The 144,179-nt window shown below is 44.0% G+C and overlaps 1 protein-coding gene across 2 annotated transcripts; it reads right to left on the reverse strand.

Moving 5' to 3' along the window:
• Positions 1 to 5,553: 5,553 nt before the first annotated feature.
• On the reverse strand, positions 5,554 to 64,503 carry LOC144668241 (synaptic vesicle glycoprotein 2B-like). 2 transcript variants are annotated; one of them, XM_078530020.1, is made up of 12 exons: positions 63,966 to 64,503; positions 52,687 to 52,867; positions 45,430 to 45,581; positions 38,964 to 39,097; positions 37,354 to 37,443; positions 36,517 to 36,627; positions 33,381 to 33,469; positions 30,842 to 31,006; positions 29,647 to 29,780; positions 26,390 to 26,596; positions 14,830 to 14,989; positions 5,554 to 11,378 (listed from the first exon to the last, which is right to left on the reverse strand). In XM_078530020.1, exons 1-12 carry the CDS (start codon positions 64,501 to 64,503, stop codon positions 11,195 to 11,197), a joined length of 2,145 nt encoding a protein of 714 aa, XP_078386146.1. In that variant the 3' UTR covers positions 5,554 to 11,194. The 2 variants fall into 2 exon arrangements, with proteins under 2 accessions (XP_078386146.1, XP_078386147.1); XM_078530021.1 differs by lacking the exons at positions 45,430 to 45,581; positions 52,687 to 52,867; positions 63,966 to 64,503 and having other exon boundaries at positions 38,931 to 39,042.
• Between the last annotated feature and the right edge of the window lie 79,676 nt (positions 64,504 to 144,179).

Here is a 144,179-nt window from a genome sequence, read left to right on the forward strand (position 1 = left end):
GAAGAAGAACAAAAGTGAAGCTCTGAGGTAGGGTGGAGGGCAGGAGAGATTAAACACCAGGAGGTTTCACGGTGCATGGCAAAAGGGAGTGGTAGTGGGACAAGAAAAGAAAAGATGTGCCTAGAAGAGGTGTGAATGGCAGGATAGCAACTGTCTGAACTCAAAGTAAAGAGAGAAACAAGAGAAAGGAAAACATATCAGTGAAGAAACACAAAACAAAATGGGTGAAAACCTAAAAATCTAAAATAGTTGGACTCAGAGTTGTATCTAGAAGACTGTAAAGTGATGAGGTGCTGTTCCTCAAACTTGTGTGGGCTTCATTGGAAGATTGTAGCAGGCCAAGGACAGAAAGGTCAGAGTGGAAACAAGGTGAAGAACTACAATAACAAATGACAAGAAGTTCGGAGTCACTCCCGCAGTCTGGATGGTGGTGTCCCACAAAGCGGCCTAGTGGAAGGGTCAGTGAGTGAGGCTGCTGATTCAGTGCGATGCTTGGGCTGCTTTTTGTTGTGGTGTTTGGCTTGGCTCAGTTGGTCTCTCCTCTGAGTCACATGGTTATGAGTTCAAGCTCCACTCGAGGGGTTGGATTTAATGGGGTGCTGCTCCCTCAACTGAAACATTAGTGGGGAGGCTGCCCAGCAGAATAACGGCTGTCCTGCAGCCATTTAACAGCTGGTTAGCCATTAATCAACTGGAGGCGGGTCTTACCGCCCTCAGGGACAGGGAGTCCTGCATCAGAGAGCTGCCAGCCAATCAGAGACCAGCAGCTCTCCAGTACAGCAGGCCAGGAAGGAGTGTCTTTCCCAACTCCTCCGAGTTTCCAGTTCTGGCATTTAAGCTGCTGAGGAGGCCAAGACCTCTTGGTGCGAATGCCATTTCTCAACCCCTCTCCTCTATTGCCCATAGGCCACTCACCCTCCACCCTGATGAGGTGAAGTGGCCTGTTCCATCCCTCACCTTCAGAGATGTATAGAGGATGGTAATTTTTGTAAAGAGGTGGTGTGGTGCGGGGAGAGGGAGGTGAGCCTGAACAGCCAAGGCCAAGGTTAGCTTGGGTTTTGTGAAGCCAAGATGCGAGTTGAGTTGTGTGAGTATCTCCCATGGCAATTGGGACTGCTTCCCCCTGACCCCACCACCTCCAACTGAGTTCATGCTGGGATTACTGCCATTTTTAGGCCATGTCTCTCTTTCTAAGGTGCTATCTTCTCCTCAGGTCCTACCCTCCACCAGGTGAAGACAACCAGCTGTTCAGAAACCCTCCAGTCTTTTGCGACCCTCTGGGAGGTGTGTGAGGGCAAGTGAGGATTGACTTTCCAATTTTCTCTTTACTTGCCTGGGCACTTCATCAATTCATTTAGCTTCAACTTCCCTAAAAACCCTTTCCCCAGATCATCAAACCCAGAGTTAGCATCATCACTTTGCAGTGCACTCCTTAGGCAAATTATTCTTGGGCTGCACATAAGGCCCCATTTACTGCCCATCCCTAACTGCCCTAGTGATTGTATTGTAGCTAGGCCGGTTCAGAGTGTGGGACTATAGTTAGACCCGGGTGGGATGGCTCCTTCTCTTCGTAGGGGCTTCTAGAGTAAGCTGACCTGATACCAGCTCACAGATAGAATGACACAGCACAGAGACAGGCCATTTGGCCCATCAGGGCTGTGCTAGCAATTATACTCTACACAAACCTCCTGCCACCCTACTTAGTCTAACCTGATCCTTCTACTCCTTTCCCCCTCACATGTTTATCTAGCCTCCCCTTAACTGTATCTATGCTATTCACCTTAACCACTCCTTGTGTTAGTGAATTCCACATTCTGTTCACCCTCTGGGTACAGAACCTGGATTTATTAGTGGCTATCAGATATTTATCACCCCTGAGGGTTTAGCCTAGCGAACCTAGAATCATAATCACCGCCATACCCATAAAACAAGCCAATGGGACTCTTTCCCCATCCAACCAATCAGCCGGTAGATGCTACTAGAGATTGAATAGGAGACATATGAACATATGAAATATGAGCAGGAATAGGCCATTCGGCCCCTCGGGCCTGCTCCGCCATTCAATAAGATCATGGCCGATCCATTTTGTGTTTCGAATTCCACATTCCCATCTACCTTTGATTCCCTTGCCTAACAAGAATCTATTTCTGCCTTAAAACTATTCAGTGACCCCGCCTACACCACCTTCTGAGGCAGAGAGTTCCAAAGTCGCACAAGCCTCTGAGAGAAAAAATTTCTCCTCATCTCTGTCCTAAAAGGGCGACCCCTAATTTTAAAACAGTGCCCCCTAGTCCTGGACTCACCCACAGGAGGAAACATCCTTTCCATGTCCACATTATCAATACCTTTCAGGATCTTATACATTTCAATCAAGTCACCCCTCACTCTTCTAAACCTTAGTGGAAACAAGCCCAGGCTGTCTAACCTATCCTCATAAGACAACCCATTCATTCCAGGTATCAATCTAGTGAACCTCCTCTGAACCACCTCCAACAAATTTACATCCTTCCTTAAATAGGGAGACCTAAACTGCACATAGTATTGGATAATAGTGACTAGGGGTTTGGTATTTCAGGAGGGGAGGAAGGGTCATTGGTTCCAATCAACACCCCAGCTCTCCTTTGTATCATAGACTATTCATTTTACACAATTCCTCAAGGTGGGTTTGAAAATTCAAAACTCCTTGTGAAAATACAGCAGGCTGATTGCAGTCACACAGTTTGAATGTGAGCAACATTATTCAGGTCTTTCACTGGGCTGATTGACCATGGGGTGCATCGCAGTTTAACCTGACCTGATGTGCCCTGACCTTACACCTATACTTGTGCCCTCTGCAGCATGGGCCACTAGCCTTGACAAGGAGCTGAAACCTTTGCTGATAATCCCCCTCCCTGATTCAGCAGGGGTGGGGGCATTATGGGCAGTTGTTAACCACTGATACTGACTGGCATCAAAGCCGTCAGGGGTAAAACCTGGTACCATTTCCTCTGTATGTCACATTACAACATAAGGCACTGCTTTTACCCAACTGGACTTTGAAGGATCTCTGAAACACGTGTACACATGTATATATGGTAAAGTGCAGTTAGATTTAGGGACTTGGGAGGGGGGTGGAATAACTGGACCAAGTCACAGGGATGCAATTGAAATCCCATTTCAAAATGATGAAATCCGTCCTTATTTTTGTATTACCATTTTAAATTCCATAATGGCAAGTTGAGGTCTTGTGACACATTGGGTAATGTCCCTGTCTCTGAGCCAGAAGCTCCGGGTTCAGGTCCCACTCCAGGACTTGATGGCCAAGGAAGGTACATTCCTAGTGTGGCCAAATAAGTTGAGTATTAAATTGTAACCTCCACCCCACCCCTCCGCGCGCCCCCCCCCCCACCACCCCGACATGCACCAGTGGTGAGCTGGAGAGATTTCTGGTTAGTTGGCTGGACGGCCGGTGTGGATCAGATTGGTGCCAACAGCATCGGGTTCAATCCCCATTCTGGCTGGCGTGGATTCGGGACCTGCCTCTTTGCCCTACACACGGTGGAAGTCAGACCTGCCTTTGGGCAGAGAACTGAAGAAGAACAGCAAGTTCCTACCTAAACTCGCCGTGATGCTCATTGCATTCCCCAGTCGTCGTTAGCTTTACAACGCCGCCACTGGTTGGAGGGCGGAATACCAGCGTGACATGTTTACATCAGCGGCCACCATTATAAAGACGAGTTCACAGCAAAAAAGTTGACAGGAAGTGTGCACAGACGTAAGACTTCTCACACAAATATTTTAAATGAATTTTGGGTAACGCAAAAATAATTGTTTTTTTTTTAATGTAACACACACAAAACAAAACAGACTTGGATTGTCAGCACCAGTCTCCATTTCTCAAGAACAGCCAGACAAGCTTGTAGAAAAATAATTGTCAGATAAGATTGTGGTTAAATGTCAGCCCAAATGAAACATGAGAACTAAATAACGTTTTTTATTCTCACCTTGGCCAAGTGGATACGCCGTGTTTTATTTACAATTAACGACATACAGCACCCATAAGGCGACTAAACTAACATCCATTAATGTGATGTGAAAGTTGACACCAGCAGTTACAAGACGTTTATCACAAGTAAAGCTCTTTTTTTTTTGGCTAGAGACTAAACACAGAAGTTTCTGATTGATGTGCGAAGATTGAAAAAGAAACGTTATTGCCTTTGATCAGATTAAATAATTTTATAAAATGTTCCTTCTTTTCATTAGGTGACGTGTCCAGCAGTGAACATTTTGAAGGAGGTGGTCTCTAAAACCAAATTAAAGCAATCACTCTCCTTAAAACCAGCAGCATGCACTTCTCTAGACGCATATAAATTATACATATTTATACTGCAGTGAATGGTTTGTCGGTATGTGAATGACTAAGCAGCATGCACGTTTAGACAATACACAGACATTTTCTTTCCTTTTTTACATTTTATAACCCATATACAGTCATTTAATACTGAACCCCTTTATGTTACAATGGTTGCGTCACTGATGCGAACAGTGTGAGTTCTGATGCACATTGCTTTCCACTGACGAGTCCGTGATACCTGTTGCACTCTGTCAAATTCTAGATGGTTCTGTGGTGATTTATTTTTCTGTTGCCTTTGGTGCCTACCGGATCGGCCACTCCCGACAATTTTACCGCCAGAATCTCGCAGAAAGCCTCAGCGCTGAACATTTCCTTTCCTCATAAGACAGTCCACTCATTCCAGGTGTCAACCTAGTGAATTTCCTTTGAACCACCTCCAACGCACTTACATCCTTCCTTAAATAAGGAGACCTAAACTGCACACGGTATTGGATAATAGTGATGAGGAGCTTGGTATTTCAGGAGGGGAGGAAGGGTCATTAGTTCCAATCAACAGCCCAGCTCTCCTTCATATCGTAGACTGTTCATTTTACACAATTCCTCAAGGTGGGTTTGAGAATTCAAAACTCATTGTGAAAATACAGCAGGCTGATTGCAGCCACACAGTTTGAATGTGAGCAACATTATTCAGGTCTGGACGAGACTATGGGGTAGATTTTCAGCCTGCAGCCCGAGTGTAAAACTAGCATCCAGGTCCATCCCCATTTCCAGTGATTTCACTTTGTGTAATGGGCAGCTGACCTGCGCCCCAACTTTACACCTAAGGGGGCAAAGCTGAAAACCAACCAATAAATAAGTCCAATGCGTTTGCCTTCCTGCTGTTGCATCTCTTTAACATACTTGTCCAATGTTACCTTGAAGAGAGCTAAGCTATTTACCATTATGGCTTCTCTTGGGTAAACTATTCCAAGAACTGAACAGCCCCTCATTAACATTTTCCAAATCCCTGTCTGAATGCATCCTACCTACATGCTCAGATTTAGCTCTATCTTTTGTTACTTTATCAAAAGATCCTGCTTAACCTCTGAAGCTGAGGTTCCATCTTACAATCATAAAGTACAGAAGGCCATTCAGCCCATCCTGTCCATGTTGGCTTTGTCTAGCTTTTCAAGCTCAAGACTTCTAATTACAATAGAAGGTACTGAGATTTTTTTTTTCCCCCCTGGCCTTCTCTCTGGAATGTGTTGATTCTTGCTGGTATATGGTTCCGTGTGCACCAACAGCCCCTTAGTTCCCAACCCCCATGGGACCATCCACGAGAGCCAAATGAGTGCCAGTGGGACTTGCAAGGATCGGAAGGGATGTCACAGTTGAGCCTGATTCTATCCTCAAGTGACATCCTCCCAATTTTCAACACGGATCACCGGAATGCAAATACAAGTGGAAGTTTTATCTGATCTTTTCTCTCTCTATTGCAATGGCATTGAGACCAATCGTAGCTTTCTTATTCTCACCTCAACTGCCCTCCACATACATCTGAAGCTGAATCTGGGACTTTGTGGACCACCTACACCCCACCCCCAGGCATTACACAACTTGTATTAAATGTATATTTACAATTATTTTCTAACAAATTTCACTCTGAGTGTTAGATTATGCTGACTCTCATTTTAAAGCCAGTACCTAATTCCAAATAAATAGGGCAAAACTGTACCCATCTAGAAAAGGAATAAAAAGGGATAGAATCTGGGAGGTTTGAATCAAAAACAGAAAATGCTGGAAATTGACATCTAAAACAGAGAAAAATAAACCCGGGTAACATTTCCCAAGGACTTATGATGAGGGTTTGGAAAAACTTGGATTCTTCATCCTTGTTCAGAGTCACCTGAGAGATGATCTACTTGAGGTCTAAGAGATTGTAAATGGAATGGAAAAGCTAAATTTGGAAAATGACTTTAAGTTGAAGCATCACAGTAGGGTGAGAGGTCATCGGCCAAAATAAGTTAACGGCGTCTTAGAGACTGAAATCAGAACTTTCTTTTTTCCTCCCAAAAAGGTGACCAGCTCTTGTAAAGAACTGCCAGGTAGAGGAGGCAAAAGGCCTGGAATCGGAAAGGATTGCCGCATGGGGTCGTTGTGAATGGATGAGCTAAGATTGGACAAATGGCTTCCGTCATCCATAGTGACCATACGCAGACCCTTCATCAGAATCGCATTGATCTTCCTTTCACCTGTCTTTTTGGGTGAGAGGTTAAACCGAGCACCACCCCCCCACACGCCCCACCCCCTCCTTCCCGCCCTCTCGGGTGGGCACAGAAGATCCTATTGCGCTACTTTAATGAAGAGCAGTTGATTCTCCCTGGTACCCTGGCCAATATTTATCCCTCAACCAACATGACTACAAGCAGATTACCTGGCCATTATCTCACTGCTGTTTGTGGGAGCTCGCAGTGCGCAAATTGTCTGCCACATCCCCTACATAGCAGCAATGACTACACTTAAAAAGGTATTTCATTGGTTCAAATCACATTGGGGCACCCTCAGATCACGAAGGATGCTATATGAACACAAGCCTTTCTTTGCTGAATGTGGGGGTCGGGTAACCTCTGCCCCAGTATTTCTTTTTAAATTTCTGTCTTGGGCAGCTAATGCTTCAGTTTCCTGAAGCATCCAACGTTCATTCTGTGAACATACAGAAAATCCAAGGGTTAAGGAGCAGCTCAGCATCACTGGGGAATTCATGGACGGGAAAACATTTGATGATGCTTGTGGTTGGATTGTGACTGCTGAATACTAATGGCTCATAAATGATAACTGGCTCTGCTATGTTATTCTGAAGTGGGATATTTCTTGTCAAGGTGTAATTGTTAAGAGAAATTGTAATGCACAGCTGGCTCTCAGCATCTGAAAACACAGTGGAACGAATTTTCCAATTTCAATATTATAATCATCTTTAGACCAATATATTCGATGTATACTTGAAGAGAAAACGCTTGCAGGGCTAAGAGGAAAGAGATGAGCGAGTGGGACTAATTGAATAGCTCTTTCGAAGAGCTGGTACAGGCAAGATGGGCCGAATGGCCTCCTGTGCTGTATGTTGAAATACAGGTTGTGTCTTGGTTCCATTTTGCACTCATCAAACTGAGGAATTGAAAACTTGTGCTCTCTATTCCAGGCACCCAATGTGAGCCTCAAACACTCCCTGTTTAAGTATGAAGCAGTTGGACACAGAACAAAGCATTCTTCACTCTATTCTGAGAGATTGTTTCCCTTGGCTGTGGAATCTAGAAAATGGGGGCACAGCCTCAGGATAAGGGGTCAATCATGTAGGACTGAGATGAGAGAAGAAATTTCTTCACTCAAAGGATTGTGAATCTTTGGAATTGTCTACTCCAGGGGGCTGCTGATCCTCCATCATTGAGTATATTCAACAATGAGATCGATAGGTTTTTGATCTCTCAGGGATATGGGGAGCAGGCAGGAAAGTGGGTTTGTGGTACAAAATCAGCCATGATCATATCAAATCTGCTCAGGGGACAAAGGCACTGAACCCAACACACAACAGCTGTAACTCCTTATCAACCCTCTCCCTACGCTCCAGTACTGGGGACTACTTGTTCACCCTTCATTCCCTTTACCCAATGGAACTGTTGCTAGAACCTTCTCCCTCCCCGCTTTCAAGAAAATCCGCAAAACCCCGTTCTTCCAACCCACTTTTAGCTCCCTTCTTTCCCTCGTATGCAGCATTCGCTGTTTTCCTTGCTGTAAACCACATTGAGGCATGTTCCTGTTAGTGAGCAAGGCCATGTAATTACAAGTGGTTATTGCTTTTCCAAGAGTAGAACAATATACTGACTGCAGTCAGGAATTGGAAAGCTTTTTGATGGCTTAGGGTATGGTTTCTGGTAAATGATGCCATATCATTAAGTAACTGTACAGCCGTAACCATGCATTCAGTGTACCAGGCTGACTAGCACTGGTTCGTTTAGGAAGACAACAATGTAGTGGTAATGGCACTAGACTAGATATCTTGAGGCCCAGGCTAATGCTCTGGTGGCACGGGTTCAAATCCCACCACAGCAGCTGATGGAGTTTAAATTCAATTGATTAATTAAAAACAAACTTAATAATCCTGGAATTGAAAACTGGTCTTAATGATGGCGACCATAAAGACACTACTGACTGTCAGTAAAAAAAAAAACTAATCTGGTTCACTAATGTCCTTTAGGGAAGGAAATCTGCCATCCTTTCCTGGTCCGGCCTCATGTGATTCCAGATCCACAGCAATGTGGTTGACTCTTAACTGCCCTCTGAAATGGACTAGCAAGCCACTTAATTATGGCAGTTAGGGATGGGCAACAAATGCTGGCCTTGCCAATGACACCTACATCCCATCAAAGAATTTTTAAAAATTCAGTTCTCATCAATTAATAGTCCTTCAGACAATAATTTGGAATGTGCTTATCAAGGTAAGAATTGCAACAGGTTTGCACCATGTTAAATGAATTAAAGCCAGCAGTTTATAGTTATGGTACTAATAGCCTCATTTCTATTTTGCAATAGAGTTCTCACTACTGTTACCAGGTTTAGCTCCTTCACTTTGAGTCCATCGGTGCCATTTTCTGCATCACACCAAGCGATTGTTTCTAAAATTACTTTCGGGAAGTGTGAATAAAAGTTCTCCTGTTTATCTTTTGTCAGCTTTGTGCTCATCAAGGTGAGGGGTGTTACTGCAGATTAGATGCAGAGTAATCCTCACGCTAGGCCAATGTGTTTTGCATTCGATTTCACTTCCTATTACACCAGTGATATTTATTCAATGTCCCAGCAGAATCAGTTTGTCATCACATGTAAATATTTACTGGAACCTTGTTTATTTAAATTAATTCTCAGAATATGGGCAAGGCTGGTATTTCTTGCCCAACCTTACTTGCCTCTGTACAACTGAATGGCTTGTTGGGCCACTTCAGAGGGCAGTCACAAGTCAACCATGTCGGAGTAGGGCTGGATTCACATATGGACTAGACCGGGTAGGGATGGTAGATCTCCTTCCCTAAGGGACATCTATTTCCCATGTTACAACAGTGACTACCCTTCAAAAATTGGCTGGATGGAGCTTTCAGAAGTCCTGAGCTTGTGAAAGGCAATTTTCTTTTGTGAAGCAGTTTGACGATCCTCCTTCTTTTCATCCCCAAATACTTTTAAACTGAATTCAAGTTTACACGGTGGGAATTGAACCCACATCTTCTGAAAGATCAGTTGAAGCCTCTGGATTACTAGTGAAGTAAGATGATCACAATGTTACCAAACCCAATTGCTAAACTCATTTCATGAGGCACTCATACGGACGGCAATCAAAGGAAAACTGCATCCCACCAAACTGGACTGCACTCAATGGCTGATCTTCAGGCTGAAATGCTAGTATGCTAACCCACTGAACCACCTAGTCCCATGTAAAGGCCCTCTGTCGCCATACATTAAACAGCAACATTCAACAGTATATTAAACAGGATCATTTTGAGATCTCAGAGGGTGGTCATCCCTGCCCTTTTGCAAGTTACCACAGGCCCAGATGAGGGTCCCACGCTCAGCGTTACGAGCAATGGCCAACGGTGGAGCCAGTGAAATTTTTGGTGGTGATGATGGAAGAGTGAGAACCTCGAGCGACGACGTCTGCTGACAGGGGGAGGATCCTTTGGGAAGAGGATTTGTGTTTTCTTTAAGCACACACAAGGAAGGCAGCAGGAAACCACCTCATGTATTCTTTTCCCCAGTCATATTGCTGACTGAAATTGAAAAGGAAGGAAAGGGCTAGGAGCATGAGACGTGGAGAAAAGAGCAGAGAACCTGGCCTTAGGCAGGTCACTACTAGTTCCCTAGGTTTGAATGACCAGTAAATCTTTTCTCAGTGCAATTTGTGGAAAGGGGACATTTAGAAAATTCCCTGCTTTTCTCTTGTTAATGTCATGAGACCTTGCATGTCCACCTGCAAATAGGCAGGACTCTAATTTAGTGTCTCTTACAAAGGAGAGCACTTTGTGTGTGTCTTAAACCCACTGCCTCCTGGCTGAGTGCTCAACTGAGCTGCGCCAACACTGACTGCCCTTTGTATGGCAATTAGGGCAAGTGTAAGCAATAGATAACCTTCGACCCCATTGGATTACTACAAATGGTGCTTTGACAATTCTTTGGGCTCCAATGGTGAAAGCCCAGTCCACCCATCATGGGATAAGCATGCTGAACTAGAAAGCTCCCATTGATGGACCCTTACTGAAGGTAGAGACATGAGTTAACAGTCAGGATGTTGTTTGAATGTGGCCCCTTTAAAAGTACAAGGGCAATTTCACCAAAACCAGTCAGCACTATTTTAATGGCGCTAGTTCATGATTTGCACCAGATTTGGTGGGGGGGGGGGTGCGCTCCCCACCTAAATCTCAACGCCTTACAAAATTAGCACAAAGTAACCTTGGAAGAAATTCTGCAGGCAGACTTAAAAATTGGTATCCAAGAGCTTATCCTTTAAAAGGGAAAATCCGATTACAGGGAAAGTATGTATGATTAGCAAAGGAGAGAAGAGCCACAACAACAGGTTACCGTGAAATTTGAAGTGCGCAACACTCAACAATGAAAACACTTCCGATGGTTTCTGATCTTCCCCATCTCAGCCTTATGGGGTAGGTGTACAGGACAACTTCTGTAAATATGTGGTAACTAGTTTTGTGAAACCATTTTGAGTGTACAGAGAGCACAAGTATGTCCAGTCACAGAAAGCACAGATGGTAGAGTGGATGCTTTAGGCTATAAGGACAGTGGTTAGCAGCTGTGCATATACTGTGAGTCCAGAAGAGTTTGGAGGGCCCATCACATCAGAACTTGGTCCCGGGTCTCAGGAAGTCGGAGACCAAGCAGGGCACCTGCTACTAATGCAATGGAAGCCAACAGGATAGGAACCACCTTAGTTATCTCCACAAATGAGGCAAATATTGATATGCCCAGTATTGCAGCAAACTTGGACAGTCCATTCAGAATACCAAATGCAGTTGCCCTACGGAAAGAAAAAAAGAGATTTAGATCCACTACTAATCATAGCAAATTATGTTCTACAGACAATGTTTTTACAGGCTTCTCAATGACCAGGGAGGCTGCACATTAGGAAACGTGATGTAGTAAAAGTGTGACCACTTTCATTTCAAAACAGTGAAGATGCAGGAGTGGAGATTCCTGAGGAGGAAAGGCTGTAGCTGCTTTAATAAACGAGAGAATGGCGGGAATGATTATGACTGGGAGAGGTCAGAGGTAAAAGAAAGGTCAACTTTCAGGCAACAACAGCTTGCATTTACATGGCATCTTTAACTTTTAAACCATCCCAAGGCACTTCACAGGAAGGCCATCAAACAAAATTTGACACAGGGCCACACAGGGCTGTATTTCACGCTCTCCCCCCAGCGGGTTTGAAAGCAGGCTAGCTTGTTAAATCCAGCGGGTAGCCTGCCCGGTGCCAAACTGTGCGTCTCTGCCCCTCCCCACCACCGCACTTATACCAATGGCGGGGGTGGTGTCAGGTGACCCACCCACCAGTGGGCCTATTGAGGCCCTAAAGGGGGAAATTAATTCCCACCTAAGGAGCTCACCATGCCTTTGCCGGGATTTAACCAGCAGCAGGAGAGGCCGACGCCAAGTAGCCAGCTCAGTGAGTTTCCCTGCATGCACGGGCGGAAGTGTCCCTCCTGAATGGGGCCATCGGAGGGCCCTCCCCAAGGTTTTACCACCTCCTGAGGTTGCCCTCCTCCCCCATTGGACTCTCAACCCCTAGTCCTCAGCCCCCTCGCCCTCCTCACCAGGGTTGGCACCCAGCGAGACCTTTGTACACTCAACGAAATTCCGCTCCAGCATCGCATGCCTCTGTCCCGCAGTGCTGCCGGCCTCCGACTGGAGGGCAACTCTCTGGGGTGGGATTCCCTGTTCCTGGGGGTCAGAAATCCTGCCTCCAGTCTATTAACAGTCAATTTCCTGTTAAATCACTGCGGTGTGCCCGGTGTTCCCCTCTGAGAGCTGACAGCCACTCTGTCCAACCTTGACTTTTTACCTGGGAGGAGGAGGCAGGGTATCCACGCCTTGTATAATTCAGCCCAAGGAGATGTTAGGAAGGGTGAGCAAAATGTTGGTCAAAGTGGGAAGTTATAAGGAATGTCTTAAAGGAGAGAAAGGAAGAGATGGAGGGATCGTTCCAGAGCTTAGGGGCAAAGCAGCTGAAGGCACAGCCGCCAAGTGGGCAGCACAGGGCCAGAGTTGAGGAGCTGAGTTCTCACAGGTTTATGTCGAGTGAGCATCCTTTGTGGTTCTCACTGCTGATCCTGGCCTCCAGTGTTAAGTATAAGAGGCTTTCATATTTCGGTGTCTGATTTGCGATGGCAAGGTGATGCCAATCACCACCACACCCACCCTGCCCCCCCGCCATTTACACTTCCAGCTGGCACCATTCTCCAGGGAGAAACAGAGCGAGCGAGTCCTGTGATCCTCAAGTAAAGTGGATCTCCGCTGCCGCTTAAAAGGAAAGCCAGCAAGTTTATTCATTGCAAATGAAGAGTCATACGGACTCGGAACATTAACTGTGTTCCTCTCCGCAGATGCTGCCAGACCTGCTGAGTTTTTCCAGCTATTTTTATTTTTATTTTTGTTTCAGATTTCCAGCATCCGCAGTGTTTTGCTTTTATGTTAATTGCAGTCACTGGCAAGAAAATCATATATCTGAATCTACAGCAGGTTTCGAACATGAGGGAATCTTTAAGGGCCAACACTGGCCAGGCCTCGGGGAGGCTTTCATTACCAAGGAGGATATCAACACTTGTTCAATGTAGTAAGAGGTGGCGAATGATACTTTGTAAAGTCCAGAGGAGCATGGGTGGTGCAGCAAAGTATTTCCTGGTCTTTCACTTATACAGCAAGAGTGCTGGTTGAAAGTGTCCTCTGTCTCCTGGTTCTAAGGATGTTTGAGCAGTTTCAAACTAGGTCCTAGTGGGTTACAATACAAAACTGCCCCTAATAGTACATACAAAAACATGTGATTCAGCCCAACAGGCCTCTGCTAGTGTTTATGCTCCACAGGAGCCCACCCCACTTCATCCAATTCTATCACCATTCCTTTCTGTCTAATGCACTTATCTTGTTCTGCCCTAAATTTATCTTTGCTACTCGCCCTAACTACTCCAGGAGTTCCACATTCTAACCACTCTCTAGGTAAAGAAGTAACAACCCTAATCTTCACCATCTGAATTTGGCACTACATTGTCAGCCTCACTCTGAAAGGCTACAAGATGGCTGGAGTGAGGAAATGCAAAAAAACAGTGTTACACTAGTGCAGTTAGGCAACTGCACTTGTAAGGTTGGGAGGAAACCGTGTGGGACCCTGTGGACTCGATGCTTGACTTGGAACGTACTTTGTAAAAATCAAGAGTATTGCAATTGTATTGAGGCACTTCAGAGTGCAACACGCTGTATGGAGAAAAGTTGAATGTCATTGCACTTCCTGTAATATTCCATTTGAAATGTTTCAGAATGTGCTTTCACAAAGTTTATGAATAAAATATACTTTTGGGATAAAGGATTCACATTGCTGGAGGGCAGGGCAATTTCGAAGGAGCTTTCTTATCCTACATAACACCCATGGTATAACCAGGCTGAGAGATTGTTTGATGCTGACGCTGGGTGCTTGAATTAGAAAAACATTATGGGCAGGATTTTATGTCCCGGGGCTGTGTGCACACCCGACCCAATTGGGCGTAAAATCGAGTGCGATGGCGTCGGGCGAGCGTCCCAACGTCATCGCGCACTCGCACGATATTTCGGTCGGCAGGCATGAGTGAGAGTCAGCAGCGCGCCCGCCGACAATTAAGAGGCCTATTAAGGGCCCATGATCAATTAATTAAAAGCAACTTTTCGCTGCCCGACCAACCTTATGGTGAATCAACCAGGCGGCCTTCAGATTTTTTATGAAGCCTCATCCACGGGCAAAGTAATTTTTTATAAAGTAAAAAATTTTAGACATCATTTTTAATACGTTCCTGTTTCTTTGATTCAGTCATGTGTGGGGACACGTTTCTCTCATTTTTAATATCTTTAGTTCTGTTTCCACAAATCTCCAGCTCCCTGCCTTCAGGGAGCTTTCAGTGCGCGCTCCTCCCGCCCCCACACACCGGCGGCGCTAAGGTCCTCAGCGCGCGTTTCACCCTGGCTGGCTGCTAATTGGCCAGCCATCATGAAATCGTGGTCAGGGGCCGATCACCGGACACTCCCGGGCCCGCCCACCACGTCCCCTCCCCGCCGACCGGAAAACCCTGCCCTATATAACCCAGCACCGCTATCCCTCACCTTGCAGAAAATTTACAAAAGGAAATCCATTTACCCAGCAGGAAGATTTCAGTTTGTAACGCCAGGGTGTCCCAGATAAACCAACGCACGTGCTAACTGTAAATATGCCAGAAAGGACTCAGGCCCACCTTTTATCGGTGGAATAGAGTTCCACTGTGATCACATCCAGTGCATTCCACGCAGCTATACTGACCCCACAGAACAGACACTGCATTCCGATCATGGCTGACTCACTATTGCCGAAAAACAGGAAGAAGCAGGTGATGGTCGACAACAGCATGGATCCTCCTTCAAAGACAAAATTAAACAAAACAACAGTTGCCACATAACAACACACACTGCCCTGCAAAGGTAATCATTGTGTACGGCACTTTGAGATGTTTCGATATGATAAGACTTCAATAGCCTCTCTCCTGCATTAACCATTGCCTGGCCTGCTCTCTCCCACCTTGTAAAGCATCCCAAGGCGTTCTTCTAAATGAGGAGCAGTGTAGAAATGCCGGTTGTTGTAAACCTTTGGAGTGCGCCCCAGACCCCAAGAACACATGAATAAAAGCAGAGGTTATTCAGATAATAATCATAGTTCAACCAAATAATATTAACACATCATGCTTGGAGTCCAAAGTACATTGACCCGAAAGTAGAATATTTTGACAACAGTGAATGAGAAGACATGTTTCTGCTCTGTTTTGTGCACGCTGAAAGGACAAGTCCAATCAGAACATAAAACCGGCTTCTTGTGTGGTGTTTTATTGGGTTGGAGCACCTGCGGCGTGGGGTTAAACCACTCCTCACCTTTCCACCATGTTATCAATCCCAACTGAGTGACTGCTAGGAGGCACCGGGAGCAGCTGTCGTCTCACAGAGTGGAAAAACCAAAATTACATTTGTGCCGTGGGACAGGCGAATGTCGGTAACGGAGCTGACCAATCAGCCCCCTTGAGCCTGCTCCACAAAGGCAGTGGGGCCACCTGTTGGCACCTTGTGGCAGTAGATTAAGAATGGGCAAAAAGAGAGGCCCTAGCCCATGGCAGAGCGATCATCCCTTCAAAGATCACTGCTTTCATAAAGAAAATATCTGCAAAACCCCCTGTTTATTTTAATCACAATATATACAAACGAATGAAGTATATCATCTACCCTATCAGTTACCCATCTGACCTTGATGTGCTAATAGTGATCTTCCCAAAGAGAAAAGTTTGGTAAATGCTTTCCTCCTGAAAACATTGCTCTTTTAAAGCCTTTGCTGAGGGATGTTACTAAATGACAGTGGAAGGGGTTTGAGGGTTTGGAATTGTGCTTGCTATGAATGTGCATTCATCTGGAGTTGACTGCGGCAGATATAAAATAAATATGTGCTAAGCATTTGCTGTAGGGTGTTGGATACCATTCAGTAGGTCTTAATGAAGACTTCGCAGTCTTAAGTGGGTTAACTGTAAGTATTTATTAACTACAAGAACTATAGGGTTCTAGCTAGGAGTTGTCTCTTGCTTGTGCACACAGCTCTGTCCAACACTAGACTGACCCCTAGGTGCAGATCCGGGGTTCTCTTACATCACTGAGTGGTATTGTACTCAGTCCCATGTTAACCCTACATGTGGCAGACCCTTATACTACAGCCTGCATTTAAGAATATAAGAAATAGGAGCAGGGGTAGACCATCTGGCCCCTTGAGCCTGCTCTATCATTCAGGGCAATTATGGCTGATGTCACGGACCGAGATTATGTGGTTTATTGTTGCCTGTGATCAAAGTGTTTAAGTCTGTGAGCTTAGTGTGTTTTCTTAACCTCAGAGTGATTTGTCCCGATTTAATGGATTTCCAGCAGAAAGCGTTTATGAATTTTAAAGTAAGGAAGATTATATTTATTATCACACACTTGCCCCGGAGGTTTAAAACACAACGTCTCACTCACACTATCGCACACCCAAAGATTAGATGCAAATGTGTGTACATACGGGTTAGGAGCAGGGGTAGACTACTTGGCCTCCCGAGCCGGCTCCACCATTAAATAAGATCATGACTAATCTGATTTTAACCCAACTTCACATTCCTGCGTACCCAAGAATCTGTCTGCCTCTGCCTTAAAATATATTCAAGGACTCTAACTCAACCACCTTTTGAGGAAGAAAATTCCACAGTCTCACAACCCTCTAAGAGGGAAAACTTTTCCCCATCTCTGTCCTAAATGGGCGACCCCTTATTTTGAAACAGTGACCCCAAGTTCTTACTTCTCCCACAAGAGGAAACATCCTTTCCACATCCACCCTGCCAAGTCCCCTCAGGATCTTATGTTTCAATTAAGTCGCCTCTTACTCTTCTAAACTCCAGTGGATATAAGACTGGCCTGTCCAGCCTTTCCTCATAAGACAACCCACTCATTCCAGAAGAAAAAGAAATACAATAACAATCTGGAATTATTTCAGTCCCTTTCCTAGCAGGCCTGTAGTTTCTTGGGTGAATTGATGCTTTAGCTGGAGGGCAGGTCTTCTAAAAGCAGAGGATTTTCAGTAAGCTACGAAGCTTCTTGTAGTTGAACTGCCGGGAGGTCAGCTCTCAGATGAACTTGAAGTTGAAACAGGTTGCGGGGAGGGTCCTTCTCCCGCTTTCACAGTATAGCTGTATATTATCTTGGCTGCGTAGTTGTTTTGCAGCTGGTTCGATGGCTTATATGGTGTTTCTGATGGTATCGGTCCCAGAATAGCTTCAGTTGTTATATTTTAAAAGCAGGTAACAAACATGGCTGCCTTACCCATGTGACCTATTACAAGTCGAAAGTCCTTTTCCAAATAAGGGGGTACGTTAGGCTGACACATATCCTGTATTGTGGCTTCTCATGCCCTTAGAGCTTCAGAAAACCAAAGTCTTTGCGTTTGGGATGAAGACCCATCATAATACAACAAAAGGTTGATGTGATCCATTTCATAATCACCGAACACCCATTGAGTTTCAATGTCTCTATTGTCCACAGAGAAGCAGAAAGGCAAGTCGGTTGGTATGTTATAGTCCTTTCTGCTGATGGTCCATCCTTAACAAAGTGATGTGTGAATTCCACAAGCAGCTCTGTTTGTCCATATTTTAACTGGATATTTGCTTGAGTCTCAGGAATACCTGGAGCTAAATATAGCCAAGGCATGTGGTCTGCTACAGCCGTCTTAAATAGCTTTTGGTGTCCACATTTTAAAATATAGCTTTAAAATCTGTAATATCTTCATGCTTGTCCTGGGCATCTCACTGATATTCTGCCACAACTCCACTTTCCTGCCTACTCCCCATATTTCTTGAAGTCCCTGAGTGATGAAAAATCTATCTAACCCAGCCTTCATTATACTCAACAATGGAGCATCCATAATCTTCTGGATTAGAGAATTCCAAAGATTCACATGCCATTAAGTGAAGAAATTTCTCCTCATCTCAGCCCTAAATAACCAACCGTCCAGCCTGAGTCTGTGCCCCCATGTTTTACATTCCCCAGCCTGAGCAAACAACCTCTCAGTGTCCACCCTGTCAAGCCCCTTCTGAATCGTGTATGTTTCAATGAAATCATTTCTCATTCTTGTCAACTGCAGAGAGATTATAGGCCCAATTAACTCAGCTGCCAATCTAGTGAACCTTCGCTGTACCACCTCCAATGCAAGTGTATCCTTCCTGAGAGATAGAAAACCAAAATTGTGCACAGTGCTCCAGGGCCTGAATTTTCCCGTCGGCGGTTTGGGGGCAGGGCCCGCTCGCCGACAGGAAAATGACGCGGGATGATGTCGGGAGAAACCCCCGACATCATCCCGGTCCATTTAAATATTGAGGAAGGCGGGGGCACAGTGCGATCAGCTGCAGGCCCGCCGACCTGTCAATGGCCAATTAAGGCCATTGACAGGATAATTAAGGTAGTTAAATGCCCAGCCTGTCCAACCTTAAGGCTGGCGGGTAGGCCAGGAGCCCCAGCGGGCTTCTGATAATACATGAAACCTCATCCACTGGCGGGATGAGGTTTCATGTCCGTTTTTAAAAACTTTAATAAAGTTTATGTGCTTCTTATTAACATGTCCCATCTTGTGTGACATTGTCACATGTTAATAATTTTTATATTTTTATATTTTTAAAGTTTTTTTAGAATGTCAGTAATCTCCCTGAGATAGCGCTTAGTCTCAGGGAGCAGTGCGCGCATGCGTGAAAGAGCGCACTCTGACAGTTGGGGAATCCCTCCCCCCTCCCCCCGCACAGGAAGCACATAGCACTTCCCGTCGGGCGGCCTGCTGGGTGGGCCTTAATTGGCCCGCCCACTCAAAATGGCGGCGGGCCCGTTCCGGCGGCTGAGTTCGGCTGCCCACCCGCCACCGAGCCGGTGGGGCCCGCCCGCCAACCAAGGGCAACATTCTGCCCCAGGTGTGGTCTCACCAAAGCCCTATACAATTGCAGCAAGATTTCCTTGTTCTTGCACTCCAATCTGCTTTCAACAAAGGCCTATATGCCATTTGCTTTCCAAATTGTTTTATAAATTAGGCATGGAGCATTATTTTTACCTTAACAATCGCGTTGCGGCGCAGGTGGTACTGGTGCAGCACTGTGGTGCACCGATAAATACGCTTTACAGGTATGTTCTCTTTCCAATGCTCCTGTTCTGAAGATGCTGATTCATGCTGCGATTCACGTTACCGCAGGCACTGCTTGCCCTTTGCATGGAATAGTTTTTTAGGTGTCAGCCCACATAACAAACTTTCACATACTATTTGTCAATGGGAGCGTATCACAAGTGAATCACATTCTGTTCCTATATGATGTTTATACACATGCACTTTTCAGTAGGAATCACAGGACAGTGATCGAGGGCAGGAGTCCTGGATGTTTTATCTCTTCCTAACCCAGGGCAGTGCAATGAAATTATTCTTTGATTACTTTTTTTTCTTTTGTGTCTTTCTCTTTAATTGCCTTAGACTGGAATCACTAAGAGGCTTAAGTAAATCAAGGCTGCACACACAATACAGAATAAGGAAGGCTTTAGATGCCGTGGTTCATGGAGAAATAATAAGCATTTTGGGTGAGGGCATCTGATGCCCGTGAAGCTGTGCCTCAACATGAGTTGTGCGGTTTCAGGAGAGGAGGGGAGTGAACAGGAGGGAACTATTGGCCGGAGGCCAAACAGAAGAGAAATCAAAGGCAAAATGTTCTCCAGGACTCCAGGATGGTCAGGTTTTGGTCAAAGAAAGGGAGCAAGTAAGTGAATGATAAGCGAGGCGTGGTTGAGGGAGCCAAAAGGAAAAGCCTGCGATAAAAATTAAAGGTCGAATATACTAAAACAGTGAGTCAATCAACATAAATGCGAGGATCTACACATTAGACCAATTTAAACATAACGGAAACTTGCATTCTGCAAAGCTGCAAGGTATACACTTAAATACAAGGTAAACATTCACTTTTTGAATGAGAAATCTGACTAAATGACAGGGCCCATCGTGGAGAACAGTGCCGAGGCTGCAAGTGTTTGCACATCTGTTTTTTTAATGAATTACCCACTTTAGAAAAAGCCTTCTCAGAAATCGTTATGTCTGAAAGCCACTCAATTCTATTCCATTAGCAGGTTGAATAGAGAAAAGCAGATATCAAGAGGACTTCCGCCTCTCGAGTTTAATATGATGAAAATGCAGAGGGCAGCTCTCTCACCAGTGATTTGAACACCAAGTGACAAAGCCTGTCTCATGGGTTTACTGCTTTCTACACGTTAGCCATAATTGATTATAAAAGTAACAGGTCCGCCTGGCTGAAATTTTTCTCTGCCTTCAGATCTGTCGCAAGTTGAAGGAACGAGAAAATCGATCAACCGATAGAGCTTCCTCATTCTTACCTAAAGGCCATTTCATTACAAAGGCAAGGCCATAAATAGTGAATTTGTTCTTTAACAGGAGCTCAAGGTATTGATTTAGAGTAGTGCATCTGCCATTTCTTTTTCATTTATTCCCCTCTCTTACATATTTTCTATCAGTTCAGCAAGATTAATCCATCAACCAAAAGAGCTCTAATATCAAATTAGAACAGTGGCTCTTGCTGTGTGTAGCCAAATCTACTTTGAAAGTTAACTTTTTTCACAGCTGGCCTAGTGAACTCCCCCTTCTCCTCCCCAACTCCTTCTTGTAATGTCCATGACAGTATCAGTATGAGTGACCACTGCACAGCCCTTGTGGAGACAAAGTACCATTTTCACATTGAGGGTACCCTCAATCGTGTTGTGTGCCACTACCACCATTCTGAATAGGATAGATTTCGAACAGATCTAGCAACTGGGCAACCATGAGGCGCTGTGGCCCACTGGCAGCTGCAGAATTGTACTCAACCACAATCTGTAATCTCATGGCCCGGCATATCCCCCACTCTACCATTACCATCAAGCCAGGGGATCAATCCTGGTTCAATGAAGAGTGCAGGAGGGCATGCCAGGAGAAGCACCAGGCATACCATAAATGAGATATCAATCCGGTGAAGCTCAACACAGGACTACTTGCGTGCCAAATAGCAAAAGCAGCAAGTGATAGACAGAGTTAAGCAATTCCACATCCAATAGATCAGATTTAAACTCTGCAGTCCTGCCACATCCAGTCGTGAATGGTGGTGGACAATTAAACAACTCACTGGAGGAGGAGGCTCCACAAATATCCCCATCCTCAATGATAGTGAGCCCAGAACATCAGTGCAAAAGATAAGGTTGAAGCATTTGCAACAACCTTCAGCCAGAAGTGTTGAGTGGATGATCCATCTTGGCCTCCTCCGGAGGTCCCCAGCATCACAGATGCAAGTCTTCAGCCAATTCTGGATACTGTAAAGGCTATGGGCCCAGACAAATATTCTGGCAATAGTACTTAAGACTTGTGCTCCAGAACTTGTCGTGCCCCTGGTCAAATTGTTCCAGCACAAAATCCTGAAACTCCCTAGCAGCACTGTGGGCGTACCTACACCACATGAATTACAGCAGTTCAAGAAGGCAGCTCACCACCACCTTCTCAAGGGCAACTAAGGATGGTCAATAAATGCTGGCCCAGCCATATCACATAAATGAATAAAAAAGAAGAAAAAAAATCCACAACACCGGCATCTACCTGGCAATGTGGAAAATTGCCCAGGTATGTCCTGTACACAAAAAGCAGGACAAATCCAACCCGGTCAATTACTTCCCCATCAGTCTATTCTCAATCATCAGTAAAGTGATGGAAGGAATCATCAACAGTGCTAACAAGCGCCACTTGCTTAGCTCAGTTTGGATTCCACCAGGGCCACTCAGCTCCTAACCTCATTACAGCCTTGGTTCAAACATGGGCAAAAGAGCTGAACTCCAAGGATGAGGTGAGAGTGACTGCCATTGGCATCAAGGCAGCATTTGACCGAGTGTGGCAGCAAGGAACCCTAGCAAAACTGGAGTCAATGTGAATCAGGGGAAAACTCTTCGCTGGTTGAAGTTATACCTAGCACAAAGAAGGATGGTTCTGTTTGTTGGAGGTCAATCATCTCAGTTCCAGTACATCACTGCAGGAGTTCCTCAGGGTAGTGTACTTGGCCCAACCACCTTCAGCTGTTTCATCAATGACCTTCCTTCCATCATAAGGTCAGAAGTGGGGATGTTCTCTGATAATTGCACAATGTTCAGCACCATTCACAACTCCTCAGATACTGAAGCAGTTCATGTCCAAATACAGCAAGACCTGGACAATGTTCAGGCTTGGGCTGACAAGTGGCAAGTAACATTTGTGCCACACAAGTGTCAGGCAATGACCGTCTCCAACAAGAGGGAGTCTAACCATTGGCCCTTGACATTCAACGGCATTACCATTGCTGAATCCTTCACTATCAATATCCTGGGGATTTACCATTGACCAGAAGCTGAACTGGACTAGTCACATAAACACTGTGGCTACAAGAGCAGGTCAAAGGCTTGGAATCCTGTGGAGAATGACTCACCACCTGATTCCCCAAAGCCTGTCCACTATCAACAAGGCACATGTCAGGAGTGTGATGGAATACTCTCCGCTTGCCTGGATGAGTGCAACTCCAACAACACTCAAGAAGCTTGACACCATCCAGGACAAAGCAACCCACTCGATTGGCACCCCATCCACAAACATTTGCTTCCTCCGATGCACAGTAGCAGCAGTGTGTACCATCTACAGGATGCACTGCAGGTACTCACCAAGGCTCCTTAGACAGCATGTTCCAAACCCACAACCACTACCATGTAGAAGGACAAGGGCAGCAGACACATGGGGACACCACCACCTGGAAGTTCCCCTCTTAGTCACTCACCATCCTGACTTGGAAATATAACGCCATTCCTTCACTGTTGCTGGGTCAAAATCCTGGGAGTCCCTCCCTAACAGCACTGTGGATGTACCTACACCATAGGGACTGCAGCGGTTCAAGAAGGCAGCTCACCACCACCTTCTAAAGGGCAGTTAGGGATGGGCAATAATTGCTGGCCTGGCCAGCGACGCCCACATCCCATGAATGAATAAAAAAAACTACGAACTGCATACCAGGACATGAAAATATACATTGTTCAAATCCTGTTCATCTTCTGCAGGAGAATGATTGCCTAGTGAGTTACTAGTTCCTGGCACTGTTTCAAAGACCACTGTTGTTTCCCCTACTCCCACCTAGAACAGGTTTTAGGAGCTTCTCCCTGAACACTCCAAGTGCCTCTGCCTTAACATTACCTAAATGAGGTAACATGGAGTCCACCCATCAAACTGGTTCTATCTGTTCACCACACTTCATCAATCTGACTGACTTTGCCCTTTCAGCCCTGGAACTGCAGTCCCTTGTTTTTTCTGCTGCATATTCTCCAAAAGTATTGTCCTGGGTTTACTTTTTATACCCTGTTCAGTATCCTCCAAACCTCCATCAAGCTCCCTCTTCGAAGGTGAAGAGTCCCAGTTTACTTGTTCCTCACAGTTCATCTCCGACCAGCAGCTCCATCCGTTCACTTCCCTTCTCTCCTGAAAACACACAACTCATGCTGGGGATACAGTTCCATGGTCATCAGGTGCCCTCCAACACCTTACTCAAAATGCATATCATTTCTCCAGGAACCACTGCATCTAAAGCCTTCCTTATTCCCTATTGTGCATCCTTGATTTGCTTAAGTCTCTCAGGGATTCCAGTGGCGACAGATGATTAACGAGAAAGACACAGAGAGAAAAAAAATGAATCAAAGAATAATTTCAGCGTACTGCCATGTGTTAGGAAAAGATAAAGCATCCAGGACTCCTGCTCCTGTGATTCCTGCTGAAAAATGCATGTGTATAAACATCAAATAGGAACGGAATGTGATTGAGTTGTGATATCCTCCCATTGCCAAATAGTCTGCCAAAGTTCAGTGTTTGGACTCACACCTAAAAACTGGTCCTATTCCATGCAAAGGTGCCTGTGGTAATTTGTGGCAATTGTTAACGACCAGCATTTATTACCCATTTCTACCTCTAGGCCCAGCATTTTGCTGCATCAAGCAACACTCCAGCAGTTGCTTTCCCAGGGCAATTTAACAGCTTCAGTCTGACCTCCCAGAATTTGGGCTCAAAAACGCAGGCATTATAACCAACATTTTAATCACCCTGAAGCTGAGCTTCTCAAGGGATTCCCCTATTTCTGAGAAGATCCACAGGAACTCTGGAAAATCAGTGTCAGCACACTCTATGTTGTTTCTCCAGAGTTTTCATGAATCTTCCACCAAACTTATTTCTTGACAACCAGGAGAGCTCCCAAAGAAATGCAACCACTTTGTGCCTTGCTGCATCACACTGTCTGCACACATGAACATATGAAAATGACAGACAGGGACAGCAAGTCCATCAAACCTGCCCCACACTCATACTGGCTGGATCTTCAAGACAAGGCATTATTCCTTCACCTGCACCCACCCCCCACCACCCACTGCCCCCTAACCACCCCAAAACACCCACTCCTACCTAGCCATTAATCTCTGAGACTGGCAACAAAAAAAAAAGCTGTAAATAGTTCCAGGGACAATAAATCTCAGTCCAGCTTCCTCTTGAAGGTATGGAGAGCACCAGCACCCACCGCACAAGCCAGCAATTAATTCCAAAGGCTCGGTATTCACTAGGAGGAGAATCATCTAACATCTAACCTACAAGAAAAAGTTTAAGGACTAGCGACTACAGGTCGATCTGTTTAATCAGCGGTGGGCACGATTTTAGAAACAATAATGGGTTAAAATGAACAAGTACTTGACGAGACTTGAGTTAAGGAAGGAGAGCCAGTGTGGGTTTGTCAATGGCAGGTTGTGTTTGACTAATTTAATTGAATTTTTGATAAAGTAACAGAGAAGGTTTATGAAGGGAATGCAGTGGATGTGGCCTATGTGAATTTGAAAAAGCATTTGACAAGAAACCACATAAAAAGCTGGCTAACAAAATTGAGGTTTATGGAATAGGAAGGTCAGCATCAGCATCATTGGATAAAAAAAACTGACTCAAGGACAGAAAACAACGAGTCATTGTAAATGGCTGTTTATTCAGACTGGAGAAGGGTTGACAGCGGTGCTCCCCAAGAGTCAGTGCTAAGCTCACTTCTTTTTGATATATATATATATATATATATATATAAATGACTTAGATATTGGAATACAGGATAAAATTTCAAACTTTGTCAACGAGGCCATACTTGGAGTAGCAAATAGTGAGAATGATACCAAACGATTGCAACAGGACAGAGATAGGCTGGCAGAATGAGCAGGCAAATGTCAGCTGGGGTTTAATACAGAGAAATGTGATGTGGTGCATTTTACAGAAAGGATAGGAAGAGGCAATATACACTTTATGGTACAGCCCTAAAGATCGTGCAGGGTCAGAGGGACCTGGGGTTTCATGTGTATAGATCTTTGAAGGTGGCCAGATATAGTGAGAGAGTTGGTAGCAAAGCATATGGGATCTTGGGCTTCATAAATAGAGGTATTAAGTAAAAAGCAGGGAGGTTATGCTGAACCTTTATAAGATTATGGGTAGGACACAATTAGAGTACTTCTCATCACCACACTTTAAAAAGGACGTTGAAGTCCTTGACAGGGTGCAAAGATTTACCAGAATGGCTTCCGAGATGAGGGAATTTAGCAATAAGCTGAGGTTGCAGAAGTTGGATTATTCACCTTGGAGGAAAGAAGTTTGAGGGGAGATCTGAGATGTACTAGATTATGACAGATGACAGATAAGATAGACAAAGAAAAGCTGTTCCTATTAGTTGAGGTACAAGGACTTGGGAACATAGATTTAAGGCTTTGGGCAAGAGATACAGGGAGAAAAGTGAGGAAAAACCATTTCATGCAGTGAATGACCTGGAACTCGCTGCCTACAAGGGTGGTGGAAGCAGAGATGATCAATGATTTCAAAAGGAAATTGGATGAGCACTTGAGGGGAATAGAGGGCTACAGGGATAGAGCAGGAGATTGGGACTGACTGGATTGCTCTACAGAGGACTGGCACGGACTCGATGGGCTGAATGGCCTCCTTCTGTGCCATAACAGCTCTATGACTATTCCTATTATTCTGTAATCGAAATAAACATCGCCGGATCATCTCCAATCTGTCACATAGTGAGCAACAAGTCAACTATTTTCGCAAGTCTCTTTCAGCTCTCCCCCTCCCCCCTTCATGACAAAAGATTAATTTTTTTTATGAGTTTGTCAATGACTACTCACCAATCATCTTAGTCCTTCCAAACTTGTCCATAAACAGTGCGGACACAATGTTTCCCGGCAACACAGCCAAGGACCCCAGGAAACTGACCAAGTAAGTAAGAAATGCAGTTTCAGCATCATCACTGAAGTCAATCTGGCAGCCTTCCTTATTGTGGAGGAAAGTGCTATTTATAAACCTGCTGTGAGCGAATCTTGTCTTGAAGAGATCTGGAAATAAAAAACAAGAGTTCAGTGTGATGACATGTGTGATCCACTAAGGGCTGACCTTCTGCAATGAGGGTGAAGACATTTTGTGACAAATATCTAGTTCATGGTTCATGTTAATGTTTTAGAGCTATTGTTTAGTTCTGGGAAGATTACGTTTAACTGTAGAAAATAAGATAAATGCTTGGATTCGATTACACTTAAAAGTTCGGGGCCGCTTTGACTTAAGGGGTTAGTGGCTGGAAGAGATGGAACCATAAAAAATCAGATGGGCTTACTCAGCTGGAGAACTTGTAATGGAGGGAAAATTGGCTGGGAGGTCAGTTTAAGGAGAGGCCAGATAAAACTATGTCAGCATGGGGATGGGTGGAGCTTGAGAAACTCCTCTGGTTTCAAATTATCTGTGTGTTTGTTGGGAGAGCGGGGGTGCTGCAGCAGGGAAGAGACCATACTGAAATGGTGTTGTTGTTAGCAGGCTCCAGGCAGGTAGGGCTCAGGAAAAGCCCTGGGAGCCACTTATAGCTCGGTGCAGCTGAGAGCCTGGAGTCTTGAGAGGCTTAGGGGCAGTGTCAGATTAGTGAAGCTAGCAGCCTGTGAGAGAGTTGAAATTGTGCCAGTAATTAGAGGTGGGAGTGCAGCTATGTGAATCCCATGGAACGCAGTCTCAGGAGGAGAGACTGAACCACCGGTGGGTGAGCAGTCGTTGAGGCAGACTGAGTCAGAGCGGCTTATGAGGGAATTCAGAGGCTAGATCTTCGAAAGTGAAGAGTTGAAATTCCTCATAAGGGAGACAGAGTTTTAACAAACTAATGTCTGGGTGGTTTGCTGAGAAATCCGTGGGATTTGTCTTGGTCACATCTGCCATTTGATGTGCAGTGTGCTGTGTTTGGCCACAGTTTGCCTGTTAATTCATACTTACCTCATGTTAATTCTGAATGTTAAGAGTATGAATAGACATTGTAAATTGTTTTACTTTTCTGACTTTGTATTGTAAAGTTCATTTTGCTTGTTTAAAACGCTAGAATCATGCGGTTTTATTCTCCTAGTAGGTAACTGGGATTTCAAACCTTGTCTACTTTAAACAAAAAGTTACTGGTCCCCAACCGGATTACAACAACCTTTCTGGGGTAGAGTAGGGGGAGCACCATTCTGAATGTCTCCTGTGATGTAACATCTCTGGAATCATTAGATGAGATTGTGTACAGGGGCAGTTTTATTCTAAATCTGGGTTCTGCTGCACCAGATCTGGGAGAGCTGGAAGCCAATAATGGGCTGCCCAAAATGAAAAAGCTGTGCCACTTCCCACCACAGACATTCCTCATCTCAATAAAGATAAAATCCCACTGGAAAAAAATTGGAGAAGTGTAGAAGAATAAGGAAAAATCTGTTTTCTTGACCTGGCCTGTCTCTTTAAGATTGTTAATGACATCCTCTCACACATATTGCCCTCTCCCTCCCTCACTCTGAAGTCACTGGTCCTCTCCCCTTTCTTCTTTTTTCCAACATGCTAAAGATGCCTCACTCTCTCTTTCCCTCTCTCTCTGCCTGCCTCTGTCTCCCTCTCTCTGTCCCATCCACCTCCAACACTGCTGATCAACTCCCCTTCTCTCCATGTCTCCACCCCTTGTCCAGTTTTCCTCCATCTACAGCATTTAGACTGGTCCACCACTGTAGATCCAGACACAGGAAAATCTCACCTTTTATTTAAATTAGGGCTATTGGAATATTGGAAAAAGGACAAAGTCCAGCATCGGATTTAAGGAATTGTTTAACTTTTTCGCCTTTTGAGATGAAGCCAAGTCAAATGGAGCAAAACCTATTAGGTTAACACAGACATCATAAGCCATACCATCTGTTAAAAATTAATTACGTTGTTTTGTGAAGTGACAGAGATATAATCAAATCTGCCTGGAAAATTAATAAATTGCTGCCATTTTTAATTTTGTTATATTTTATGCTATCTTTATCATTGTGGTCCATCTTATCTTAAAACTGAGCTGAATTAGAAACAGGAGTAAAACATAATTCAGAAAATGTCCGTCAGGGACACTATCACACATCTAAGAGTAAATTGCTCTCTCCTCTATTTTAATTGTGGTGTTAAACTGTTTATTTTGAATAGCAGAGAGAGGAATTTGAAATGAGAATGTTAAGTGGTGGCATCTCCAGGCTGTAATATTGTAATAAGGGTTATCACATTAGAAGCTTATTTTGACAATGTGTGGTTGAAGAGAATAATAAATTTGCCTCTACGACAGCACCTCCCAAACTTATAACCTCCACCATCTAGAAGGACAAGGGTAACAGGTGCATGGGAACACCATCAGCTCCAAGTCAAACACGATTCTGACTTGGACACATATCGCAGTTCCTTCATCATCGCTGGGTCAAAATCCTGGAACTCCCTGCCTAACACCACTGTGTGGGTTTACCTACACCTCAAAGATTGCAGTGCTTCAAGAAGAAAGCGCACCATCTCCTCTACAAGGGCAACTGCGATAGGCAAGTTATGCTGACCTTGCCAGTGACGCCCATATTCCATGATTGAATAATTAAAAAGTTCTCTGAGCTCAGGCAGAAAGACAGCTGAGGTGTTCCAGCTGGGCCCAGCTTCGTCTGAGAAGGGTGGTGGGTGGGTGGGAGAAAATGTCAGCTGGGGTTCCAGCCACTGAACATTGCCCTGACCCCACCACTCATAAATGGTACCTCTTCATCACCGTGGACAGTTACCAACTAGACTCGCATGTGGAGAATGGTTGTAAGAACCTGGTATCTGAGGGTTGGCAGTATCAGCAAGAATCAACACCTTCAGGGATGGGGAGAAAAATCAGAGTGGAAAAATGGTAATATAATCTGGGTTAGCATGGGTCTTGATAAAGTAGAGGAGATACTTTATTCCGTTTGCTAACATTACAATAAAGTCAGCATGAGTGTAGAATGGGAAATCTCCTTGTGCCATTGGCAAATGGAGACAACTATCACTCCCCACCCCAGGTCTTCTGTTAAAACAGTGGTTTAAATTGACGAGAGTGCCAATGCCCACAGAGACTGACCTGTGTTGTAAAAGATAGTCGCTGTAAAAGTGCAGTTCTTGAAGTAAGTGTTTGTTGATGTGATATCTTCAAAGTAGCATTCCTCAAACAGGGAGTCTTCAAAGGTCACAGATTTGAATCTAATCCCAATGAATCTGTCCAGAAATAAAGTGGCAATTAGAAAAATACACAGGTTGGGATTTTACACACATAGACTGCACTGTGTCACGTAATAGATCATATGCAGTTTGGTGTTTTAATTTACACTTTCCTTATAAAGATGTAATGGCCTCAACCACATCTTGTGGCACTGCAGTCAATGCTCTAATCACTCTCTCTGTAGCAAAAATCCCTTACCTCTTGCTTTGTGACAACTTTAAAATGATGAGTCTGTCATCACTGACTCCCAAAAAGGGTAAAATATTTCCCTATTCAATCTGTCAAGACAATTCATAATTTTAAAGAACCTCCTCAGCCTTCTCTGTCCCTTGGCAATAGTCTCAGTATCGCAAATCTCTCCTTGTAGTTTCCCATCCTTGGGATAATCCCAGTGAATCTCCATTGTACACTCTCTATAATGGTAACAGCCTTTCTATAATGGGGCTGTTAAAAATGTAGATGGTAGTCATGTGCAAATTGGTCATAATCTCTTTGCCCTTGTGCGGTTTGTTGGCACTCCCTCCAAATGCTGCCAATACTAATTCATGATTTAGTATAAAACTCTCTGCCACACAGATCCCAGACCTGATTGAGCGACATCAGGCATGAGCTGCCGCTACTGAGATGAGATGAGCTACAAAGAAGTGAGAAAAATATCTGCAATTGGCAAATCAATGATTCCCTGGTTAGGTCTCTTGGGGCAGTCACTCAACCTTTGTCATGGAATTTTGCAGTGGGTTTTTTTTTCAGTGAGATTTTGCTGTGAGCTTTTACCATGTGAGATTTTATGGTGTGATTTTGTGGTGCAACAGTTGATCTAAGAAATAGAAAGCAACACATTTATGCATGTCTGGTTACTCTGATATTAAATACAGGATAACAAACATGTTAAACGCAATACAATACACAGACTAGGGTGTTCTAGACTACATTGTGTTGTACAAGGTAATAGAGAGCCTGAAATGTGCTATGCTTAATCCAATTGGGGTCATTTTGTGGAGTAGGTTGGGTTGATAGTTGTCAAACTGTTGTGGCCTGACATTCTATATAGGCTCACCTGACATTGATGTACTCTCCCTCTGTATGAAACTGGTTCTCCAGTGTGAAGTTAAATGTGAAGTCTTCAACTCGCTCCTGATGAAATGTCTTCATTTTGGATTCATACTCTTCGTTTTGAAAGTACTTGATCATGTCCGGGAACCACACTGTCAGTCCATAGTAACTGAACAAGAACAGAGGCCAAACTGAATAGGGTTCAACATACAATTCCAAAATTCATTACTTCTTAGTTAATAGCCCAATCCCATGTGACATAAGCTGCCCAATCGTTAATCCATCTTCCATTTATAGAAAAGGAACCAAAGAATGAGTATTTTAACTGGAAGAGACTCTAATAGTCATAAGATCCCATTAAATGAGAACTCCAGACCCTAACTAGCTCTCCAGGCTTATCTAAGACATGAACAGTCTGGGATCAGTAATTCATTCTACATATTAGTTGACTTGGATTATTAATTTGTGAAAATTGTGACCATATATTGTGTCTATTTTTCTGAAGTTTCAAAGTAGAGATCATATCCAAATGCGGATTGCTGCATAGCAGATGTTGCATGGGGAGCTTATCAGTTGTGAAAGGTGCTCTCTGGTAGCTGAACCTCATCTCATCTTAGACTCAACTACTCTCCTGCTATTGACACTGAGGTGTGTTCCCCTCTGAGCTTTCCTCTCTTGTTTCAAAAATCCAAATGCATAAGCCCACGCTCTTCCTCCTTTCTGTTTCCTCACTGAACTGAAATCAAAACTCGTCACACCATCTGTCATTCTAGCTACTTGTCCACCTGCCTTCCTGTCTTCCCATGGCTTTCTAGAAAAGACCAGTGGAAGGGGTTGCCAAGCCTCTTTTGTGACGACCTTCTGCAGATTGGGAAGGGCAAAGGTTATCATCCTGTGACAGCTTCCTCTAGCGAATAAAACCAGTTAGGAAACAATCACAGGTTCAACTGCACTTAAAAGGCAGAGATAGTAAAATTAATAGCATTAGATTATGTATGACTGTTCTTTCAAAGAGCCAGCACAAACATGATGGGCTGAATGGCTGCCTTCTGTGCTGTAAGCTTCAATGATTCTGCTATCTGAGGCTCCATTATACAGTCCATTATCTTTTCCTACCAGATTGTATTCCAAAGGATTTGTCCGAGCTTTCTTAATTGATATTCAATTCACAAACCTTTCCATTATTTTTTGTGCACTTTTCATTGTTTCTGCCAATTACTGTTGTGTGAGTTGTGTGATTCTTATGCTCTTTAAGGACAGGAAGGTTATAAGAAGATTTTATGTGAACCCTGGGCAAAAATCATGTTTCTTTTTCACACAGAAGGCTGAAATTCACATTCAGCCAGAATAATGGATGACAATTCCCTTCCCACTGTCTTCAAGGGTCCTACTTGAAAGGAGTTCTGATCAAACTCAATCTGGGTCCTAATGGGCACATCACAAACTGTCTCTAATTTGGCACTAATTGGCATTAAATTAGCAACAAGATGGTTGGCATGAGAAATGGAAAATATCACACTGGTGCAGTAGGAATCACTTCTCTGAAAATGAAAGCAATGGATGCAGACCACAGAGAATTTTACCTGCATCTAACTTATGCTATACCTGACACAGGAGATGTGATGCTACAGCATCGAGGAAGCTTTGCATTGCATCTAATCCATGCAATACCTGACCCACAAGCATCTGCCTGGACAGCCTAAGGGGACGTGCTTTTGTATCTAACTAAGCTAAAAGCACCTAATGGCAAAATGGAGAAGGAGCTTTATTCTAAATCTAACTGTGTGGCCTATGGCCCGCAAGTATTACAAAATATTTACAGCACAGAAAAAGGCCCTTTGGCCCAACTGGTCCATGCTGGTGTTTATGCTCCACACATGCTTCCTCCCATTCCTCTTCCTCTCACCCCATTAACATACCCTTCTATTCCTTTCTCCCTCTTATCTAGCTTCCCCTTGAATACATTTACACTATTTGCCACAACTCTTCCCTGTGGTGGTGAGTTTCACATTCTAACCACACTTATCAGCAAAGAAGTTTCTCTCAAATTCACTGTCGGATTTATGAGTGAATATCTCATATTTATGGCCCCTAGTTCTGGTCTTGCCCACAAATGGTGGGGGGGTGGGGGGGGGGGGGGGGTGGGGGCTGGAAAATTCCGGCCTTTACGTTTGAAGGGGCAGATGGAAGCTAACTCTGTACATCACTGAAACAAAATCAGAAAATGCTGGAAAAAACTCAGCAGGTCTGACAGCATCTGTGGAGAGAGAAACAAGGTCAACGTTTCGAGTCTGTATGATCCTTCTTCAGTGCATTCAGACTCGAAACGTTAACTCTGTTTCTCTCTCCACAGAGGCTGTCAAACCTGCTGAGTTTTTCCAGCATTTTCTGTCTTTGTTTCAGATTTCCAGCACCTGCAGTATTTTGCTTTTATCTGTACATCACCGGTATCCTGCTGATACTGGGGTATCCAATTCAATTCCCAGGAACACATCAAAATAAAAGACTGAATCATTTCTCACAGTAGATATCTCAGCACTAACCTGAAGGACAAGGTGAACCAAACCACTGCCAGGAACAGAGTTGTCATCCTGTACTTGGGTGTAAAACAAAGCAACATGTTCTGCCAAACCTGAAAAATAATTGGAACTGTAATGTCAGAGAATTACTCATGGATATTCACCTGCTGTCCCATAACCGCTACATCACACCTCAACCGGTGAGTGAAAAGAATTGTACTGCCAAACCTTCATTAGGTGACAGTCTCAGAGACACTGAGGTGCTGTTTATCTTAAAGATGGGCCTTTGGAGTGGCAATTCCAACGATTTACATTTGAATCACATCAGCAGTCTTACTATAAACCATGGGCAAAAAGGTAGAGTAAATGCAGGATGGCTGTGATTAACTGGTCGGTGCAATTTACAATGTCACTATCATTGCTATCAACCAGCAATGTTGCAAAGTACAAAACATATATCTGATAAGATGTACACTCGTACTTCATGAGAAAACAGTAGCATGGTGATTACGTTCTCTTATTCCTGAGTTCTCTGTCAGATGGTAGATCCTTTAGTGATTATTTGCTAAACCACAGCAAAATGCTGTGATTTTTTTTTAAACCACAGGTAGGAGACCCTAAGTCTACCTCAGCTGGAATTGCGACCTGAACCCTGTGCTGTTGGTGGTAACCCAATCCACACACTAGCCCTCTGAGCTAACCAGCCCACCACAGCGGTTATGTTACTGGGTCAGTAATCCAAGAAGAAGAGCCATACGGACTCGAAACGTTAACTCTGTTTCTCTCTCCACAGGCCTGCTGAGTTTTCCCAGCATTTTCTGCTTTGGTTTCAGATTTCCAGCATCCGCAGTAGTTTACTTTTATTAATCCAAAGGCCTGGACTGAAGGCTTGTAGATATAAATTCAAATTCCACCATGGCACCTGGGGATTCTATAAGTTCAATTAGTCAAACAAATCTGGAATAAAAAGCTGGAGCCAGTAATGGTCACCATGAAAATAAAGATTCTTGTAAAAAAAACATCTGGATCACTACGGCCCTTTAGGGATGAAAATCTGCTGCCCTTTCCCAGCATGGCCTACATGTGATTCCAGACCAGCAGCAATGTGGTTAACCCTTAACTGCCTTTTTTAATGGCTTACTAAGCCCCTCACTTATATTTGGCAGATCAACCCCTGGGGGTTACCATTGACCAGAAACTGAACTGGACCAGCCATATAAATACTGTGGCTACAAGAGCAGGTCAGGGGCTGGGAATCCTGCAGCGAGTAACTCACCTCCTGACTCCCCAAAGCCTGTCCACCATCTACAAGGCACAACTCAGGAGTGTGATGGAATACTCTCCACTTGCCTGGATGAGTGCAGCTCCCACAACACTCGAGAAGCTTGACACCATCCAGGACAAGGCAGCCCACTTGATTGGCACCCCATCCACAAACATTCACTCCCTCCACCACCGACGCACAGTGGGAGCAGTGTGTACCATCTACAGAATATGCTGCAGGAACTCACCAAGGCTCCTTCAACAGCACCTTCCAAACCCACCACCACTACCATCTAGAAGGACAAGGGTAGCAGGTAGATGGGAACACCACCATCTGGAAGTTCCCCTCCAAGCCACTCACTATCCTGACTTGGAAATATTCTGTTCCTTCACTGGCGCTGGGTCAAAATTCTAGAACTCCCTCCCTAACAGCACTGTGGGTGTACCTACACCACAGGGACTGCAGCGGTTCCAGAAGGCAGCTCACCACCACCTTCTCAAGGACTACTAGAGACGGGCAATAAACGTCGTCCTTGTTAGTGAATGAAAGCAAACATTGGCCATGTGACCTCATGGTATCATCAAGGTGGGGTGTAGTTATCTATCAGTGTAATGCTTTAACAGGTAACCAATTCGGGGATTTTCGGTCCTGCCTATGGCAGGAATTGTTGCCGGCTGGACCGGAAAATCCTACCAAAATGGGATTCATTGGCCACCAGTCCAGCAGTTTTAGCCTCATTTGACAATTGGCAGGGTTACAAAGTCTGGCTATAGGATTATAAAGAACATCTTAATAACCAATAGTGGCACATGGCTCAATTGCGGGTTCAAATAAAATTTAAAATAACCAAATCACTTAAGGTGATCAAGGGATAAGGATCAGTGGAGTTGGAGGGCGGAATAGCCATAATCTAATTAAATGGCAAAACAGAAATGTCCCACTCCTGTAGCATATCCATTTTATTTTAATCAGCACCATTTTCTAACTTGCTGGTCCTCTTCATCCCAGCCAGGATCTTACAGAAGATTTGTGGTATTAGATAAATGAAAATACTTGTTCATCATTGGGTGTCAGCCATGGTTGGGTCAGTCTCAGCCCTGATGACAAACGGTTGTGGGTTCAAGTCCCACTCTAGAGACTTCAGCATGTAACCCAGACTGACAGTTCAGTGCAGTACTGCAGGAATGCAGTGCTGTCCTTCAGGTAACAGGTTAGACTAGAGCCCTGCCTGCCCTCTAAGGCAGGTGTAGATAAATCCCATAGCACTTTATTAAAGAAGGGCAGGGTTGTTCTCCCTGTGTGTCCTGAACTAATATTTATCTCTCAACCAACATCACTGAAACAGATTATCTGGTCATTATCACATTGCTGTTTGTGGGAGCTTGCTGTGTAAATTGGCTGCTGCCACAATTTGTACATTGCAACATTTCAAAAAGTACTTAATTGGCTGTAAAATAGTTTGGGATGTCCTGAGGTTGTGAAAGGCACTATATAAATGCAAGTGTTTGTTTTCTTTCACTTAGAAATAAAACATTTCCTATATAACTAATTACTTTTCATGTGCAGTACCTGCTGTTGTATAGGCAAATGGTGCTGTGAACAAATTCCCACAGACAACAATGAGATGAAGAGCCAAGCCATCTCTCCTTGACACACAAGCCTAATGATGACACAATTCACATTGAGATAAACATGATGCTGATTCACCTTCATGGGAAGATATTGTGATTACAGTAATACATAACTCTGCTGGGATCTTTCGCTTCCCCAAATAATTTGCCTCTTTAAAGTTTAAGATTAAAATCAGTCATTGGGAGCAGTTATCCCTCCTGCAGGTCCCTGAATAATAAATAGGCGAGAAGGCTTTGTGTCTTAGTGTGTTTGATTCATACAGACCTGCTTCACAACAGTCATGATCCTGACCAACCAACGCTGGAACCAAGTTCCAGTTGAGCTCTGAATCTCGATGAATTCATCCATTTGTATTGGGGTTTTTATATGGGAAACCTGAAAAACATTAAGGTTTGTATTTGCTCATTGCTGCTAATATTCTTCCATTCTCCCTCCCTGCTCTTAGCTGAGTTAAGGAACAACGTGTTGCAGAAATATTTCCTGAAGTTCTATTAGTCAGGTTTAGACTTGCTGGTCTTCACTTGAGAAGGTTTGGTTTCTCAGTCCTGATTACTAATGGATGATGAAAGAGGGAGAAAATGTGAGAATGTAAGAGAAAAAGGGGAGTTACAGTTGGAGAGAAGAAAAAGAGTGAGATTGGCATTAGAAAGAGAGAGGAGAGAGATGAGGATGGGAAGACTGGGGAAAGAGGAGAGAGGACGAAAGCAAAGGAAGAGCAGGGAGTCAAGAGGAAAGACAAAGAGTGATAAAAAGAGGTAATCGAGCGGAATAAAGAAATGATAGAATAGGGAGGTACGGAAGAAAGATGGATATGGGAGAGAAAGCAGATAGAGAGAGAGGGTGGGGGAGGAGAGGGAGTGAGAGGGATACAAAGGAGCGATGAACAGAATGAAAGGGAAAGAGAGAGAGAGAACAGAAGGCAAATCATCTCAGGCAGTCCCACGGATGGGCTGGTGGAGGCTTGGACCTTAAATCGCTGACCCTTAGGACAACAATAACTGATATGGGAAAAGTTAAAAATGAGGAGGAAGAAGATTACAGCAAAAAAAATTGAAAAGGGGAATTTTAAAAATTATCGAATTCAATTTGCTTTCAGCTCACCGTGAAGACAGCTTCAGGGTGTCCTCTGGCCCTCATGTTTGTATCGTAAATCTGTTTTAGAATCATCCAGGCTTCATCATGCTTCCCAATCTATTAAGCAGAAATAAAAAATAGTCCTTAGAAATCTGAATTATCATCAAAGCTAACAGGGATCAGCCTGTTTGCTTCTCTTGTTGTTGTTTTAAGGACTTGCCAACTGGTTCCAGTCCTAGCTCATCTATCAACCTGTTCTTATTGACCTTCAGTGGCCACTCTGCCCTCTCTCTCCATGACTCCACCTTGCTAACCTCTGAAACCTCCTCTAGCCATATGTCCCACCTTGAATCGCTTTTTCTTCTGACTCTGGTCTACTGTACATTGCCCACTCCCTCCTCGTCATCAATGGTAGCAGTGCCTTCTTTCATCAATTGCCCCTCAACTGTGGAACATTGCTCATGAACCTCTCAGCATTTCTTCAGCTCTCCTCTAATTGAAAAGCCTCCTCAAAGCTGCCTCTTTCTTCAGCCACCTTTCCATCAAATTCCTGCTCAGCGACCTGAAACTCAAAGCTTAAAGGAGTCACCCTCTAAGGCCTCAAGGATCCTGTTCTTGTAAGTTCTTTGACAATTGTGCATCATAGCAACACCATTCAGAAGACTAAAATATAGCCTGCCTTGCAAAAATATCATCACGCCCCACATCATTAAAAACTAGATTTCTGGCAAAGTATCATAATGAGTAACCTTCCACCCATCCAGGTCGGGCTGCTAGTGGTCCTATAAATGGTATGCGGTGCCCACCTGCCTGTTGCGGGAAATGCGGACAAGAGTGCAACCAAGGATTGGCTGGAAGTTATGCCTAACACAACCTCCAGTGGGTAAGCAGTCACCACGGGCTTCGTGTCTAACTCATCGTACCAAATGAATCCCAAGGAATCAAAGAATGAGGCAGCACAGAAGGAGGCTGTTCAGTCCATTGTTCCTTTGCCAGCTCTTTGAAAGAGCTGTTCAATTAGTCTCACTCCCCTGCTCTTTCCCTACACCCTGTAGATCTTTTCCCATCCAGAATTCATCCAATTCCCTTTTGAAAGTTACTATTGAATCTGCTTCCACTAACTTTTCAGGCAGGGCATTTCCCATGTCACCCCTGGCTCTTTTGCCAATCATCTTAACTCTGTGTCCTCTGGTTACTGATCTTCCTGCCAGTGCAAATGGTTTCTTCTGTTTAACTCTATAAAAACCCTTAATCTAATCTATTCATAACCTTCTCTGCTCTGCTATGCTTTGCGAGACGCTGACACCTCACAGTGGATTTTAAGGAATGATTCCGCAATCCTGTGCTTCCAGTGGGGAGCTGTGCTCAATGGGATCTCCATTTGGAGGTTTTGATCTACAACACAGTATCCCCATCGCCAATCCATGCTCCGTGAAAATGTAGATTCTCCGGTAGGATAAATTAGCAAACTCATCTTTTGGCATAAGTTAAATATATTTTAATGGGCAACATGGAAGAGCTCAGCCTCAAGAGATTAAGTGAAATTTTTCAAGGATCAACATATCCACAGTGGGTTAGGTTGCCTTTCCTTGGAAGTAACATACCAGGTGCAGCTTCTACGTTGCTGGTTGTCTCACCTCTAGTAAGTAGCGTGGGCTTTCTGGCATGAACAGGAGGCCAATTAGGGAAGAGAGACTTGGCAGGGCACACACTACGACAAACAGGCGCCAGCTGTGGAACTGAAAGGATGTGCCCATGCTGAAACCCCAGCCTGCAACAGACAGAAAGACAACAGTTGGGTAAAACAACATTGCTGCATGTACCAGCGTAAGCAAAGAAAAAGAGTGGCTGGCAGTCCTTGCTCCATCAACTCTGACCACAGAATTCCACTGGTACGATTTGCCTCATGTCAGTTTTCTTGCCCCTCCGTCTTCTGAAGGCGTTGGCTAGGATACAGCTTCACAGGCTCCGGCATTACCTTGTCCGCCTAACAGTTCTTCATGTCTAAGCCTGAACAGCAGATGCCAGCCACATACTGACTCTGGAAGGGAGCAACTCAGCAGCGTTCACTTTCAGATAACTGTAAAGAGGAGGAAGTGAGAAAGACCGAATACTAAACATTCCTATCTCTGCATAGGTGAAAATTTAGAAGTCCAGCATGTTGGTGACACAATGCCCACTGAGTGGCTGGGCATGAGATTGTGCCATCAGCCTAGCCATGCTGAGTCCATGGGTGGAATTTAACAGCCCCACTGCGGCAGGGGCGGGATATAAAATGCGACGAGCTGTTCAAAACTCCATTGACTTCAAGGGGAACAGGTGATCCCGCCGACAGGAGGGGCCACAAAATTCCACCCCATCTTTCAGCCATGTGAGGTAGGGAAGTCATGCTCTTCCCATAAGGAAGGATAGAACATCCGAAAGGGGGCATCCACCTTGGGTGTCTCTTGAACCCCCTCCTGACGCCTGGGTTTGAGAATAGCTGCCAGGAGCAGGTCACTCTCTCTTGACTTTGGATGGTGCATGGCACAGAGAAAGGGTGCTGGCGAAGATACCCAAAAAGGAAGAGTTACTCCCTGAACCAAAGCAACCAGTGAAGATTCCTACTCAGCTATAAATATCAGAAAATGAGGCAACTTCAAATGGCTTTATGCTCAGCTCATACATCTCCTCCCTATTTTTTGTCTTCAATGCTGGCAATAGGGATTGGGGGGACTTTGGAGGGGGGTGGGGGGAGTGGAGTTGGGGAGGAGATTTGGGGGGAGGTTGAAGGAGGTGTTGGGGGAGGGTGGAGGGAAGGTTAGAAAGGGATGGAGGGGGCATTGGAGGAGGTTGGGGGGAGGTTGGAGAGGAGGTGGGGTGAGGTAGAGGGGTTGGGGGGAAGTTGGAGGGGAGGTGGGGGAGGTAGGGGGGTTGGGGGGGTTCAAAGGGGTTGCAGTGGGAATTAGGTAGCACGTTGGAGGGAACTTTGGGAGGGAGGTTAGCTACGGAATTAAATTGTTTTGTAAATGTAGTGATTTATTTGTAGCATTTTTCTAACACCATTATCATCAGAGAATCAGCATTGGGCCTCCAATTTCACCATTGTTACAGTCACTCTGACCACTGCATGCAGGTGTAATGAAAGAAAGACAAACCCTACATTTATACAGCAGCTGTCACGATGTCCCAAATCACTTTACAGCCAATTAAATACTTTCGAGTTATAGTCACTAGTATAATGTAGGCAATGTTATCAAATGGTAGAGCAGGCTCGAAGGGCTGAATGGCCTACTCCTGTTCTTAATACGTACGTTCGTATGTCATTCTGGGATGTAAGAGATGAACTAGGCTAGATGTTCTTTGTCATCCATAATTATCTTGCAATACAGGGTGGAATCACGGCTGGTGTTCTGCTTATTTTTTTGCTAATGAAAGTTCCCTGTGAGCAGGCTTTGTGGGGTGGGGTTGCCAGGACAGGAGTGCATAATGGGCTCATAGTGTATCAGTAACCTGTCTTACACTGCACGTGATTCTCAGGAGTCTTTTCTACTGACTTCAATCTTGTCCTCTTGTCTACTTACCTACTATCCCACTCTCTTTTGGTGCTTTTATGAGTTTTTTGAGGTATTGAAATATTGTGATAAAGTTGTAGGTACACCCATAGTGTTATTAGGGAGGGAGTTCCAGGATTTTGACCCAGCGACAGTGAAGGATGGTACGACATGGTAGGCTCCTGACTGAGCTTGTGAAGTTAGGGAATTAGTAGTAGAATGGATAGCAAACTGGCTACAAACCAGGAAACAGAGAGTAGGGTTTGAAGTTTTTAAGGGGAGATTTTGGCCATCTGTTTGGACGCTAGAGGTGAAGAAGTTGTGGATGTGTTTCTCAGCCCTTCCTTGGTGCATTGATTACAGCCACAGAAAAGAATAGTTTTTCAGTTAAATTGAGATCGTTAGGTGAAGGGTCAAGTCCCATGGTACAAGATGTCAGGATTGAAAAGAGCAAGTCTGGAAACGTGGTAAGTGAGGATGCCTAGAGAGCATTTTGTAAATTGTAGGAGTATTGGAATACAGGGAGGTGTGCAACATTCTACAAGCTCCATCTTGTAGATTGTCTGATTTAATCCTATTTCACTAACTGCAGCTGTAACGAATGTCAAGAATGAGTTGGAGTCGGAGATGGTACATGCAGTCTTGATTTCAATAGTGTCGATGTGACAGGGAAGGAGTTTAGCATCTTGAGCATCTTGGAGAAAGAGGAAGGAAAAATTCAAAGAATTATAGATCAGTGCAATATCAATAAACTAGTGACGAGGAAGATTGCAGCAAAGTGCGGAGAGAGGATGGAGCTGAAAGAGCCATTTGCTGATGGAGACACAGGCAAGGTAAATTTCTGAATTATACCTTTTCACTCCTTGATGGTTGATGAGGAAAGCGGGCTTGTGTGTGACAGTCTCAGGACATTAACAGTAGGTTTTCATTACTTACGTGACACTTGCCAGCCTGCTATCTACAAATTGCTTCAAATTTTACCTAAATTCAATCCTCATAGTCTTACTTCTACATTTCTGCCAAATCCTCCTTTGACCACCCATTAACATGTATTACTTTGTGCTTATGAATTTCTGCATGTTCTCATAATACCAACAAATAGCGCTTCAATTGCTGGAATAAATCGTTCAGATCCCTCCCAGCTTTTAAAAATCTCCTTAAAACCTATTCTCTTTGACCATAATTCAGCCATCGCTCCAAACTCCTCTGCCGCTGCTTCACACTGTTGTTCCTCTGCAGAATGCTTTCCACATTAAAGGTTATGGAGGTTTTTTTTCACAGCTGCAATTGGGGAAACAGAACGAATCAGGCAGTCTGCAGGATGGAATTTGTAAGCTGTTTCATGGGAGGTTTTTTGCAACCAGAATAAATCTTTTGCTTTTCATGGTGTCATTTTTTTGAATTCATTTATTAATGGACTAATAGTAACATGGCCTAATAGCAGCACTGTTATAAGGTGCAATGATTTCCCCTTCTCTCCCTCCCCATGTGAGTGAGTGGTGGGGGCGTGTGGGATGGGGAGGGGGGTGGGGTGCAGACATGGGAAGGTTACCACAGTTTCTACTCCTGCCTCCTTGGAGTGGCTCATCATTAACAAAATGATTAACCTGACCACTCCTACCCCGAGGACTGAACGTTTGCAGTCTGGACAGGAGACTATGGCCAGAACTAGCTGGGCTGAATGCCACCAGCGCATTAGCACCATCTGTCACGTCACTCCTGTGGACTTGCAGGAAACGTCAGTGATACTTTCACTTCACTTAACTACAGGCAGCTAACCTTTTAAACACAATGTATTAACAAGCGCAACAATGCACCCAGATTGGATCAGAAACAGTTGACATCCTTGATGAAACCTCAAAGCTCATTTCAATTTCAATGGAAATGTGAGCTGTGAGGCATTATTGATACTCTGTCTCCTGCAGAATCCACACACTGATCAGAGAGCTGATGAGCTAATACGAACTCCCCAGAGGAAACAAAATATCCTTCATGAAGTCCTTGAAAATAAATTGAAAAACCTAAGGCCCATAATACAGGACATCATTAAGGTTGAACAAAATGGAGCTAGCTTTATTAAGCAACTGCACTGTCTGGTACGAAGACAAAACTCGCAGATTGTTCCTGGATTAAGCTGATTTAGATAATCTCGGCCAATGTTACATTTGGCCTCAGGCTGCATTAGTTTTGGGTGCTTGTAACTGGTAGAAAGATCTTCATTTCAATCTAAACTAGATTCCAATGCATGACCCAGGGTAAAATGACATTCTGTTACCCCCACTGCACTTTGCAGTTCCTCTCAAAACTATGTGAAATTAACAAAGATTGGGGAGAATTTTTTTTTTTAAACATATTAGCAGATGGGCATTCTTGCCACAAATAAAAACAAAAAATGTTGGAAATACTCAATAGATTAGGCAGCATCCATAGAGCGTTATGACCGCTAGACTTTATAAGATGGTTATGTTTTAAACTGCCTATTTTAATTCAGCATAAATGGAGTAGATGAAGTAGGGCATGTGACCTTCTAATAAATCGTCCCAGAGGCAAACCCCATGTGACCTGCTTACTATGGAGACAGAAATGCAAAACTTATTCAAAGTCAGGAGCAAGATTTAACACCTGGATACAAAGGGAAAGACAGCTGGCCTGACTGCTGCAGATTCACAGACTCCCAGAAGCAGTCAGACTGAAAGCAGGTGTTGCTATGCCAAGCAGAAGAAAAGAACTGCATTTGGGTTAATCACCCAGCAAAGGGCTGGCGAGAATGGAACCCATGTTCCACGAAACAGGGATTGTGAAAATGTAGAGACCACAAAATCAGGGAGTCCATTCGATTAGGCTCGAAGGGCTGAGTGAAGAGGACTTTGTTTAAAAGGCCACTGGAAGATTCACCTTGGCGAATCATGCAGAAGGGATCCTGTTAACACTGGGTGGAGTTGGATTTTAAACTTAAGGCTACATGTGGACAGAATGTGTGACATACTGTATAAATGCAGTGTGAGGTTTTCTGTTGTGTTAAGAAGTTAAAGGGGACCCACCTTTTCTGTAGTTTATTGCATTAGCTGCCTAAGAAGTATCGTTTAGTCACTGTTGATTTTAGTTGGTTTGTTACAGTCTTAAAATGTGAAATATTGTCATCTGATCCTTTGAGTTGGTCACTGGGAAATTAACATTTCTTTTTAAAAGCTATCGGTCTCTATGGGGACCGAAACAAGAGAGAGAAACAAAGTTGACATTTCAAGTCGATGACCTTTCATATGGGATTATTGCCATGTTTCACTTCCTGACCTGTATCCTTCTTCAGATAAATTGCCTCCCCCCCCCCCACCGCCAACAAAAATCTAAATGAAGATTACCAACCACACCCCTACTCGCCCTATATACACTGACATTGGTTAATAGATTGGATAGCTTTGTCATAGAGCCTTGGAATCTGTTCTTTACTGACAAATGGCAGAATTCTTTCTTACTCTTTAGATAATGTTCCACTGGTGAAATTGTAGAAATGTGCCGTTTCTCCTGTCTTTAATTAAAAGAGCAATGTCATCCCTCCGACAGCAAACTGTTAAACTTAAATAATCTCATTGCCATTTTAGAGAGAATTCTACTAGCAAAGGCCCATAAACGCTCTTGGGAAGCGGCCTATTAAACGCCCCATACAATGCATAAATCCAACTAGCACATGGCCATTTTGGCTTCTTTACCCCACTAACTGTATATGCTGGTTTATTGCTGCTAGTATGGGTATCAGTCTTATTCATGCAAATCTATGGGTTCAAGAAGATTTAGTTGGATTCAAAATTCTCGGGGCCCCGAGACATCGCAAATATTTGGGGGACCTTCCCACTCTCCTCACAGCCTCCCCACAACACTGACCCATTAAAGCACAAACTCTCCCTCATCCCCTTTTGATAGTATTTTAAAATAGTAGAACGTTTCAATTCAGATGTTATGGAGAGTTTAATGCGGGCCCACATTTGCACATCTAGGACCTCTATTCTTTTGAGGCCCCATATTTAGCTAATTCCCCTGTGCATAGAAAGGGCTCCACGGGCCTGTGAGTTAATCTGCCCGTTAGGTTCAAGCCCTACTCCAAGGTTCAAACATAGATTGTGGACTGACACGCCAGCACAGCTGTATTCTCTCAGGAGCCACCTTGCAGATGAGACATTCAACCAAATTTCCATGTGCTGGTTGGATTTTTCCAGGTGGAATGTCAAATATCCCACGACACTATCTGAGCAAGAGCAGAGAGTTTGTTCAGTGTCCTAACCAACAATTCCCCTCAACCAAAAAGAAAATGAATTGGTCATTCATCTCACTATTTGCTGTGCACAAAATAGCTCCTGTGTTTGTCTGCATTACAGCCAATGGACTTCAGCATAATTTATTGAACGCAATGCACTTTAAGATGCCCCCAAGAGTCACGATAATGTACTACATAAATAATATTTCTTCCTTCTTTTCTTAAAGGTAGAATCTGTAGATTCTATAAATGATTTGGTCTCTGATTTTGTGCAGAATGGGCCAAAAAAGAATTTAGAACTCAAATGGTCAAGGCACTAACCGTAATGTGGGATGACGCTCCAGGCCATTATCGATGCATAAACCCCACCAACCATCCAGAACATGCAGAGCCAGCTGAGATGTTCCCCTCGTTTTTCACGAGACAAGAATTCGGAGAAATAGGAGAAGACGATGGGGATGGAGCCACCGATACTGAAAAACAACAAAAGGAGAACCATGTTCAGAATGCAAGAGATGATGAAGAGATGGCAACAGGACCCAGGCCAGTTCTCTTTCGTTCCCTCGACATGCTATCAGGACCTCTCCTATTGCCTACCATCCTGAGTCCAAAGCACCGACAATGCTGAGTTTTACGAGGGTCATGCATGATAGCAGACATGTATGAATATCGACTATTATTATGATGTGCTCATGTATAGATGTTCGCTTACTTTAGGAAGTGGTGAAGCACTGGAACATCCATTGCTTCCAGGAAGGAACAGTGTAACTAACGACCTGAGCCTGCAGCCTGACCAAACTAAAATCCTTAAAAGATCATTTCAATCAATGTTCAAAGCCAGATCAATAATGTCCTCAAGTCCTACTAGCGTCCAAAGGTCACAAGAAACTTCTAGTAAACTGCTGACATCATGTAAACATTTGCAAGCAGTTAAACACATACTGGGATTCTCAGATCCTAGGGCAAGACTTTCCTTGAGGGCTTCTGAACTCCGCCATCAGCTCAACTGGGAGTCAGATGCCTGCATTGAGTTACTCGATGTGATTTTCCCAGGAGCAGCCAATTAATGGCTAGAGGACAGGCTGGCCATCCATATAAGGACTGCGAGCAGGTTCTTGAAGCTGGTCGGCCAATCAGAGGCCTTTCGATTTGAAAGTAGTAGCAGGCTACCATGGCTGGTAAGTGAGGGAGAGGGCGCCTCAAAATGGATGTGCGCTCTCTCCAACTTTTTTAAGTTTAAAATAAAAAATGGCCTCAGTAGCCAGGCCACCATTGTGGGGGTGGTGGGGAATCCCTCCACAAGGTGGCCTGGGCTGCTGCTGCACCACTATAAGAATTTAGGATCTTGAATAAACATGTATTTTTTGCATAATATGGAACCTTTATAGGGTTTTCTAGCAGCATTGACTCTCCCTCTGGAAACAGGATTCCTAAACACTTTGACCTCTAAACCAGTTTTATTTCAGGCTGCCATGTTGACATTCCTAAGCTGATAGAATGGTGTCTTCTGTATCCTCTTATCTGTGCAATTGTTTAAAAGGGACCGGGATATGACCCTCAGGAAGATGTAAACTAAAAACTGACCTCGAGCGGGATGACGAACAGGGGAGGTGGTAACCGCCCCGACGTTTGGAGTATCTGTCCTGTATCCATTGGTCAGAATAGTTAGATAGATGGTTGACACTGGGTAAGTTACCAGCCCCCCAAAAGGTTGGGGGGGCTCATGTATATTGGTGTTATACTGGTGGTAGGGGCTGAGGTGCTGCTGAGGGGGGCTGAGGGGGCTGAGGCTGCTGAGGTGCTGCTGAGGTGCCAGTGCTGGTTGGGCAGCAGCTTTCTTCAGATGGAAGATGGACCAGAGGAGAGGAGGAAGATCGAGGGAAGAGTTTCCTAAAACTTCGACTAGAGACCGGAATGCTGTTATCACAAGCTGTTGCGGGTTGTATATTTTATCTATCTAATTAGTTAACATATCATATCTAAACTGTTGTTTCTTAATAAACTTAATAAACCATCTTAAAATTGCTTATGACTAGTCAACTGCCTATTCAGGTATCTGTGGCTCTGAATCCAAAGATCTTACACCACAGGTAGCCAGGGAGGGTCCCTCAGGGAGAGTCCCTCAGCCTGCCTGCAGCACTGCCTGCCCCTTCAGTCTGTCACCTGGTGGCCGCCTCCAGGCAGCTAAACTATCCCCCGCCCCCCCACCCCCCACCCCCCATCACCCACCCCCCACCCCCCACCCCCCATCCCCCACCCCCCCACCCCCCACCCCCCATCACCCACCCTCCATCCCCCACTCCCCCAACCCCCACCCCCCACGCCCCACCCCCCCATCACCCACCCCCCATCCCCCAGACCCCCATCCCCCACCCCCCACCCCCCCATCACCCACCCCCCATCCCCCAGCCCCCCATCCCCCCACCACCTGATTCCCCACTCTTCCTCGGGCCTGACTGGAAAATAACAGGCCTCGATAGGCTTTAATTGGGACATTTGGCTCTCTGCCGCTTGCTGGCATGTAGCCGCGCCCTCATCCCTATCCTGCCTTCTGGAAATCGCCTGGATGCAGGATGGAGCCGGGGGGACTGGCACCACAGGCCAGTGGTGCCAGATTCCGTGCCCACCCACCCGCCTCCATTCCTGACCCCAGTGGCGTAAGTTATCACAGAGAGAAAGACTCCCAGTTATGATAATCTACGTGAGACCAACCCCAACTTGTCTCACCCAGGATTCTTGACTAAATTCTGACCTACCAAGTTATGGACTCACGTTTTTTAATCAAGTCAGAGAGTTTATTAAGTATCACAAAGAAATACAAAGTTAATAATTAACAGCGGCAATAGATATAGAGCAAGACTGAGCTCTGGCAACTCCTCCTCCCAAGCTCTCTAGGGCACAGTCTTCTCTTCTTCACTTGCTGTGTTCTGTTCACTGTAGTCTGTCTTTTTCTATGTGTGCTAACAATGTCTTGTAGCCCCTTTTGATTATCCCCAGTGAGAGACCCTTACCAGGCCATTTTGGACCATTTTGTGCTGGCCAATATGATTGGATCATATTGAGGTCGTTGGTAATCCTAGGACTTCCTTAACCCAAACACTTAGGCACTTAGCAGATGCTTCCTAAAGGTGCTAAGATTCACATGTCTGTTAATAGCTCAACTTCTGCAAATCAGCAGTTTCACATTTATCTTATCCTTTATTTTCTGCAAGCAAGCATTAAGGTCTTGAGGTCTCCATCTTATTTATTCCATTGTTATTACACAAAGGTTTTAACAGAGCGTAACCTTTAAAACTCATTAACTCAAAAAAGACTCAATATATTAGTGCACATAATATACAATTAGTTCTATCTTTCACAAGCATAAAATAGTCTGCAATCTCTGCTTGAACTGAGAGTCAATATGTGAGGCTCCTCCAGCTGCCTAACTTCCTCTTCTTCAGCACAGCTTGCTTCACACACACAAGCCAGGGATTTTCCAGTCCTGACCATGACAGGAAACATCGCGGGAGGGACGGAAAATTTGACGGACCAGCCAAAGGGCTGATGGGACCAGAAAATCCCGGCCACATATTCCAACATTGGCAAGTTGGCATTTTGCAGCAAGGCTAACCACCATGCTTTGCAGTCCAGCCTTGACATTACAGTTATTTAAGAAGAATGTTACAGAATGATTAATATAGACAAAACATAAAAATCTACTAAACTCAAGAGCGGGGGCTAAAAATCCAGCCCCTGGACTTGTGAACGCTAGATATAGCCAAACTTAGGGGCCAACAGATCAGATGGTCCTCCAACCTCTCACACTGGAGACTGAATAGTGAGAAGTGGAGTCAGTTAAGGAGCATCCCCTTTCAAATCGGAAACAGGGACTGCAAGATCCAGCACTGTGAATACAGGTGTAAACTAGGCCCAGTCTTGCTGCCAAAGACCCAGATTTTCGCTCCTGGGTCAGTTACGCAGAGACGGGGAAAATTCCTTTATCTTCAAACCCAACCTTTAAAAATGGCCGCCCGCAGTTCTGATTTTCGATGCGGGGGGGCGGGGGAGGGGGGCTAGATTAGAAGTCAGGTCCACCAACCCTGGAACAAACGCAAAGGCTGCCAGATGCAGAGGTGGGCTGTGTGGAAAGCTTATTCTGTGCTCTGTTGAATTAAATTTTAAAAAAGATTTAAACAAAAAACAGCCCTCCACCCCTTATCCCCCCACATACTCCCCATGTCCCATCCATGACACCCTCCGCCAGCCACCCACCCCCATGGCCCCTCGTATCCCTTACGCCAATCCATGCCTCTACCCACCACCATGACCCCTCATACCCTCTATGCCAACCCGTGCCCCTCTACCTACCCCCTCATACTCCCTATGCTGCCCACATCCCCATGGCCTCTTGCAGTCCCTATGCCAACTCAAGCCAACCCATGGCCCCACCTAGCACCCTTTGCCCTTAGCCCCTCCATGCCAACTTACCTACTATCCTTTGACAGTTCCTTGACAGCTCTGACAGTTCCAATGAGTCTGTGCACTTGTTACACACAATTATGTTTAATTTTAACAATCTGAAAAGGTGCCTTACTTCTCCCAAGAATGTTTCAGGACCATATCCACAGGGGTACCTTACCTCTCCAAAGGGGCACACTGGCTATCCAAATGCACCCACCAAGTCAGACCTGCTCTTACCTGGTCTAATCTGCACACTCCAGGTTTCACACTCCTGGCCTACCAAAATCCCACTTCAGTGGAGGCAGTTGGTGGTTTAAATGGCCAGATGCCTCCATAAACCACGCATGTGTAAACACCGGCCTGACTCCAGTCCTGCTCCCACGAAAGTGGAAATGCCATTTTCAGGGGCAGGACGTGGGATTTCTGGAATCGCTCACCATTTTTGCCACAACGGAAAGGCTCTCCATCATGGTGGGGGGGGGGGACATCTGGCCCAAAGAGTTTACAGACATTCCCTTAACAATCAATGCCTGGGAATTAATCAATCAATCAGGCCAGGCCTGCACAAGCTAGAATTTTGCTCACAGAATCTGAGCTGCTGAGCATAAAATCATTTAAAATCTTATTTATAATTCCTTTTTCATTTAACCTTGGATTACCATGAAGAAGTCTTATAACATTTTCCCGTACGACAGATGGGGTGAGTCTATATCAACTCTTCCATCATGTGCCTGGGCGGAGAAGCAATGTCACCTCCAATAGATTTTTGCCCATCCTATCTGTCATATGGAAAAATGTGATAAGACTCTTCATAGTAATTCAAGATTAAATGAGAAAGGAATCATAAATAAGGTTTTAAATGATTTTATGTTCGATAGCTCAGATTGTGTGTGCAAAATCCGAGCTTGTGAAAAATGTGGATGTTGGGGATGGGGGGGCGATGGCACGGGTGGTCTTTGTGAATAGGAGGGAGGAAATAAAACTACCGAATGTGCATATGGTCTGTGTTGTATCAGTTTTTCTTCACTCACAGGATGTGGACGTCACCATTTGTTGCCCATCTCTAATAACCCTTGAGAAGGTGGTGGTGAGGCACCTTCTTGAACCGCTGCAGTCCATGTGGTGTAGATACACCCACTGTGCCGTTGGGAAGGGAGCTCCAGGATTTGGATCCGGTGATGATGAAGGAATGCCTTCATGTTTCCAAATCAGGATGGTGTGTGACTTGGAGGGGAACTGCAAACAGCATCTCAACACCTGGCTAGCACTGTCCCAATCTCACCCGATATCCACAGAGCTCACTAGATAGCAGTCAGGAACAAGGATCATAGCTGGCCCACCTACCTTCCTCGTCCAGGAGCACTGAGTCCAATTGTCATCCAATTAGTAAGATGTTAATTGCTCATAGAACAAGGATTGAACCTCTGTCCTTTCGGTTTATATGGCTGAGAATTGCATAGAGCAGTGCCCACAAAACCATGGACATAAAAGTATATGTTCCATTTGAAGAGCTAGCAGTGGAGCAGGTGCAGTGGGCTGAATAGCCTCCTCCCAGATTGTAATTTCAATGGTTCTATCAAATAGGGCACCAAAAATCAATATTTCACTTGAGTATGCTGATAATTTTTTTAAAAAAACAATTCTTCTGCGTTCATTAGTTGTCAACGTTCCCACACTGGGATTAAACAGAGGGAATTTATACATTCAGGTACTGTAAGGATGTACGTGGGAACAAAACACTGGGCTGAGATTTTGCTGTTCAAAAGAATAAAAGGGGAAGCTAAAAATATGCAATGATTTTTTCGTAGGGAAATGACCTTACCTTTTAAAATTTTTCACCCATTCATTTGAATATTATAAATTAATTTTTGTTTGCCCTTGGGTTATGGGTGATGCTGACAAGGGTGCACTTAACGTCCATCCCTAGTTGCTTGGAAAAGGTGGTAGTGGGTCTTCTTCATGAACCACTGTGGTCCTGGTGTTGATAGTACTCTCAAAATCTCCCCTTGTGTTTACTTCAAACCAAATCAGCACTGGGAGTTTTTTGGGGATACTCTCAGTTGGCACAAGCCATAACCTTGGTAATTGGGATATCCAAATGCTAAACAGTGCCTCTGAGATGAGCAGCAAAATGCAAGCTGGCAAAATCAGCCAGTTTGGGAATTAGAAACATTGGACTTAGGAGCAGGAGTTAGGCCATTTGGACCTTCGAGACTCTTCTGCCATTCGATAAGATCATGACTGATCTGATTGTGGTCTCAACTCCACCTTCCTGTCTGTCCCTCATAGCTCTTGACTCCCTTGTCTATCAAAAATCTATCTAACTCAGTCTTGAATAAATTCAATGACCCAGCCTCCATTGCTTTCTGTGGAAACAGAATTCCACAGACTAATGGCCCTCTGAGAGAAAAGAATTTCCTCATCTTCGCCTTAAAAGGGGGGCCTCTTATTTTTAAACTGTGTTCCCTAGTTCTAGTCTCACACCAGAGAAACATCTGCCCAGTATCAAGTCCCCTCAGGATCTTACATGTTTCAATAGGATCACCTCTCATTCTTCTAAACTCCAATGGGTACAGGCCCAACCTGTTCAACCTTTCTTCCTAGGATGAGTCTTTCATCCCAGGAATTCTACGAAAGAACCAAACTTCCAGCTTAAGCATTGAATTGAATTTCATCATTTCAATTCATTGTAAAATTTCACAGCACAGTTTAAGTGAAGATAGTTCTTTGTCTCATTTGAGCTCCACCTTTCCTGAGCAGTAGCCCAAACATCATTTCATTACTCTTAAGATCCACCATCTAAATTGGCAGATGACACTACAAGTTTATCTCCTGCATTCATACACAGGCGTGTTAACCTACACTGAACATTCAAGTCTTGGTGTATGTGTATTACAAGATCTGAGCATTTTGTTCAATTACTCTCTCTGCTGCCCTCTATGTTGGGAGGTGTAAATAAAGTTTGTTCAATAATGGCTGCCTGCAGAGCATGTGTTAGTCTCACTCAATGCACAACAGTGTGGGTGTCTTAACCAGGGACAAGAGAGTTACCAAGACAACCAGGCTGGAATTTTAATACAATATCTCAATGATCATTCTTTAATTCCCTTGTTTCAAAAGATATGATTCCCTTACCCAGCTCCTGAAAGTAGTCGGCAGAACAGGAACATGCCATAGCCCTGGACAAACGATGAGAAGATGATAAAGACTCCATTGATGCTGAGGGCAATGATCAGACAATATCTTCTGCCCATTTTGTCTGCCAGACCGCCCCAGATGAAGGCTCCTACCATCATTCCCAAATATACTATCAAGCCTGCAAAGCAGTAATAAGAAGATTAATAAAATAATCATGTTAAATTTTCCTCACACAGTGAATTATTTTTTGAGTGTACTGAATGCTGTTACATTGCCAAACGCACCAGCTGATTTTAAACACAAGAAGATCCCATCACAGAATTTTTTTTTTGGTGATATTTGCTGGCTGGGGAATGTTGGCCAGGGCTCCAATAGAATTCCCTGCATCCCTTCAAAAATATTCGAGCTTTCAAGTCCATTTTAATACACAGACAGTAACTTGGTTTAACATCTCATCTGAAGAATGGTTCTAGTTTAGGACTTGAACCCATGACCTTCTGATGCAAAGGGAAGAGTGTTATCTGTTCACTCTTGCTGCATACGAGAATGCTAAACGGAGACAGAATTGGACTCGGCTGTAGGGATAACCCGGTGACACTCACATCTCAGCTTGTATTCGAATTTTCACCTGCAAGCAGTTCCCAAAGGTGAAAGGCTATGGAGGCACAGCCCAACTTATATCAGCACCTTCAGGAGAGGATGGAGAAAAGCTGACTAAATGTTGGCTGGGTTTTGAGGTATAGAGCCAGTTTCTTCTCTGAATTGCCACACGGCACCCTCCTATTGTGATGTACCGGAGGTGAACTGTATGAGGGGAGGAATTGGCCTGGATCATGCACCTAGTTCAGGCCTGCTCCTTCACAGGGCCTTGAGCTGTGCTCCTGACCACCTGCATTGGGAACTTCTGGCTGCTATTGGAGAGGGGGACTATATCAAATATCTTCAGGGCATTTCTGAGGATCCCAAGGATCTGCAGAAGGTCACAGCACAAGTCCAACCTCCAGGTTTACTAGGGCACTTTTCTGTTTGGGTATCTCCAGGGCACAGTCAAGGGATAGTAAGGGAACATCTCCTGCCCCTCCTCATTCACATTGTTACCCTGGATCATTGCTCACTGCAGTCCAAGCACAGCTACACCATTTGGGGGAAGTCCTTGAAACTCTGGGGCAACACTGTGGGCTTGGGAGCCAGAGACCCTAGGTCCTTTCCCCTATTGTCTGTGTCTAATATATGGTCCATCTAATTCACTTTCTGCCATCCTGGTAGTTGCATGAAACAGAAGAGTTATAGACTCATCATAAAAATCAATATCAACTTGTCTAGCACAATGAAGCAGAAAATCTTCCCCATAAAAACAACTGATTTGATTTTGTATCCGTAATAAAATTTTCACAAATGTATAGTCAAAAGAAATACAAAGGAATAGAAAGGACTACTCTCCAGGAGATTATTCCAAAACATACTCACTATCTCTGAGAACTCAGTCAGTTTAATGCTTCCTTTGCACTTCATGCTTGAGTATTCCTGAACCCCTCTATTACAGCAAGCCTGTGAAATATGCTCTAACACAATCATTAAGTAGAAAATTGCTTCGCTTCAGGTGCTATTTCAAGCTGCTCTCCAGAAAACATTCTCTTGCTAGATGTCGATAAGTAATGGTGCAAGGTGACATTGAGGAGAGAGGAAGCCAATGGGAGTGCAGATGCATGTTGCGTCTGCCTTACAACAACAACTTGCACATCATGCCTTTAAAGTGGTGCCGAGCCATATCAAGCAATATTGTGACAGATGACCGAAAGACTGGTCAAGGAGGTAGATCTAAGGAGCTTCTTAAAGAAGGAAAAGAGAAGTGGAGATGCCAAAACAGATACAGCAAGGCTCAATTTCCCACACCGAGGACCTCAAAGATGTCCGAATCATGTACGACCCAAAACCTAGTCAGCTGATATTTCAGGGATCCCTGGCAGCCATCTAAAATAGGAGTTAGGGCCCTTAGGACAGTGTCCAGGAAAGGCCCCTTCCACTGAGCTTAACCTTTCTGTTGGCGTCTGTTTAATAAGCCATATCGTCATTTGGAGGAATTTCAATATGTTTTCGAAAATTCGTGTGAAGTCGGCAGGAATAAGGGTCCATAACATTCTTCACGGCCACTGCCAACAAAATTGGTCCCTTTCCCAAGTCTCCTCCCCCCACCTTGCCGCCCCACCATCTGATTGGATTCCACCATTCCCCACATGATTGGATAGCTCCTTACCATTAAATTCGGCAAGACCTCCAGGTAACCTCCGATTCTGGAAATTTAGTTTTCTCTTCCCTAGCCTATGAGGGTGCTGAGACAATCTGTAGCAGCTCATTTCACTCCAGCTGGCATTGGCTAAAACAAGCTAGATCAAAGCTGGAACCCTCCCGGCCGGCATGGTTCAGGCCCACACTGAGGCCTTTGATTTCATGTAAAGCTATTGGATTTTATCTAACCATTTCACACTTATATAGAATTCAGTTTCATATATGCAGCTTGATACGCATGGGGTCGAAAGCCAAGCATCAATAAACTGGCCTTTAATGAAGTTAAAAGAAAAACAGAATCAGCCATCAGTTTATCAGTGTTCAAAGAAATATGTCTAAATCCAGCTGGATGTGCAGTCCGGGTTTGGTGCAGCCATAGTATTGGTGATCACCGTCTTAAAAATCCTTATTGCACTATACAAGAATGTGGAACAATGATATGCCTCTGACACAGTGAAACATCCCAACTTACTTCACAGAGGCAAAAAATCAGTGGTGGGAGAGGAGTTGGGGAGGTGACTGAAAATTCGTTCAGAGGTCGCTTTCATAGAGTGCTTTATAACCAATTACTTTTAAAGTGCAGTTAATGTTGCCATGTCAGTAAACGCAGTGGCCAAATTGCGTACGGCAAGATCCCACAAAACAACTGGTAATCGAATTACCATAGTATGTTTTGGTGGGTCTTGGTGGAGGGAGAAACATCTTATTTTATTCGTTCATGGGACACGGGCATCGATGGCCAGGTCAGCATTTATTGCCCGTCCCTAAATGCCCTTGTTCAGAGGGCAGTTCAGAGGGCACTTAAGAGTCAACCACATTGCTGTGGGTCTGGAGTCACATGTAGGCCAGACCAGGTAAGGACCGCGGATTCCCTTCCCTAAAGGACATTAGTGAACCAGTGACAATCAGCAATGCTGCTCAAAATTAGCGTTATTTCGAACATAGTTTGCATTGAGATTGCTAATTGCGCCCATAGCAAAAGCCCATTTTTGAATCACTGTTCCACAATATTCTGCTGCTATACTGAGTTGTATAGTAAATGACATTGTGCTCTTTCATCTCTTGCTGTGAATATTGTCAAGGGAATGCACGTGCCTTGCTAGCTTCTCAGGATGTCGCTGGTTTTGAATGAACCCACTAACGGTAAAGCAATTCTACTCCACAGGGAAATACACAGTTTGATAGTTGCAGCAGGACAGGAAATTAAATAACTGTGTTAACAACCACTGAGCGACCGATAAAAGCAAAATACTGCGGATGCTGGAAATCTGAAACAAAACCTGAAAATGCTGGAAGAACTCAGCAGTTCTAGCAGCATCTGTGGAGAGAGAGAGAGAGACAGGGTTCATGTTTCGAGTTCGTATGACCCTTCTTCAGAGCTGAAGAGAGGGGGAAATGTGATGAAATTTATGATGTTTAAGGGGCGTGGGGCAGGTGGAGCTGGATAGAAGGCCAGCGACAGGCGGGGACAAAGGAGGGATTGACAAAGATGTCATGAACTGAAGAACAAAGGGACTGTTGATGGTGGTGGTTAGTGCTAAAAAAAAGTGCTAATAGTGACATAAAGGTAAGAAAGCAGAATGTGATTATAGCAGGGGTAGCATTGTGTGAAAGAACAACTTGGAACAAGTAACAGATGGCCCTGTGGGGGATGGGGTGCGGGGAAGGGGGTGATGGTGGGATAAAAAAAGGATAGAAAATGGGATAAAAGGGGGTAAAACCATGGATAAATGAATAAAAATAAAAATAAGTGGATGAAAAATAAAAATGAATGTAGAAAAAAGGGGATCAAAAAAAGGGGGTGAGATGGAGGAGTTTATGGTCTGAAGTTGCTGAACCCAATGTTAAGTCCGGAAGGCTGTAAAGTGCCTATTCGGAAGATGAGGCGCTTTTCCTCCAGTTTGCATTGGGCTTCACTGGAACATTGCAGCAGGCCAAGGATGGACATGTGGGCACGAGAGCAGGGTGGAGTGTTGAAATGGCAAGTGACAGGAAAGTCTGGGTCATGCTTGCAGACAGAATGAAGGTGTTCCGCAAAGCGGTCACCCAGTCTGCGTTTGATCTCTCCAATGTACAGACCACATTGGGAGCAGCGGGTGCAGTAGACTAAATTGAAGGATTTGCACATGAAATGCTGCTTCACCTGAAAGGAGTATTTGGGCCCTTGGACAGTGAGGAGGGAGGAGGTAAAGGGGCAGGTGTTGCACCTTCTGCGGTTGCATGGGAAGATGCCGTGGGAAAGGGATGAAGTGTTCGGGGTGATGGAGGAGTGGATCAGGGTATCCCATAAGGAACGGTCCCTACGGAATGCTGACAGGCGGTTGAGGGGAAGTTGTGTTTGGTGGTGGCATCATGCTGGAGTTGGCGGAAATGGCGGAGGATGATCCTTTGAATGCGGAAGCTGGTGGGGTGAAAAATGAGGACAAGGAGGACTCTATCATGGATCTGGGAGGGAGGGGAACGTGTGCGGGCAGAGACCCGGGAGATGGGTCGGACACGGTTGAGGGGCCTGTCAACCACACTGGGGGGGGCAATTGATGAATGGTATTGGCCAACTCCCCCTTTTCCTTGCCAGTTTTCTCCCCTTTGGACAATCACTGCGGGACACAGTTCAATGAGTGCCAATCACACACCTTGCTGAAGTGGGCATTCTTCATGCACAAGCCTTGACAATGAATGTTGGCAGACTACGCAATCCTATCTTGTATTCTCATGCACTTTCCAATTATGAATCAATAGGGTGTGTAATTGGCAAATTAACTTCAATAAATAAATGTGGGGTAATAAATTCTGGTGGGAAGAATGTGGAGGCCACATATTCTTTAGTCAATAAAGTGTCCAAATAATGGAGAGAAACAGAGGAACCCTGGGGGTACAAATGCCAAGATCACTGAATGTGGTGATGTAAGTTAATAAGGAGATTAAAAAAAACACAAACTCAATGTTAAACTTAAATAGAACTTTGGTCAGACCATTCTTGGAGTACTGAACGGTTCCGGCCTCTATATTATAAAATGAATTTAAAGGCACTGAAAAGTACAAATAAAATATACTAAAACTGAGAGGTATATCTATCAGAAAAGATTGGACAGGCTGGAGCTCTTTTCTAGATTATGAAAGGATTTGATAGGACAGATGTAGAGAAGATATTTCCAATTGCAGGCAAGATCAGAACAAAGGGTCATAAATATAAGAGCAGGATTTTTACCTTGTCAGGCAGGCCCCATCGGGCCCCGACCACGATTCCAATTAACGGCCAGCCAGTGTGAATCGAGCTCTGAGACGCTCAGCGCTGCCTGGGTGGGGGTGGGTTGGTGGGGGGGGTGGGGGGAGGGCGGAAGTCAGCGCATGCGCGCGGGAGTGCACTCACTAAAAGCTCCCTGAGGGCACAGAGCTGCCTGAGGGAGCTGAAGATTTTTAACATTAAAAATAAAGAATGGAAAAATAAGGACAAAATGTCCCCGCACGTGACTCTGTCACATGAGCAGGGACATGTTAAAAAATAGTTTTAAAAGTTTTTATTGATTTTTTTAAATCAATGGTTGAAGCCTCATCCCACCCGTAGGTGAGGTTTCGTAAAAAATGCAAAGACCGCTTGGCCTTTTTGTCCACCCACCAACCATTGGGCTGGATGGGCAGCAAAAAATTCAATTCAATTAACTGATTAAGGGCGTGATGATGTCGGGACGCTCATGCACTATTTTTCTCCCGCTCGGGCTGGGTACACGCCCACCCAAAAAATTCCGCCCTAAGAAATCCAATGAGGAATTTAAGAGCAACAATGGCCCGGATCTTCCGTGAAGCAGCGATCACCGTCGGATTGCTGCTCCGACTGTAATTTTCCGCATCCCGATACAGCTCCACATTTCTGGCCCGGTCTTCCGAGCCCGGCTTCTGCAGAAATGCAGAGCGTACGGTCCATCGGAGAATTCCATCGCAGTGGAGTAGAATCAGGAGGAAGACTGGACGTGCCCCCCTTTTAGGGCATTAGCTGCCGTAATGGTAAGTGATTGGATGAATGAGCGAATGCGCAGGGTGGTGGTGTGGGTGAGCAGGTGGGTGAGGTGAGTAGGTGGGGAGGTAGGGTCAGGGGTTGTCATGGTGGGTCAGGAGGGGCAGGCAGGTCGGATCAAGTCAGGTCAGGTCAGGGGTGGTTGGGTAAGGTCGGGAGGGGTAATCGGGCAGGCAGGGGTTAAGCGTGGTCAGGAGGGGTAGTCAGGTCAGGCTGGGGGTTGGTCGGGTCAGGTCTGAGAAGTGGTCGGGGTGGGGGGTTGGGGGGGATAGTCAGGGAGTCAAGGGGCATTTGGTGGGAGGCAGTTAGAGTTTGTGATTGGGGGAGGCGGTTCAGTTCTGTAGTTACCCAGGAATTAGAGTCGGATATTTTTCTCTAACATTACCTGGGTAGCTATCCAGAGAAGTAAGTCAGAACTGTCCGAAGTCTCTGGCTCTAACTCAGAGTTGGAGACTTTCGCGCAGGCTTCTGAGGAGCAGAGGAATTGCCCGTGAAAAGTTCAAACTTCCCAAATACTCCTCACAGAGGTCAGTGTGTCGGGACTTCCATGGGCTCCTACATGTACCTTGGGTCGTAAGTCTGGTCTCTGACGATCCAGAGACCAGATGATCTAAGCCAACTTTAACCAGAGAGTGGTTAGAATGTGGAACTTGCTATCACAGTGGGTAGTTTAGGCAAATAGCATAGGTGCATTCAAGGGGAAGCTACATAAGGACATGAGGGAGAAAAGAATAGTGATATGTGGATGGGGTTAGACGAAGAGAGATGAGAGGAGGCTCATGTGAAGCAGACACTGACTGAATGGCTTGTTTCTGTGCTGTAAGTACTTTGTAATGCTTTGTAAAGCACATTCTATAAGAACTTTCAAAAGACAACTGGACATATACTTGAACAGGGCTAATTCACAGGGTTATAGGGATAAAGCTGGGTCATGGGCCTAAATTGATCAGCTCTTTCAAAGGATAATTCCTATATCAGAACACTAAGATGTTAGTACCAGCAAGTTGAGATATATGCAAGTCACTTAGAACATGGATTATTGTTATAAACTTTATATGTGGTCTACTTGCTTCATAGAATGAATCCATAAAGGAAAAACAATTAACTCCCTCCCCCTGGAGTTGTTTTGCTGTAACCATTTATACCTCCTCTGGAAGCATCTTCTTGTTTCTTTACTTGTCCCATTACCACCCTATTTGCGTTGTACCATCATCACTTTTGGCATTTAATCACTCCTGTCCTCCATTATATCTCAGTCCTTTCTCTTTCTTCTTCCCATCAAACCATTTCCCTGTACTTGCTCATAAACTATTAAATCTTTCAAATGTTCCAATGCTGACAGAAGATCATTAACCTGAAATGTTAAACAATAACTCCGTTTCTCTCTCCGCATGTTTTGCCTGACATGCTGAGCATTTTCCAGCATTTTTTTGTTTTGATTTTAAATATTCCTAGTCTAGATGGTGGGATAAAGGTCTTCTCTCTACCACTGGCCACGAGTGTCCTACATGAAGCTACATGCTGTGGTTACTGATCCCGACGTATTGGGCTGAAATTCAGTTAATATAAGGAAACACACAGCCAGCAGAATCAGGCACCTTTCATCCCATCAGCCTGTGTGGATTTAAATGAGATGTGACTGTGCCACCCACTGGGCTGTCTGGGTGAGATGATGGCATAGTGGTAATGTCACCACACTAGTAAACCAGAGGCTCAGGCTAATGCCTTAGGGATAAGTACTGGGAACTTAAATTCAATTAATAAACCTGGAATTGAAAGCTAGTCTCAGTAATGGTGACCATGAAACTATGATTGGTTGCTGTAAAAACCCATCTGATCCCCTTTAGGGAAGGAAATTTGCTGGTCTGGCCTACATGTGACTCCAGACCCACAATGCTTGAAATGGTGTGGCAAACCACTGGGTTCAAGGGCAATTAGGGATGGACAACAAATTCCGGCCTTGCCAGTGACACCCACATCCCATGAAAGAATATTTTTTTTAAATATATAAATTTGGCCCTTTCAACAAAACCTTCAGGGCAGATGTGCAGCTCACATGTATGTCAAGGTTAGGGGCAGAGAAAAGCTTCTTCTCCGTCCAACAATGAATCTCAAATCCCAAATTCAGAAGAGCATCCAAAACTGCATCAGTACAGCAATTTCCCCATTTCCTACAGCATTTCTGAGTGTAAGTTACTAGCTTAGTACCAAATTAAAGCAATTTTGTGTTTTGTGTTCCACATCCAGTAGATAGAGACTGCCCAGAGATGTGAGGATGCTATCAACCCATCAGACTGACTGGATCAGGACGCTCAAGGTGAGAGGACAGTTTATTATCCGCATCACCACCCAGTCCCCAGGGAGGAAACAAATCTGTCCTAACCATTTTATGACATGGCAATGTTCCTTTAAAACCATTGAGTGGTTTTGAGGCACTCTGTAGAAGCAATCTCATTACATTCTGCTTTTACCAAGATACTTAGCACTGCAGTTCCAAAAATTTATTTGCTTGGTAGTCAATACACAAATGGAAGATGGTACTTTAACAGATAATTTCCATTAAACTCCTCAATCAATAGAATGCTGAGAGCTCACATCACAGAGCATTCTCAGTGCTATCAGTAACATTCTGGGAGCCTGGCCATCATTTTAATGAGGTCTTGCATGAACAGCAAAATATTGCATTCACTTTTGTTAAAACTGTGTTAACTATTCAAAGTACCCATATTGCATTACTGTTTAAAACAACTATTTAACCTTTTGAGTATTTAAAGTCTTAAGGGCCTGCTTCATCATACATAGATCCAAAAAGATATTTAACCCTATTTGTGTTGAGTTGGTGAGAGAGAAACTCTCTCTCTCTCTCTCTCTTACTCACCCAGCTTTCTCGTACCTTTCTTGAGTTGTGTTGCCTTTCATGTTCCACCATAGTTGGGGGCTTTCACGTATATTGTCCAACTGTTTTCCTCTCCCTATAAGGTGAGGTAATGTGGATGACATCTTGTCTTCATTTGATATCAGACACTTGGGGCAGGATTTTCCCAGACCCCCAGTTGGGGGTTGGGAGGCGCCGGAAAAGTAGGGGGAGCCAAGACGGACAGCATCCCAATGCAGTCCGATGTGGAAGGCTGCCTACTGAATGAGTGTGGGAAGCCAATTTAAGTGATTAACGACCCACTTAGGGCTGTTCCTTCAGGCCCATCGGCATCTTGGTGGTGACAGCCGGCAATTCCCACCGCACGTGGGGTGGGGGGAGAGGGGGGGGGGGGGGCATCAGAGCCAGAGGGCCCAAGGCCCAAGGAGCTGGTTGCAGGCAGGAAAGGCCACCTGTGTGGCCCCATTGGACCATCTGGTGGATTCAGCCTGCTTGGGCCCTCAAAATTTTAATTTGAAACTTCCCCCTCTGACCCCTTGATATCCCTGAGCTGCCTCGGAGGTTGAGAGGTCAGAGAGGTATGTTCCAAATTAAAATGTCGAGGGCCCAAACAGGCTGACTGCTCCCACGTGGAGTTGCTGAGGCTCCAGACCTGCCAGCCCTCTGCCTGGGCCACAGCATCAGAAACCCGCCTGCTATCCTTAATTAGAAAACAAGCCCGGAATTAGCCCCCTCCAGTCAAATAGCCAAGCCAGTCCTACTGCCAGCAAGGGCCTGGACTCAGGACCCCCATTTCATCCTGATGTCAGGGTCCCGAAGCCCACAGGAAAACCCTACCTTCGGGGTGAGATTTTAACTCACTTATAGCTCATCCACTTAAAAGGGTTAAAATTGGCCCCCAAGGGCTTTTCAGCATAGGTCACTGATTGCGATCTGGATCAGGAAGGCCAGTTAAAAGCCTAGGGGAACTGAGGCAAATTCTAGAACTGCCCCCATCATCCAGTTAAGATCAGATAGCTCAGGACAAAGTGGGAATCAAGTCTGCCCATTCTTCGTGTTCTCAAAGTCAGACACCAAACTCCCCCTCCACCCATCAATGAGATCTCTTTAATGAGGTTATCTTTTCTGCTGCTGTTCACTGCCCCAAATGATGCAGGTGTTCCTTCACTCCCATTTTGGAAGATTACTCTGTAATTGGCTACTAGGAGGTGCAGCTTAGACCAGGGGGTTAAATTATCTTAAAGCTTTCCTTCTCTCGCTAAAAGACGCCTCCAAACAGCACTTCACCCCATATATCCGGATGGGATTTGAAGTTAATGCCGTCAGTGCATGGTAATGTCATCATGTGACCACAGGTTCGAGTCACAATACTCCATCAGCAGTTTAAGTAAAATAAAGTACAATTAAAGACACACTGGGCAGTCCAAAGGAACAGTGAGCAAATGCACCATAGAATAAGGGAATGATTCATAGATGCCTTGACACAGATGCTGGGCCGATGTTTCCCTAGCTGAGGAGTCTAAAACTAAGGGTCACAGCCTCAGAATCAAGAATTGGCCATTTAGGATAATTATGAGGAGAAATGTCTTCATTTAAAAGGTTATGAATCTTTGGAATTCTCTACCCAAGAGGGCTATGGATACTCAAGCAATTAATATATTCAAGACAGAGATCTATAGATTTTTGATACCAAAGGAATTAAGGGTAATAAGGTTAGGACAGGAAGGAGGGGTTGAGGTCAAAGATCAGTAACAATCTTGTTGAATAGCGGAGCATGGTATGAAGGGTTGAGTAACCTAATCCTGCTCCTATTCCTTATGTTCTTATAATGCAACAATGCAGAAGCAGGCCTTTGACCATCTGTTCAGGTACTGGTCTGGTGACTGAAGATGAATTACATCATGTTGCAGATCAGTATATAGAGAAGAACATGTGCTTTCTGTGACAAATAGGGACAATGTCTGCATCACATCCAAATACAAAATGCCAACATTGACATCTCCAAGTTCCATCAGGAATAAGACTCATTTTGGAATTCAGATTCTGGGAGGAAGGTATAATTATCGGATTGAACCCCATTAGTATCATTGTAGCAGCACTTACCCAGCATTCCTTTGTTGGAATTTGACATGCACATGTCCCTTTCGGCCACGGGAAGTACAAAGCCTACCACAAACACTTCTACTCCATCAGCCATCAGCGCTAATCCCAAGATAAAGAAGAGTGTCCACTGGAAGCGTCCATGTCCGCACTCCTCAATGATTGACTCATACTGATGCGCCAGCTGCTCCTCATCCTTCATACGTTCAGCAATGAGATCTGCTTGGTCCCTGTATTCATCAGGAATGGGTTGAGTTGCTGCCATCCGATTGGCTTTAATATCATCAGGGTGTGGGATCCCCTGGTATTCCCCCTCGTAGATTTCATCGTCTTCATCGTGCCCTTCCGTGGCATCACTGTCAGCATCTTCCTGTGCATGGGGCTCATCACCGTGGTAATATCCCCCACCCGGAGAGGCGTGCTCCCCACCACCTTCATACCGTGTGTAGGAGTCTTGCATCCTGCCTTGCCTCTTGGCCTCGTAGGCGATATCCTTGGCTCCTTGAAAGAAGTTTGAATTATTCCCAAATCCGTCATCCATTGTGCTCACGGAAAAGTAGAGCTCTTCTGACTTGCACCTCAACTACATGTACATAATCTTGTCAGCATAAGTTACAATCTGTTCTACTGTTAAAAAAAGTACGACACAACGCAGTTTGGACGCTCTTCCACTGATTTCCTAGGAGGAAAGAGTTTAAGAAAGAAGTTTGAAACTCTTAAGTGTTTTTCAGTTCCACGCTGAGGTCACTGCATGTCTCCGAGAGAGATGCTAATGTAAACAGGAAGACCGTGGGGCAATTCTTCCAACTGTAAAAAGCTTAGCTATCAAATTCTATCAGTGTCTTGAAGTGATGGATGACCTTTAGTGCGTCTCATTGACTGGTCCAAATGGTAAATTTCTGCAATAAAGAAGAAAGAGAAAATAAACTTAGCTGTCTGCAAGTTGATTGGAATGAAATGAATTACACACTGCCTCTTTTCAATCTCATTTCTGATTGAGCTGTTGTTGTTAAAAATGTCTGGCAAACTGACAGTCCTCAGAGGCCACTCGCATATATCAATGCTCAGAGGAACCCCCATATCTATTTAATTAAATGTGAAGTTTAAATTAAATGGATAGAAGCTAAATATGTTTGCAACACGATGGATCTTTATTGGACCCTGTTCACCAAAGAATATTGTTTCTAGCTACAGCTTTATTGGTTTCTGAACTAGAAGTGAGCACCGGGTTCAATCCCAGTTGTGTGCTGAGTCAGCCGATCTCAGTTGTGCAGGCAACAGGAACACAGGAATATGTGCAGCCCGTTCAGCACATTGTGCCCACTCTGACATAAGGCGTTGCTACAATTGACGACAGTGGAGCTGCGCGAGGGAGCGAGAAAATGAACGACATTCTTCCTTTTGCATTCATGGGATGTGGGTGTCCCTGGCTGGGCCAGCATTTATTGCACAACCCTAAGTGCCCTTGAGAAGGTGGTGGTGAGCTGCCTTCTTGAACCGCTGCAGTCCATGTGGTGTAGGTACACTCACAGTGCTGTTAGGAAGGGAGTTCACAGGATTTTGACCCAGCAACAGTGAAGGAACGGCGATATATTTCCAAGTCTGGATGGTGAGTGGCTTGGAGGGGAACTTCCAGGTGGTGGTGTTCCCATGCGTCTGCTGCCCTTGTCCTTCTAGATGGTAGCAGTTGTGGGTATGGAGGGCGCTGCCTAAAGAGCCTCAGTGAGGTTCTGCAGCGCATCTTGTAGATGGTACACACTGCTGCCACTGTTTGTCAGTGGTGGAGGGAGTGAATGTTTGTGGATGGGGTGCCAATCAAGCGGGCTACTTTGTCCTGTACAGTGTTAAGCTTCTTGAGTGTTGTTGGAGCTGCACTCATCCAGGCAAGTGGAGAGTATTCCATCACACTCCTGACTTGTGCCTTGTAGATGGTGGACAGGCTTTGAGGAGTCCGGAGGTGAGTTACTCGCCACAGGTTTCCTAGCCTCTGACCTGCTCTTGTATCCACAGTGTTTATATGGCTGGTCCAGTTCAGTTTCTGGTCAATGGTAACCCCCAGGATGTTGATGGTGAGGGATTCCCTCTGCAAACTGCTCTCTAGTGAGCTTGGCTGGAAACTGTATGCATGTGGATGTTGAATACGGGCACTATGTGCTTGCCTTTTATGCCCCACACCCCACTTTAGAAGTGCAGCCTGACAGCTATTACAGGTTAGGCTGACATATCAAGAATGAGTATTTTGTGAATGTCAGCCTTTCTTAAATGGCAGCAGTTTTGCTCCTGAGGCATAAGGTTCTTCACCATAACAACATCAGAACAAAAGGAGACCACTCAAGGCTGTTCCACCTTTCAACTACATGGTAACTGACCTGTATTTCAACCCCATTTACTCTACTTTCTTCCATATCCCTTAGTTAAGAAAATTTAGCAGTCTACGTGTTGAAAATTTCAATTCCTACCAGCGGAAATAGTTTTTCGGCATCTATCCTATTGACTTTCATAATCATTTTATCTCTACTTTAATTTAATTGAGATATTTAACGCCAAATATAAAACCGTTGTCCCAAAATCAGTACACACCAATATTAAAGTAAGTGTGCCTCCCTAACTATAAGTCATTATGGCATCAGACAATCTATTGCAATGTCACACAGAGATTGACTTGTTATTCTGTGGCATTACATTAATATATACCTTCATAATGCTTCAATAATTATACTGCAGATAACTACAGAGTGATGGACATCTAGGGGGAATGAAGTCCGAGTAAATCCTCTGGGATTAGATTGCATTTCTCAATTGCAGTAGGGTTGTTCTGTGCTAATTGTGGTCAGTACTGATGAAAAAAATTCTTCTCCACACTCATTACCATTATTAAGCAATCCCAAGGCATGTGTGGTTGGTGTTATGTCCAGGAAAGGCCTTCCCTCTCTTCTCAACATTCTTTAAGCTCAACCTCAGAAGGACGTTACCTCCCCTGGAGATGAAATATATAAATGATATGATACATGGACTGATGAGGCATTTCCATCCTCCTGTATCAGCACCCGTATTGTGTCCCTGTGTGGGATTGCTGAGTTAGTGCCCATACACAGTTGGTTGACAGTCACAACCTTAAACTCTATTTTATGTTTGCTAAGCTTTTCGAGCTGGTCAACGACTCAGGAACCACCTTCAAGAGCATGAGAAAATAGTAGCGATTTGACAAACAGCAAGGGAAGATTTCAGGAGAATATAATTTAATAGTATTGGTGGATAGTTTATTGCACAAAACAATGAGGTCATGTGTTTTGGGAGAAAAGACAAGGGGCTGAATAATATGGTCGGGGGGGGCTCCACACTCCACACCAACATGCTCCATGCTGTAGGGGAGCTAAACGAGGGCAAAGTGGCACTTTTGCTCCTCACTGAGGAGGAAGTCCAATCCTCCAATCGGATTGGCCAGCAGCTCCATCAGTCCCGGCAACACCAAAAATGTGTCAGTGGCAGCTCCCGGGAACCGCAGGAGAAGCAGGAAGAGGGCCCATGGTTCCCCCGAGCTGGTAAGTCCAGGGTCTTGAGCAAGGAGGGTTTGGGTAGATCATGGGGTGGTGGTGGTGGGGGGGGGGGGGGGAGGTGGGGTTAGAGGGTGGATTTAAGGGTGCAGGAGGGTAAGAAGGAAAGGCAGGTTCGATCTTAAGGGGGGCACACCAGGATCGGCAAAGAGCAATCCCCAAAGAGCTTTTTTTAAAAATTGGGTTGCCCGCTCCTACCCAGCTGCCCACGCCAAACACTTTATGGCATGGGCAACATTATCACGATGAATTGGCTTGATATCAAGCCCTATTGACCCTTGGTTACTTATTTGAATGTGATGGGCGGCTGCCGATTTTGGTGCCTGCCCAGCCTCTGTATTACAGGGGCAAGCTCAGGGTTAGGCAGGAAGATGGTGGGGTGTGTACCCACCCTATTTTACATGCCCTCCCCTGCCCAAAGCACATATGGCAGAGGCACATAAAATACAGGCCAAGAGATGAGATTGTATACTCAATGGAAGAATACCAAAAAGCACAGAGCAACAGCAAGACTTTCAGGTCTAAATACATAATTCCTAGAGAGTACAAGTGCAGGTATCCAGAGCAAAAAAACTAGCCAACAGCATTTTGGGTTAGATATTTAGTTGGGCAGATGAATATGCCCATGAGTTAATGCAATTGTGAGATAATTTTTTCAGCTTGGCAGTTTGGCAACCTGAACCACCTAGAAGGACAAAAGCAGCAGACGCATGGGAGCACCACCAACTGCAAGGTCCCCTCCAAACCACACGCCATCCTGCCTTGGAACTTTCTCGCCATTCCTTCACTGTCGCAGAATCAAAGTCCTAGAACTCAATGCCCTGTGGGTGTACCTGCACCAGATGGAATGCAGCAGTTCAAAAAACTGGCTCACCCTCACATCCTCAAGGGCAATTAGGGGCGGGCAACAAATACTGACCTTGCCAGCGACACCCACATCCCCTGAAAGAATACAAGAAAAGTTACCTTGAGTGATCTCAGGAGGAGGAGCTTATGGAAGTTTTGGATGACAAATTGGACAAGAGAATTTGCTGTTTGTATTTATCAATCAAATGTAAATTCGAATATTTCCTAGGGTGGAATTTTACAGCCCTGTCACGGTGGGGGGGTGGGGCTGTAAAATGTGGCAAGCCATTCAAAAACCCATTGACTTTGGCAGCACCGTAAAATCCTGCTGACGTAAAATTCCACCCTAAGGGCTGTTATTTTATTATAACGAAAAGATAAGTAGAAATAGTTGTACTACAAATATGTAGTTGTTATATCATTGTTAGGTTAATCGCATGTTCATCATTTATGCAATAAATTTGCTTTATATAAAAACATAAGAATTAGCAGCAGGTATAGGCCACATGGCCCCTCACCTTTCTACACCATTCAATAAAATCGTGGCTGAATCTCTACACGAGATACTTATCAGCTTATGAGATACTTATCATACTTATCAGCCATGACTGAATGGCAGAGCAGACTCGATGGGCCGATTGGCCTAATTTCTGCTCCTATGTCTTATGGTCTTATGAACTCCACTTTCCTGTTCTATTCTCAAATTCACTGATTCTCTCAGTGCCCAAGAGGCCATTGATTTCAGTCTTGAATATTCACAACAACTGAGTATCCTTAGGCCTCCAGGGTGAAGAATTTCAACAATACGCAATCCTCTGAGTGAAGAAATTTCTCCCCATCTCAGCCCTAAATGACTGACCCCTTATTCTGAGACTGTGATCGCTTGTTCTAGGCTCTCCATCCAGGAACCGTTGGAGGCCTGTCAATCCCTCTAAGAAGCTTTTACATTTCAATGAGATCACCTCTCATTCTTCTAAATTCCAGAGAATATTGGATTATTCTACTCAATCTCTCCTCGTAGGTCGGTCCCCCCATACCAGAAATTAATCTAGTGAGCCTTTGTTGCACCATTTCTAAGGTAAATATACCCTTCTTTAGATAAGTTGACCAAAACTATACATAGTGCTCCAGGTGTGCTCTCATCCAAGGACTATATAATTGCAGCAAGACTTCCTTGCACATATACTCCAAATGTCTTGCTATAAAGCCTAACATATCATTTCTATATTTCACTTTTGAAATCAGGTCAAATGTCAATCTCTCTACTTTTGAAAATGAAAGGTGCTATGGCAATGTAAGGTGAGTATCTAGAAGCAATTACTAAAAAGGGCTTGCTGTTCATTTCCCAGGCATTTCACCAAAACTTCTCCTAAAATTTGAAACCAATATGCTCTAGAAGGGTCACAAAGTTGGGATTCACCCAGGAAAGTGATCAGAAACGTAAGAGCTAAAATAATTTACAACAATAAAGTTTTAAAATACTCAATAAGGTAAAATGGAATTATTGACTGCTTTCACCTGTGGAGCTCTTACCAAACAGGACGAGGTATTAGAGAAAAGCCATCACTCCTGTGCCATAATACAGTAAGACTAGGCATTGGTGAACAGTCATTACCTTTGTACTTCACAAAGAGCAGGTATCAAGCCACATCTGTCCTTTACTGAACTGCAGAACAGAAAGAATCATCCGAGCAATACCAAAGGTCAGGAGGAAATTTTAAAAATCTAATTCTGGGCAGAAATAAAATTGGCTTGGAAAAGTAATTATAACCATGGTATAATGGCTACAATAGGGTTTGTCTGATTCATGGCTAATTCCTTGCATTTGTGGGGGTGGCTTGTGCCTATAGAAAGCTTCTGTTTTCATGCAGATGCATCTGCTCCGTTGCTGTTTAAAGGGATACAGGAATATCCTTTCTGAAAAAAGATTTCTTGACAAACCCCTTCTCATTTGTTTGTAAATACCAGATATGATGACACAAAGCACACTGCATGTACTTCAGTCATTTACATGTGATGTTACATGTGGAAAAAAATACATTTATTGTCTTCTTCAAACAAAAAATTTGGCCAAACATATTTTCACAATGAAATGCCTTTAATTATGTTGATGTGAGAATCCCATGAGGAGTTCTATACAACATTGCAGAAGCTTTCTCAACTCCCCAAATGGCTTTTTAATTTATTCCGTTTGATAGGAACTGCTGTTGGTTAATTAATTCCTGCTCAGCGACTGTCTGTTGTTTTTTTAAACTTCTATGTTGATAAAGGTGGTAATTATCAGTGTTGGGAAATGGAAAACCATCCACATCATCAGCCAGGTGTCAGCATCAAGTAGTTCCAGGTCACATAAACCACATCAGGTTCAGAGTAAAGTTCTCTCTATGCTGTGGCAACAACACACCCCCACGCACAGGAGAGCAACCCCAACTCCCGTCAGTGTGACACTTCTCCATTTCCCACATCATCTATCCTTTTAAGACCTGCATTGGCTCCCAGTCTGACAAAGCCTCAGTTCTAAAATTCCCATCTTTGTTTCCCATCAAATCTCCCCGTGGTCTTGGCCCCTCCCGATCTCCGTAACCTCTTCTAATCCTACAACCCTCCGGGATCTCTCCGCTCTTCCAACTCTGGTCTCTTGCGATTTCCCAATTTTAATTGGTCCACCAATGGCAACTGTGCCATCAGCTACCAAGGGCCCTTAGCTCGGGAATTCCCTCTTTAAACCGCGATGCCTCTCTCTCCTCCTTTAGATGTTCCTTAAAACCGACCGCTTTGACCAGGATTTTGGTCACATGTCCTAATAGCTCCCTAGGTGATTCAGTATCAAATTTTGTTTGATAATGCTTCGGTGAAGTGCCTTGGAATAGTTTACTACATGAAAGGTGTTAGATAAATGCAAGTTGTTTTGTTGTAATCTGTCATTTTTTTTTAATTTATTCATGGGATGTGGGTGTCATTCCTGACAAAGAGCATTTTTAAAATAAATACTGTAGACTCGGGCAGATCAACACTGGAGGGCAACAGCAGGCACTATTCCTCTGTCACTGAAGGCACTATGACTCACCAATTTTCAGGGCCATTTAAGTCAGTCTTTTATCAAATGATAAATACTGTTTCAATCTAGTTACATCCTGGAAAAACGGTATTTGAAAATACTCAGACACAAAAGCAATTACGTTTGAATCAAGAATCCACAAGCTGATGTCAAGGTCCTGTTAACATCCGATTACCCGCCCAACTATTACCAGGCTCCATGAAAGGTCTTTCTATTCCCTGAAAAATTAATCATAACCGTGCTTTCTAATAAGACATTTTCCAACTGATCTTTATCTTTTAGCAGATCTTTAGCAAAGATCTTTATCTTTGAGTTCAATTCTTTTACGATTTCCTCGCTTTCAATCTATTCGTCTTCTGAAGATGCCAGCTCCTCGATGACTGAGCTACCCACTGCTGCCTCACCCCAAATGCCCATTCTTCATGCTCAGGTTTAGGCAGCAGGTTCCCACAGACTATTTCACCCTGGAGAGATGAAGCCAAGACACCATCCAGCACCCACACATCTACACAGGGGTCACGGGCACCAGTCAGGAGTTGGAATTCTAGGCGATCTTCCCCTCCCTAAAACAAGGGCCGGCCTTGGCAGCTCTGGTGCAGTCAGTTCGCACAGTCTGAGAGGACCTAGCACTGCACTGAATGATGCTTTTGATCATCACTCTGCAAATGGAGGAGAGGGAGCTCATTTATTTTCATTGTAATTAATGTTGCTTCCTGCGGCTATTCAGTTTTCTCAACGTTGTGCCTCTATTCTATTAATTCATGTTCATTAGAGCTTCTGATTAACATCAAGCAATGAACTGTGGTGAGGATATCTAAATTGTCAGCAAGTCTCCCATGCCTGAATTCTTTTGCGTTAACCCGTTACCTGGGCAAGCCACTACAAACCAGAGTTCGACACTGAAAATGCTATCCTGCCTCCGCACTTTTCATATCCCAAAATTCCCTCACACCTGCTGCAGGAATGTGCCTCAATGATAGCCTCAGGAGAACATCAACTGGCAAAGCAATGCCTAACCCAAACCCTAATCTTAACCCTGACCGCAACCAACATCAAACCTAAATACAACCCTAAAAACTAACTCTGGGAGGTTTATCAAAAACTGGCCCCAAGGCCCAAAAGCTACCCTTAAAAGCTACCATTTCATGTTTGAAAATGGAACTTTTTTGCTTGTGCACTATGCGTGAATGATGTTGCGAGTCTATAGGATCACAGCCTAGCGGCAGCAAAGCACTTTCCTTTGTGACAGACACGCACATTTTTTTTATTGCATTTTCTAACTCTAACTTTAACCCCGAAACCTATCCCTAAAGCAGATGCATACATTCTTTCACTGAATTTTTTAACCCTAACCCTAACCTCTAACACTAACCCCTAACCCTAAGCCTAACCCTAACTCATAACCCTAACCCCTAACCCTAATTCCTAACCCTGACCCATAACCCTGACTCTTAACCCTAACTCCTAACCTAACCCCTAACCCTAACCCTAACTCCTAACCCTAACCCCTAATTCCTAACCCTAACCTCTAATCCTGACTCCTAACCCTAATTCCTAACCCTGACCCCTAACCCTGACTCCTAACCCTAACTCCTAACCTAACCCCTAACCCTAACTCCTAACCCTAACCCCTAACCCTAACCCCTAATCCTGACTCCTAACCCTAACTCCTAACCTAACCCCTAACCCTAACTCCTAACCCTAACCCCTAACCAACCACTTTGTGGCTTCCTTGATTGAGATTACCATTCACTGACCATGGATGCAGCAAGGGCACGTCACCCGGGCATCAATAAACAGGTGGCCCTTCATGGAGGATGGGAAATGATGAATGAGGTAGAATATAACTTTAAAAAGCAGGAGCCTCAATCACACAATGAATAAATAAATATTTTGCTAATCATTCCAACAAAATGGTAGTAGATCTAAATATACAGCATTTGTAGTGAAAGCTTCAATCAGAAGATAGTGCTGTACTCTGAAAAAAAACAATTCCGGAGATGCAAATGGATTTTCTTGTCCATCAGCGTCTTTCACTTTAGCATCTCAATTCCTTAGCTCGCATCTTAGGATGTTTTATATCACCAATGAAATCAAATATCATTCTAGTGCACTCCCCAAAAAATGATGTGCAGCATTTAACGCAACCTTCTTTATTCCGATGACAGAGTAACGGTTAGAAAAATCTTCCAATATTTTGGATTCCACATGAATTGAGTTTGGACTAATGCAATCCTGTCTTCCACTGTGTGTGGGACCACTCCACAAAACTGTCCCTAATTTGGCACCAATTGGCCTTAATTTTACTCAGGCTACAGGGTGGTTCTGTAGGAAATGGAATTCTACTGAAGGAGTCAGTCTTAACCATATTCTTGTGCTTAGTCAGAACATTATGGGTTCAAGGTCCACTCTAAAGACTTGAGCAAATAATGCAGTCTGACATTTCAGTACAGCACTGAGACAGCGCTATTTATTTTAAATGTGGCTTTAAACAGAGGCCCTTCATGTCTGGTCACATGGATATAGACAAACCCATGGCACTATTTGAAGAAGAGCAGGGTAGTTCAATTCTTATACCTTCAACAAGATCATTAAAATAGATAATGAAAACAGAACGTGTTGGAAATACTCAGCAGGTCTGGCAGCATTTGCAGAGAGAGGAACAGAGTTAACGGCTGGGATTTTACCAGAGGTAGGCAGCCAAATTGAATAAATTCATGGCCTAATTAGAGGCCATTTTCATGGGCCTCCAGCATTTTGCCAGCGGTGTAGTGCCCTCCACCAGGCCTGACCCCCAGCCTCTGGGTAGGAAGCCACCAGTTGCACAGAGGCAGTCTCCCAGCAGTTTCCTGGGGTGGGTGGGGGGAGGTTGTGGGTGGTGGGGAGGCAGGCTTCATTGAACAAAGAGGGGTCCTAGAGCAGAGAAGGCAGCCCTTGCAACCACAATTTCCCTGGAGAAGTTTGCCCTCCGACACTGGGCCCCATGCTTGGTTTAAATTTTTTCATTCAGCTTAACCTGCTGTGGGCCCAAAGCCCCCTGTCCTGGAGCTCAGCACATCAGTGCAAAAGGCAAGGCCAAAGCATTTGCAACCATCTTCAGCCAGAAGTGCCGACTGGATGATCCACCTTGGCCTCTTCCTGAGACCCTCAGTATCACAGATGCCAGTTTTCAGCCAATTCACTTCACTCCACGTGTTATCAAGAAACAGCTGAAGGTATTGGACACTGCAAAGGCTACAGATCCTGCCACCATCCCTGCAATATTACTGAAGATTTGTGCTGCAGAACTAGCCACACCCCTAACTAAGCTATTCCAGTACAGCTAAACACTGGCATCTACTCAGCAATGTGGAAAATTGCCCAGATATATCCTGCCCACAAAAAGCAGAACAAATTCAACCCGGCCAATTACCATCCCATCAGTCTGCTCTCAATCTACTCTCAACCATCAGTGATGGAAGGTGTTGTCAACAGTGCTTATTGCTCAGCAATAGCCTGCTCACTGACACTCAGTTTGAGTTTCACCAGGACCACTCAGTTCCTGACCTCACTATAGTCTTGGTTCAAAAATGGACTAAAGAGCTGAACTCAAGAAGTGAGGTGAGACTGACAGCCCTTAACATCAAGGCAACATTTGACCAAATGTGGCATCAAGGAGCCCTAGCAAAATTGGAGTCAATGGGAATCAGAGGAAAAACTCTCCACTGGTTGGAGTCATACCCAGCACCAAAGGAAGATGATTGTGGTATTGGAGATCAATCATCTCAGCCAGGACTTTTCCTATGGTGGGCAGGCTGCGTGAAAGCGGGCAGGGCAGGTGTGGAGTCAATCGCTGCCCACGAACAGCTGCGTGCCGCCATTTTACACAGGCGGGCTAATTAATAGCGTAATACACGAACGGTAGCACTCAGCACTACCTGTGCAGGCGGGGGGAGGAGGGAGAGTCTGGGCCAGCGCTCTTTCGGGCTTCAATCTCCCTGAGGCACAGAGCTGCCTCAGTGAGATTGAATGGATATGAAAATTATTAAACAATCGATTTAAAAATGTATTCAAACATGTCCCCTCATGTGACTGTGTCGATGTCATCGCGTGTTATTTTACATGTCGGCGTGTTGGGTCCACACACTGCAGGGATCATCATGGGTGGGATGAAAAATTTTGAAAGACCAGCAAAAGGTCTGTTGACTTCGGGCGGGAATTTCCAATCCTGCGTCAGGTGGGACCGGAAAAATCCTGCCCTTAGTGGCAGCAGTGTGTGTACCATCTACAAGAGGCACTGCAGCAACTCACCAAGACTCCTTCGACAGCATCTCCTAAACCTGTGACCTCTGCCACTTAGAAGGACAAGGGCAGCAGACACATGGGAACACCACCACCCGCAAGTTCCCCTCCAAACCACACACCTTCCTGACTTGAAATGGTATCCCCATTCATTCATTGTCACTGGGTCAAAATCCTAGAACTCCCACTCCAACAGCACTCTGGGGGTAGCTACAACACACGGCCTGCAGTGGTTCAAGGAGGCAGCTCACCTCCACCTTCAAGGGCAATTGGGGATAAATGCTGGCCTGGCCAACATGCCTACATCCCGTGAAAGAGTAAAAATAAAATTCTCAGCACAAACTACCTATTCCGGTGGTGTTGCTGAGTCTTCAGAGCTGGATGGGCCCAGTATGGAGAACCCAACCACCATCCTTAATTGGGCAGCAGGCCTTATGCCATTCACTTCTGGAAAAATTGTCAATGTGGTCTTATTGCCTGCCCTTGCTCGGGACCCATATATGATCCTGACATTGGAGCATCCTGCGTACCCCTATAGAATTCCACCCAATGTTTCAGGTCTGTGACCTGTCATCAGTTCTAATGAAAGGCCACAGACCTGAAACGTTAACTCCATTTCTCACTCCACAGATGCTGCCAGACCTGCTGAGTATTTCTAGCTTTCTCTGTTTTTATTTCCAATTTTGAGTATCTGTATTATTTTACTTCTGTCATTAAAATGGATTACCTGATCATTCATCTCATTAGCTGTTTGCGGTATCTTGCTGTGTACTAACTGGCCGCCACATTTGCCTATATAACAGCAATTGGGCTTCAAGAGGAACTTCAAGAGTTTGGCCTCGTGATGATGAGTGAAAATTGCATGTAACTTGGCTTGGAACCTGGAGCTGACAGTTTCCCATGACACTGCTGCTCTTGTGTGTCATGCTGTTATGAAGTTAAAGTGTAGAAGGCAGTCCCATACAACGACATTCTCTCATAATTATTCTCCATTGGAAAGCCCACGCAGCTATCAGGGCCAATGCTAAATGTGAAACAGGGAGAGAGTCCCCACAGTGGTTGCACTGCCAAGGCAGAAACACACACAAAAAAAACATGTAAAACTGCCTCGAGCTTTCTCATAATTTCCTGAAGTTTAGCTGGTTTAACTGACCTGTAAGGCAGGGCAACTACGCAAAACACAAATATAGCAGGCTGATTGGAATATACTGCTATATTTCAGAGAAATGAAAGAAAACTTTAGAAGCTCTTTAGAGAAGCTCACTGACCTCTAGGGAAAGCAGCCAATATTACGCACTGAGGATATGATCTAAAGTAGGCCCAACAGTACCTGGGAAAATGACAAAAGATTAATTACACTTCATGTCAAATCTATTTTTAATGCTATTTTTCTCATTTTGCGGTATCCAGATTATTTTTGTGTCTTTTGGGCCCTTTTTTTTTCTTCAAAAAAAGCTACTTTCCATATTAAAAGCACTCCTCTGCAAGAGAACCTGCTTCCTAGCTCAAAGATCCACTGAAGCTTTTATAGATCCAGCTGCTGGATGTACAGGCGAGGATAATATGTGAGCAATGATGTTTTTGCAGCCCAGCACACAGAGTTTTGACTTCATTTACATCCTTATGCTGTGTTAAGCAGAATATTCCAGAAGCACACAGCATGCCTATTAGCATCTGAACAGAGTAGCGATGAACCATTTGTCAGAGTTATTCCAATGAAAGGATCTACACCCCAAGCATTAAACCTGCCTTCCCTGTTTCAGAATCTGCTATGCCTTTTTTTGAATTTTCTGCTTTTCATGTACAGTGCCAGGATTCAGGTTTTTTTTACTTTTTAGCGTAAAGTGGAAAAATAAAGTTTACCAAGCAATCTTCGCACCAAGACACTGCCCCCTTTAAAAAAAACAGAGTTCAAACAATCGAACGCAGACCAACATCTAACTGAGGTGGTTATTGAGAAGAGACAATATTCTGAATATCAAGGTCTGGAACCTGCTGCGTGCATCCTTTCTGTGAACAATTCCCCCGTGTATATCTATCAGCCCTGCCTAAAGTTTTCTTTAAAAGAAGCAACCTTTTATCATAGCAGTGACGCCATTCCACCGCTGCTCTGTGGAAGTGAGATAAAAACCTGCTCACATCGCACTGACTGGGAATCCCTGACTGCGTTGCTGCAGTTGTACTGGAGTCCTGGGTGTGGCTGGTTTATCTCTAACATTAGTAAATAAAGCAAAATGGACTGGCATTCATTGACATAGACAGCCGCAGTTTAGCAAGTGCTGTCTGCACACCGATGCCAGTTTTACCCAGTTTAAATGATCAGCAATTGAAGATCCACAACAAAATTCCACCACTTGGGAAGTTGAAAGTGCGCTGTGGAATTCATAATGATATATATGCACGTTCACATTTACGCTGCTGCAGTTATTGTGCAAGTGCAGCCTGAATCCAGAGCCTAGTGCCCAGATTAACGAAGTCTGAAGGAGAGATTCACATTGTCACCTCGGGCATGAACTTGTGCTTGGGCTCAACGTTCTTCTCTGCTGCACAATCCTATGAGCTCACTACCACCTGGAGCGGTTTGAGGTAGGTAAACACAAGGGGCAGAATTTTTACCTCGGCGGGCAGGCGCGCGCCTTGACCCGCTCGAGCGTATAATGCTGCTCGTTGACGTCGGGCGAGCATCCCAGCATCAACGCGCACTCGTGCAATAGTCCTGTCGGCGGGCGTGCGCAGGAATCGGCAGCGCGCCCACCGACAATTAGAAGGCCTACTAAGACCATTAAAGTATTAATTAACTTACGGTGGGCGGGCCGGCGAAAAGGCCAAGCGGCCTTTGCACTTTTTAGGAAACCTCATCCACGGGCGGGATGAGGTTTCCAACAGCAAATAAAAATAAAATAAAACATTTTACATTTCATTTACAACATGTCCCTGACAGAGTCACATGAGGGGACATGTTTTATAACATTTTTAAAGTCTTTTATTTTTACTTTGAGAAACGTTCGTCTCCCTGTGGCAAGCTCCGTGCCTCAGGGAGATTTTCAAGTGTGCACCCACGCGCATGCATGAAGTTGTGTCCGCCCACCCGCACAGGCAGCGCTGCCACTTACGTTTCACGTTGGGCGGGTCTTAACTGGCGTGACCAGCATGAAATCGCGGTTCCGGCCCTGATCGCAGACAGCGGTCAGCCTTCTGACCAACCCCGCCTGCCCCCACCGAGCCTGCCCGACAAGTGCAAAATTCCGCCCGTGAAAGGGAAAGGAATATAGGACATGCTGATAGGGTGAGATGAAGTGAGGTGGGAGGATATCCATGTGGAGCATAACCACTGGCATTGACCTATTTGTTGGGCTGAATGGTCTGTTTCTGTGTCATAAGGTGGAATTTTTCTATAGCATGTAGTCTGAAAACGCAACAGCTTTTTTGGGCTCCTGATGAAAAATGCTGGGTGGTCCAGTGTCCTGGTTTTAATGTTTTTTTTTGCAAGTATCAGGTTGACAAGGTCTTGCCTGCAAAAAGACAGTATTGTTAAATGGTTTAACCACCGGGAAGAACCCTGGGAGCCAAGAGGAAAGCACGTCGAGGATTTGCAATTTATTTTTGTTGCAAGAAATAAGGTATAGATTAGGTTAAATAGAAAATTGTAAAGTTACACTTAAAACCAGAGAGAGAGAAAACGGAAAACAAAATAATAGAAAGGCAGTGAATGTGTAAGCAGTATTGCAAGGGGAATTTTAACTCTTCCCCCAAACAGTGAGGTTTGGGTCGTGGAGAAAGTAAGGACAGAGGTGAGACGAGAGGTGGACCATCTAGGAGGCAGGTTAGTCACTGAAATATAACGAGACTGCATCCCTCAGATTTTATCTCCATCTTAAATTGGACCCTGGCCAGTTGGGTTTCCAAGGCCTCAGGAAACATGGCAGCTAATGGGAGGTGAGGACTGTATCCAGAAAGCAGGCATCTTTCTGCTTCCCTGCTGGACCCAGCTGACCTGCTTCCAACTCCGAAGCGCCCTGCAATCAGACAGTACCACCTCCAAGCCATGGTGGCCCTCACTGTGTCACAATCTCCCATCTCCCACCTGGTCCTTCCAGTCACTCCCTCCTTCCTCTACACTCCCTGGATGTGGCCTTTCCTGCCAACTCTTCTGATTCCCCCACCCCCCATCCCACCACGCCCCCTGGCCTCCACCAGATAACTGGCCTCCAATCATTCCACCCTCCCCGCCCTCCGTCCTCCAAGCTCCCCAATTTTCCAGCTATCCAATCCATCCGTCCTCTCTGCTCCATGACTGTGACCTGGTGCTAAAGGCCCACCCACGGTCAGCCTCCCGATCTGTCCGGCTGCAGCCAGGAAAGGGCTTTTAAATATGTTAATCAGGTGCTGCTGTGAAACTTGACCAGACCTGGGGGAAACCCATACTTCTGTGTTTCTCAGCTGTACTGCACCCCCACTCCCTCCCTGCAAGTATAGGGTGCAAAGTGTTACATTTTTTAACTTAAAATACTTCTCCAGATGTTTATTTTTGTAGGTTAATGTTAATATTCCCCTGATAAAGGTATTTCTGGGGCAGAATTTTCCGTCCGTCGGGGCGGGGGGAGTTGAAAAGCGGGCGCGTGGAGGCACGTCTCCGATTGGGGGCGCGCCGCCATTTTATGTGGGCGGGCCAATTAAGGCCCGCCCAGCGTGACATCTGCCAGGAAGCGCTATGTGCTCCCTGTGTGGGCGGGGGGGAATTCCCTAAACCAAGAGTGCGCTCTCTCGCACATGCACATGATAAAGCGCACTCATCTCCCTGAGGCCAAGTGCTGCCTCAGGGAGATCAGCTGCACATTTAAAAATCTGAAAAATCTTTAAAAAAATCCCTGACATGTCCCCTCATGTGACACTGTCACATGAGTTGGGACATGTCCATAACTTTTACATACACTTTAATCACATTTTTTAAAACCTACATGAAACCTCATCCCACCGGTGGATGAGGTTTGATGCTTTTTCTAATTCCAGCCAGGGCTCCTGGCCTGCCCGCTAACCTTAAGGTTGGACGGGCAGGTCCATTAATTAGCTAAATGACTCTGTCAATGGCCTCAATTGGCCAATGACAGATCGGCGGGTACTCAGCAGGTTCTGCTGAGCCCCCGCCTACCTGAAAATTTAAATGGGGCGCGGTGACGTTGGGAGTTCTGCCCGAGGTCACCGCGCGTCATTTTACACATCGGCAAGCGGGCCCCGCCCCCCTGCTCGCTGACCAGGAAACCCTGGCCCTGGTGGATCAATTTGTTTATCACTATAATATTAATGTTTGCTTCAGTTTTACAGTGCCCAATGTGAAATAATCCCCCACAAGCTAGTCAGAGCACCAGCTATTCCCCAAGACCCACCAGCTGTCTAGCTTTTAACTTTAACTGTAGTTATTTCCATTTTCAAGTTTATGCACCAAATAGAGTATTATTTCCCTTTGCATTTTATTTCATTTCCTGTATTTCTGGTCGCATCCTTATTTTTTTTTAATTTGGAAAATGACAAACACATTCAGAAATAGTGGAGTGTGGGTTTGAGCAGTGTTTAATATCCGATACAGTCCTGATCGGGGGGAAAAAAGAGATAAGGCTCAAGGCAGTGCAACTTGGCAAATCACAGAGCAGAAAACTGTCTGAGAAACAGGATGGATCAAGCGGGTGAGACAATTCAAAGGACCAGGTCTATCGAAAGCCACATTAGCAATGGAAAAACATTATGTAAAGTTGCGGTACTGAGCAGAGTTAAGGAAAAACTGCCATTTAACCTCCAAATATTTTAACAAATTGAAATATTGCAAATTTTCCCCCAACCATTTAAACCCCTGAAGGGGACATACAGGACAATTACATCCAGATTTCCAAAAATATTGAAGCATAACAAGTAACCATCCATTCTCACAACTCCAAATCTCTTTTCTGGTTGCCCTCCACATTCAAATGCCTCTCCAAACTCCAACAGTGCGGAACCATTGGAAACCATTGTGTCCCATGCAGTATTTGACTATCTTAGTCTGCATGTACCCCTATAACTTCTTCACACATACATCATACGTGACTCATAGCATTTTGAAGACCTGGATCCTGTTCAGCTTCATTCCTCACTACCACCTTTCCCTCCACCTCTCTCCAATCAAAACAAACTCAACCCCAATTTGCTACTCATAACATCATCACAGTGATGGGTAGAAAGTCAACGAGAGGCATCCCATTTATGTGCCATTTCTCTGGGGTTTTTGCCTATGTCCAGCTGAAGTTACAACAGGAGATCTGTAGAACACCTACCTCTTGCCCACCCCAACCACCCCACAGGAATTCCAGCTAGTTATTTCCTTTTCATCACTGCTATTTGACAGGTACACTCCAGCTCATGTTTTCCAACAGTTTCACCAAGGCAGATATTGGCGTACACGAGTTATATAGCTTGGCACCGTACTTACATAGAATACAATATGTGACACTGAAGAGTATATGTACTACACATATAGTTCAATGGAATATTGCGAACACACAATGGGAGATGAATGGGGCTGCTGGGTACAAAGAGTACAACCTGATGGACAGTGAAGTCCAGTGTGGGTGTACCTACACCACGTGGACAGCAGTGGTTCAATAAGGCAGCTCACCACCTCCTTCCTAAGGGCCACTAGGGCTGGCAATAAATGCTGGTCTGGCCAGCAACACCCACATCCCTGGAATGAATTTTAAAAAGTCTAAAGACACAGTTTTGAGGTCAGCAAAGATAGAGAATAGACACCAGGATACCACAGGATTAAAGGAGACATAACAAGGTTTAGAGAATAAACAATGAAAGACCGTAACAACAACCTGAATGTATAGCACATTTGGCACAGAAACAACCCAATATAATCAATGGGAGTTGGGAATAGGCACCAAAAGAAGAAAAAGATCAGGCAATGAGGTGAAAAGCTTTGCTGGATAGTTGCATTTTTAAAGGGTGTTGATAGATGAGAGGCCTTCTATCGGGGAGGAAGATGCAGAAAGCAAGACCAATACAACAGAAAACTGTACAAAAAACTGGTGAAAGGAGGAAATAAATAAAGGGCCTGGAGTCAGAGGAATGTTTGGTCATGGTTTTTGGACTGGATGAGTTTGCCAAGGTAGGCCATAGAGGCATTTACAAAGAAGAACAAGAATTTCAAATTAAATAAGTGGAGTTGACAGTAGTCAGTGGAGGTCTTCGAGGATTGAGTGATAGATTAATAAGACTTAGCATTGGACAGGGTGGCAGAGGTTCAGGTAAATTCTATGAAAGAGGCTGAGATGACAGCGAGGGGAATGTTTGAGACTACAGTGGGAAATACATATTGGGAAACAGTAAGAAGTCAAAAATCTACAATAGGGACAATAGTGGCTAGAGAATAAACAATGATAGGTAGCAGGATATTTGGATTGACATTGTGGATTATAGAGAGAACATGATGAGGGATATTAGGGCATGCAGAACACATTAAGGGCAAATGGGGAGAATACATAGGGCAGAATATTTGGCTCGGCGAGTGGGGGCGGGGCCCACTTGCCGAGGCATAAAATGACCTGCGCCACCACGCGCCATTCAGATTTTCAGGTCGGTAGGCGCACACCCGAGTTGGCTGCGCGCCCGCCGACCTGTCAAAGGCCAGTTAACTATCAATTAAAACAATGAACTGAGCTGCCCGTCCAGCCTTAAGGTTGGCAGCAGGGGACAGGTGAAGAGCCCAGGCGGCCTTCGCATTTTTCATGGAACCTCAGCCACGGGCAGGTTGAGGTTTCATGAAGGTTTTTAAAGGATTGAAAACATTTTTAAACAAAATTCATAGACAGGTCCCAGCTCATGTGACAGTTTCACACGAGGGGGGCATGTCCTAAAAATTTCTTTTTTTTCCTTTATTAAAATTTTTAAAAATTAAACTAATCTCCCTGAGGCAGCTCTGTTGCTCAGGGAGATTTCTGCGCTCTTTCATGCGATTGCGCAAAACAGCGCAGGCCCCGGCTCAGGCAAACCCCACCCCCGCCCGCACAGGTAGAGCTCTGTTTCCAGGCGTACGTCACGCTGGGAGGCCCTAAATTGGCCCGCCCACATAAAATGGCGGCGCCCAGCCAATCGCGGTCGGTGATCGGCTGCATGTGCATCTGTGCCGACTCCCACACAACACCCCCCCCCCCCAACGGGATGAAAATTCTCCCCATAATGAGGAATAATGGGGTACGTGGCATATAGAGAATGTACAATATGAAACAATGCATTGTAGAGAATAGATGACGATGGATCATGTAGGACACAAAATACTTAATGAAGAACAATGAACCATAGGGAATGCGCAATGGTAGACAGTGCATCATAGAAAGTACACAGTGAAGATCATTGGCGTGTACAGAATATGCAGTGGGTAACAGTGGGTATAAAGAATAAAGGATAATGGGCTGTAATTACAGGACATGGACTAGAGGATTTACAGATTCAGTACAAAAGCTCTTTACCTTGGAGCCTTGGTACATACAGTACTGAGAAAAGGTTTGTTGATTGTCAACAATCTATACTGGCTGGAATACAATATGAGTCTTTCTGTATCTACAGTTAAACTTTAATACTTTAATAGAAACCAAACTTTATTGCCAAAATGACACAATACTTTGGTACAATTGAAAAAAAATGAACTTGTGTAATATAGCAGCTTTTACAACTTCAGGATTTCCCAAATTTATACAGCCAATGAAATATTTTTAAAGTGTAATCACTATTGTAATGTAGGTAGCACAGCAGCCAATCTGCACACAGCAAGCTCCCACATACAGCAATGAGATAATTGACCAGGTAAACTGTTTTAGTGATATTGATTGCAGGCAAAGTATTGGGCACAAGACTGAGGCAACTCCCCTAATCTTCTTCAAATAGTGCCATGGGATATTTTATATCTGCTTGAGCAGGCAGATGAAGCCTAGGTTTAATACCTTATCCAAAAGACAGTACCTCTGATAAGGTAGCACTTCCACAGTACTGCACTGAAGGTGAAACCTAGATAATATGCTCAAGCCTCTGGAGTGGGACTTGAAGCTACAATCTTCTGTATCAGCCACAATAACCCTCTCACTGTGTGTCGTTTGAGAGGAGTCTCGTTTACATGTATTAAATATTTAAATCTGGTCCCATGGCTAAACTTTCATCTGTGTTTTTTTAAGAATTTGTTCACAGGATGTGAATGTTACTGGCATTTATTGTCCATTTCCAGCTGCTCTGGTTTAGTACTGAATGACTACTTCAGAGTGAAGTTAAGGGTGAACCACATTACTAAGGGACCGGAGTCAATTGCAAGTCAGAGCATGTGAGAATGGCAGGTGTCCTTCCCCAAAGGCCATCTGTGAACCAGCAGGATTTTTACAACAATCCGACTGCCGATTTTTTATTTCCGGAACTTTTTTAACTGAATTCAAATTCTTAAACCACCATCATGGGATTTGAGCTCATGTTCTTCAGAATTAATACTTCAGAATTATTACTTCAGGCATTTTGATTATTAATCCAGTAACATAACTACTACACTACTGTACCCCTCGGTTGTTCATGGAACAGAACACCCAGGAGACCCAGGATCTCAGACTGAGACGACAGTTCAGGTTTCCGATTAAAGGTCTGGTAGGGATTTTTTTTATACATATTGAGCTACATTTAGTTCCGTTAATCTGATGATTTGCTGTTTAATCCAACATTTTTGTTTTTCTGATAGGGTAAAGCTTATCGCATCACTTGATGTTAGAACTATATAGCAAATGTGCCTGACCGGTTGCTGGCACTAGCCCAGCATGGGCTGTAGATTTTCTTCAATGTGATTAATCATTATTACAAGTTTCTCTGCCCTCTGTGTAGAATTTCAGCATTTGTTTGGCGGGAGTAATTATATGCACAAAAGCAGAACTTCTTGGTAAACTTATCAATCAGCATTACAATTGTACAATTCTGTAAGTCAGTGGAGATACAAGATGAATGAAATACATTACTGTAAAATGTCATGGATAGGGCGCACCTTAGTTTAGGTTCTTAAGACCTAAAGACCTACACAGTGCAACCTACGCACCTTTGTAGAAAATGTAATTAGATTTGAAATTATAACACGTGGAGTTAATAAGGCAAATTGGTAGAAAGTATTGTCATTGGCCAATCAGTCAGCAACTACAGGGCATAAATGTAACAAAATGACCAAAGAAATAAAGTAAGTGATTAGGAGGCGTTTTTATGCAGAGGGCTGTTGGGATAAGGGAGGGGTAATTTTCATCAAATACTTCAAGCATTAAAGAGACTCCAAGGTGGCCAAGATGATCTTCGGCTGCAATGTTGATTCAGCCTGCATTTAACACAAGTCTTGGTAAAGGAGTTGAAGCCAGGGATAGGAATGGGTGCCCAGAGGCTTGTCAAACAGTTGATTGCCACTTAAGCTGCCTGCATGGCATTTTGGTGGCTCATGCTTCATGCAGCAATCTCTCCTAACAGCGACCAGATGTTAGAGAACAACCTTGTCATTGTTGGAAATATCGACGCAGCCTAAAGGCAAACTCACCATTTCATTTTTGTTGCTGCTGGAACTGCGAAAAGGACCTTAGAAACACATTGGGACACTTTCTGGGCACTTTATCAAGACATCACCAACACTTAATCAACATTTATTCTGGAAATTCTCTGAGGACTTCACCTAAAATGAGTAAGTGTTCTGCTATTCCGCCTTATAGGAGTCATCGGGAGAAAGGGTTTTCAATTCTGCATCAGTGAAGGCGTGCACCAACTCCCTCGGTCCCTGAGCCATCATACAACATGCTGCTAAGTGCCAGCCAAAGCACCCGGCACCTTCCATGGAAGTGTGTGCGAGGCACTCACATATACTACTCCATGCAAATTTCATCTTATCAGCACACGAGTGCTAAACCTTCAAGTCTATGGTTTAGCACCTCTAGACAAGCAGTCAAGCTAATCAGCAATTAGCTGATTGTGTGCTTAAATTCAAACTTTCAAACCAGCAAGTTTTATTAGTACGCCACCAATTTAGCCCCTGTTTTCACACTTTGGCCAAAATAGCCCCCGGAATGTCCTTTCAGGAACAGTGGGGAAATTCAAATCCAAATACCTTTTAAAGGCACTTGGATAAGTATTTGACAAAGTAAAAATTATAGGGATATGAGGAAAAGGCAGGGTAATCAGATTTAAATAGCTAGATCTTTCAGGGAACTAGCACAGGCATAATAGGGCAAGTGGCCTCTTTCTGTGATAAAACATCTTGTGATATATTAGCCAATGAAACAAAAATATTAGCTAATTGAGTAATGTTTTATTATTCGAATGTTCTTTAACTCAGGAGTAATGCTTTCAAAGCACATCAAAGCAAAAAAAGTGCAACAGCACTTTTGGACAACTATGCACAGAAGGCAAGGCAATAAGTGACATTAGTTCAATAACTTTCTTGACTCAATCTCCTGAGCCAGCAGTCTCAAGCCGTGCTGCTATGAAGAGTCTCTAAGCCAAAGAGGAGGAGAAATCAGACTGCTTGAACTCATTGTACAAGGCTAGAAAATTCAAGGGAACAGAATAAAATGCAGGTGCCCATTGAATCCCATTTTCTATTATTCACCAAAGATCTGGGAAAATCATTTTCAGCACCATGAACAGCTCCAATGTTGATACCAATGTGCATATTCAATAATAATGCTGCCGGTAAGCGGTTCATTCTATAACTGTCTCTTCTGTGCTTTTCCTGTGCTCAGAAAGCCTGTCATAAATTAGAGGATTTAAGACAAATTGGGCATTAATCAGTGCAATACAATTTCTGTTGAATTGACTATTACCATTTGATTTTCTCACAAAGTTGCAAAGGGATATATAATATACTGTGCAGGTATCTAAGTCACCAATCTGTGGGATGTCAGTGGTATGGAATGCAACAATTTCCCATTTCAAGCACTGGGCATAAAGAGTTTCCAAGTTCAAGTACATTATAGGTTAGCAGCATTATGGGTTAGCCTACTCCTGCCCCGAATTCGTAGAAATTCCTTCATGACTTTCCCCAAACAATGTGTAGCCCATTGCAATCACTTCCTATACTTGCCATTCTGTGTCCTAAGTATGATTACCCATTTGGTTCCAATTAGTACCAAGGTAGGAGTAGTCTATGGGCCCATGGGATTGAGACTAACCAAACACCAGTCATGTAGATAAAAGCAAAATACTGTAGATGCTGGAAACCTGAAATAAAAGCAGAAAGTGCAGGCAAAACTTAGAGCTCTGGCAACATCTGCGGAGAGACAGAGTTCATGTTTCAAATCAAACCTGACCCTTCTTCAGAAGAAGAGTCATACTTGACTCGAAACTTTAGTCAATTATGTAAAACTCTTGTAACAAACATAGGAAACCTTAATCCCGTCAATCTTGACTGGATTTAAGCACATTTCCCAGAGGAGAGAGGTCAGTCTCCAACCACTGCTCCATCCCACCTCCATGTTTTAATATGAATCCCCATTTTCTCCCTAATCCTTCATGGTGCCACTATTTACTTCATCCATGAAGGTTGATAGACATCCCAGTCCCAGGCCTGCTAATGTCGATGTTCAATTGTCAGGCAAGAAACATGGAGCAACAGCCTGGTGATAACTTTCACTCTGACTATCCCTCCTCCAGTTTCTCATTGTCATAATAGTGAGAAAAGGTAATTTAACAGAATTTTGTACAATGTTAAATTCTGCACTGGCTTTCCCTATCCTACACCAAACAGTAAATCATTTATCAACCACTTCAATTTCCTGACATCATTGTCTCTGTACATCAATGTTGTAAATTGATTAATATGTTGAATGTAAGATTGTTGTTGGGATCCACCGCAAACTGCTTCTCAGCAGCCACAAGAAAACCAGGGTGAAAGGGCAAAGCCTGACTCAGTGACACCACCAAGACTGAGAGCAGTAAAACAGCCAGGTAAATCAACTTGGGCTTTAAAATATGGCGATGATAGGGGGAAGGGAAAACAGAGGGATCTATGGGGCTTCATCAAGAAAGAAAGAATTCAAGTGAGGGATGTTGTGATGATGCAGTGTAGATACGAGGCGAAGCAATAGCATTTAGAATCATATAGAGTTTGCAACACAGAAACAGATCACTCGACCCAAATGGTCCATGTCAGTGTTAATGCTTCACATGAGCCTCCTCCCATCCAATCCAATTAACTAACCCTATTAGGAAGAAGTATCAAATACTTATATAACAAAATATATAAATTCAGAAGATCAATGGCCATAGATAGTGCTGCATAAGTAAAGGGAGAAGCTGTAATGGACAGTTGAGTCCACCTCCGTGAATTGCACATTGCACAACTATCAGCCATCTTCCAAACGCTAAACTGATTTAAATACTTACCTTGTTTGCAGATGGCAAGATGAGAAGACCTTAATTCCATTTACAAAATTGTCTAATATATATCATTAAATAAACAGACAGCAAGGAATGGCTGCAAGACTATAATCTAATCTCAGATTACTGATGACATTCACAAATGGCCCGAAGATTCCCTTTCACATTTTCCCATATCACATGAATTTCTCAATTAGATTCCGGCTTTGACTTCCATCCATTTTCTACATATAATATTTCGATTGCACTGAACTCTTTGACAGATTTACGCTGGGACACCTAATCTTGCTCGATAAAAATATGACTACAGGCATTTTAACGAACATTTTTTTTTGTTTCTAAGTTGAAAGCAAAATGACTCAGATACTGGAAATCTGAAATAGTTAATGGAAAAATATAAACGCATCAGGCAGAAACTGTGGAGAGAGAAAATGTAAGGTTAACCTTGTCATCTGACAAAAGGTTCATTAATCTGAAACTCTATGGCTTGCTGAACATTCCCAGCATTTTTGGTTTCCATTTCATTTCTACACAGTATAGTCATGTAAATGAAACAAACTGCATTAGAAAAATCTAGTTACATTGTACAGAGAAAAAAAATTCACCAAATAGTGTTGCAGCGATTCAAGCTTCCCCTCTTAAAAAATGTTTCCTCTTATTTAATAGTAATTAATTTTTAGTCATCAACTTCTACATTTTCTCACAGCATGTTGATTTTGCACAGATTGAGATGGGATTTGACACTTGGTGGCAAATAAATTGCTCAATGTAGAGCTAAGCCATCCAGATCACAAAGAGCCCACGCTTAATCTTTGAGTCAAGTGATCTCGGCTGGGGTTATAATTGAAGTATCATAATTGACCTCGAAGCTTCTGAGCTGGGCAAGTGAGGGTCAAAAACCAGTCAGGCTTAGGTACTGGAAAATACGTTTGTGGATATGAGGCAGGGACAGGATTAGCCTTAATTGTGAAGCCTGCCATTGTAGAATAGCTCTCCAGCATTCTCTGTCCAGGCTCATGCGTGGAGAATTACCAAGCAGTACGTGCTTCTGAATATCAGTACCTTCAAGAGAGGAAGGGATGGAAACAGTTCAAATAAAGCCTGGCTCAAAGAAAATTAAGATCCAAACATGCTTCTGAGAAAAAAAATAGCCCATGCAATATATATTTGTAAGATAGAGTCTTAAGAAACAAATTTGCATGTAATTGTCTTTAGAAAATGTTGACGTTGACCAGAAAGCAAAACATTATTTTTAATTGCAGAGATAATGGATTATATCAGTTGAAAGGCTCGAGTAACTAAATCACAAGTGCAGGAACTGAAACAGATGACCTAAAACTCACACACATTGTGAAAGCAAGCTTGTTTGTGATCTTTGCATACCCCTTGATTTAAACCACTTTTAGCCCATGCTGCCAAACAGTGAGCAGGAACATGTGCATTAGGAGCAGGAGTAGGCCATTTAGCCTCTCGAGCCCACCCCGCCATTCAATAAGATCATGGCTGATCTAATTGTGGCCTCAATGCCATTTTCCTGGCTACCCCCGATAACTTTTGACTCCCTTGTTAGTCAAAGTCTGTCTACTTCTGCCTTAAAAGTATTCAGTGACCCTATCTCTACTGCTCTCTGGGGAAGAGGGAGTTCCATATGCTCACCTCTCATTCTTCCAAATCCAATGGATACAAGCCAACCTGTCCAACCTTTCCTCATAAGATAACTCCCTCATCCCAGAAATCAGTCAAATGAACCTTCTCTGAACTACTTTGAATGCAATTATGTATTTCCTTAAATAAAGAGACCAAAACTGTACAGAACATTCCAGATGTGGTCTCACAACTGAAGCAAAACATCCCTACTTTTGTATTCCATTCCTCTTGCAATAAACGACAACATTCCATTTGCCTTCCTAATCTCTTGCTGTGCCTGCATACTAACTTTTTGTGATTCATATACCAGGACACCCAGATCCCTCAGTACCTCAGAATTCTGCAATCTCTCTCCATTTAGATAATATGCTGCTTTTCTATCCTTCCTACCAAAGTGGACAAGTTCACATTTTCTCACATTATATTTCATCTGCCAATTTTTTGCCCACTCACTTAACCTATTCTTATCTCTTTGCAGACTCCTCATGTCCTCTGCACAACTTAATCTATCTTTTTTAGTGTTATCAGCAAATTTTGCAACCATACATTCACTCCCTTCATCCAAATCTTGACATAGATTGTAAATGGTTGTGAATTGTGTATAGCCAAAATTGCGGCAAAGTGTGATATGCTAAATATCTGCCTTAGGACCATCTCTGGTGAGAGGCATCTTAGTGTTTTCGTCCCTGTGTTAAATTGATTTTCTCGAAATTTCATGTAAATACATTCCCTTGTTTTTCCATCTCTTTTGTTCTTGTCAGGGTGAACGATGTCATGTGTGACTGGGGGAGTGTGGCATTTCTTAAAATGTTGTTGCTGACTACCACCATTGAGCTCTCGTATATCTGGTACAGAAGAGCAATGGTCCCTCTACTCTGGTCCCATAATGTGCTGCAGCATTAGACTCAAAAGAGGAACCAGTACAGCACTATTTTCCCTTAATGGGGTTTACAGACAATGGAGGTAATTTTCACTCTCGGTGACAACAGCAACTTGCACTTAAATAGCAGAATAAAAACATCCCAAGGTGCTTTACAAGTGCGTTGTCAAACATAATTTGCTATAGAGCCACATAAGGAGATATTAAGCCAGGTTACCAAAAGCGTAGTCAACAAGGTAGATTTTAAGATGCTTCTTCAAGGAGGAAAAATAGAGAGACAGAGGTTTGAGGAGAAAATTCCAAACTTATGCCCTTGCTGAAGGAACACAGTATAAGCAAAACCAGGAGAGATATATAACGGGCAACTGATCTGATATTGCCCATTTTACACTATCATGTAGTCTATATTAACCCCAATTTGTGCTACGTTAATGTCAATTTTGTGCTCTGAGCTCACACCCACTGGAAACTAATTCAAATGAATGAATCATTTAATACAGAACTCTTAAAGGAAGACTTTCACCCAGTCAGTTTGGGTTAGCACCACACTAAAGTCACAAAATTGATAGAATACGTGCTGCTCGGACCACTGCATCACCAATGCTCTGTGACGGCTAACGTTTCCTGAAACATACCCATTTATATGAATTTATTTGCTGCATGTGAATTATACTGGGAAACAGAACATTTCTTTACCCATCAGTGGTGCCAAGGCACCTGTGTATAATGCATGTCAGCTGTGGGTCAGTGGTAGTTTTTTTCACCTCAGAGTTAGAAGATTGTGGGTTCGAGTCCTCCTTCAGCAGAATAAAATTTAGACTGAATTCTTTGAGGTGTCACCTTTTGGATGAAACTCTAAGGCCTTGTCTGCCCTCTCAGTTGGACGTAAAAGATCCCATGGCACAATTTCAACAAACGGTATGGGAGCTTTTCCCATAGCCTGGCTAATATCTATCCCTCGACCAACATTACTTAAAAGCAAATTATCTGGGCTTTTACTTCACTGTTGTTTGTGGGATCTTGCTGAGCACAAATTGGCTGCTCTGCTTCCTACATCACAATAGTGACTACACTTCAAAAAAGGTGCCTCATTGGCTGCAAAGCACTTTGGGAAAACCTGAGGTCAGGAAAGAAGCTTTGCCAATGCAAATCTTTCTTTTTCTTATGTAATGTAGACGGACCCTCCAATGCAGTACTGAGGGAGTTCTGCAATGTCAGAGATACTGTCCTTCAGGTGAAATAGTAAACCATCATCCAGCCTGCTCTCTTCCAGCGCCACAATCATGTTTCTGTATTGAAGAAGTGAAGGAAAGGCCACAGGAGTATAAAGGAAGGATGTGGCAAAAGTGTTACATGTTATAAATATTAAAAAGGATTAATGAGACTTAAACTTGGTACTTTTCCAAGCTTGGATGATCTAGATTCCAGAATAGTTAGGGAGGCTAATAAAGAAATGGGAGTGGCACTAACTATAGTTATTTGGAGACGGGAACTACATTTAAGCAAAACTGTTCACTTTTTCATTCATTCATGGGATGTGAGTGTCACTGGTTAGGCCAGCATTTATTGCCCATCCCTAATTGCCCTTGTTCAGAGGGCAATTAAGAGTCAACCACATTGCTGTGGGTCTGGAGTCACATGTAGGCCAGACCAAGTCAAGGTGGCAGATTTCCTTCCCTAAAGGACAGCAGTGAACCACGTGGGTTTTTTTTATAACAAATGGCTTCATAATCATCATTAGGCTTTTAATTCCAGATTTTTATTGAACTCAAATTCTACCATCTGCCAAGGCAGGAGTCAAACCCAGGTCCCCAGAGCATTACCCTAAATCATTAGTTCAGCAACAGTACATCACTTCCCCCTATTGTAGTAATGCCATTGTTCCCCATCCCATTTAAAAAGAATCAAGGATAGGCCATGTGACTAAGATCAGCCAGCCTCATGTCTGTGATAGAAAAATTGCAAGAGAGGCTTAGAAAATGATGGGTTAACCAGGAACATTTTGCAGTGATTTGTAGGGGGTAGGTCATGTTCAACTAACTTAATCAAAAAGCCAAAAGGATATAATATATTCGGTCTTTCAAAAAGCATTTGATCAAAAGCCCATAAGAAAATTAAATTCTGTGGTATTAAAGGTAAAGTAGTGGGATGGTTAAAGTAAGAAAAGACGGAGTAAGATGTAATTGATTAACAAGACATCGCCAATGATCTTTGATGGAAGTTCTGTTGCTCTCCATATATAGAAATTATTTTCATATTAGATCAGGTTAAATAAAGATAAGTGTAATACAATTTAAGCAAAAGAAAAAAGACAGTCTTGCATTTATGTATTAGCTTTCACAACCTCAGGATGTCCCAAAGTGCATTACAGCCGACGAAGCCATTACTTCAATGTAGGAAACGTGGCAGACAATTGAGCACAGCAAGCTCCCATAAACATCTCGTGATGGGATAATGACTAGATAATCTGTTTTTAGTGATGTTGGTTGTGGGATAAATATTGACCGGGGATCAGCCAGAATCCCCCTGTTCTTTTTCACAGTCATACCATATTACATCCACCTAAGAGATCAGACTGGGCCTCAGTTTAAAAGCTCCCCCAGTGATGAACTGGGTGTGTCAGTCTAGATTATGTGCTTAAATCTCTGGAGTAGGATTTGAACTTTTGACCTTCTGTAAAAGAAGCAACTAATGCGCTAGCTACCACTGAGCTACTATCAACTGACTACAAAAACAAGGAGAGCTGTTGAATCTGATGAAGCCATTGATTAGAGCACAGTTACAGTACCATGTAAAATTCAAAACCCTTTCATGGAACGGATATTAAGACCATGGAAAGTGTACAATTAAATTGATGAGGATGTTACCAAGCGTGAGAGAATAGAGACATAATGAACCATTTGAAAAATGAGGCTGCATCTACACTAGAGCAAAGAAAGTTAATCAAGGATCTCATTGGCATATTCAAAGTTCTGAAAAGGTTTGAGAGAGTAAAAAGTGAAAGGCTTTTCCACTGGTAATTGCTAACAATACAGCAGAAATTTAAGATCAATCCTAAAAGAGGGTGGTTAAAAAAGTTCAGGCAAAGGATTATGCATTTTTGCAAGTGGAATATTTGAAACAATCACAGTCAATCACAGGATTCAGCAGTGAAACAGATAAGCATTTGAAGAAAAATTATAAAGGATTTATGGATTAGTGAAGCTACCATTAACAGGGCAGAATAATTCACCAACCAGCTTTTGTGCTCAAATACCTATGATTCCATGGGCAGGGTTTTACATGTCAACGAGCAGGGGCAGGGCCCACTCGCCGAAGCGTAAAATGATGCACGGTGACGTTGGGCGGAACCCCCGACATCACCGCGCCCCATTTAAATTTTCAGGTAGGCGGGGGTGCAGCGAAATCAGCTGCGCGCCCGCCGACCTGTCAATGGCCAATTGAGGCCATTGACAGAGTCAATTAAGTAATTAAAGGACCTGCCCATCCAACCTTAAGGTCGGCGGGCAGGCCAGGAGCCCCAGTGCGAATTAGAAAAAGCATGAAACCTCATCCACGGGCAGGATGAGGTTTCAAGTAAGTTTTTAAAAATTTTAATAAAGTTTTTGTTAAAAATTATGGACATGTCCCAACTCATGTGACAGTGTCACATCAGGGGACATGTTAGGAAAATTTTATTTTGAGATTTTGAGATTTTTTACATTTAGACTCGATCTCCCTGAGGCTGCACTTAGCCTCAGGGAGATGAGTGCGCTCTTTCGTGCGCATGCGCGAAAGAACGCACTCTCGATTTTGGGATTCCCCCCCACCCGCACAGGAAGTGCGTAGCGCTTCCATGCGGACGTCACGCTGGGTGGGCCTTAATTGGCCCGCCTATGTAAAATGGCGCCACGCCCCCGATTGGGGGCGCCAATTGGAAAGCGCGCCTGTGTGCCCTTCAACTTTGCCCCCAACGGGGGGGAAATTCAGCCCCATAACTTCAAGAAAAATGGGAGGTTCTCCTATGAGTGTCCTGGCAAATATTCACCAAAGAGATGAACCAGTCATTCACTTCATGCTTTTTGTGCATCTTCCTATGTACAAAATTACTGCCACGTTTGCCAAAACAGTAAGTGCCCTGGCATCAAAAAGTATTTGTATGCGACATTTTTCCTATTGATAGAAGCCACTTATGCAAATATAGTTTTATTTGCTTTTTAAGATATATCAACCAGGATAGCTCCAAGTTTGGCCATTGCTCTGTGTTGAGTGGGCCGATCTCAGTGGGGGCAGTAGGTAGGGGTACAATTGACCTCCATGTCCTGGGAGGGAAAAACTCCACCAACCCTAAGGGTCATTGTCCAGTAGCTTCTGCTGAAAATGCTCGCGTGTTGAACAGTAGGCTGAAAAATGCCTCCAAGATGCAATATCCTGCTGGCAATTACTGTCTAGACTCATGCATAAAGAATGGGGACTTCATAATCATAAAATGTTACAACGCAGAAAGAAGTCATCTGATCCATCATGTCTGTGCTGGCACTTTTGTAGAGCTATCCAATTAATCCCAATCCCTTGTTCTTTCCCCGTATCCTTGTAATGTTTTTCCTTTCAAGTACTCCACTTCTTTCTTAAATTTTCTTTTGAATGTTACTAATGAATCTGCTTCTACTACGCTTTCAGGCAGCGCATTCCAGATCACAACTCATCGTGTTAAAACAATGTTTCCTCGTGTCACCTCTGATTCTTTTGCTAGTTTCCTGAAATCCATGAAAGCTGGTCACTGACACTCCTGTTACTGAAAATAGTTTCTCCTTATTTTACTCTCTCAAGATCCTTCATGATTTTGAACACCTCTACCCAATCACCTCTTAACCTTCTTTTCTCTAAGGAGACTCGGGCAAGATAAACTTAGCATGAGTTAGTGCCGCTTAAAACTAAAATGGGAACTGAAGCAGTTCTGACTCAGTCTTTCCTAGCGGAGGCAAGACCTTCCAACTCCTTTGGGAAAAGATCTCCAATTTCACAGTGTAGGCAATGTTGCTTTTTTATAAAACGTTAATGGCTGTTCTATTATTAGCTTGTAGAATGATGCATTCTTCCGTGATGACTGCCGCAGTATCCATTTATTTCCAGGTCTGTGTTAAAGGGGCACTTGTCTTCATGGGGGAAAAAAATGACAAATCACTGCTCATCCATTTGCATATAGAATAGGTCATACGATCATAAGAAATAGGAGCAGGAATAGGCCCCTTAGGTCTTCTCTGTCATTCAATAAGATCGTGGCTGATCTGATTGCCACCATAATTCCACATTCCTAGAATGATGACAGCGCAGGAGGAGGCCATTCAGCCCATCACGCCTGCGCTGGCACTCGATAGAGCTATCCAATAAATTCCACTCCCCTGCTCTTTCCCCATAGCCGTGCAATTTATTTTTTCTCCAAGTCTTTAACAAATTCTCTTTTGAAAATTACTGTTGAATCTGTGTCCACTGCCCTTCCAGGCAATGCATTCCAGGTCGCAAAAGCTTATTGTGTAAAACACTATAAACAAAACGCATTCAATCTCGTTGCTTGTGGGATGCTGCCAGTGTGCAAAATGTCTGTCACCTTTGCAAACATAGCAGCAGAGTGTATTCCAAAGTAATTCAGTGTACGTGACAAGCTTTGGCGTGTTTCTAAAAGCTGGGATAAGATGCTAGACAAGCACCTGCCCCTCTTGCTTTCTTCACACATCATCCTGAGGCTTGACAGGGCTTCTTTTCATGATGGCAGCCCACCTTTAAAAGGAACCAGCTTTAGAACAGAATGATGCAATCTCAGTGCAAGGTGCACAAATGAGCTACTGTCTGAGGATTTAAACTAATAAGGCAAGACCGAAGGATAAACAGTTGCGAGCCAGAAAAAAGGAAAGTAAAGAACGTTGGAGATCGAAAAGATGCAGAAGCTAAATGTTATGGTAGAATGCAGGGGATGCTAAAAGACAATTCAATACTGACAAAGATACAGCTGATAATAGACAGCGAAGTATAAACAGATATGACCACATGGGGGAGTGATGACATAGATAAATGCATTAATCTCAGGCATATGGAAAATGGATGCTCAGTAGATATGCCGGCTAAATAACAAAATGTGGGACCTGGCAGTCCTTGCTTGACCAGGGTTATCAGCAGCGTTATAGAGACTTGCTCCAGCAATGATGCAGGTTAGGCAAACATACGAGGATGCAGATAAACTGGAAACGAGGAATTGGCTATAAAGGGAATGGATCTACCTGGTCCCAATGCAGATGAGGTGGCAACGGAAACTCTAAGCATGCGATGCATTCCAATTTCAGCCGGGCTTTTGATGCTGCGCAACACAAGCAATTAAGTTTGCGACCCAGGCAGGCAGGAAGCAAGTTTCTGAGAGGAGCCTGAAAACTTACTACGTCAGTGAAAACAAAGTTGACTTGTGATTGGCGCTATGTATACATGGCAAGAGGTCACTAGTGGAGCGTGACCAGGCTCGAGTCATTGTTGTTTACAGTGTATATGATCTGCAGTTGAAAGCAGAATGAAAATTAAGACGGTAGATCACAAATTTGGCGGAAGAGGACTCTCACAACAGGAATCTGGTAAAAGGATCTGGATAGGTTGGGAAGGTGGGTGACAATGGCATGAAATATGAGCATGTGCAATGTGATGCAACTGGGGAAAGGAAATAAACAGTAGGGATGTAAAGAAGGCTACCAAACGCAATCCAGAAGACAAGTTTGGGGTTATCAGTGGATAGCTCAGTGAAACCAGTAGCATTGCGTGCAGCAGCAGGAAGGAAAACTAACTTCATCCTAGGCTTCATAGTCAGAGTCATACTGCATAAATCTCAGGAGATGACACTGTACAAGATGCTAGTATAGGCACACCTGGAGAATTGTATATAACTTTGGTTGTGCTATTGCAGCAAGGGTATCCAAGCATTGGAGACACTGCACAAAAAGGCAATCAAACTAATACCTAGCTTAGGGCATGTGAACTATGAGGAGAGTTTGAAGAGCCTGGTATTGTTTAAGAAAGGCTCAGAAGGCATAGGGCTTTTAGGAAACAGATAAACTCAACCCCCAAAATGTTCAAGATTGCCTCAAATTCTAAAACATGGAAATTAGACTTAAAGAAAGAAGGGAGAGAGTACATAGAAATTTTATGCAGGTTATTCTGTACATATGGGAGGACTTCTCAGGGAGACTGTGGTGGCAAAGAGTTTGAGAAAATAACAGTGGAATGGGATATTGGAGGGAATGGGAAAAGAAGAGGTATTAGTCCTTGTGATCGTCTCAATGAACTGCAGAGGCTTTTCCAGTCCTGTATTTTTCAATGTTCCCATGTAACAAGAAGGTTTTATGTCAAGGTTTTCTAGCCAATTGGAATTCAGCAAACCTTTGGTCAGTAAATGTGTGCCTGAATTGTGAGGTGCGCTATGTAAAGGCCCACTGTTCTGTTTTGATGAGGGCAAAATCGAGTTTGGCCAATATCTCAATTCTTCCTGTTGAAACTCACTACATAAGGCCCACTGATGAAGGTGGGCCAACCTCCTCGCTGAGTGTTGCTATTTCAAATTACATCTATTTGGCCTGGAAGGGAATTCCCGGTTAATTTATTTGATTCTGTTGATATGAAATTAAATTTGGATCACATGAAGTTAAGTTTTAGAAGCACACATGGATGATCTTTCAAACCAATTAGTATCAGCCACCATGAAGATTATTTTTTTTTTACATACCCTATCAGTTTGAGACAACGAAAGGGTTTGAGTAAATTCCAGTGAGCGCTGCCTCTGTAAGATAGGCTTTGAGGTGCACTGGGTAGTGTCCCTACTTCTAAACCAGAAGCTCCAGGTTTAAGTCCCACTCCAGAATTGATAGCCATGGAATGTTTGTCCATAACGTGGCCAAACAGGTTGGTTGTCAATCTGCAGATCCTTCCAAAATGCCTACAGCAGGCAGCAAAAGCAGGAGGGACTCCTGGTCAGCCATGCTTGATGCAGAGTGGTGCCCCTCAAGCTATATAGCCTCTAGTTTCAGGGTAGTGATCTGTTCCAGGCAAAACTAGCTACAGGAAAGCATGTGCTGCATGAGTCTCTAGACATGGGAAGTCCTCTAAGCCTGTCCCTATAACATTGAATTGATTCCATTCATTGTATACAACAGGAGGCCTCGCTAAATAGACTATACAATTGTCATGGTTCTAACATCAAAGCAATAATTCCCTCATTCATGGCTTTGATTGGTAGTTCAGGAAGCCAATCCTTGACAGGAAAAGATGGGTGAGGGGCAAGGATTAAACTTTTGAAGCTCTCTCTCTTGCTCCCAGTGGAATAAAAACAGACTACAGCACGCTTGTGTCTGCGAGTGATAGGAAATAGGTAAATATTGTTCTGAGAACGGTCTCCTATTCATTCATGCACTTCTTGCAAAACAAACCCATTTGTTGATTTACAGTTGGTCTCACATCACCAGAGTGCTCATCAATCCACTCTTTGAAAGTCAGGAGAACTGCACATGATAATACTTGGGAGATCACAGGATTTAGTACATGCAGCGAGGGGAGTTATTATTATGGCCCCCGAGGTCACACAAGTATATAACTAAATATCAGGCAGTAACAGTATCCTTCTGATCATGGGGATATGGGGCCTGCTTATGACAGTCACCTGTAACAGTGAACCTGAGCTTATTAATGCAGGTCGGAAATTAGTAACAGTATCCATGGGTCTCCAGCCCAGCAAGAGCCAATGCTTTCAGGGTACGGTGTTGGGGCAGAGGTGGGGGGAGGAGGTCAAAAATGTTAAAGAGGCTGACATGCTTACCAAAGAGATAGCATTCCATCTCAGATAGGGGTGCACAATGGGAATTCGGAGGCTTAGTGTAAGTGAAGATGTCAGGAACTTCTCCAGCCCAAGCTTAATGGAGTGTTGGAATAAATAACTCAAGAAGGGTCTACTAGAGCAGATAGCATAAATGGGTTCAAGGAATAATTAGGTATGTATCTGAAGGGCAAAGAAATGAAGGAACGTGGTGAAAAGCTGGGATCCACAATCGGTGGGCATGCCTGATCCTAAGCTCTGGAATTTCCTTGCTAAACCTCTCCAGCTCAATATTACTTTTTCCCTCTTTAAGATGTTCTTTTGACCAAGCTTTTGGCCACCTGTCTTGAATTTTGCTTGATTAACGCTCCCATGGAGCACCTTGGGAGGTCGTTTTACATTCAAGGTGCTGCAAAAATGCAAGTTGTTGTTGCTGTTGTTCTAGATAGGGCTGAACTGTTCTAAAGCACTGGGCTAGTTGTGCCTAATATCCGGTTACCATCTCCAAAAACTCTTGCTTCTTATACACAGTTAACAGCTCTCATATAACAGTCTTGCGCTATACCCACCAGGTGTCTCTCACACACACAAACACACACAGTCCTCTAGCTTATGAAGACACATTATAATTAGTCACACTGCACTTGGAATCTGTGTTGCAATGAAGAGAGCAGCTGGGGAAGGGGAAGGTCAGCCAGCACTCAGCGCTTTGATCTGTATTTACCGTTGCTCACTTGGCACGAAACCAAGTGCTGAGGAGATTTAGAAATGGTGGGCACTCTTGCGTGACCCAGCAGGCTTGGCAAGTCCAACACTTTGTTGCGTTTCTTTACGTCAGTAAAACTCGGAGTGAAGAAGCAAACAGTGGGCATTTTCTTCAGCCGTTCTGATCTCTTTAATCTCGAACCTCCCTAAATGGTTTAGCTGACAAGTGCTCTGTGTGATGTGGTATTGATCCATATTTATCTGAAGCATCCAGAGTTCAATCCCCCCGTCTGTGCTGAGTTAAGTAACCTCAGCCATTAGATTGCTGCAATTGGTCTCAGCAACTCCAAGTCAAAGAGGGTGAAAATTCAGCCAGTGTCCCTGCTCTTAATTACTGTCCAGTGACGCATTCAGGAAAGGGGGTGCTAATGGCTGCAGGGTGAGAGCTAGACTGGGGTTTGACCATGATGTCTTGTGGAGTTGAATAGCCTATTTAAGCCCACCTATGAAGAATGGACACTTGAATGAAATACACAGAGAAACCTGGATTAAATTAAGCCAAACAATAGCACGAGTGAGTGCATTTCATAGGAAACTTTGGGAGGGGATGGAAAACAAACCATTTGATTGTAAATAATTCTAGGAAATAGGCATTCTGCCAAGATCATACATTGAGCTAGCACTGAAAAACAATACAACTCATCAGCATCAAAGTGACGTCAACTGAGGATGCACCTCAGTGATGTATGGAAAATAAACCATGTGGCACTGGTCACATAACCCAAGAGCAGACGCTCAGAAGTCACATGCGCTGCAATGAATGCTTTAGTTTCCATCAACCATAGGTCCCCACAGCACAATCTATTTATACAACACCTGCAAGCTATTTTAAGGTATCTTAATTTATTTGTTTCTTGTTGTTTTCCTCCACCATTGGCAGAAATGCCCTCAGCTGCCTAGGCCTATGTTCTGGAATTCCCAACCTAACCCTCTCTGCCCCTCCACCTCTCACTGCTCCTTTAAGGTGTTCCTTCAAAGCTACCTCTTTCACCAGGCTTTTGGTCATCTGTCCTAAAGTCTCTTTATGTGGCTCAGTGTCCAATTTTGTTTGATAATGCTCCTGTAAAGCAACTTGAGACGTTTCACTACATTAAAGACAACGCACAAAATTGTCGTTGTAGTTACTGTCCTGAGTGCAGTTTTTCCATTTTGAATGGATACATACACTTGTGCCAAGGTGTTAACAGCATGGGCATCATTATTACAAGAAAAGTGTCACAAACATCGAGTTGGAGTTTTGAATGCAATTCTAGGCCCCACGATTCCCATTGACTTCAATTTTACTAGGGCTTCTTAATGCCACAATCAGTCAAATGCTGCCTTGATGTCAAGAGCAGGCACTCTCACCTCAACTCTTGAGTTCAGCTCTTTTGTGCATGAGTGGAATTTTCCGTGCCCGCTGGCGTTGGGCAAGTTCAGTGGCGTGAGCGGACAATATGGCGAGAAGGCCAAAAATCACTTTCACGACATCGTGAAACCAGTTTGCAATTGTCCACTTTTCCCGCTGTCAGATTTTGGGAACCTTATTGTAATACATTTGCAAATCATTATAAGGCCAGCCTGCCAGAATCATTCCCCTATGTGTGATTGCACACCGATGTGTTTCACAGCAGCACATAAGCGACATGCGACTGGTGAGCTGCACTTCGCTTGGGACTTTGAGTTTGTTTGCCTAACTTGCTTTGGTCAGCACTCGCAGTCATCAGCGCCAGGCTTCACAGGCAGCAACACATCACTTTTAGGAGGGCTCATGGGCAGGTCTCTACCTACCAGACCAGCCATAAGACAGGGTGGCTTTGTACGGCTGCAGGGCCAGGGCTTGCTTGGGGAAGGGGGAGAAATGGCCTCAGGCAGGGGAAGAGGCTGCAGGGTGAGGGCTGTACAGGGGAAGGGGGGTATCCTAGGGTTTGTGTGGGGGCACAAGCTGATCTGTGCAAGTGGCCTCAAGATGGTGAGGGCTGAGGAGGCAGCCTCCAGAGGAGACCAGGCCAGATGGAGATGTGAGGGTGTGTATGAGAGTGAGTGGTAATGTTCCTTGAGCTGGTAGTGAGTGAGATGCCAGTGCATTTGAGATGGGCTTGTGAGTGTGTGAGTTTAGAGTGATGAGATGGTTGCCTTACCCTGGCGGCATGGGTGAGATCATCCGTCCTCCATCTGCATTGGATGGCCAAACTCTTCGGTGCAGCATTGGCATTAATCACCACTGCCATTGACTACTAAGCTGGAGTTGTAATGTTTTGTTGCCCCTCCTGTGGCCAGAGCAGGGGTAGAGGACATCATGGTGGGCCTCCACATCATCCAAAAGGCACTCGAGGGATGCGTCACTAAACCTGGAGGCTGCAGTCTTCTTGCCTTTTGGGGCCATGTCTTCCGTGTCCTGGGCTGGAAGCGCTGAGAGGCGTGCGCACAGCTGTACTTTAAATATGGCGCCCAGCGTGATGGAGTGGTGAGGTGACAGTGTGGCGGGAGGATTGGAGCCACCATCAAAACGCTGTGTTTCCCGGGAATGCATAATTAATGCGGCAGGATTGGGACAATACGGTGTGAGAAGTTGCCATTGCAGCCAACGGGTAAAACATTGTTTTTCCCGCCCATTCCTGCGCTTAGTGCAAATCTGGGGCGATTCTGCCCCATGTTGCAACCAATTCTCCTTCCTCTTTGCTTCGTAAGATGCTGCTCAACTAATCAATGCTTTGGAAAATCATCTATCTGTCTCCACGCTGTGCAATTTTCCACTTCCAACGTGACTGTGGGCTCTCTGAGTAAGAATCCCATTTTAGTGGAATATTGCAGTCACTATCCTACTATGGGTCCATCAGAAATTGGACTGAGATGGAGGTAACGGCATATTGGACCATTATAATCACAAAAGAAAGGAGATTTTGATCTCTTCGGCCTTTGTTAGTTCTGATCCCATTTCCCAGAGCTGAAAAGTTAATATCTAACCATCTGTCCCCTTGTAAATGTTATTCACCTTCACGTGGTTTTCTCCACTGATTTCCTGCCATAACTGATCCTTGGCAACTCTTCACCGGCCAGCTCCTTAATACACCCTTGGAGGTATCAAGGGAGTATTATGGAATGTTTTTAAGGATTTATTTGCAAGCAACATTCGTTGACGAATGAAACGCTAAGTTAGGAAAGGTCAAAAGGTCACAGTGACCGAACAGTGAGTAATTGGGTAAATACGGGTCGATTATCCTTTATCCGTAAATCCGAACACATCCAAAAATCGCACTTTGTACGAACCTCATCAACCTTTAACATGGGAAGTCCCTGACACGAATCTCGCCGACATGAACCCTGCCGACCGCATCCAACCTTTAGCGTGTGAAGTCCCTGACTCGAGCTGACATGACCTGAGCCAACACAAACCTCGCCGACGCACCCGACCTTTAGCACGGGATGTCTAGTTGTTTGTCTGCACTTCGACACTCTGAACCCTCTCCTACAAGCGGAATCGCAGATGGCGCCATGGATGGGAAGTTACTACAGGGACCCTGTATTTATTATTCAGTGATACGTCCATTTCTAACCATTTTATTGACTTTAGTCTCTAGCCAGCCTAGGCTGAGACCATTGTAATGTAAGTAGGTCTAGTCCTACACGCAATATCTCAAAACCAAAATTATCTGAAATCCGAAATGCAATCAGCCCCAAGGATTTCAGATAATGCATATTCCACCTGAATTGCTGGATCATTCCTCTTGAGACAGTTGCTCCTTTTAAAATACACTTTGGGCAGAAATTTCCGCACGGTGGGTGGATGTCTTATTCTTTCTGAATAAGACTGCCAATTCAATGCTAAATAATGCACAGGTTGGAACAGTTTTGTGCTGTGGGCCCATAGGCTGCATGGATCATAGGCCAAATGACCAGGTTATGCTGTAATGTTTTATGATTCTAAGAGCTGGTCTGAGCCAACCCTAACTTATTCACATGGGATCCTTATGGTCAAACCTGACTTAGGGGCAAAAGGCCAGTGTTGCACTCAGTCTTTTTCTTCTACCTGTCTGTTACCTCAGCCCTGAGGATAGTGTGGGGAACCTGCTAACACACTCCCTTTGACACATGATACCGTCACTTTTGGTCAGTTACTAGCCCTTGATTCAGCGTATCCCCATGATAAGACTGCGGCAATCAAAACCTCTGCCAACAGCACAAAGCATTGGATCACCACCTTGATTGTGTCCTTGCTCTATTTGTTATATCTGAAAATGAGGAGTTAAATTTTGAATACAAGTAAATTAATTTCACAGGGTCCACAGCAGCAGAGTCAACATTTATTGCAGCTTGACTCCCCTTACTGAATATTAAATACAAGTGAACAAATGTTTGTTATTAATTACTGCGCCATCAACGGATTAGTGTTTAAAATTAAAATGTCCCTTGGAACATATACCGCTGGTATAGAACCGGAAGAGAGATAGCTTTGCTTTTTATCAAACGATATAAAAGGAGACTTCAAACAGCAGGGTTTTAAATATGTTTAAAGGGAAAGAAGAGTCTAAAAAAAATCCTAGGAAGGCTAGCTGCTAACACTGCAGTACCCATCAGCAGTAAGTGGCTGCAATAGAATACAGCATTACAGGGAGTTGAGAACTCTTCCCTTCCCCCACCCCCAGCTTCAACCTTGTGAGGCTCCTTGAGGGAGTAATGGCTCCTACCTCCGACAATCAGTAGCATTATAATCTACATAGCCAGAATCTGTGGTTGCTTCTTCCCCCACCCCATCTTGCTGCAATTCATGGGGATCTTAATCCAGCCAGCTTCTGTGCTTCCTGATAACTGTGTGGCATGCACTGGTGTGTCTGGAAATTCTCAACGTGTAAATGAGATTTGAAAGAATCCATTAAAGCCCATTTTTTTCTATACCTTATACTGCATTCATTATTTGGGCTTTGAAGGAATTCTCCTCCAGCCCAGCTCCTATCCAGTTCCTCTGTCTGACTGCTCAATAATTGACCCTAATCTGTCCCGTCTCCCCTCTTATCTTTTGTCCCCTGTTTCCTTTTAGGCTTTACAAAAGGTGCCAATCCTGGCCTGACTATATATCTACTTCGCTTACATTCCTGCTCTCATTTTTAACCCTGGTCACATACCCTCAGTCAGGCTGCCACTTAACCTCTCAATTCCACACTCCCATCCCCGGGCCGACACTATCCTCCCCCGAGACCTCCCTCTGCCAATTAGTTGTATTCAAAACTGTTTTTTGACACATCTAAGCAACAAGTGGTTTGCATAGCAATTGGAAGCTGTTAAACCAGAAGGTCCATAAAGTTAAATCTACCTCCCCGTGCAGGCTTGAATCTACCTTGCTTCTGTGTGAGACAGATGGTGCAGTGTTGCGTGACAGAGGAGAAATAGGCTCTCTCTAATCTCCTGCCTCATTCTCCTCTGCCTGTCTCATTATCAATAAACATTTGCTAACTCACAAGCAAAATCAATCTTTCAGGACTCTTTTCCCACAATTTTTCTCTTCTTCTCAAAGTATTGATTCATGGAGGCAGGAAAGAAGGTTACCATTCCACTAGCAGAAGTAAATTCTCATATCACTGCCAAGCTGCAACTCTTAACATTAAAAAGGAAATTAAGTGAACGCTTTAAGGAGGAAGATATCAAGAAAAAGCAAAGTACTGGGGTTATTGTAGCGAGCTCCAATGTGGATCTGGCACCAGGGCAGCTGGAATGGGTAACAAAGGCACTGCCTCTGCACTGATATTTTTACCATTCTATATTTCAATCTAGAGAGGGGGATCATTTTTTGAGTCCTCACTTGCATATTGCTCACAATTTTCCAACGTGCTTTAGCAGACAGTGCGGACACAAGAACCTACTTTAATCAAACATGGCGACGAGACTGATTCTGTCCTACTCAACGTACACGCACTGTATGCACGCACACACAGACGCACAGCAAACACACAATTTTTAGAAACCAATTCCAGTGATAAGAAACAGAAACTCCGGAATTGAGCTATGATGAGACTGGGTTGTAGGTAAGTCAGGGAGTAATTCTTTCCTCTCGCTGGAGAATCAGTAGTATTCAGAATTCGAGGGCATAATCTTAAAATTCCCATGAAGTCGGTCAAAAGGGAAAAAGGATTTCGCACACACATTGGGAGGATTGAGCCCCACAGGCCCAGAAGAGCATGCTGCAAACTTGACTGAGATCATTAAAAAAGAGATAGACACTTACTTGGAAAATAAGGGCATTACACACTTGAAGAAAAAGCAAGAAAATGGAGTTAAAAAGAAAGAACAAAATTTGTGAAGCTGCCTCAAGGAACCAAATGGATCACTGCTGTTCCTATGTTCTGGTTCTTAAGCACAACCAACTTAGTAATTATCACTTTCTTCCTCACCCATCTGCTCCTGGCTCACACACGTTCCTTGAGCACTTGCTGTGTCAATCACCCAGCTGACTGCCTCTGACATAAAACATGGATTGGAATATTGGAACTGGGGCCCAGCAATGGTTCTTAACACTTTAACACTTTGTCTCCTGTGCAATGTCACTGTTTACGTGTTTTATGACATTTTTGAAATTCGTACATGTCCATTTACCACTTTTTCTATTTGCTGTCCTTCGGGCAATTTCCTTTCTATGCTGCTGTAACACCATGACCTACAATTTGACCAACAAACCCTCTATATGATACCTTGGCATACATAGTTTGAAATGTTTTTTTATTTGTTTGTGGGTGGGTGCCACTGGCTAGGCCAGCATTCTTTGCCTTGTTCAGAGGGCATTTTTAAGTGTCAACCACATTGCTGTGGTCTGGAGTCACATGTAGGCCAGACCAGGTAAGGACAGCAGATTTCCCTTCCCTAAAGGGACATTAGTGAACCAGATGGGTCTTTACAACAATCAACAATGAATTCATGGTCATCATTAGTCTTTTAATTTCAGATATTTATTGAATCCAAATTCCACCATCTGCCGTGGTGGGATTTGAACACAGGTCCCCAGAGCATCACCTGGGTCTCTGGATTACTAGTCCAGGGTGATGCACATGTTTTCTAGGTATTTGTTGAGGAACAGTATACTCTGAAGATGATGGAATTATTCCCAGTAGGTAAACGACTACACAGAAGTTCAAGGACCACATATGAGAAGATTTAATTTAACTTAACAGGCTAAGCATGCATCTGCTGGAGTTTAGAAGAGTAAGAGGTGACTTGATTGAAACATATAAGATCCTGAGGGGTCCTAATAGGGTGGATATGGAAAGGATATTTCCTCTTCTGGGAGAATCTAGAACTAGGGGTCACCAATTTAAGACAGAGATGAGGAGAAATTTCTTCTCTCGGAGGGTTGTGAGCCTTTGGAACTCTCTCCCTCAAAACGCGGTGGAAGCAGAGTCTTTGAATATTTTGAAGGCAGAGGTAGATGGACTCTAGATAAGCCAGGGGTTGAAATGTTATCGGGGGTAGGTGAGAATGTGGAGATGAGCTTACAATCAGGTCAGCCATGATCTTATTGACTAGTAGAGCAGGCTCGAGGGGCTGAATGGCCTATTCCTGCTCCTAATTCATATGTTTGTATGTATTTAAATGGAAGAATAGCAAAAGGTTGATCCCTACAGCTTGGGCGTGGTAAGGCCTCAATGGTGAGATCTCGCAGCTTCTATAATCAGCATCTTCCTGGTGACTGACTGATAAATCGCTCTTATCGAGAAATCACACTTACCAGACATTAATTCAGGTTGGGACTCATTAATGCATCCATGATTAATCCAATACCAAACCCCTCACTACTTACTAACAAGATAGCTAGGAAATCTCCCGTGTTTCTGATTACAAGTAAACCCCACTCACTACACAGTAATTATTACTGCCTATACTAGTAACTAACACAGTTTGTACCTTACCTTACAACTGTGACTATGCTTCAAAAGTACTTAATTGGCTGTAAAAACGCTTTGGGACATCCTGAGGTCATGAAAGTTGCTTTGAAGATGAAAGTTCTTTTTTCCCCCCCTTTCAACTATATTAGTAATCACCACTAACTCTATCAGATTTTAAACTGCTCAGAGGAATGAATAATGTAAATGCAAGCACACTATTCAATTTGCATTGAAAGCACCAAACTGGAAGATGCGAGTGCATCATTATCAAACCTGAGGCTAGGCTTGAGATTAGTAGGATTTTCCCCTCCCACGCAGTCATGAAGCTGTGGAATGAAATCCCAGTTGAAGAGTTTGATGCTGTGCTGAATAATTGTCTGGGTGGCAGTATGGTTGTGAATGCTAAGGATTAGTATGGAGAGAAATAACTGAATAGCATGGGAGAGGAACCAGTCGGGAAGGTAGGATGGAGGAAATAGAGATTCTGCAATTTTGCTTTATTTACCTTTATGTGTCAGGAAGAAGCCTTAACAAACCTTTCTTCAAGCCATTAAATGAGCTAGATAGAGTTCATTAGAACGATCATTATACAAAAGATGTGGAAGAGCATAAAAATTAGGAGCAGGAGTAGGCCTGCTCCTCAAGCACCTCTCCGCCATTCAACAAGATCATAGCTGATCTGATTGTGGCCTCAACTCCACATTCCTATCTGCCCCCAAAACTCTTCACTCCTTTGTCGATCAAAAACCTATTGCACTCAACCTTGAATATATTCAATGACCCTGCCTCTGCTGTTGTCTAGGGAAGAGAATTCCACAGACTAACGACTTTCTGTGAGAAAAATTTCTCCTTGTCTCAGTCTTAAATGGGAGATGCCTAATTTTTAAACTGTGTTCCCTAGTTCTAGACTGCTCCACAAGGGGAAACATCTTCTCAGCATCCACCCTATCAAGTCCCCTCAAGATCAGCTCTGAAGAAGTCATACAGACTCTGTTTCTTTCTCCATAGATGCTGCCAGGCCTGCTGAGATTTTCCAGCATTTTCTGTTTTTATTTCAGATTTACAGCATCCACAGCATTTTGCTTTTATCCCCTCAGAATCTTACATGTTTCAATAAGATCACACCTCATTCTTCTAAACTCCAATGGGTATGGGCCCAATCTGTTCAACCTTTCCTCATAAGATATCCCCTTCATTCCAGGAATCAATCGAGTGAAGCTTCTCTGAATTGTTTCTAATGCGATTGTATTCTTTCTAAAGTAAGAAGACCAAAACTGTACACAGTACTCCAGGTGCGGTCTAATAAAGACCCAGTACAGCTATAGCAAGAAACTGTAGGAAAGGAGCAGCCTAGATGGTCTAGTGGTCTTTTTTCCTTCGAAATTAGGAATCACATAAGATTTAAACAAATGAGAGAGTGTAACCACTGCCCCTTGACATTCAATGGTATTACCATCACTGAACTCCCCACAATCAATATCCTGGGATTATCATCGACCAGAAACTGAACTGGACTAGCCATATAAATACTGTCGGTACAAGAGCAGGTCAGAGGCTAGGAATCCTGCAGCACGTAACTCACCTCCTGACTCCCCAAAGCCTGTCCACCATCTACAAGGCACAAGACCGGAGTGTGATGGAATGCTCTCCACTTGCCTGGATGAGTGCAGCTCCAACAACACTCAAGAAGTTTAACACCATCCAGGACAAAGCAGCCCGCTTGATTGGCACCCCATCCACAAACATTCACTCCCTCCACCACCAACGCACAGTGGCAGCAATGTGTACCATCTACAAGATGCACTGCAGGAACTCACCAAGGCTCCTTCGACAGCACCTTGCAAACCCATGATCGCTCCTATGTAGAAGGACAAGGGCAGCAGACACATGGGAACACCACCACCTGGAAGTTCCCCCCCAAGCCACTCACCAACCTGACTTGGAAATATATCGCTGTTCCTTCACTGTCGCTGGATCAAAATCCTGGAACTCCCTCCCTAACAGCATTGTGGGTGTACCTACACCACATGGGCTGCAGCGGTTCAAGAAGGCAGCTCACCACCAGCTTCTCAAAGGCAATTAGAGATGGGCAATAAATGCTGGCCAGCGGCTCCCAAATCCCAGTATAAATAAAAAATAAGTCCATCTCAGGCCATAGCGCAAAATGGAGATTGATAGCATGTTTCCCACTGCTGATGCGCTACTGCCCCAGATGCATTTCATCACCTCTTCATGAGCTCCTAAAAAGCTTTGCTACTTCCTTCACACTCCCCCGCTGTTTCCACAAGCTGCAAATACAAAGTGAAGCCAATGTCTGCCAAAAAGAAAACGAAGCTGCAAGAACCAGAGGGAGGCTGATGAAGGTGGCAGAAAATGCATGAATTCTTAATGTTTAAAATACAAACAGTTAGCGGTAGCTTTTGGTTATTAGATGCTGCAAAATGCGATAATGACACTGCAGAGCAGATTGGAATTGAGAATTAAGTCATGGAAAATGCAGCTAATTAAATCTCAAGAAAATTAATTTAATTACATGTTGGTAATGAAACACCTTGGTGCATATTAAACAGATGGTTCATGTCATAATGCTGGACAAAACTAGTACCTGCCTATGGACACAAAGTGTGAGACTGGGATGAGAATAAACCTCTTAGAGGTAAAATGGTGGGGATGCCTTTTTTGCCAAATTTAAAAGCAAACAGGGTTTAGGAGAGAGCTGGGGATCATGGCAGATGTGTTAAGTCTGAAGATGACCAAATGTGAAAGAAATAAGAAAGGCTTTTATATACGTGGCAGATGATGTGCACACAGCAAGCTCCTACAAACAGCAGTGTGATAACGACCGGATATCTGTTTTGTGATGTTGATTGAGGAATAAATATTGGCCAGGACACCAGGAAAAGCTGCCCTGCTCTTTGAAATAGTACCATGGGATCTTTTACAACCATCCAAGTGGACATCTCATCCAAAAGACAGCACCACTACAGTGCAATACTCCCTCAGAGCTGCACTGGAGTGTCAGCCTTGATTTTGAGCTCGAGCACTAGACCAGGACTTGAACCCAGAACCTTGTGACTCAGAGTGGTGCCAACTGAGCCATGGCTGACACATGAGTAAATTTTTGATAAATATCCACTTTTTCAGTTAAAAAGAATGATTATCCAATTGCTCCGATTCTGTCATTCTATTTGATCATATGATTTATATGACTCTATGTGGCTATTTAGATTTATAAAACCAACCCTCTTCAGTAAGCCAAACCTCATCAATATTGACTTAAATTCATCTGGCATCTGAGAAAAAAATATTCACATCAAGAAATAGTCTCATTCACCTTTGTCTCCAGTAGAAAGCAACGTTAAATGGAACAAAGATCACCAAGACAGCAGGGGGGCCACATTTTGCAGTAAACCAGTATATGCTGAGGTCTGACTTACCCCTTCAGCCTCCGTAGCAAGTGCGGTAACTCCACAAATGTAGCGGAAAGCAGGCATCATAATAGCTACACTCCATCCTGCCAGGACAGCCTCACGTTGGAAGCCTTGACTACAAGAAAATAAAACAAACCCCTTCATACATCTGAATCCAGCACCCACCCACGTCACCCACCCACCCCCACACCCCACCAATGCCAACTTCTGTGCCCATACACCTCACACTCCACATGCACACCTCCAGGCACATTGTTCAGGCACATCCCACATGGCAAGCTTGGATTGGTTGAACATGCACTTGCATATCTAGCTGGTCTTTAGCTGATTAGAATTATAGCATTGTATAGAATCATTTAATCGTGTAGAATCATATCTACGCTCGATTTTAACTCACTCAAAGCCCATTCAGTTAAAGTTGAAATTAGGCAGAATCACAGGACCATATAGAATCATATAATCATATAGGATAATTGAATCAAATTATAATATTGAATCACAGAATCATAGAGGGCAGAAGGAGTCCATTCAGTCCATCAACCTGCGCTAGCTCTTTGAAAGACCTATCCGATTAGTCCCATTCCCCTGTTCCTTCACCATGATCCCTCACATGCCAGGAACTGAGATGAAAACCGGGCCACATGGATGAAAACTGGATTTTTGCCACCAAGTCCACCTTCTATGAAAAAGAGGGCAAGCCAGCGATCTGATCAGAAAATGGACAACTTGCACTCCTGCTTGGATCACGCATGACCTGTCTCCTCTTTCCGATGCTGAACACTTATACTTTCCCTGTAAATCACTGCAGTGTTAAATATTTTAACAGACTGCACAGCACAGCACAGCCTTCACACCAGACACCCAGCTGTTTTTATTCATTCTCCAAAGGATGTGTCATTTAAACTGAAGATAATTGCTGGTACTCAGGAGCATCATCACCGAAATAAAAATCAGAAAGATTGTAAATGTTCAACGGCAGTAATATCCATAGGGAAACACACAAGGAGTGTGTGTGACACAGAACAATCCAAGTAAACATTCTATTGAACACAGGTTAATGTATAGACTGAGGTGTATTACACAGAGAAACACATCCAAGTTGGATCATCCAAAAGAAATAGTAAGAGCAACATAATAACATAGAAAAAGGACCAGGAAGGACCATCGGGTCCCTCAAGACCTGCCCTACAGAGTTAACACTATAACCTTGCACAGTGTTTACTCATTCCAAAATCAAGAGGATCTTTTTCTCTTTGGAGGTTTAGCCTTTTGGGTAAAACTTTAAACTGAGGCCCCATCTGCCCTCTCAAGTGAGCATAAAAGATCCCATGGCACTGTTTTGAAAAAGGCCATGACAAGTGCCCACAGTGTCCTGACCAATATAAATCCCTGAATCAATATCACTAAAACCGGTTATCACATTGATATTTTTGGGAGTTTGTGGGGGTACAAATTAGCTGCCACATTTCTTCATTAGAATAGTGACTAGATTGGCAGTAAGGTGCTTTGAGACATCCAGTGGTCTTGAAAGGTGCTGTATCAATGCAAGTCTTTCTTTTCCTTTTTCTTTAAATAAAAGTTTTGAAAACTCTCCACAATCAAGTTGGGTCTCACAAACCTGCAATGTGATGGTATAACCCTTGCTCTTTTATAAAAATAAAAAATGAGGCCCTGATTTGCTGCATTCCAATCCATTGGAGCACTGGATGATTCCAATGAGCACTGGAAGATTTTGGTGAGAAGATTTGCAATCTCCTCAGCCAATTAGATCAGCACACTTAAAAAGGAAATTGTCAGAGTCTAGAGCTGCCTGAACCTTTAGACTACATCATCCCTGTGACATTAGTTTCCAGTTTGCTCTTTCTCTTGGCCTCCTGACTCAACTCTGGGATCTCTTCCCTCCCCTTCATGGTTAAAAAAATCACAAAATTATGATCAAGCCCACTTCCCTGTCCTCAAACATCACCTCCACGCTGCCACTGGTAAATAGTCCGATGCCTTTCTGCATCCAATCCTTATTCCAAACACACTTTGCTGCTGTCCTTTACATTTTCCATTATATTCTTCTCACGTTCCTCCTTCGCTTTCCTCTCCTTGCCTTCCTCTGCAATATTAGACATGAACATCCATCAGTTTGGCTCATTTTGAAATATTCTTTTATTGTGGGATCAGTTCCTACTCCACCATATCACTGACAGATTGCTCCATTGTCAAATGGGCCTTTGGACAAACTATTAAATCAAGATCTGATCTGCTTGTTTCAGTGGCTCAGGATTAAAGATCTTTATTCAAAGGTCTACAGAGAGCTATATGGTTCAAAAACAGAAAGTACAGGAAAGATTCAGCACATCTGGCAGCATCCCTGGAGAGGAAAACAGAGTTGACCTCTCAGGTCAATGGCCTCCAGTGACAGATCATCAAGGTGAACCCTGTTTCTCACTCCGCAGATGCTGCCAGATTAGCTGAGCATTCCTAACATCTTCTGTTTCAGGTTTCCAGCATCCAGAGTATTTTGCTTCTGTATTCGAGCTGCATGGTCCTTGTCGACACACCTTAAATAAGGTCAATGGATCACTGATCTCACTGCTGCTCGTAGAATCTTCCGGCATGCAGCTTTGTTTATATAAGTCATTCACTTCAAAGCGATTGATTGCAGGGGAAATGCTGGAGGATACATAAATGCAAGCCTGCACTGTCTTGATTAGAGCTATTGTTGCCAGATTTAAGCTATAGTCATTTGTCAAATTGCTTTCCTGTACAATATGGAAAACTAACACATCATATTTACCAAAAAAATTACAAAGAACATTAAGAATACATGGTTAACGCTTTAAATAATAAATGGGAAATATCACCATTAATATCTACGGATGGTAAACTCTAGGCTCTGGTTGTTATAATAGTTGTACACGCAAAATATAATGACATTGGAATTTTCCACAATCCTCAGATTCCCATATTTATAGGGATTCCTCCATCTTACAGGAGTACACAATCCGGATGTCACAGCAGGAATGGTCCCTTCAGAATGCTAAAAGTGGAGGAGAAGGGATATCCAATCCCTCGACATCTCCATCCTTTATGGCTTTCCATTTCTTCCTTGAATGGAGATCTAACCAGTTCCCATCCATCGCCACAGCCCTCCTCCACTTGGCTGAACCTGTTCCCATATTAAACAACTTCTCCTTTAATTCTACTCACTTCCTCCAAATAAAATGTTGTTACGATTGGAATCTGTGTGGATCCTAGCTATGCCTGCCTTTCTGTGGGGAATGTGAAACATTTATTGCTCTAGTCCTACTCAGGTCCATTGCCTCGTGATTTTTTTCCAATAATTTGATGACTATAGCAGTTTCGTTTTCAGCCCTTTCCCCAAAATTGTAAATTTCATCAACTCTGCTTCCAATTTCTACCCTTCCCTCACCTTCACGCGGTCCATTTCAAACTCTTTCCTTCCTTTCTTCAACTTCTCTGTCTCTATTTCTGGAGATAGGCTAGCAATAAGCCCAGTGACTCCCACAGCTTCTGTGACTGCACTTCCTTCCTCCCTGCTTCCTGTAAGGACTCTATTCCATCTTCCCAGTTTTGCTGACTCAGTGGTGTTGTTCCGACAATGCCACCTTCCATACCAATGCTTTCAATGTGCCTTCCTTTTTCCTAAAACAAGGATTCCCCTCCACTGATCATCCCCTCTCCTTTCAGCATTCCTTTTGGCTGGTCCATTCATCAGTCATACCCAACAACCCGCCCCTTCCCACACCATCTTTCCACACAAGCTTGGGAAAAACATCACTTGCCTTTTTACCTCCTCTCTTCCCACCGTCCAGAGTCCCAAACGCTCCTCCCAGGTAAAACAGTGATTTACTGGTATGTCTTTCAATTGAGTATTCACTGTATTCACTGCTCAGAATGCAGTCTCCTCTCCACTGAGGAAACCAAAGGCAGCTTAGATGTTTGCTGTGTGGAACATCTCCGTTCAGTCTGCAAGTGTGACCCTGAGCTTCCAGTTGCCTTTAATTTTAATTCTCCACCCCACTCTCACTATGGCCTCTCCATCCTTGGTCTCTTACTCTGTTCCAATGAATCCCAATGTAAATTCGAGGAATAACACTTCATCTTTTGACTAGGCACTTTACAGCTTCCCAGGCTCAACACTGAGTTCAACAAATTCAGATCATAACCTCGGCCGTCAATTATTTAGATGGAAGCTGCTGTAATGATTCTGCCATCCCATTTACATCTCCTCTAGAACTTTCTGATTATTTATTTGGCCCATTATCATCCTCTTTCACCTCGCAACATCATCCCTTTTATCATTTAATCTCTCCTGCCTTCCACCCTATCACAGACCTTCTATTTTGCTCTTCCCCCTCCTCCCTTTCTCTGCCTCTGAACTTACCTAAAACCTTATCACCTCTTAGCTTTTTGCAGTTCTGGCAATAGGTCATCAACCTGAAACGTTAACTCTATTTGTTTCTGTCTCCAAAGGTGTTGCCGAACCTGTTGAGTACTTCCAGTATTTCTGATTCCCAGCATCTGCAGTATTTTGCTTTGGTGTTACTGCCGAAATGCATTTTGATTAAACTACTCCCATTTCCTGGCCCTTGTATGCCTATCATGCTCTTAGCCATCTTATATGCTGGAATGAAATGTTCTCCATCCTGATTGATGATAACAATATTTCATTACTGCTTTACTAAGCAGAATTTTTTTGCCTAGTTTGTATAAATAATCAGCTTTTGACTGTAACAACACAAATGGTTGATCGCACACTCGCTGTAGTTTTCTCAAGGGAAATGTCTCTTTTTTTGTTTTCCTCTAGGTTTTTCTGCCACATTTTCTTCACTTTCAGATTCCTTTCTGAAGTAGCTTCCCCACCCCCACATCACCCCAGCATCTTGAACAGCAGTTTGGACCCTCATCTCTCCTCAACCACCGTCAATAACTCTCTGTTACTAGATCATACTAAAGTTCGCAGTCAGAAAAAGGCCATTTATTGCCCTTCCCTAGCGCCCTTGACTGAGAGGCTTGCTAAACTACTACAGAGGACAGTTAAGGGTCAACCATGTTGCTGTGGGTCTGGACTCACTATAGGACAGACCGGGTACAGGCGGCTGGCGCCTTCCCTAAAGGGAAGCAGTTGGGTTTTTACAAGTTTTTCTGTTCCCAGCTTTTTATTATTCCTGCATTGCCAGAGGTGCTGAATCAGTCTTGAGCCAGTGTTGTGGATGTTGTAACAGACCCGGGTCAGTGATACAGGCACTTTAGCAGGCCTCTGCTTGGGGCTGGTGTTGCCATCGCTTGCGTTAACCTTGTTCCTCAACCAATGCTGCAGAGACTGTAACAGACCTGTACTTGGTGGCAGTTTATACCTGATTATACTAGCACTGTAGCAGCTGCAGGTGCCGTACCCGTCCAGCATCTGGGTCTTGGCTGCATCAGTTCTGGGGGTGGGCGGGCACTGCATCAGGATCGTACCCAGCTCCCTGCTGCCCTGGAACTGGGCCAGGCCTTGTTTTGGCATCAGTTTTCAGGACTTATACCAGACCTGTACCCATGCCAATTCAGGCACTTATCCTGTTTTCTTTTTCTTAATAGCTGCAAGGGAAAGATGACATACTCAGGGATGCACAGCTGTGTATAATGGATGCAGAAGGTGAGACATGGGAGTTGGCATGGTAGTGCGGCAGAAAAATCAATAGTCCCGATGGTGACAATGGAATACACTGTCTTCCCTGATTTGGACCATTGCATGCAATCACTATATGCGGCATAAACTAAGGACTAACTCGTCTATGCAATCCCATGGTCCCACACATTTGTCTTTTTCTTACCCCCTAACAGGAATTATGATTTTAAGGATGTTTTTTTCTCTGCTTTGTGAAGCAGAGAGGTGCATTCCACCCCCCCATCCACCCCCTATTGGTAAATATACCGACCCTGACCCGGGCACCAGTCCCAGTGCATCACTGGGACCTGCAGCAAAACTGAGGTGGGAGCAGGTTTCTGAACAGGATGGAACTCTCCCCGGGAATGGGCTGAACTCTGTGCCCCTGAGTTACATCAGGTGAAAATGACCCTGCACCGTGCGAGGGTCTCAGTGAGATACCGGGGGCCGTTTCTCTAGCAGAGAACTTCACAAGCTCGGCTCGGTCGCCCCTGATGCCTTTGCAAAAATGCACATTACCCCCATGAGGAGAATTGAATGACATGTAGGACCCCCTTCAGCTATCACCGATCAGAAAACAGCCCATTCGACTCTTCTTAAACTCGACTGTTGCCGTAAAGAATAAGAACAAAAAAAAATGTTTTAAGAAAATTAACTCAAAGCATTTCTGACGTTATCTCGAACAGAACAAAATCTCAGCCACCCAAACAATTTGTTCCACCCTCCCCCCTTTCCCCTCTCCCCCACCCTCTCCCACCCTCCCACCCTCTCATTTTCCTAAATCACACACCCTCGCCCCTATAACGTTATTTCAGGAGCAAGTTACCTTTTTCCTTGTCTAACTCCTCCAAGTTTTACAAAGGACTGAACTTAGACAGTTGCCCACCGAGACCTCCCGGAGGAATCAATTTCCAGCCCGGTGTAAATATCAGTGAAGGTGGGACATTGGGGAGGAGAGGGTGGGGGGGGGAAGAAGATGGAAAACGATAGAAAACGCTAAATAGCCGGAGGCACCTCTTGTTGAACTCACCAGATAAACATGGTGACAGCATCTCCCACCTCAGAGCCCGGGCTCCACCATCTCAAAATGGTCGTTAGCTGCTGGCGGAAGATTAATCTCCTGCGGTCACCAAATGCTGTTATCCACCCCCCCTCCCCCCCTCCACACGTAAATCATCAAACCAGCCCTGAGCCCCCCCGCTGTGGGCTGCACAATGTGCGGGGCTCCGCTCACTGGGACTGGGCTGGGGAGAGAGAGAGAGGAGCAGAGACAGCGCTGTGGGTGCGATCTCCTCCTCCCTGCCCACAAATGGTCCAGGAAGATAAATGGGAAATCGGTGACGCCGAAACCGAGATGGGTTTGACAGAATTCCAATGATAATGAGAGGCTTGCTCAGCTTTAACCCTTTCGAGGCTGCCAGCGTAGAAATATTTTTTTACCCCTGGTGCTTGCTATATATTTCCCCCGTGTTATTTATGTTTCCATTGCTTTGCTTTGACAGCAGCGAGGAGATTTCAGCCCTCAAAGTTCACCTCTTAAAAGACTATACCACCCAGGCCAGGGGTGACAGAGGAGGAAACTCTGTCACTGGAAGGGTTCAGAATTGATAAGGATTAAGCGTTGAATAGACTGTCGGTACTTAAAGTTGACAAGACACCAGGACCGGCTGAGATCCATCCAAGGATATTGAAGGAAGTGGAAGTGGAAATTGCAGGGTCACTGGCCATAATCTTTCAGTCTTCCCTAGACTCAGGGTTGGTGCCAGAGGACTGGAGAATTGAAAACATTACGCCCTTGTCCCAGCAATTGCAGACCAGTCAGTTTAACTTCAGTGGTGGGGAAAATTCTAGACACAATTATTCGGGATAGAATTAGTAGTCACCTGGAAAAATATGGGTTGATAAGGAAGAGCCAGCATGGATTTCTAAAGGGGAAATCATGTTTAACTAACTTGCTGGAGCTTTTTTGAAAAGGTAACAGAAAAGGTCGATGAGGGTAATGCTGTTGATGTGGTCTACATGGACTTTGAAAAGGCATTTGACACAGTGTCACTAACAGAGTTGTGAGAAAAGTTATTGCTCATGGAATAAAAGGGACAGTAGCAACGTGGATACTAAATTGGCTGAAAAATAGGAAGCAGAGAGCAATGGTCAATGGATATTTTTCAGGCTGGAGGAAGGTTTGTAGTGGAGTTCCCCAGGAGTCAGTATTGGGACCCTTGCTTTTCTTGATATATATTAATGATCTAGCTCTTGGTGTGCATGGGACAATTTCAAGGTTTGCAGATGATACGAAACTTGAGAATGTTGTGAACTGTGAGGAGGATGGTGTGGAACTTCAAAAGGACATGGACAAGTGGGCAGATAGGTGGCAGATGAAGTTCAATGCGGAGAAATGTGAGGTGATGCATTTTGATAGGAAGAACATGGACAGACAATATAAAATAAGGGGTGAAATTTTGAAGGGGGTGCAGGATCAGAAAGACTTGGGTGTATATGTGCATAGATCATTAAAGGTGGTAGGACAGGTGGAGAGAGCAGTTAATAAAACATACAGTATCCTGGGCTTTATTAATAGGGGCATAGAGTACAAGAGCAAGGAGGTTATGCTGAATTTAAATAAGACACTCATTAGACCTCAGCTGGAATATTCTATTCAATTCTGGGCACCATATTATAAGATGGATGTGACACATTGGAGAGCGTGCAGCAATGAGAAATTTCAGCTATGAGGAAAGATTGGGGAGGTTGGGACTGTTCTCCTTGGAGAGAAGAAGGCTGAGAAGAGATTTGTTAAAGATGTTCAAAATCATGAGGAGATTGGACAGAGTAGATAGGGAGAAGTTGTTCCCACTCGTAAAAGGATCAAGAACGAGAGGGCACAGATTTAAAGTGATTTGCAAAAGAAGCAAGTGTGACGTGAGAAAAACTTTTTCACACAACAAGTGGTTCAGGTCTGGAATGCGCTGCCTGGAAGTGTGGTGGAGGCAGGTTCAATTGAGGCATTCAAGAGGACATTAGATAATTATTTGAATAGAAACAATGTGTAAGGGTACAGGGAAAAGGCAGGGCAATGGCACTAGGTCATAATGCGCATTTGGAGAACCGTTGCAGACATGATGGGCCGAATGGCCTCCCTTTGTGACGTTAAAATTCTGTGATACTTTTAGGGATCATTTCTGTAGTTTTTTACTTGAGAAATGTGTTCCAGAAAGGTCTTAAAGTGCCAGTGCATGGGCTTTGTGTTGGTGGGAGTATATTCTGGTATCCTAAATCAGAATAGCTTCAAAGTCCCATTCCAAAACTTGAAGACATAATCCAGGCTAACAATTCAGTGCCTTGCTGATAGAGCACTGCATTGTTGGAGGTGCCATCTTTCAGATAAGATGTTAAGCTGATACCCTCCCTGCCGGGCAGGCAATGTAAAAGATGCCATGGCAAAGCTCAAAGAGTAGGGAGGTACGCTGGCCAACTTTTGTCCCTTATCTGACACCATAAAAAAAATTAACTAAGGTACTTACGATCTTACCTTCAGTTGCTGCATTTGGCAACCCAGCACCACAAATTGAATTTCAATAGTAACTTGTGAGACATTCTGAGAAGATGGAAAGGCTCTGTAGAAATGTGGGTTTGATTTTTGTTCTCTCCCCACCTTAATGGGGACAGAGGTAGGCGACTGACATTGACCACAATTGACCAGGCCCAGGCAGGAGAAAAACCATTCAGGGTTTGAACTTTGTGCCATTGGAGACTTCTAACAAAAGCATAAACCAATTCTTTATGCTTTCATTACATAAAGTGCAGAGAAAATATTCGCTTGATTTCTATCCAGTGACTCATGCTGGAAATTCCATATGTGTGGACAACAGGGGATGACAGATCAGGTTTGTTCTTTCAAAGGCAATGAATGATGACAAATCAAACCCCAGCAGGAGTCAGCACTTTCAGAGCTGAGTGCTGAAGCCTGGTTTCAAAACTGCAGTAAATTTGCTCCTAGATCTATTTAATGAATATCCACTTGTGCACAGAGTCATGACAAAGCATTTCAGTGGACGCTCAATTCCCTAAGCTACCAATTGCATCCCTCTCCCTGGCGACTGTCTGAGACTAAACCAAGCTGTTTATGACCTTGGTGTTGTATTTGACCCCGAGATGAACTTCTGATCACATATCCGTACCATCACTAAGACCGCCTACTTCTACCCCTGTAACATTGCCCGACTTTGCTCTTCTGCTGCTGAAACCCTCATCCGTGTTTTCATTACCTCCCGACTTAACTATTTCAACACACTCCTGGCTGGCTTCCCACATTGTACCATGCATAAACTTGAGGCTATCCAAAACTCTGCTGCTCTTCTTACCTGCACCATGTCCCATTTATCCATCACCCCTGAGCGTGCTAACCGACACTGGCTCCCAGTCAAGCAACACCTTGTTTTCAAATTTCTCATCCTTGCTTTCAAACTCTTCCATGACCTCACCCCTCGCTATCTCTGTAATCTCCTCCAGCCCCAGAACCTTCTGAGATACCTGTGTTCAACTAATTCTAGCCTTTTGAGCATCCATGATTTTAATCGCTTCCCTATCGGTGGTTAAGCCTTTAGCTGCCTTGGCACTAACCTCTGGAATTCCCTCCCTAAACCTCTCTGATTCCATACCTCTTTTTTTTTCCTTTAAGACGCTCCTTAAAACCTACCTCTTTGACCAAGCATTTGGCCATCCGCTCTATGTATGCCAGGGTCTAATTTTGTTTTATAACACTCCTGGGAAGCGACTTGGGACATTTTAGTATGCTAAAGGCACTTTATAAATAAAAATTGTTGTTCACTCAGAATCAATGATTCTCAGAAATTATTATATATGCAGAATTAAATTGATATAGAAGGTGTGACCTGAGCAGGGGAATACAAACAGGCTGAATCACATTGCGTACTTGTTATAGGCCCATTATACATCTGATATTCGGGTTCATTGATTTCAGTGTACAGTGTACAGTGGGAATGCCCTATAATGGATGGAAAAGCTATTCCCTCTGCTTTACCTCCCTGCCCCGGTCCAACTACACCCCCATAAAGTTCAGTAAAGAGCCACAGGTCTATACTTGCAGTCATCCTGCCCCAGGCTAAAAATTAGGCAAGCCAAGTTCTAAGCCTTTGGCTATTGGCTGAACATGTCAGTTTACAACCAATAGAACTAGGTCATCAGATTTCTTCAAATAAAATTGACTTCCATAAATAGGAAGATAAAAACAAAAAGCTAAAAGCTACTGCGGATGCTGGAAATCCAAAACAAAACAAAAACAGAATTACCTGGAAAAACTCAGCAAGTCTGGCAGCATCGGCGGAGAAGAAATCAGTCAACGTTTCGAGCCCTCATGGCCCTTCAGCAGAACCTTCTGCCGAAGGGCCATGAGGGCTCGAAACGTTGACTGATTTCTTCTCCGCCGATGCTGCCAGACTTGCTGAGTTTTTCCAGGTAATTCTGTTTTTATTTTGTCCATAAATAGGAATATAGTTGTACCTTGCCCTTTGTTTCAATCTTGTTGGCTGGCTATTTGATTTTGGGTGGCTTCATGGTCTAGCTCTTCATGTCCTCACCTGACATCCACACTCCCAAACATGGGGCTGAATTTTCCCCCCGTTGGGGGGGGAGGTTGATGGGCGGGCACATACGGGCGCGCTTCCAATTGGCGCCCCCGATTGGAGGCGCGGCGCCATTTTACGTGGGCGGGCCAGTTAAGGCCCACCCAGCATGATGTCCGCAGAGAAGCGCTATGCGCTCCCTGTGCAGGCAGTGGGGGGGTGGATTCCTAAAATCGAGAGTGCGCTCTTTTGCGCATGCGCACAGAAGAGCGCACTCATCTCCCTGAGGCTAAGTGCAGTCTCAGGGAGATCGGCTCTAAATGTGAAAAAGCTCAAAATAGAAAAATAAAATTTTCCTAACATGTCCCCTCATGTGACAATGTCACTTGAGTTGGGACATGTTCATAATTTCCAAAAAAACTTTATTAAAATTTTTAAAACCCTACTTGAAACCTCATCCTGCCCATGGATGAGGTTTCATGCTTTTTCTAGTTCGCGCCGGGGCTCCTGGCCTGCCTGCTGACCTTAAGGTTGGACGGGCAGGACCACTAATTACTTTAATTGCTCTGTCAATGGCCTCAATTGGCCATTGACAGGTCGGCGGGCCTGCAGCTGATTTTGCTGTGCCCCCACCTTCCTGAAAATTTAAATGGGGCGCGATGACGTTGGGAGTTCCCCCTGACGTCACCGAGTGTCATTTTACGTGTCGGCGAGCAGGCCCCGCCCCCTCCTCGCCGACAGTAAATTCCAGCCCAAGTGCTTTACAACTCCAGTGACTGGACTGTAACGGCGAATGGGAACCCTGGCTGACTACCTTCCTCCTTCGATCATCCCAGAGCGCTGAGCTCATTTGTAGCACCACTCAGCCTTCTCAAGGGCAATTACGGATGGGCAATAAATGTGGGCAATGATGCCCACATCATGTGAATGAATGATTCATTTTGAAAGTCAAAAGGTCATAAGAAATAGGAGCAGAAGTAGACCTTCCGGACCATCAAGCCCATGCCACCATTCAATAAGATCATGGCTGATTCTGCAATTCTGTGAACCTATTGTGGTCCATTTTTCTGTCTCAACCCCAAAACCCTTAACTCCCCTGTCAAATATCTGTCCAACTCAGCCTTGAATATATTTAATGACCCAGCCTCCATGTTCTCTTTGGAAGAGAATTCCAAAGACTATTAACCCGCTGAGAGAAGAAAGTCCTCCTCATCTCCATCTTAAATGGGAGACCCTTTATTTTTAAACTGTGCCCCCTGGTTTTAGATTCCCCCATGAGTGGAAAAGTCCTTCCCAGCATCTCAAGCTCCCTCAGAATCCTATATGTTCCAGTGAAGTCAGCTAACTACAGATCAGGATTCAAACCAAATAGTGTCAGGCCTGATGACTTAGTACCACACTTGGTATTCACCTGGACTCATGACAGGAGCCCCCCACCTTTAGAAAAGCACCATTTCCACACAGGAAGAAATAATTGGGAAATGCGAACAGATAAACCTGCCAGCTGACACTCTTGTTTCATTTTTTATTTTTTCTGGAACATATTAACATGAGTTTGACAATGAGCCATAGTAATAGTCTTCTGTATGGTCACAAACTAATGGTGTGGGGTTGAAGGGGGTGAAGGGGTGGGGGAGAAGGGAGAGAGAATACAAACATGTAATCTGCCAAGGTGAAATAAATATGCTTTTCCCATTTCTACAAAACACATTAATAAGGAGGGTAATTTTCCATATCTTGTCTGCTTTGTGATATTCTGGATAATGGCAATTGAATTTCTAAAGAATGATCAATGGGTCTAATTGCAGCCACTTCCAGCCTCCAGTGTGGCACAGATTACTGCAGCGCAATTTCATTTTTGTGATAGTCATCAGACTCTCACTAATGGAAAATGTTCGGGAACAACAGCAACATGGAAAATGTCCCTAGTCATTTCACAAAGGAGAGAAAGGAGAGGAGAATGGAAATGGGAATGGATAACAAACAAGAGAATCACTGACATAAGACAAAGAAAAATAATCAGGTTGTGAAGGTCAGAGGAGAAGTAGCAAGGCAGAGAGATTCAGGGAGCGAGTTGTGCAGTGCAGGGCAGAGATGGAGACTGGAAGTGGCTGCAATCAGACCCATTGATCATACTTTAGAAATTTAGAAATTCATCATCCAGAATATTACAAAGCAGACAAAATATGGGAAACTTCCTTCCTTATTAATGTGTTTTGTAGAAATGGAAAAAGCATATTCATTTTACCTTGGCAGATGGCAGGTTTGTATTCTCTATCCCTTCTCCCCCTCTCCACCCCCTTCAACCCCACACCATTGACTGCACCAGCGGTAGTGGAGCAGATGGGGTGAGGATTCATAGGAGGCCAGTGTTGGCTTGGGCTGGGATTCAGTGATGAGGGAGATGACAGAAGTGGAGAAGGGTGAAACCTTAGAGAGATTTGTAAACAGGGACTCTGTATTCAGTACTCTGAGTGACAGGAAACAGGTGGAGGTCAATGAGGTAGCAGGCAAATGACATTTGTTGCAGGATATGATGCAACCAGTGAAATGGGTTGGAGTTGCGTAGGGTGCGGTCTGAGAGATTAGCTTGGATTTCAGGATTGGAAAAATCAAAGCCGGAGGTGGAAAAGTCGTGGATGAGGATGGAAAAGACCATGCAACCACCACTCCTCCCCCAACTAAAGGTTGAAACAGGCAAACCTGGGTATATATGTAAACCATTCAGATTGATATTTAACAGATAGCGAGAACCTTGAGCAGATGTCAGTAGCTCAGTTGGCTAATGCATCTACTGAGCCACATTTGTTTGATTTTACCTGATACAATTATCCTCAACATTTTGAAGCTAGCGGTGGGCATAGGGTGTGGAATTAACCATGGTTCCTCATCGTCAATGCTATTTAGAACCCTGGTTGAACATGCAAGTCCGTGCATGTCACATCATGCTGACTTATTAAACAGGGTATATTAAGTAGTGTTTATAGCACAGAAACAGGCCACTGGGCTAATAGGCCCATGCCAGTGTTTATGCTCCACATGAGCTACCTGCCACCCTTTCTTCATCTAGCTCCATCAACATAACCTCTCATCCCTTTCTCCCTCATGGGTTCATCTGACATCCCCTTAAAGGATCTATGGTCGTTGTGTTAACTACTCCTTGTGGGAGCGAGCTCCACATTCTACCCACTCTCTGAGTAAAGATGTACCTCCTGAAATCCTTAGCAGATTTACTGGTGACTTATGGCCTTCCCTTGGGATGTTTCATTCCATTAAAAGCGCTATACAAATATAACTTTTGTTGTTCTGGCCCCTAATTCTGGTCTCCCCGATAAGTGGTAACATCTTCTCTACATTTGCTCAATCAAACTCTTTCATAATTTTAAACACCTCTTTCAAGTCACCCTTCAGTCTTCTCTTTTATAGGGAGAAGAGCCTCAGCCTGTGCAATCTTTGCATTTAATGCCTCCCACAATTAAATTGCCTGCAACGTTCATGAAAAATGGCCACTTGGGTGATTGTCAGGTTGGTATAATACAGGGAGACAGGAGTCATTTTACAAATCCACGCTTCTCTTCCATATTAGGAATGTGGAGTGCACTCTCTCCCCCACAATGCTCCATCCATAAAGGATCAGGGAATTGTAGAAATAGCTCCTGACATTTGCTCCTGGGATGCAAAGCTCCTCAACGGGACACAAATGCACAATATCCCGACAGGAGAGGTTCTTCCACTCTACCCAAAGAATCCAGTGCATATTGAGCAAACAAGAGAGAGTGGATAATCTGACCTGATTATCCCTCTGTCGGGTATGGGGGACTAGCTTAATATCATCTGTTCAACACCATCGGCCAAAATTCAGATAACCCCCAGCAAGTGGGAGTGTGAGAAAGGAAGCGAGACCAAGGGGCTCCTACTGCGCAATGATTGCCAACAAGTATTTGGAGTTTATCCAGAAACTGAAAAAAGATTGAAGTTTTGTTCAGTGGGCGAGGACATCAATCCAAGTCACACACAATCCATTTTAATTTCCCCTGCGCAGCAAAGAGAAAGGTTTTATCAAGATCTTTTATTGTACTGTATCGTTAGTGTGGTGGATGCACTTCCATCCAGTTATCCTCTTAATCAGGAAAATTTGAGGGTTTTATGGCCGTCATCAATTACTCCTTCATTAACTGATTGCTGTTGGTCCTCCCAGCAAAGTTTAATTGCAGCCCTTAGCAGTTTCATTTCTGCATTGTGTCATTTAAATCTGACAAGGGCAGCTCTTAGCAGCAAGAAGGCCAGAGATAGATCTAGAGTTTGTAGACACAATGTTCTTTCTCCACATTTTGTAGAAGCAATTTACTGGGAGTTGGGGAGGAAATTAAGAAGCCAATTCTTCATGAAATTGCCAAGTTGGAGGAAAACCTCATTATATTTCTCAGTGTTGCTGCTCATCCCCCTCAAGGGTTTAGCAAACTTGGTACAGTACAAAATATCATTAGGAAGATTAGAACCCATATATACATCTAAAGCTGCTTAATTCAATGGGTGGATAAATCATTGAAAGAGGATTATGTAGACAGAGCAAGCTGCTTCCCAAACATAGATCAGCCCGTTCTTCTTCATCTATTCATTTCATTTCTACTTGTCTTATTCTCCTTTTGCTTTCTGTTCGGGCAACAGGGTTTACACTTTGTGAGAAGTCCCCATGCCAAAATGTTTCACTAACTTATCATTTCTTAATAGGGTGGGAGTGGGAAAAGATCTGAGCTTGCGCTAAGTCTGCCAACAGATTGACACGCAAGCTCTTTTAATCAATCACAGCCACGTTTCCTGCCTGGAGCTGATCCCCAGTGACTGAGGTGACCATCACAATGCAATCAACAAGGATGCGCCTGCCCTCATTGAAAGTAATGTGTGCCTGTGTTCTCCTGGTGTGACTGTACGAGAGACAGTACATTATGTACTTTGCCATATTAAACCTTGGCTATGTGACGAGTGCTGTGACTATTTACACTTACTAATTACACTTGACTATTCCTGCATGTTAGTACACAGAAACAAATGTCACTGTATGGCACACACCAGGAACAAGATGTAGTTTGTGGCTTGAACAGGCAATAGATAAGGGAGAAAAAATGGAAAATGCATTGAAAGATTACACAGCTGTGTTTTTGCACTCCGGCTGTGCCCCAGGGCTGACTGTGAGGCAAATAGGGCAGCCCAGCGTGACAGTGCTTGGTGACCGAGCCTTTCTACTGCTGATCTTGAAAGGAGGCCTCTGTGAGACACGGCAAAGGTGCCAACACATCTGCAACGACATATACATATGCCCTCTTCCTTCCGGGCCCCACAGTGATTCAGAGCAGTGTCCAATTTCAGACCAACTCAGCCGAACTGGTTGTCATTTATGCACCAAGAGCAGGGCTGGTGTCATTTCATTACAGTGGAAGGCTGGAGCTTGGCTGTCCCAGACATTCCTGCTCATATGTGAAAGACTGTTAAGAATTACAGGGAATTTACTGTGAATGATCTGGTTCCACTGGATGATCTCAGGCTCCAATGGCTTTTGAGCCTCTCACTTTGAGGGCCTTGAATCTCAAATCAAAGGCTTTAGATCCCTAGAAAGGGATTTATGGTTACAAATGGGTTTTGAATTATGCAGAGTGAAGGACTTCCAGGTAACTCTAAAGTTTTGTCTTTTTAATGAAATCTACACTCATTGCACTTGAGTCTTATAGATTCATAGAATCTTAGAATGGTTACAGCACAGAAGGAGGCCATTTGGCCTGTCATGCCTATGCCAGCTCTCTGTAAGAGCCATTCAGCTAGTCCCACTTTCTCACCCTTTCACTGTAGCCATGCAAATATTTTGTCTTCAGATAATTAGCCAATTTCCCTTTGAAAGCCATGATTGAATTTGCCTTCACCACACTCTCAGGCAGTGGAATTGGGTTGAATTATTGTTCAACCTGAAATCCAAGGAGTAGTTTGTACAAATTAGATCCCCTGGTGCAGAATGTAAAGAAACACTAATTGTTGCTGAGAAAAGAGACATGCCTAAGCTTTTCGTCTTGCACTCAGGACACTCACAAGAATACTAACATAAGGGGGAAAACAACAATTTATACTGTATGTGAAGAGAGCGCTGATGGGTTGGCAAGTGACGTTGCCATGGAGACTGCACCACTGATGGTGACTGACAGTTAACTGCCAAGCATTGTTTGAAATTTAAACCAGGCAGCTTGACCCTGATTGATCAAGGCATTGCCCTGAGGAATGAATCAGTGAATGGCTGTTACTTATCTTGTTTAGCTGAAACAGGTGCAAAGAAGATGTACATACATTGTGCCTGTTTCAGCTAATTGAAATAAGTGGCAGCCATTCACAGACTCATTGCTCAGGGCAATGCCTTGATCAATCAGGGTCAAGATGCTTGGTTTAAATTTCAAACAATTCTTCGCAGTTAACTGTCAGTCACCATCAGTGGTGCATTCTCCATGGCAACAACACTTGCCAACCAATCAGTACTCTCTTCACAGAATCACAGAATCACACCGTGCAGAAGAGGCCCTTCGGCCCATCGAGTCTGCGCCTACACGTGAGAAGCACCTGACCAACCTACCTAATCCCATTTACCAGCACTTGGCCCATAGCCTTGAATGTTATGATGTGCCAGGTGCTCATCCAGGTACTTTTTAAAGGATGTGGGGCAACCCACCTCCACCACCCTCTCAGGCAGCGCATTCTAGACCGTCACTACCCTCTGGGAAAAAATGTTTTTCCTCACATCCCCCCCTAAACCTCCTGCACCTCACCTTGAACTTGTATCCCCTCATGACTGACCCTTCAACTTAGGAGAACAGCTGCTCCCTATCCACCCTGTCCATACCCCTCATAATCTTGTACACCTAGATCAGGTCGCCCCTCAGTCTTCTCTGCTCCAATGAAAACAACCCAAGTCTATCCAACCTCTCTTCATAACTTAAATGTTTCATCCCAGGCAACATCCTGGTGAATCTCCTCTGCACCCCATCCAGTGCAATCACAACCTTCCTATAATGAGGCGACCAGAACTGCGCACAGTACTCCAACTGTGGCCTCACCAAGGTTCTATACAACTCCAACATGACCTCCCTACTTTTGTAATCTATGCCTTGATTGATAAAGGCAAGTAACCCATATGCCTTTTTCACCACCCCACTAACATGCCCTCCGCCTTCAGAGATCTATGGACACACATGCCAAGGTCCCTTTGTTCCTCAGAACTTCCTAGTGTCATGCCATTCATTAAATACTTCCTTGTCAAATTACTCCTTCCAAAGTGTATCACCTCACACTTTTCAGGGTTAAATTCCATCTGCCACTTATCTGCCCATTTGACCATCCTGTCTATATCTTCCTGTAGCCCAAGCCACTCAACCTCACTGTTAACCACCCGGCCCATCTTTGTGTCATCCGCAAACTTACTAATCCTACCCCCCACATAGTCATCTATGTCGTTTATATAAATGATGAATAATAGGGGACTGAGCACAGATCCCTGTGGTACACCACTGAACACTGGCTTCCTGTCAGTAAAGCATCCTTCTGTTATCTCCCACTGTCTCCTACAACTAAGCCAATTTTGAATCCACCTTATCAAATTACCCTATATCCCATGTATATTTGCCTTCTTTATAAATCTCTCATGTGGGACCTTGTCAAAGGCTTTGCTGAAATCCATATAAACTACATCAACTGCACTACCCTCATCTATACACCTGGTCACCTCCTCAAAAAATTCAATCAAATTTGTTAGGCATGACCTCCCTCTGACAAAGCCATGCTGACTATTCCTGATCAAACCTTGCCTCTCCAAGTGGAGATAGATTCTCCCCTTCAGAATTTTCTCCAATAGTTTCCCTACCACTGACGTGAGACTCATTGGTCTGTAGCTTATCTCTACAACCCTTCTTAAATAACGGAACCATATTAGCTGCTCTCCAGACCTCTGGCACCTCCCCCGTGGCCAGAGAGGAGTTAAAAATTTGGGTCAGAGCCCCTGCGATCTCCTCCCTTGCCTCCCTCAGCAGTCTGGGACACAAATCATCCAGACCTGGAGATTTGTTCATTTTTAAACCTGCCAACACCTCCAATACCTTATCACTCCCTATATCAATTTGCTCAAGAACCTCGCAGTCTCTCTCCCTGAGTTCCATACCTTCATCCTCATTCTCTTGGATGAAGACGGATGTGAAGTATTCATTCAACACTCTACCGATGTCCTCTGGCTCCACCCATAGATTGCCCCCTTGGTCCTTTATGGGCCCTACTCTTTCCCCGGTTATCCTCTTCCCATTGATATACTTATAGAATAGCTTGGGATTTTCCCTACTTTTACCAGCCAGAGCTTTCTCATTTCCCCCCTTTGCTCTCCTAGTTGTTTTCTTAAGCTCCACCCTGCACTTTCTGTACTCCACTAATGCCTCCATTGATTTGTTCCCCTTTTACCTGCTAAAAGCCTCTCTTTTCCTTCTCATCGTAACCCGAATGTCTCTGGTCATCCATGGTTCTCTGGGCTTGTTACTCCTTCCTATCACCCTAGAGGGAACATGTTGAGCCTGTACCCTCCCCATTTCCTTTCTGAACACCCCCCACTGTTCCTCTGTAGATTTCCCCACAAGTAACTGTTCCCAGTCTACCTTGGCCAGATCCTGCCTTATTTTACTAAAATCCGCTCTTCCCCAATCCAAAACATTTTTTTGCAACTTGTCTATTTCTTTGTCCATAACAAGCTTAAATTGTATCATGTTGTGGTCGCTATCACTAAAATGCTCCCCCACTACTACCTCAGGCACCTGTCCGACTTCATTCCCCAGAATTAGGTCCAGCACTGCGCCGTCCCTTGTTGGACCCTCTACATACTGGAACAGCGACATACAGTATAAGCTGTTGTTTTCCTCCCTATACTGGTATTCCTGTGAATGCCCTGATGAGTGCAAGACGAAAAGCTTAGACATGTCTCTTTTTTCAGCAATACACAAGTTCCGTCCTGCCTTATGACTATTTGAAACACTAATTAATAAAATCTACCCCAATAATTAATAACATCACAGTTGACCAAGGTGAAAACCTATATTTTGTACTACGATGTGAATCTAACCTGAGTAAATTCACTTCTTGGTAATCCACGTTGGTGATGACTGGCTGCAAAACACTGATTAATAGAATGCTTCAGTTTGGCACTCCCAGTACAATGCCAATTAAAATTACAACACCTCGGGATGTAGCTGAACACTGCAAATCTTGTGTCATCAAATATAAGGTTCAGGCCGTGTTCCAAAACAGCCCACCCCATGAATAATATTTCAGGAACAAAACATTATCTGTTTAATGGAAAGGGGTTTAGAGTGAAAATTATATCTCAAAAATAACATCTGCGTTTTATAAGCTTTAAATGGTTAAATACTGGCAAAGAGTAAACACAGATTTCAAATCTCGCAGGGTCCTGAATGAAATTTCAAATTTTTTAGAGTGTATTTATTGTGGTGAATTAATTTGCTCATCAAGTTGAAGACATTTAGCCCTGGATTATCAGGTTAGGCTTAATCTTGCTCCTTCTGCCTAGCCTAGTAATGTGCCTTATACCCCCAACCTCAGAAAACTCCCTTTAATGCACCTCTGGGATACTCTAGTGAGCTTGGTGGTATCTCTCAGTGATACTTTCATTTTATTTTTTCATTTTGTGTTGAATTTGAAGTGATGGTGTGCTGGGAGTTCACTCATTAGGAAATAGCTCAATCTGGAGCATACAAATTTATTTCATGTCAATCCTCAACAAGCTGAAGTAAGAGTTAATCTTCTCCTCTATCGATTTAGGCTGGATTTAAGGAAAAGACATTCCGATGACCTAGTATCCTCAGCAGATGATTTCAACAGAATGGACAGAAATCTCGCACATTTGGGTCAACAGGGAGCGTCGGTTAACATTTTGTTTACCAACTAAAGTCAGCCTTCTTCAGAAGAAAGATTTCAGTTCTGCAGCCACCTCCATGGTGCTGCGAGGAATAAAATCATACAAGGTATGATTCTTGTGAAAGAATCCAGCTATAATAAAGGGTTATAAGATTAATAGCGTGGTTTGCATATGAATTAGGGATTAAAAAATTAAAAGCAGGGTTCATCTGCTTGGAAGAGTAGAAGTTCATAAACATGCCTGAATGTACTTGTGTGTTCAAGGATGCCAGCATCCTGTGACATATTGTTCTCATCCCCTAACACAAGGCAGTATCTGAAAAACAGGAACTTGCTCCTGAAAATCATGGATATGTCACCTCAGTAAGGCATTGATAATATGTAAGTTACCACAATCGAACAATATATAACATTATTTTCTACAGATGCACCTAAACCACTTGTCAACTGAATCTGGGAGACTGAGTTCTAATATTAAAACACAAATGTGTGGCTAGGAAGTTTACCACTATTTGTAATTCTCATCATCTTGCCAACTCTCAGGATTTTGACCAGCGCATGTGCTCACAGCTTCTTGCTGGCTCAGTTTTCTCGTAGGTATTAAATAATAATGCCTTTCAACTAGATATTGACAGTTATATAGCCTTGTCTGGGAAATAAAAAGGGCCGGACATACTTGTCAAGAGGTAACATCCCCATACATAAAAAAAGATTAGTTTTGCAGCTTAGAAAATGTGTAAATATTGGTACCACACAATGTATCTTTAGATTCATTGGATTCACTGCAGCATTTCTCACGGTAAAGGTAGTACTATTGTGGTGTAGTCTTGATACTTCTCCCCTTAATTGGGACAGAGGTATCTCGCTAAGCTCTGTAGCTTTCTATCCAGTGATTTAAGGTGAATGCTACTTTAAATGTTGATGGATATCTTAAATATTTATCTGAAATATTATTTAGACTTAAAATTTAGATTCTCTATTAAAAACAAGGTTATACTTCCTTTTTATAGAACTATTATAGTAAGGGACACAATTGGTCCCCTTGAAGATCAGAGTGGTCGTCTATGTGTGGAGCCTCACGAGATGGGGGAGATCTTAAACAGTTTTTTTGCATCAGTATTTACTCAGGAAACTGGCATAGTGTATAAGGAAGGAAGGGAAACAAGCAGTAGTTTCATGGAACATATAGAGATTAAAGAGGAGGTGCTTGCTGCCTTACAGCGAATAAAGGTAGATAAATCCCCCGGGCCTGACATGATATTCCCTCGGACCTTGAGGGAGACTAGTGTAGAAATTGCAAGGGCCCTGGCAGAAATATTTAAAATGTCCTTAGCCACGGGTGAGGTGCCGGAGGATTGGAGGGTAGCTCATGTTGTTCCGTTGTTTAAAAAAGGCTCCAAAAGTAAACCAGGTAATTACAGGCCAGTGAGCCTGACGTCAGTAGTAGGTAAATTATTGGAAGGTGTTCTGAGAGATCGGATATATAATTATTTGGACAGCCAAGGGCTGATTAAGGATAATCAGCATGGCTTTGTGTGTGGTAGGTCGTGTTTAATGAACCTTGTAGAGTTTTTCGAGGAGGTTACCAAGAAAGTAGATGAAGGAAAGGCTGTGGATGTTGTCTACATGGACTTTAGTAAGGCCTTTGACAAGGTCCCACATGGGAGGTTAGTTCAGAAGGTTCAGACACTTGGTATCCATGGAGAGGTTGTAAACTGGATTCGCAATTGGCTGTGTGGGAGAAGACAGAGAGTGGTAGTGGATGATTGCTTCTCAGACTGGAGGTCTGTGACTGATGGTGTGCCTCAGGGGATCTGTACTGGGACCATTGTTGTTTGTTGTCTATATCCATGATTTGGATGATAATGTGGTGAATTGGATCAGCAGGTTTGCTGATGACACTAAGATTGGAGGCGTTGTGGACAGCAAGGAAGGCTTTCAAAGCTTGCAGAGAGATCTGGACCAACTGGAAAAATGGGCCAGAAAATGGCAGATGGAATTTAATGCGGAAAAGTGTGAGGTGTTACATTTTGGAAGGTCAAACCAAGGTAGGACATGCACAGTAAATGGTAGGGCACTGAGGAGTGCAGAGGAACAAAGGGATCTGGGAGTTCAGATACATAATTCCCTGAAAGTGGCGTCACAGGTAGACAAGATTGTAAAGAAAGCTTTTGGCATACTGGCCTTCATAAATCAAAGTATTGAGTATAGGAGTTGGGATGTTATGATGAGGTTGTATAAGACATTGGTGAGTCCAACTTTGGAGTATTGTGTGCAGTTCTGGTCGCCTAACTACAGGAAGGATATCAGTAAGATTGAGAGAGTGCAGAGAAGATTTACTAGGATGTTGCCGGGTCTTAAGGAGTTGAGTTACAGGGAAAGATTAAACAGGTTAGGACTTTATTCCTTGGAGCGTAGAAGAATGAGGGGAGATTTGATAGAAATTTACAAAATTGTGAGGCGTATAGACAGAGTAGATGCGAGTAGGCTCTTTCCACTTAGATTAGGAGAAATAAACACGAGAGGACATGGCTTTAGGGTGAAAGGGGAAAGGTTTAGGGGGAACATTAGGGGGAACTTCTTCACTCAGAGAGTGGTGAGAGTGTGGAACAAGCTACCATCTGACATGGTAAATGCAGGCTCACTCTTAAGTTTTAAGAGTAAATTAGATAGATACATGGATGGGAGAGGTCTGGATAGTTATGGACTAGGTGCAGGTCAATGGGACTAGCGGAATAATATTTCGGCACAGACTAGAAGGGCCGAATGGCCTGTTTTCTGTGCTGTAGTGTTCTATGGTTCTATTAACATTGCAATTGACTGACCCATCAAATGTGAATTGTATGTTCAAGTCCTTGAATAAACTTTTATATAATTTAGAAAATATATTGTCTTATATAATCTACTGTATCCAAACTTGAGAATCTACCTCCATATACTCTACAGTGGGTCGGTACATTATTGAGGAGAGATGCCCGGAGCCTTATAATATCCAGTTTGTTATAATCTGCCTAAAACTTGTTAAACAGGCTAACTGGAGAATGGTGGTGTAGTGGTAATGTCACCAGACTGGTAATCCAGATACCCAGGTACTTTGGAGACACGAATTCCAATCCCACTATGGCAGGTGGAACTTAAATTCAGTTAATCAATCAGGAATATAAAGTTAGTATCAGTAATAGTGACCATAACAGCCGTCATTGGCTGTTGTAAAAACCCATCTGGGTCACTATTCCCCTTTAGGGAAGGAACTCTGCCATCCTTACCCAGTCTGGCCTATATTTGACTCCAGACCCGCAGTAATGTGGTTGACTCTTATACTGCCCTCTCTGAAATGGCCCATTCAAGCCACTCAGTCCCAAGGGCAATTAGGGATGGACAACAAATGCTCGCCAGTGATGCCCAGAAATGAAGAAAAAAAAAATGCTGCTGATACCTTTCCTTTGGGGAGAGTTGGATCAATTCTTCAGATCCATTGAAGTGTCTGTGAGATCTGCCTTTCTCAACCTTAAGTGAGAGCGATCACGTGAGAAGTACACCTGATCCTGATCCGGCTAGGGTTATAATCCACTTCAGAGTATCGTGGAGGTGACAATTATGCAATATTTGGGACACATTTTGGAATGGCAGCTCTTTGATTGTCAACATGTACACTTCAGAAAGGCTGAAGTATTAAAATTTTTACTGGGGGCCCCTCATTAACAGCCTCATTCATTTTACCTCTGTGTACAATTGTAGCTCTTCAACAGTGGAAAGTGAGAACTGGGAAAAATCAAGTAAGGGGAGGAGAGATTTCATCATTTGCTATTTGCAGTGCAATCCACATTGCGGATTTAACTAACGCAACACAAAGAGTGAACAGAAAATGTAAGGGACTGACTATCCCCATCTCCCCCATATTGGCTGGGCCTAGACTCTCACCAACCACCGAGCTAGGGACTGCTGGCAAAGATCAGAGCGCCATGCCTTAAGATAAAATGCATAATCCTCATTTTCAGCTTTGTGAATATTCTTGTGACCTTAGAACAGGATTTAGCAAGAAAAAAAGAGAAGCATACATTAAAGCAAAAACTGCAATTTTTCCAACATTATCTATTATCATCTAAACTCAACATGTTAAGGAAATTTAACAGCACGGCTTAAACCTGTTAAGTTATCTCCTGTGTTGTGCCACCTCCATCGTTAACTTACACCCACACACTTCGACAGAACAGCTGGAGTCTTCAATTCTGTGAGCAAAAATATGAGCCACTGGAATAAGTAAAAAACACAAAAGAGCCAAGTGATCAAATTATCACAGTAATCCTTCAGAAAAACCATGCCGCCATCAAGTGTACTCGAGAAAAAATGTCTGCTTATCTGAAATCCTTCAGAGTCTAACTAACCTTTCAGATAAAATGCCTGACATCATCAGCCTAGTAATTCAGACATTCTCTGGGGTGATGGGTTCAAATCCTACCATGGCAGCTGGTGGAATTTGATTTCACTTTAAAAATCTGAAAATATAAAGCTAGTCTCCATGACAACGATCATCAATTGTTGTAACATTGAAACATAGAAAATAGGGGCAGGAGTAGGTCATTCGGCCCTTCGAGCCTGCTCCGCCGTTCAATATGATCATGGCTTATCCTCTGTCTCAATGCCATACCTGCTGCTCTCTCCCCATACCCCTTTATGCCTTTGGAGTCTAGGAATATATCTTTTTCCCTCTTAAATAAGTCCAGTGACTTGGCCTCCACAGCCTTCTTTGGTCGAGAATTCCAGAGGCTCACCGCCCTCTGAGTGAGGAAGTTTCTCTTCATCTCAGTCCTAAATGGTCTACCCCATATCCTGAGTCTGTGACTCCTTGTTCTAGACCCTCCTGCCAGAGGAAACATCATCCCTACATCCAGTCTGTCCAGCCCTGTCAGAATTTTATACGTTTCAATGAGGTGCCCTCTCATTCTTCGAAACTCCAGTGCATACAGGCCTCGTCGACCCAATCTCTCCTCATACACTAATCCTGCCATCCCAGAATTCAGTCTGTATAAACCCATCTGGCCCACTAATGAACTAGAAGCCCCACAAGGCACATCCTGAGAGCAGGTGGCCAGGGAGGTCAGTTCTCAGAAATCTGGCCCCAAGAACCTGGCTGCAGTGCTGGAAGAAGTTCAATGACCTCATAGGGGTGGTTAAGGTCAGTGAATGCATCTTCACATGACATTTCCTACCCGCTCGACGACCAGCCTCTCACACTGCTCAGTGCACCACACCCCCATCACTCATCCATTCTCAATATCTAGCAATCAGATCTAATTCCTAAAATTCCGTTAATCCACCTCATCTTCACATATAAACCAGTGCTGGCAGCTTGAGGTAGCCACTTCTCGCTGCTTCAACAAACGTCCAGCTGTTCAGCTATGGCAGGCACATCACCCAATACAACACCTCTCTTCTGAATGACAAAATGGCCCATAACTGCTGGGGCCAGGCATTCCTGCAGTGACCGAGCTCTCTGGAGGAGATTCTGCTCTGTATCATAGGACAGCCTGTAACTAAGGCTATTGCTCCAACTATCATGAAGAACATTGAAGATGATGCTAGGTTCCTACCTTATAATCCCCCTCTCAAATCCCATATCTGTGTTGAACCCATTGGGGTAGCACTACATAGGAGCACCAGGACAGGCAAGGGCACCCAAAAGTTAGACACTACGTGAATGCACAAAGGTGAATAGCTCAGTTTTGTGTGTGTTATTAGAAATGTTGTTGGATAAAGTTGTTAGGAAATGTTTTTATTGTTGGTCGCTTTTATTATTGATTAATAGTACAGTGCGGTGATATATGGCAGATTGATGGAAAGATGGAGAATATGGAGCCACTGTGATGTGGGGATGATATTTTAGGGGAACTGGAGTCTCAGTATCTGCCCGCAGGCAACTCACCCTGTGTAAGAGTCTCAGATGCCTCTTTCTCATGTTGTCTTCCTCCTCCTCCCCCAAAGTGACCTCCGAATGCCTGGTGCAACTCACAATAGCCAGGTATGGTAGACCAGCTGTACTAGTGACTCCAATTTCACACCCAGTATCTGTCCATTGATAACATTCCAGACAAAGTGTCTGACCATCGATAACCCTTCGGACAAAAGGCTGGATTTTACAGGGTGGAAGGGGGCCAAACTGCTCGTCCCCCAGAAGAAAAGTTGGCCAGCAGTCGATGCACCTGAAAGAAGCCCCCGCCACAGCCATAAGGCATTGCCGGCAAGCAAAACAGGCAGAGAGCGGGACTTCCGCCCCTCAGAAGTCCTGTCCTCAAGCACTGCCGGCCAAACTGATTGGCCTGGGGCTCCAGCAGTCTCAGTAGCACCAGGACCCGGTAGTGGCCACTCCTGGGACTGCATGCAGGCCCAGGAAGAACTTCGAGAGATCCCGGAGAGATCCAAAATAACAACTCACTGTGTAAAAAAGTTGTCCTTATCTCCCCTTGGATTCTTTTGTCGGTCCCTGTCCTCTGGCTACTATCCAACTGCCAGTGAAAACTCTATCAAAACCCATCAGAAATCTCCCCTTAACCTTCTTTCTTTAGTCTCTCCATAGAATTGAAAGCCCTTGTAACAATCTGATAAATCTTCTCTATACCCTCTACAACAGTGTGTCATCCCAGTGGCATCTTGGAAGTACATCTGAGTTGAAAGCGAGGGATTCTGCCAAAGGCTGGTTTTAGATTTGGCAATTTACTTATTGGTTTTTTTTTCCACTGATATTCATTTCCTGAAAGATGGCACTGTTGTTAAATTCTAAAGTAGAAGGCATAGAGGAGTCTTCCTATACCGAAATAACCTAAACCCTCAAACATTAATATTAATGTAGTTCTAGGAGAATGATGTATTAGGATCCCTCGCTCTTGATAGAGGACCAGTGAATAGAGTTGATGTTGCATTGATTTTGCAGCACAGAGGCCTAGCTAATCTATGCCATTGTTTACGCTCCACACAAACATCATTTTAAACCCTACTTCATCTAACGCTGTAAACATGTCCTCCTATTTCCTTCTCCGTTGTAGATCAGGGTATTTTTCGTGGCATTGTCTGTGAGACAGGCCGCCGTGTTTATTTGCTAATAAATATATAACTATTTTCATAAGTTCGGCACCTCAAGATGTGACATTTTCTGTGCCTCTTCTGAAAAGGCGGTGACATATATATTCAGGAAAAGTGGTACATTTTTGTAGCCAAAGTTTAAAGGTTGTTAAGAGCCCAGTTAACACTGTATGTTAACCCTCATTTGCAGCTGGCATTCAAAAGAGCAACACTGCCAGAAAAATCTTATTTATGTTAGAATGCCAGTGATCTTTGCAAGACAATTGCATTGCATAATCTCAGCAGGAAGGTAATTATTTTGTTTCAAGTGGCAGTGATGAAAGGGGATTTTGTAGTTTCTTTTAAATTGACAATATAGATACCACTTAACTTTAGACTATTTGTTTTCATCTCATGCACTGTGGTGATGGAATAAAGACATATTTACAGTAATCATATCTTAACACTTCCCACATTGAATTACTTCTGGAAAGTAATGACTGTTGTTAAGTTACCCTCCGCATAATTTTCGCCTCCAGTCAGGAAACATCCTCACTTGAACATGTATTATCATCAGCACCTCTTCATGATGTTAGCATTGGCACAGTGGTTGTCTCTGAGCCAGAAGGTTGTGGATGCAGCTGTTGTGGGGTCTTCCCTGCCCACCTGAACCATCAGCTAAAGTAGACATGTCAACTGAAGAACGACATCGCCGACAATGAGTATGCCTCCTGGCTATGTTTTCATATCAGCCCAGATTGCATGTCCAAGTTCTAGAGTAGGCCTTGGACACAGCTTCCAGGCTCAATCGGAATCAGATGGCGTGGGAGCGCCATTTTGGATCTCTGACTTAGATGACATCAGCAAGTTCTACCTTAGTTCTTTCATCAGTGGTGAGTCAGCCCATGGTTCACACGAATGGAATGACAAGCACAAGAACCAAGAAATAGGAGCAGAAGTGAACCATACGGCCCATTGACCCTGCTCTCCCATTCAATACAATCATGGCTGATCTTGGGCTTCAACTCCATTTTCCCTCCTGCTCCCCATATCCCTTGATTCCCTAAGAGACCAAAATCTCTCTTTCCCGGCCTTAAATGCAGTCTACGATGGAGCATCCATAACCCTCTGGGGTAGAGAATTCCAAAGATTCACACCATTTGAGTGAAGAAATTTCTCCTCATCTGAGTCCTAAATGATTGGCTCCTTTTCCTGAGACTGTGCCCCCGTGTTTTAGATTCCCCGACCAGCAGAAACAATCTTTCAGTGTCTACTCTGTCAGAATCTTGCATTTTTAATGAGATCAACTTTCATTTTTCTAAACTCCAGGGAACATAGGCCTATTTGCTCAGCCTCTCATCCCGGTGACCAATCTTGTGAACCGTCGCTGTACTGATGCTGAGAGGCTGCTTTCCCTGGCTGAAGAGTCTAAATCTAGGGATCATCACCTCAGGATAAGGCAATCAGTCATTTAGGACAGAGATGAGGAGAGATATCTTCACTCAGAAGGTTGTGAATCTTTGGAATTTTCTACTCCAAAGGGCTGACGATGCTCAGTCATTGACTATACTCAAGACTGAGACTCAGTGTTTGAACACTAAAGGAACCAAGGAATATAGGGATAGGGTGGGAAAGTGGAGCTGAGTTAGATGATCAGCCAACTTATTGAATAGTGGAGCCTGCTCGAGGGGTCATATGGCCCTCTCCTCTTCCTATTTCACATGTGCTTATGGACCGTAACTTCCTGGGAGCGGCAATCAGCATCAGTTTGCCACTCCATGCCCAATTACCTGCATGGATTTCTTCCGTGCCTGTCTCGCCTGACCTTCCTGCTCAGGCCGGGTGAGATCCAGGCCGTGCAGCTTGTCCTCGAGAGCTAGTATCACAATCCAGCTCCATCAAAGTGAAGGAGGACACATACCCTCTTCTATGGCACGAGTTGCCATAAACCAGTAAGTTAAAGGTCCCATTGAAATTGACAGGGCCCGGGAGAAGCTAAGTGTCTAAGGTAAGTGGTTAGGATTTGGTGGCCGGGGAGGCTCGGATGTGTGAGGGCTCAGAAGTCGGTGGGTGGTGGGGGGAGGTCAGACTTTGGGGAGGTATGGCGAGGTGTCACGCCTTGGAGGCGTCAGACCTCAAGGGGAGGGTAGGTGGGGTCAGACCTCAGTTGGGGGAGGGGGGTTTGGAGGTCGGGGACAGGGGGAGGCAGGTCAGGTAGGGGGCAGTCGGATGGGGTCAGACCATGGGATGGCGAGGGAAGTCGGAGGGGTGGGGGTTGGCTCAAGTCAGGAGGAGGTTGGGTCAGATCGGGCCTGCCGGCGTGGGGGTCAGGGATGGGGTGGTTAGGGTGTGAAGGGAGTCCCCTGGGGGGTGGGGGCTCAGGGGTGTGGGGGAACTCCTGTGGGGATGGGGGGATTAGTCTGCGTCTTTACAATAGTTACCCAGAAGTTAGAAGAGGTTTTAATTCTTCTAACTTTTTCTGAGTAGCTATTGGTGTAACCCTGTCGGAACCATCTAAAGTCCATGATTTAAATCACATTTTCGGATGGTTCTCAGCGCAGATCAATTGCCCAGAGGAAGTTTGCACTTCTGGGAAATTGCTATGCAAACCCTTACCTGTGAAGTCCCGAGAGGGGTTCCCCAGCGCATCTTTGGTGTACCCCTCCCTCTCCCCCCCACCGAAAAAATCCGTCGCTGGGGAGATCGGAAGTTGCGGCCTGATCACATAGGAGAGTCCTGTAGAAAATGGCCAGCTCCAAACAGCATTTCTATGCTATGATGCATTGTCGTAAGGGGATAACTAAGTGACACCACTAAACAGTATAGAGATCTCTCATTGTAGACCGTAAGGTTGTGATGTACTGTGAGTCAGAGAAATATAATTCCATTTATCTGTCTATATATTTTAAACTGTACTTGACTCCTTCACTTCGCCTCTTATACCATCTTATGTTTGATGCATAAAATAATTGCTGGCTCCATCCTAGCCAACATTGTACAAAAGAGAAACGCTCTCCATAGATCTTGCAACCTTACTGGTGAATAAGTGATAACTGTGATTTTACGTGTAGCTTAAGCAATGAATTAATGGGGTTGCAGGTACAACATCCCTTTTTTATGTTTCATGGATCTAATGGAAGAAATTAAAAATGCCCCTGATTAAAGTCTTGTCCCAAGATAACAACACCATTGCGCTTTTGATATTTTGGCAAGTTGTAGAATTGAACAGCTTTCATGCAGAGATGTCACACACTTGAAATATGTTTTTGTATTTCATGATTGGAGAACAGATGGCACTCAGAGGAAAAGAAAATCGCACAGCTTTTTATGGAATCTGCAATTTTTTAGCCGCAAGTTATAGAATCTTTGTTCCAGATTTCTCAACTCTCTTTGAAAGGTGCTGAATCCTTGCTAGGGAAGGGTCCACATGCA

Source organism: Cetorhinus maximus, chromosome 26 (genome assembly GCF_964194155.1).
Source record: "Cetorhinus maximus chromosome 26, sCetMax3.hap1.1, whole genome shotgun sequence".
NCBI classification, from domain to species: Eukaryota; Metazoa; Chordata; class Chondrichthyes; order Lamniformes; family Cetorhinidae; genus Cetorhinus; species Cetorhinus maximus.

Excerpts from the sequence above, each read along its gene's own strand:
- LOC144668241 (XM_078530020.1), bottom strand. The coding sequence starts at position 64,503 with ATGGATGACGGATTTGGGAATAATTCAAACTTCTTTCAAGGAGCCAAG. Across the intron at positions 36,628-37,353 it reads ACCCTGAAGCTGTCTTCACG|GTTTCCCATATAAAAACCCC; the intron begins GTGAGCTGAAAG and ends AATGTTTTTCAG. Across the intron at positions 11,379-14,829 it reads CTCTATTCCACCGATAAAAG|GGCAACTGCATTTGGTATTC; the intron begins GTGGGCCTGAGT and ends TTCTTTCCGTAG.